At 42.4% G+C, this 112,342-nt stretch overlaps 1 protein-coding gene across 1 annotated transcript; it reads right to left on the bottom strand.

The window, feature by feature from the left end:
• Positions 1 to 19,350: 19,350 nt before the first annotated feature.
• Positions 19,351 to 93,076, bottom strand: TAF4B (TATA-box binding protein associated factor 4b). The gene is made up of 15 exons (XM_065629476.1): positions 92,764 to 93,076; positions 76,949 to 77,097; positions 76,186 to 76,293; positions 71,770 to 71,937; positions 71,538 to 71,660; positions 69,270 to 69,359; positions 65,612 to 66,190; positions 60,132 to 60,267; positions 59,425 to 59,530; positions 53,919 to 54,088; positions 51,067 to 51,197; positions 45,360 to 45,485; positions 44,267 to 44,323; positions 30,812 to 30,931; positions 19,351 to 19,518 (listed from the first exon to the last, which is right to left on the bottom strand). The coding sequence occupies exons 1-15, from the start codon at positions 93,074 to 93,076 to the stop codon at positions 19,351 to 19,353; spliced, it is 2,544 nt and encodes an 847-aa protein (XP_065485548.1).
• Between the last annotated feature and the right edge of the window lie 19,266 nt (positions 93,077 to 112,342).

Below are 112,342 nucleotides of genomic sequence, written 5' to 3'. Positions count from 1 at the left end.
GCTTCACCAGTGATCTCCGTGGGAGCAGCGGGAAAACATTCAAAATATTCCAGTCTAAGAGACTATAACTATCTGCGTTTGTCTATGGCCAGATTTCTCAAGGTAATCGACATTTCCAGCACCCTCAGCTCCAGAGGGACCTGTAGGTAGAAAAAAAATTTCTGAAATGCAGGTCATGTTTCTTTAGGTTACAGATGACGGAGGCAGCATCATACCTGGTTTGATCCAACATGTCAGAGCAGGGACGTTATCTCCTGCAAGTCTCTACTAGGCATCATGTCCAGTCCTTCTGCTACATTTATATTCATCAGTAGTACCTTTGGAAGGAAGGACAAAATCTTTTTTCCCTTCCAACTTCTTTCCAGGGGCAGCTCATAGAATTTCACATCTTTCAAGCAAGCCAGACATATCTGTTCCATCACCCAGTTTACACATGCATTGCATGACTGTGGAGCCGCCCCACAGTGGTTTTCTGAGTGTATGTATCCTCTAGACATGCTGTGGCCATCCCAAATCAACAGCTATGACAGGTGACGCCATCCATCCACATAGCTACTCTAACAAAAACCCATAACCTATGTGCAGTGATATGCTAGAAAATATGCTTTTGCTGGCAGGACTTACTCTGTGACCTTGCTTTCCTCAGCAAGCAAAGGACGGACTGATAGAAGGGATGCCTGCAGGAGGCTCACTCAACCTCTGCATAACTTGTGGTGGCTGCCCTGGCAAAGCTTTTCTAATGCAGTCATGAAAATAGGCAGCCCTTGTTGTTTCCAGCCTTGTAGAAAGACTCCCACATTGTGCTCCCCTCATATTCAGATGGTTTTAATTCTTCAGTTGCAAAACACCTCAGAAAAATAATCCAAAATGATCTCAGCAGTGAAAGAAAAATGGAGCGGCAGCTGTTTTTGAGCAGGGCTCCTTCATCCAATGGTGTCTGTTCAAACTCCTTCTGTTCAGTGGGAGATGTCCCACTAGAAAAAGTCCCCCATTTCCAGTTATCTTTCCTGCAGCTGTCATTGCGCTGCTCATTGTTCGTGAAGTTACCGACACCTGTGTCTCCCTGAGATGCGATCTGGAGGCTCCCACTGTTTATTTCAATGTAAATATTTTTTTTTGTTGAGAAACAAAAGGGCTGGAAAAAGGGAGGTTATGGGAATATTCAGGATGAGATAAGGAATCTGAGGCAGTGAAGAACACATCAATTACCTCAGCTCACACGCTCATCTGCCAGATGAAACCAGTTTTACCGGCTGTTGCCCAAAGGCAAAACACCATAGGGCTTCTGATGTCATGTTGGCCTTTGGTTATGAGCCCGGGTAAATGGGTACCTGGCAGAGAAAGAAAAAGGGCTATGCTGCTTAATGCCAGCTTCATCTATTTATGTTCGTCTAGCATCAATTAAAAATATCTCTGTCTCATTCTGCCTGCCTGCCTGCTAGTGTGGTATTTGTTTTCTTTCCATAACACTGTAGATTGCCTTGCCTTACAGTGCCTTACAGTTTACAACAGCGAGAGCTGGCATTTGCCTCTGGCAGGGCAGAGGACGAGAAACCATTTCACTTCCATGCTACTTTTCCTCCACTCTTTCTTGGCACAGAGCAGCAAAGGTGTTTGATGCGCTGGTTGTTGTGGAGGGGTGATGTACAATGCCAGGGTTGTTAATTTGCAGTGCTACAATAACATTCATTTTTTCCTTAGGATTTAAATTGAATTGGTAGCATTGCTGAGACAATATAATGCTGTAGATCTGAACTGCGTTCTGTGTACTCAACTGTCTTTTTTCTTTATTATATTAACCTTCTTTTTTTTTTTTTTTTTTTAATCCTTTTTATATCAGCAAGACCCAGTGAAGCAGACTTTATGTTGCAATGATTCTGCATGTTTTGGTTATAAATATCCCAAAGCAAAGTTAAGGTTTTTTTCATATAACTATCAAAGCAAGTGTCTGCTTCAGCACAGAGTGAAAGGGCCATTTTACACATAAAAGCTCATCAGTGGGTGGTAAACAGCTTTTGTCCTAATACATATTGCAAATATTCTGCTGCGGTGCAGACTGACGGCTTTGGTGAAATTGGTAGCATCTGACTGAGATGCAACAGTTCCCCATGTTAGTTGCTATCGTGGGAGCCTAACCAGGGTCTGAGTGCTCAAGAAATCCCAGGAAAATCAAGTTTTTTTGCCTGTCACATTACAAAAGACGTCTCCTGTGTTTTAAATTTCCAGTTATCTCCTTGAGCAAAAACAAAGCCACAAAGTAATTTAAAACCAAAGGAGGTAAAAATCAGTAGCTTCAGCAATAACAACGTAGACAGTTTCCTCCATCACAATCTCCCATCTAGATTTTCCAAGCAGAGTTGTGATTTCAGCAGCTGCCTTGGCAGGTGCCCAGCATGATGCACCTGAAAGCAGCCAGATTGTCTGAGAACAGATCCGCAATGATTTTGGAAAATCAGAGGTCTTCAAGAGTTCTCAAGTCGAACATCAAAAACTACTAAATATTTCATATTTTTCTCCTTCCTCAGTGTTGCATGCCCTCAGAATGGCAAACGTTTCATGATCTGAAGTCAACACAACAACACTAGTGTATCACCGGCTTGCAATAAAATCTATTTGAAGGGATGTTTTAAAGCAGTCTGCAGTGCTGGAAGGTGGCTTTTTCTGTACTGCTTCTAGCAAGGATGTGCTGATCTGAGCACTCAGTGGCACGATTTATTTATTAGAACTTCATACCATTTTTTTTCTCCCCATCGACAGAGGATTAAAATTAAAAATCCTTAACTGCGCAAGATGAAATTATAGTTTAGGTCATTCAGGTACGTCTGTATTAGATATGTGTGTAAGTGATTGCTTTCCGGTAGCTTGATTTTGTGTTCTTGTGCAGGCAAAAGCCCCCTGAGACAGCTCGCCCAAGTCAGATGTTCAGAAGAACCGTAACTATTTCCAGAGATGGCAACGACTGGACTAAGCCAGGGCAGACTTTTGCAGCCTTTGATTCTTCGAAGACCCCGTCAATAGCTGTCATTGATACTAAGGAAGGTTGTCATTAAGGCTGAGGTCCTTGTGTATGCATCAAATGCGTGGCCTTGTCATTTTACCTGCTGAGCACAGTGCTGTACCAACAAGCCTTAAAGCTCAGTAACTCACCTCTTCGTGGGCTGATGAGGAGGAGATGTGTTCTCAAGTCATGCACCTGCCTGGCCACTGAGCACTGCTCTCCAGTGGTATGAGAGGCCCTGGGGACACCAGTGCTGGAAGAGTCTGGCCAGGAAAGAGGCACGTCCACAAGTGACTGCGGCACGGTGGGAGATCTCAAGTCGTAGCAGTACTGAAGCAAAACTCGATGCAGGTTTACATTCAAAGACCCCTTAGAGGTGGACTGGGCCAGGGATGGTGCTTCAGCATGTGCAGATTTTGCACGACAGGCTGGGGAAGCAAGGGAGTGCCAGGGAAGGCAGCCGCTGGCAGCACAGCCGGTGGTCATTTGCCAACTCTACTTCACATTAAGAATTTGCTCACAGCAGTTACCAAGGCTCAGGCTAGGGGCTATAATGGTACCTTACCAGGGTCTCATCCTTTGGTCATGTTTCCTACTTGGAGATGGTCCAGGCAAGTGGGAAGTGTCTGGCTGGGTGTCCTGCTGCCGGCACAAAACAACATCTCACAGGGTGACATCGTGGAAAGCCAAAATGCTGAGAGCAGCCCTGGAGATACAAAGGATCCAGGAGAGGGGAGGAAAAGCATCCTACACCAAAGGTCCACTGTCAGGGAGGCACTGCTGGCTGCTTTGGGTGCTGGGGAAGGAACAGGCACGTGCAGAAACACGGCTGGCAGGGAAGGTGTCGGATGCAGAGTGAATCAGGACCCACGTCCAGGCACTGCCATGGGCATCCAGGTGACCCAGCCCTGAAAAACACTGTGGGGCCAGATTGCACTGCTGCAAATGGGTTGTGTTGTGCTACTCCACCTTTAAATTTTCTCTTGTTCCATCAAGCACAATTACTCCAATGTCCAGGCTGACAGGCATTAATTTGAGTCTGTGGTTCAAACAGTATGAATGGGGCAAAGGGGCTCCAGAAGATAACACCAGCTTTTCAGGGAGGTCGTTTGTCTGTGCTGCTGCTTCCCTTGGGGTCTCCACTGCCCTCACAGCTGGGGAGAGAGCAATGGGAAGTGATCATCCAAACTGGCCATGGGTCAAGCTGCCTGCTGGTCTTTTGCTGATGGACATGGTGTGGAGTAGCCAGAGCCAGGCGAGCTTGTGGGGTGGTTTGTGTCATGCTAAGTGCGTGCGTGGTGCAGGCTTGCTTGGTCTGAGTAGAGTTTGAAAGGGCTTTGTTGGGGATGCAAAGGTTCCTTTTTTTGGGAAAAGTGTTGCCTGTGAGAGCATCTAAGCTTCTCAAAGCATGCAGGTGAGCACACTGCTCTGAAAGGAGTGGGAAAGACTGTGGCAGAAGGTGGGCTCTGCCCACTCTGCCAGCGGGTCTGCACAGCATCCAACAGATCAGAGCAGATGTGGGCTTCAGGGGAAAGCAGGCCCTGTAGCACTGTGTAAAAGCTGAATGCTTCCCCCGCAAGAATCACAAAGGAGCGATGAAATATGCTTCTTACTGGAAACATTATTGAATGTACAACTTGCTGCCTTTTACACCAGCTGCTTTGAAACACAACGTCATCCTGCATGCAACCAGCTACAAAAGCAAGGTCTGCTTTAGCCTTCAGACTGCCTCGTTTCCCTCCTTTTGCAATAACTAACAAGTGTGTTACTTTGTCCACTGGTCTCTATGCATATGTTATGTGGTGACATATGATGTGGTGACAGCACTGAAACCAGCTGCCCTGTGCTCAAGATTCCCCAAGGTTTGGAATGAAAGTTATCGTCACAAAGACCTTCACACATGAGTTGGTTGGTGATTACAGAGTATGAAGGAATGAGCTAGTAGAGCTTGGGTAGTTTTATTGCAAACAATGTGGTCAAGATTAAGCTGTAGATGTTGAGGTGGCCTCATTCATGAAGCTTAAATCACACAATAGGAGATGCAGTCATGTTACCAATGCTTGCAGTAGCATAATGTATATGAAAGTACTTCCAGTGCTTCCATCTCCCCAGAAGTAAACAGAAATTAAAATATGCTCTAAGTTTGCACACACAGAGTCATTAACTTTGTATAGTTAGGGACTAGAGGGAGGGAAGGAAGGGGGATTTTTGGTAGGTTTTTTTCCTTTTTTTTTTTTGCCTTGGGCAAAATTTTCAACATTAACTAATTAATGTTTATAAAGCACTTTGCATATATAGTGCCTTTCATCAGGGGATCTCCAAGTATTAGATTATATTATCTTGAAGGCCCCAGGCTTGTGCATACTAGCCCTATAAAGTATTAGCCTTATAAACTTTAGTAATACGCTTTGGGTTTTTTTTTTTTTTTTCTGGGCTTTTTATTGTTGGGTTTTTAATCTTCCCTCTTCTGAAAATGTGCCAAGCATTTTGGCTGTATATGTGTAAAGGCGGTAAAAACAGTGGTGTCAGACGGAGTGACCATATGAAAAATCAGGGCCCCATAATGCACTTCTCAAATCCTCTAATTGCTGGAGTTGGGGAGTAGCAACCGTGCCAAACTTAAATTGGACTATAAATCCCACACGTCAAGTAGGGATCAGGAGGAGGCATCATCACCGTTTGGGGAAGAGGCTCTGATATTTAGTCTGTATTACCTGGTAATGACAGTGGAGACAGGGAGAGAAACAGAGATCTCTGATCTCTAGCAACATCAGGAGGCAAATGCAAGCTCCTGCACAGGGACAAGCTGGTGGCTCTTCTGTATCGCATTAAGTTTCTGTTACTGGTGGCTGGGAGCCAGGAACCCAAGGATGAGCATGAAAATGGCCACATTTAGCCTGTCTGCAGTGTCTCCGTTGCTGTCGCCCTCCCGGGCGGAGGCAGGAGGCAGAGTACCCCAAAGCCACGCCAACAGTAAGTAGTGAATCTCCCATGTGTCAAATCTGAAAAGCCTGCTTGGGTGTGGGCTCAGTGGATGACTCAAACAATTACTTAACAATAGCTGGTTGCGTGAGCTGGCAGGGATGTAGCCAGGTTCACAATGGAAAAAATGTGTAGGCATCTTGGCTTCAGCAAAACACATGGGGAGCAGACTTGCTGCTGCATGCAGGAACTACCAACAGAGAAAGCAAGGCCTTGGGGAGCAGAAACTTGACAGGGACAAGGCAGAGGATGTCTTTGCCCTTACTTGCAGGTCTTACAGGTGGAATTCCCCCAGCTGAATTTAGCTGGGTAAGGGCTGCTGTTCTGAGGGCAAAGACCCAGCAGGAAACCCAGTCTTTCAAAGAGTCAGCGGTATTCAGAAATCAAGAACGGTGCCATCCCCTTCAAGGCTGTCTTGCCCAGACCAAAGTATCCCTGTGACCAGAGAAATTTCACAGTCAAGGGTGGGACATCCCTCTCTTTCAAAGGCGAAGGAGAGTCCAGCAAGTCAAAAGCACACGTGGCTAAAACCAGACAGGTACTGCTTCATAGAAACAGACTGAGAGCACTTCCAGAGCCTGCACACATTGAAGAACTTGATAGTGAGCTTGGGATCAGTAAAATCGCTCACTCCCCACTCATGGGCTGATGTTCTGAGTCCCAAAATAACCACTGCGTGTGCACCAGGGGAGAGGCAATTGAGAGAAGTGTGCAAGGGGGCTGCAGGGAATGGCTCACTAGGCAGGGTGCAGGTAGAATCTGGGCATGGAAAGTCATATCAGGAAACTGAGCAAGTAGGATTCACTCAACAGGCTTGCAATGTGGACAAGAGGCTTATGAGACTAAGCTTTGCCCTCCGCATTGTGCGCTCCTGATCCTGGACGAAGAATGGGAACCACATACAGATCTGGAGGGTGCTCACTGTGTTGACCTAGAGGAGCATTCAGATGTAGATGCAGGTGTAGCACAGCTCTTGGTGGCAGGGAGAAGCCAGAGATGGCTTTGCCATGGAGCTCCATGTTCTCTATCCCTGGAGTTAGCCCTGTGTAGAGCACTCAGGAGGCCACATATTGTCTTGGTAGATCTCCTAGGAAGCATAGCCCACATAGGCTGCCCCTGTTGCAGCAGCAAGAGAGGGTTGTAAGGGTCAACTATGGACTAAGAGTGAAGAGAGAGCTAACTTTTCTCCTCTGGAGACACTACACTGCAGAGACTTGGCCTGGGAGCAGCCAAAGGTCTCATCGCCTTGATCCAACCTACAACTGTAGGCTGATGTACAATGTGTAACCCCAGTGAGCACGAGGAAGAACTTTTCCTGGTCTTCGCCCTCCCTCTCAGCTAGCTGTGGTTGAACAGTGACTGGAAGAAGAGGAATCGAAGCAAGAACTACACTGGGGTATGTCTGGGTCTGTTCCCTGGGTTCTGACGGTGCTTGGGATCTCTGCATATGCTGGGCTCACTTTGCCCTTTCAGCTTCTCCTACACTACACGTGCCATATTTGTCTCCCACTGGCAAGTGTGTATTTATACTGGCAAATGAGGCCATCTACTAGATAAATAGCCTCTAACAAGGCAAGCAGGCATGTTTAGGAGGTGCCGTTGCCACTGGCTGTGTATGTATGTGTTATTCTCACCTCTTCTTTGAAGTAGACACTTCACTTATGGGTCAGGCTAACACGCCTGGTCCTTCAGGCCAGGATACTCTCATACTCGCTTGTTATGCAGCAGGAGGGAGTGTTTGGTACTATTGATATTGCCTCCAGCCTAGGGCAAGAGTGGACTAATTCACGCTCGTCAATAGAGAGCAAGGCACCTTTTCCCTTTCAGGGAACTCAGGAAACAGACATTGCTGCACCAGGCCCCAGGGAGCCTGGAGCTGGGCATGACAGCTCACAGGTAACCATAAACCTGTTGTGAGTCACTCCTTCCCTGGAAGCCAACCAGGTCCTGCTCATGAGCTACCGTTGCAAGAGCTACTGCTCCTGTTAGACATGAGTGGTTTCGCTGCCCGCTGGTTGCGCCCTCTGCCCACTGGGTTGGAAGTCACCTGGATTCTTCTTACATGGGTGTCTGGTACAAGTGCTTTGGAGCAAAATACAATGCTCAGCTTTGAAGATAACAGCCTTTCACCCATTGCCTGGCTGCAGCTCCACCCCTCACTGAAGCAGGTGCACTGCCAACTGCAGACTTCAGTCTCAGCAGGTCTGGGAGAACTGGAGCTCTTTGGTTGCTCTTCCCATTTGCATGCAATTCCCTCTAACTCCTGAATCCTCTCCCTGAAACAGGTAATTTGCCTACCTTACAGGAGCTCAAGAAGAGCCACGCAGCCTGGGATTTCCCCGAATTTCACACCAATGAGTCCTGATGGGTACACTCCTGTAACTGTGAGCTGGGACGTAAGAGCAACAAGGAGGCAACGTGCAAGGATGAGAGTGGCTTCTGCTGAAGCAGAAGAGATGCTGGTCCAGTGAAGGGAGACAACAGTAATGTGCATGGGATTGGGAAGACCATCTCATAATGCTGTGTAGTCCATCAGTCTTGAGAGTCCACTGCCATGGAGGTCACCATGCTGGTCCTCTGGCGTGGACAGCTGTAGCTGAGAAGCTGAAGCATGACCAGAGAGCTTGCAAGGACCAACATCACGGTGCTGGCAGTGGCTGAGGGACTCCAGAGGGAGGGACAAGAAAGGACTTGCTGCAAAGCTGACTCTGCAGGGCTGAGTTGGGCAACAGCAGTTTAGATCAGCTATAGATCTAGAGGCCCTCAAGTGGGGCAGGAGTTGGAGGAAGCTTCCCTCTCCTGCCAGCACATCCATATTTGGAGCTGTGGGTGAAGGCTGCTCACTGCCTAGGGGCTCAGGCGCCAAAAAATGGGGCAACTTAGCCTAGTACTGGGGAAGTTTGCTGCTACGCTCCCCTTTTCAGGTTGGGGGCTTTTTGGATGACTTTGAGGTAGGAGATACTCATTTGTGCCCCCAGATAAAGTATCTTTAGCTCTGTCTTGTAGCATGCCCTCACATAGTGTGAAAAGCAAATAATGTCCCTCCAAAAGAGGCATTGTGGGCAAGTGTCCCTACCTCGGGCAGTGCTGCTTTGGTTTTATGGTCCAGGCTACATACAGCTTTGAACTGTTCAAAGTGGTGACTCTCTCTCACTGAAGTCTGTGGGACAAAGTGCAGATGCTGCTTCCTCACCACCTGTCCAGGGGGAGAAGACCAACACTGGTGCAAGTGGCTGTTGTTCCCCCCGTGGTGAGATGGGCACTGGGGATCGTCTGTCCCTCCAGGCAGCTCAGCAGGGATGTGAGGGAGCAGCAGTGATGTGCCATGGGGAGGGACAGCACTGCAATGAGGCAGCCTTAAGGGACTGGGAGGGTGGGTTGACCATATTGGTTCTGCAGCACAGGGAGCATGGGTTCCTATAAGCACTTGTAAGCCTCAACTCCAGCCTGTCAGCACTCTCTCCCCAGCGAAGGGAATGCAGCTTCCCCTAGAGCATTGAAAACAGGGAGGGAAATACCCTTCAGAAACTGCCCAGATTTTGTATTTGAAATTCAGACCACCAGTCTTGTGATTCCTGGAGATCTGATTCATGCTTTTTGAACGTGTGGGTTTGGCAATACTATGCTTGCACTTAGAGACATTTCCCAACCCTTTATTTTCCCCAGAGGTGTTCTTTTTTTCCCTTTCTTTGCTCTTGTGTATATAAAATAAACTGCTTGGGGGTTAGGGGAGTTGTTACCGATAGCAAAACTCATCTATTAGATTCAGTGCAGTGAGCTGCTCGCTAAACAACAACAACAAAAAAATCCCCCACAACTTCATAGTCTAAAATAACCATGGCGGGTTGGAGCAACTCCTTTCCGCTCCTGCTTTGCCTTGGGGCGGGATAGAGTGGGGAAGGGCTCCTTTCCCCAAAGAGCAGCAGGGAAAAGCTGCCCCTCAACTGCACCATGCTTGGGGCAGTGGACAAGCCCTGGACCTCCGTGGTAGATGTGACCTGTCTGTTCCCACGTGTTTCTGTGGGAAAACCGAGCTCCTGCCCCCATCGGCTGCTCTGGGGATGGAGGTCTTGAGTGCATGCGGGCACACAAGACCCTAGGAGAGCATTTAAGTGCCTCTCCTGTGGTCACAAAAAGAGGATGGGTTTGTTTCAGGAGATTAAGTTTAAGACTTTTGGACCTGTATTCGATCAGATTACAAAAAAAATTTGTTTTTTTCCTCTCAAATATTTTTTTCATCCAGACATGGCAGCAACTGTCTATCACCATACATACCAATCAGGGGCACAAGTGCTACCTGAGCTCAAAGAAACAGTGTTAATTCCCCACAGCCTGTGCTAAGCACCATTTGTATTCCCATAGCTTGCTGCTGGCACAATAGAGGGCAAAATCCCACACCCATGGGAGTGGAGACTGTTTTCCATTCCCTGCAAGGGATCTCTGCCCACTTGAAGACAGGGCAGCAGTCAGGGAGCAAAAGGGATCCCTGCTGTGAGGGAGAGGGTTTGCAGGGTGCCAGCCTCAAATTGGGCAGCAGCAGGTTCTGAGTGCATGGGGGCAGGCACAGGAGGTGCTACGAGATGTGTTCTTGTTGGTAGGTTTAGGACTCACGGCTAATTTCACGAAAGGCCTTTGTCATGGTCAATTTAGGGAGCTATAAACAGCCCCTGCCACTCTGGGAGTCCACTGCTGCAAGAGACATGCCAAGGAGATCCCCAGAAGATAGCACATCAGGAAGGGGAACTACCAAATCTAGATGGAGGGAAAACCCCAACTAAAGGCTTTAGCTGCTGAGAAGGGAGTGCTTCCTTCTTGCAGTGTTCACTGTGGTGCCACAGAAGCCTACCAACAGCAAGTTTTTGTTGGCATCACAGCAAAGGCCAGTTTAAAGGAGACATCCGAAAGAGAACAGCTTAATAGTCTAAAAGCACTGCAGCTGCGTGGGACAGCCCGCCCCCTTTCTGCTGTAAGTGCACACAGGGGTCTAGGAAAGAAAAACTGCTTCCCCCTCAGCTGTCCTCCCCTGAGGAAAAGGTAACCTGCTTCCCCAGCACCTTGGGAGGCTGGAGATGACAGTGGAGATCTTTGCAGCCAGCACTCCTCAAGGTTCTCCAGAAGTCACATCCAAGATTTAGAAGCTCTTGAGAGGGCTAGTGCAATGGAAGCGATATTGGCTAGTAATTAACCGAGGTCATGGGAAGAGAAAGTAACTGAGCCCTATTTTAGCCCTATTGAATTTGATTTAACATCTCAGCATGATGAAGGGTCTCCAGGTGCTCAGAAGACAACTGGTCTGCCATAGAGCTCTGTGAGCCATTAGCCCTGACAAGCAGTAGCTGAGGAGCTGCTTGTGCACATGTCTTCCTATGGAAGACAACCAAAGCAGTGAGCCTGAAGAAACACGGGAAGGGATGGTAGTCATCCAAGGGAAACAGATTATTTTGGAGATGGGGAGGAGAACTGGCACAGCCATGGAAGCTGAAGAGGAAGGCGAGCTTCTGGGAAGAGCAGAAGTGCCCAAAAGGCTGTGCAAGATGAGGGTGGAAGCACTCAGTCTGGACTTCGCTTGGCCATGACCATTTCACTTGGGTTTCACCTGAGCACAGAAGTTAAAGCCAGGCTGGAGGGGGCCCAGACAAAGCAGACAGTTCACTCCATGTTTAGAAATCATCCCCGTAATTAAAACACTGAGAAAGGGCAGCACCCAGGTAGGCCGGCAAGCAAAGGTGGGCAGTGCTACAGCAGGTTTGTGCTCTAAGGCACGAGCATGGGGGCAAAATGCAAGACTAAGGCAGCTGTGGTGGGAGAGGGGAGGTGGGAAGGAGATCCAACAGCACAGAAACCAGATGGAGAGGATGAAAGGCAAGAGTGGGAGAGACGAGCTGGGCCACTGGTCCTCAGCCAGGCACGTCTGGGGATCTTTGTTCAAAGAGCCAGGGAGTGCTTGTGCCATATCTCGATGTCAGGAGCTGGAGCTCCTTACGTATGGCTTACTGCCCATGATGGAGGCTCATGGAGCCTCCCTGTGTCAAGGACACCTCCTCAGCATGAAGCATGTCTGAGGAGGCTGAACATACGGTGCCGTGACAGACCAAGGAGCACCCAGGGGGACTGGTGGGCACAACGAGGGCTCAAAGCCCCCGCAGCCAGGCCTCCCTCCCGCCTACGAGCTCATCCTCTGGCCGAGAGCCACCAGACCCCAGCCTGGCACAGCTGAGGGGCAGGGCAGTCCCGCAGCAGCTCTGCGGCCCCCGGCAGGCTGGGCCGGGCCGGGCATGCCTGGTGGCCCCGGGGCGTCGGGGCGGTGCTGGCTCCTCCGGGCCCTCCGCCAAGCAGGCGTCTTTCCCAAGGGCAGCTCCGCCAGCGCAGCCCCACCGCCCCTCCCGGCACCAGGGTCCCTGGGCAGGAGCTGCGGGCCAGTCGCTGCTGGCTCCCGCCACCCATTGCCCCCATGTCACCCACCCTGCCCGAACCCTGCGCCGCTTCGACTTTTACGTGTCAAAGTGCCACCCAAGGCAGGTGACAGCTATACAAGGTTTAAATCCTTTCCCAAACTTTCTGGGGGAAAAGAAATCACAAAAAGAGGCAGCACCCTACCCCTGCCACCCTGCGAGGGCTGGGCTGTGCCTACCTGCCTTTCTCCCTTGAGGGACGCTTCCCCAGGGTCACCTCGTCTTCCCTGGTCCAGGCTATAGTCAGAAACTGCAAGATTGCAAAAAGTCTAGCCTGTTAAAGAGAAAAAGCTTGGAAAGGCAGCCATCTGGGAGGCGGAGGAGCCTCACCCAGGTATAGGGATCTCTGGAAGACTCAGGTCCCTGCAAAGTTTTCTTAAATTTTGACTTGATCAAGACTATAGAGAATTAAAAAAAAAAAAAAGAAAAGAAAAAAAAGTCTCCTGACTCACTCTCTTCCCAAGACTGCCCTGGCCCTGAGCATTTTCCCTGCCTTGGGAAGTGTTGCAAAATCTGAGCTTGCCCTGGAGGTATCTCTCACTAATTACTGGATATCCTGGTTTTGTGTAAGGACACAGGCAGAACCTTCCCACAGGTTCTTCTTTACTGCATGGGAAAAAAAAAAAAAAACTCGAAACACCGATTTCTGTTTCGGCATCCCGAGCAGACTGCTGTGAAGGGCTGATTACCCACTCGAGGGGATCTCTTTCTGGAGCCGTCCTCCCCAGCTCTGGGGCATCACTCACCAACAGTCTCTAAGAAGCAAAGAATTTCAAAGGCGTAAAAACAACCTTACTTTTAATATTTGCCCTCTGTACCTGAAGTTTGGGTCACTTTCAATTTTTTTCCCCTGTAATAAAGAAGGCTCAAGCTTTCAAATTAGAAGCAAAGACTCTGAGAGCTCTGTGAGATGAGGCCCGTTTGAGTTCGCACCGCCCGCCAGCCGTGGCTGCTGAAGGGCAGGGTGCAGAAAATTACAGCCCTGGCCCTGACAAGAGGTAGCACAACCCTGATTATCATGTCAGCTTGGCGCAAGGCAGATGCTCACATGGGCTGTAAGCCTCCGTCCGTGGTTTATTCTCATCAGCAGAAGAAAACTGCTTTGTCTCTGAGAAGCTGACTAGCCCGTGCTGTATCTACACATCTTCTGCTTGTTCCAGATCGTCAGCATCAGCGAGGCCGCCAGCTCCCATGGACAGCACACGTCCCCCCGCACCCCACAGTCCTTCAGCTCTGTGGCTGGACCACAGCCCTGGGCTGCAGTTGGTGATAATCCTTCTTGCCACTCCTTCGAAGAGAGATGAGATGATTTCAGGGGGATTATCCCAATTTTAGGAAACATGACATTAAGAACAAAATATACATTGAACAGGAAACAATGATTTAAGGATTTCTTCCCAAATAGAAATTACTCAATAATTCTGCTTCATTAAATACACAGTTTGACATATCTACCTACTTTGATGGACCTTTTTTTTTTTTCTAGAAAGGCCCTTTTCTGTCATTTATCTAAATGAAAGCCACTGCCAAAATGCACATAAAGGTATCACCAAAGCTCCTGGAGAGAGGAGCGAGCTCTATCTTCAATCCTCTTGAGTGCTTTCTCCTTTTCCTACCCTTCCTTCTTGAGAAGTCCTGCTGATCAGCTCTTCAAGGGAGTCTTTATTCTCTGCCTAATTTTGCACAAAGGTATCAAAGGATTTTAACATATTAAAACTTGAAACCTCTTCAAGAATTTGTCTCCTTCCTCTCTCCTTGTTGCTAGAGTTTCACACCTGGGAGCTGTTATAACTCAGCCCTTACAAGAAGTAGGGTATTTCTTTAAAAAAGTTACTTAGCCATCCTTATACTCTCAGAGAACATGTATATTCACACATAATTACTTGAAAAAAATACTGCCCCTCCCCCCTTCAAGCTTCTAAGGACAGAAATAAGAAACACCTTCAAATAACTGTAAATAATAAACCCCGTCACGCTAAACACTTCAAAGTGGAAGAGCAAATATCTCAAGAAGCTTGGGGAACTACACATAATTATGAATTAGCTCTCAAAACCAGATGATCTGTCAGATAATTTTTCATTCCAAATAGATTTAAAAGTAATATTCCCTGTGATCTGGTAGACAGAGTAACTACTTACCGGTAACTGCAATTCTTCAAGCAAAGCCTGTGGAGCAAGAGCATGCATGCCAAGTGTCTGAGATGAAGATTTTTTTTTTGCCTTAGCAGTGTCCATGCAGAAGACCTTTGCATCAGGGCACAGCCCCAGGGCCAGCAGTCTTTCAGTGACACTACTGATGGGCAGAGCTCTGGAGAAGCACATACTGGTCATCCCTGTGGTCTCAGTGCAGGTCCTGTATCTAGCCAATGTTTGCCTGAATCGTGCAAGACATGGCTCTATAGCCCTCCCTACTTCTGAGACAGAAACAGACTGAAGAGGAGATATCTGGAAGAGCTGTGGAACTGAGATGGGGGTTGGGGAAGAAAATGGATGGCCGACTCTGATGGGGTCTCTGACAGGAGCTTTAGGTGGCTCTGCCAGGGAAACTTCCCTCGGAAGGTGGGAAGTACCTACTGCTGCAAGGACCTTATAGAAAACTCTTGACTGAAGTAGGACTTAATGGTAGAAATCTCAGCCGCCACAAAACACAAACTTTCTGTGAGGATCTGCTCCCTACTCACAGGAAGTAGCAGCCTCGGGGCTGACGTGAGCTGACCTGCACCACCACCTCCTTCCACTGCAGTATAACCATTTAACATCAAAGTCCAGGATGGAGATTGTCCTTTTCCTCGCTCCTTCACGAAAAAAACCCCTTTCAAAAGCAGGCTGCTGGAGGCAGCCTGTACACAGCGAAGCAGGGGAGACTGGGAAGCAAAGTTAGCAGCTAACATGCCAGAGTAACCACAGGGAGCAGGCAAGAAGTGACCGGCTCATGCCTATAGTAGAAGTGGTACAAAGAGGTGGAGCAAGGACTGATGTATCTGGATAGAAAAGACAAGGTTTCTTGCTTATTCCTTTGAAGTGTCACAAAGCCAAAAGGGGTGCTCATCCGGCTTACAAAGGGCCTGCACTGAGTGAAACGCTGGCATTGTGACCTGCAGATAGGCAGCCTTTCTACCCGTTGAGAGCGTGACAAGCCACCGACATGTGATAACAAGCCCAGTACTGTAAGTGGCAAAACAGAGACGTCTGGTGCGCTACATTCTTCGGTCTCAGTAGTCAACTTTGCGCTCATCAAAGGAGCCTTCACTGCAGATTGCAGTTATCTCCAGACCTGCAGGCTCCAGCCATGGGACTTTGGAGAACAACGGTTGGATCCAGCTCTTGGAGGATGTGCAGACATCATGTGTGCTACGTGCACAGGGAAGTGTGTGCAGTGCTTGGTCTCCAAAACCCAGCAACCTTTGTTTGAAAACTTGCTGAGAGCAAGCCCATTTCATCAAGTCCAATCACTTGGACTGTTTGCCCCTTCAAGACATCCTCGTTTGCTTTTGTCTTTCCTTCTACACCCCAGTGATTACAAACGAAGAGGAAAGCAAAGAACAGAGCAAAGAGATGAAGCTGGAGAAGAGCTGACAGCGCTTTTGCTGAGCACAGTGCACTCACATGGCAGGACACAGGTGCCTACAAGAGAGTGGGCCTGCATGACTTGATGCAAACAGTAGCCTTAAGCTACTCGTGTCAAAGTGTTCAAGAGAGTGCAATGGCTTTGAGGAATCATCTAGCAGTGTCTCGCGGGCCCTGCTACCTTCCTCATTAAACCTTGAACAAAGCTGCGGGGTGTGTTAGCGCACTCTGGCTAGTGTTTCCCATGGGGAGAAGGGAAATCTGGAGTCAAAGACAGTGCAAAGGGCTGGATTTAGCAGTAGGACTTGAAAATGGCGATAAAGGGAAAAAGCAGCAGCTGAAGGAGAAAGAGTACAGGACACTTTTGTCACCACATAACACAGAAAACTTGGCAAATTATGCTGCTAAGACAGTAGCAGTCAAGAGCCAGCAACAACAGCTTCCCCCCCACAACTGTATATAACATTTTCTTTCGAGGCTGAATACTTGAGTGGCAGGGATAGTTGCCCAGGCAGCTCAGTGCATCAGAAAGAGCCACCAGGCTAGCAGGCCACCTGGACAGCAAGAAGTGCCTGGAGCAAGTCTTAGACCCCTTACAGCATCGGTAGCATAGACGGCTCTACTGCAAGGTTCCCAAGCTTGAATACGAGCGTCCTGAGAACTAAGAGGCAAGGGAGCATCATGGCAGGGTTTGTCCTCATCACCTTAGGACTGGGATTTTAGTATGCTCATAAAAGGCAGCAAGGTTGGGGAAAAGCGGGGAATTGAACCTCTGGTCATCTCTCCTTTAACTCCTGGTGTGGCTGAGCAAAGCCCAAGTGTCTCCTAAGTGCCGTTTTAGAGGAAACTTGTTATTCTTAGAAGCAAATTTGAGCTCGAATGAGAGGCGGGCAGAACCCTCGGGAGAGAGATGAGTATTTTTAACCTTTCCACCGAGGCCTCATCTGTCCCTGTCTGAAATCAGGCCTAAAGATCTACTGGAAAATGTTTCTGAAAATGTCTGCTGCTCCTTGCAGCATAAAATTTGGGGGCTTGGCGTGTGTTTGGGGCAGGGGAAGAGGTGGCACAAAGGGAGGAACCACGGGTGAGAGACAACTTGCTATGGCAGCAATGAAGGCAATCAATCTGCATCGTAGGCAGGCCATAAAAGCACTTGAATCTCATCTATCATACTTTATATACATCTGTTTATCAATTAAGTTTTCTTCTCCAACATCTTTCGTTTTAATTATTGCATTGGTTTAAAGATGATGAAAAAGCAGGCCAATAAGCAGATGGACATCTTTTTCTCCAGCCTGCACTTAATTACTTGTGAGTTGCTTTAAAAATAACTTAGGACAACGCTTCCACTGCACATTGCTGAAGTCTGAGACAGCTCCTGTGTTTTTACTTCCCAGAACACATGCAAAGCACTCACCTCTGCCCAGCTGCTAAAAAAACCAAACCAAACCAAGCCAAACACCCAACAACCACCAGACTCTGTGCTGATTGACTTGGGGAAATCAGACAAATGAGAGGCTGCTTTTTCTCCCTGCCCACCCCCCTTCAAGTAATTCTTCACACCATCACCTAGTTCTGTTTAAAAACTTTAAAATATAGATGTTCATCGTTAATACGTGATGTGAGGCAACCATGCCAATTACTGTGATGTGCAGATAGCTGGGGCTCGCTCTCAGAGCCACGCCATTAGTCATGGTGATGACAGCTTCAGACGCTGAAGTTCTCACGTTAGGAAATAAAGGTACTGATTTATTATTTTTAATAAAATAATCACTTTAATGCAGTATTTAAAATAATTTTAAACATCTGATCAATAAGATACAGTACACAAATATGGAAAATGCTGCACTTTACATAAAAAGTAAAGCTAAGCATTTAATTATAGAAAACAATTTTGCCTGATGCCATCAATATCTTGCAAACCATAGCTTCGTCAAAGTACTGCTTTTCTTATATATATATATGCTATATATACATATATAAATAATTTACAGCATTCATTTACTAGATTTTTTTTTACTACTGTTCCAACAAAAAACCATAACTGATTCAAAACGTAGTGAATTTGGTAACTATCTGCAGTGGTTCTGACAGTGGAGGGTGTTTGAATCATCGCTTCAAGTTTTGAAGTAGCATGCCAAACAACCATTGGAAGCTTGTTCCTTTAAAAAAAAAAAAAATTTCATCAGGAAGCCATTCAGTACAGTCAGTGCCTTTCCCACAGGTCCTGGAAAATAGCCATGCTATACAGCACTGTGTCATAGGACGCAAAATGTATGGAGGCTGGGGAGAAGGGTGACCCGGGGGTTTTCCTTCCACCGCAAGGCAGTATTTACCAGCAAGTAGAGAGAAAATCTTTGAATCTATTCTAGCAGTCTTAATAATCTGGAGTCGTCCTCCTCACTGAAGGGAAACCAGGTAACTGACTAAATACTTTCTGTTTGGGAAGTTTCCCTGTTATACCACACTGAGGTATTAAATCAATATTCTAAACAAAGCAGTGAATCCTGTTCTTTGCAAACACTTCTTTTCTCCTTAAGAGAGTGTCCAGCTGCAAAACTTCAATGCATCTCAAGTTTTCCCTTTTTTACAGTCAGCACATGTTGTTTTTGTTCATTTCTTTCTACATCTATGCTCTACATCTTTCTACATCTATGCTCAATTTCAATGCTATTTTTTATAGGTACAGAAGATAAACTGTTCCTTCTGTTTACCCTTCCTTTTTAGGCTCTTTCACTCCTTGTATTCAAGTTTAGTAACTGCAAATTTTCCCCCAAACATCGAAGTATGCCCTAACTGCACTGCCTGATGTATTCCAATCACAAGAATGACCAATTTGTTCGCCTTCCCTCAGTAGTAATTCTAAACCCAGAAAATTTAAGGAGATGCTGAGTCAGATAGGCAATACATTAGCATGTTGACTGACTGCTGCTTCACGATTAAATACAGTTGCCATGCTATGCAGTGCCTTTAAAGTGTTGTTTGCCTAAAGAAGGTTGGATTAGAACAAGGCACTACACGTAGAGCAGATGATGCAGACTCTGGAGTACTAAAGCAAGTGACATACATAAACTAGGGGCACGTATCAAGCCCTCTGAGCCTGCAAGACAGTTAAATGCAAGCAGCTAGTCAGGTGCTTGTGTGTGCAGCTCAGTGTTTTCACTGGTTTAAGTCAAATATTATTAAAAACCCTGCAGGTGATAAGTTAGGTATTTAATAAAAATGTTTATCTGTAAACAAGAGTTATCCTTACAATGGATCATTTTCCACAAGTTGGAATTTCAAGACAGTGCAACAATGCTTCAGTGTTTTCTTTGGCAGTAGACAGCAAGTTGAAATGTAAAATTCAAATCACTTCAGAAGAGCACGGTACAAGGTTAGAGAATGCTTCATCTCCCTCTCTTGTTCCATGCAGAATACCAAGTCCCTGAGACAGATGCGGGTTATTCTTGGACAGAGCAGCTGTTTTGTAAGGCCAAAACCTGATGATCCAGGAGCAATTCCATTGCCATTCAAACCCTAAGTGGGGGAGGGAGAGAGAAAAAACATTAGAATTCCATGTAAATGCAAGTTTTTAACCAAACTATTGGATGATAGTGCCTATTGCATTAAACTAGTCTGCTGATGTTCAGCTGAAAACCAGAAGTCCTTGCACATCGGATACTTTAAAAGACAAAGCAAGCACTTGCCAGTTGATGGTTTATCTCAGTCAAAGCAACCAGAAAATTTTATCTTTCTTTAAAACTATGTTATTATGGTGAGATAAATTACTGCCGCTTCACTGAAGTCATGCTACAGAGACACTTGCTCTAAGAAAGGACAAGCTAACTACAAAGAAGGTACGACCACAGCTCCTGTGCAGAGCCCCAGGTCGTGCATGGTTCTTACTCCCAGACTTGCAAACCGCCCAAGCTCTAGATGTTCACATCTCTTGAAGAAAACCATCACTGAGAATAGGCTCTAGAGCTCTGAAACACAGCCGGGAGAAACTCTTATCCCGACTATCACCTGCGAATTGTCCTTTAAGGCAGTAACAAATACACACAGCCGAAGCATCTGCGTGTTCAGAACTCTGTATCTGCGCCTACCCATCTCAGTTGGCTGCCCTGCTTGGTTATGAAAGCACAATTGGTAGGAGATGATGATGTTTAGTAGTTATACATTCAGGCTACTGGAATGAGCAACCCCCACGCATTCCAAAATGCCCCAAGATTTATTATTAGGGGTGGGGAGGAAGAAGATTACCATGAGCTGCACAATAGACCGGCTACTTATCTTGGAGCCAATCTATGCTACACAGCCAGTCTCTTATCACTACTGGAGGGTTCTTGGTAATGAATGCAATTTGTACAAATACAAGTGCTCAGTCTCTGTAACTTCAGCAAGGCAATGCCTGCCAGCATCAACACCACTTGGAGACCGTGTTGCTTGGATGCCGTGTTAACTATATCAATTCTTACCCTAACGCTCTCCGCAAGACTTCAGCAAAATGACTTTGCCCACTTTGCTTAGAGAAACCTGGTTAAAAAACCCCATATATTAGAAACAAATACCAGTGCTGGACTATCTATAGCAGTGAATGCTACTGTTGTTAGGGGGGAGGCATTGAAATTTATTTTAAAAAATGAAGAGATTGACCAGAGAGCACACACTAGCCACAGAAAACCCAGGGCATATTGCAGAAATGGAAGCTGTATTTCTTACTAGCGGCATGCAGGATATTCGGCACCATTTCATTTGCTTTACAGTCGATACTATTAAACACTATGAAACGCCATAGTTTCAAACTTTCAGTTTGTTAAATGGCTCGGAACAAATGCGTGCGTGGGCAAGACTGCTGGCCACACTGCACAGAGAGGCCACCGCTGTCCTGGTAAGACACAAAAGGGTCACAGTTCAAGTTTGTCATATGACGACCCTGAAGGATCCAGCGAAAAGATAGCTCTGCAATGCAGCTGCCAGCACGGGTTGAAAAGGAGGTCAATCCAACAGGATGCAGCAGAAGGCCTGAGGCAACGTTATAAATGAAACAAACCCCAAGGGTCTTCAGTAACCCAACAGCAATGTCCTTTATAATTCAAAGAACTTTATGGAGGTGAAAGTATTTTCTCTCTAAATAGTCATTAGACTAGAAGTCTTACCTTTAAAAAGACACCAAATAAAGCCACCTCAATTCTATTCACCTCCTTACAAAAAGGAGGCAGACAGCACAAATCCCCCAGCCTGCTTTGGAAGCTGTCGGAGCTGCAAGATGCTACACAACAGGGCAGAGGTGTCAAGCTGCCTGCGTTTGAGACAGTTACGCGCTTGTTTCTTCTTAAATTCTTACCCCATGCCCAGTGCAGAGCCATTAAGCAATGTTATGCTGTAATATCACACCCGAAATCAAGCTTATCCTGGAGTCCTGTTTGCTAAGACAGCCGGTTCATACTTTTAAGTTTCATGTAACACCACACCAGCCTATCAGAGCTACTGAGCACAGCATTTCAGGGACTCTTCGACTGCTTACTGAACATACTTAAACCAACAGCTGCTACCACATCCAAGTTAAAAGAAAAGGTCCTCTCTCGAAGTGCAGATGGTTTCAAATTAAAGAAGCCAACAGACAGCCTGGGTCATTCCAGTCCAGACTGGGACGGCAGACAGGCTTTGTCTGGTTGGCGAACTCACCCAGCACCATATGCCTGGTTGCACACAGCCTCCTGCGTGTGTCTCTCAACAAAATTTATACAGGGATGAGCACTAATTCCTTTTAGCTTCTGTCTTCCACAGCTGCATCAAAACATTGATCTTTTTATGGTTTCGTTTTGGACTCTGGACCAAGAAGTGGAGGGTGAGGTACTGCCTGTCTTTTTATAACAGAACATTTAAAGAACCAAAAGTGAAAACACTTGAAGATGACATTTGGGCATCAAAATGAGTCATCACAGGTGCCTCTGTTAATGTCCAAGACCTTATTTAAGAAGCGCCAGACTGAGCTCTCCAGCTGACACCAGGGACACTTTAGGGGAAGGTCCTCTGCTGCTCAGTTCTCAGAGGCTACTCTTGAGCAAGTCCCTGTCGGGCACCAGGTCAATCTTATCTGGCCCTAGCAGTCAGCGGTACCCTCCTTTAAATCTCACATACCCCTTCCTGCACAGAAGCTTCACCGCACTGCTTTTGAGACCTTAATACCTTGGTTAGAAAAACACCAGCCCATTCCTTGCTCCCAGATATCTCTATTACATTCCTCCTAGCTGGGCAGCGACCACTTTCATCTTGCTATTTTAGGAGATTCTTCACTGCCAAAGTCTTCAGACTACCCTAAGACAGCCTCGTGAACCTCTTCTGAGGGGAAGTGAAAAATGCAGCTTTGCAACCAGGGCACAGACAAGCACAAAAATAAGTCAATATAAAATGCATCCCTGCAGAACCAATTCTAGCAAGTTCCTGTCTTTCACTGAGCCCCCAGCACATCATTTTCCTTCCGAAAGAGAAATGATGCAGAGACACACAGCCCGAGATGGGTAACTACCAGTATAGATACCACCTGGGTATCAGCAGCTGTGCTACAACAGCAACAACAGCTTTAGCCCAGCTGACAGACCCTGTCATGGCCAGCTAAGGTACGTTGGCAATGAGACTATGCACCATTGGAAACCACCCTTCACAGTACAGAGACCACCAGCTGGCTTAAAACCACCCCTGTGAGGCCACAACGGCTGCAGTCCTGCTTTCGGCCTCTCCTCAGAGTTGAATCAAATTAGCAGCTTTGCCAAAGCAACACACTGTCGCCTTTGCTTGATCCTCAGAGCCTTTTATATACACCTGACAGAGATCTGTTATTCTCCATGATCTTGGCAGCAGAAGACATGATGGAGCTCCTGCAGTAGTCCCATGCCTGCTGTGCAGCTAGTCTTGTCGGGAGGTTGCTCCCAAAACCCGTCTTTAAGATCTCTAGAGCTCTCCCCAGTGGCTGGACCAAGAATTAAATACTAACTCTGAAAAGGCAAGAGTGAAGTTGATAGAGATCTACAGCTCACAACAACGCTCTTCCTTTACCTGAGCTACAATCATCACCTTATTCTTACTCTGAAAGGTATCCGGAGCATGTGATCTAGGAGTCTGCATCTTGGGTACTGACAAGGATATCAAAGCTGCTCAGAGCTATGCTATGGGCCCTGACACAAAGATCAGAGGGCTCTGCAGACACCTTCCTTCCCGTCAAGTCTGGGTCAGGCTCAATGAGTGTTTCTGGCAGAATACACGCTCCCTTCTCAAATTCAACAGCTTCATACCAATCACATTTTAAAACTCTTAAGAGGCGGACACTTTAGGAGTGCAAAGCATTCAGTCAAAAGTCAAGCCTAGAGTTCTCGTTTCAATTTTTGGTGTGGCATAAACACATCCCAGACTCGGAGCCAAGATCCCAAGAGAGCAAACTGTCATTGCAGCTCTGCTGTGCATTATAAAAATACCACCGGCAGAAGGAAGCAAAGTCGCAAGACAGTTTTCAGTGACATCTGCAAACAGTGAAAAATTACAACTGCATGCAGAGATGTTGTCACAAGGGGGTAAGAGCACCTACCGAACTGGAAGAAAAGCATCCAGGTTCAACCCCCAGCTCTGTCACCTGTGGCCACACTGAGGTCTGTGATATCTACTGTACCCTGTACACTAGTTTCCCAGCTGTACAACACAGAACACATTCTTCTCTCACAGGAGGAAAAAAGGTTAAAAATCCATTAACAGATTGTAGAGTGCTCAAACACTTTCCTGGGTCTCCCCTAGCAGCAAGGGGGAAGGAAGAGACCCTGTCAGAATTGTGACAGTTTTGCTTGTACAAATAAGTGCCTAATTTAGGCTGGAGAAAACAAAGCGTAAGAAGTTGATACTACTTGGGTGACAAGCCAGCCTATTCTAACAAGCCTCAGTCTGATAGAAATACTCCCATATTCACAATACTAAAATACATTACTCAATATTTATATGATTATTTTTTAAAAAATAAAGTTGGTTGTGTTAGGTGGTTGCAGTTTTGGCTTTTTGTTTGTGGGGTTTTTTGGGTTTTTTATGGTTTTGGTTTTTTTTTTCCTTCTAGAGCAGGGGTGTCAAACTCATTTTTACAGGGGGTCACATTAGCCTTTCGGTTGCCTTCAAAGGGCTGAATGTAATTTTAGGACTGTATAAATGTACCTATCCCTACTCTTCTAGACCATTAGGATAGACCAAGGCAATGTCTGAATGGCTTAGATCTCTATTTCCAGGCTGCTTCTCATGCAGCTGAAAACAAACATGTATATTTATGATGTTATCTGTAGTCTACAAAGAAGTCTCAGGAAGCTGTAGGATCTATATAATAGAGAATGGTATTCAACTATGCATTTTTCCTCAGATTTCATTGCAACATTCCTACAAGTCCTTTCAAATGTAGGCAACAGCATGTTTTACATATTGAAACAAATTACTGCTAATGTAATGTCAGTTTATTCACTATTATGCCCAAGATTCATGTACGCATGTCACTTCGTATGGCTACATCAGATGCTTAATCTGTACCTGGAGGTAATGAATACTATACAAATATGTCATGTTAGTTAATAGACAATTATTAAGCTGAAATTTTCTGGCTCTTTGCCACATCATTTCAAGCAATGTATTGTCAACTAAATTATAAATCTCTTGACCCTTCACATGTCATCAACATTTGCGCACTACCAATATGTTCAGCCTAAAGCTACAATGCAATTAGTCATTTAAATTGCAGATATCTTTCGCACATAAGAAGAATTAAGTTCATCTCTAGCACAGAGAAGGCACGATACGGGCCAATGAACTCTATTTCTGAAGTGTGTGAATGGCAGTCAAGAATATTTTTGCCTGTTTACATGGTAAAAAATTCACATCAAGTGTATGGCCTAGACTGACAGCAGCTAGGAAATTCAGCACTGAAATTGAAACTCTCTAGCTGACAGGGCTGTGCTTAGGTCTTGCAGCAGATAAGTGAGATGCTGAAGCCATATTTTATAATTGCAGCAACACTTTTAGCTCCCCTCTTCCCCAAAGGCATGACCACACTGTAGACTCTTCAATTGTCTAATAGCCTGAATGAGAACCAAAAACTGAAGTCAAGGGTCTGCATATATTAAGCATAAAAAAGAAAACTCCTCCTGTATCACTCTAGACTGATAGGCTGGGGGAAGGGGTGGTAGAGACAGAAAGAGACACAGAGAAAGAGAGGGGAAACCCCTCAGGTGGAGAAATAGATTTTGTGGCCTGGCTCTGAACACCTACTTACCTGCAAGTAGTCTAGGTCCAATTTAAAATTATTGCTTTTAAATTCATTTTCTGCAACTTTTAAGAAAATACTTTAGCAGGCTATCACGTACCAATGCCATGCATCAGCCAGCAGCTTCTCTGCACCCCATGGATACATACAGAGAGCAGCAAACCTATCATCATTCACTGCAGAACCAACTTCTGCATTTAATTCACATTTAGACACAGTCACTTCCTTAACACCAATACTGAAGCTGATGAATTATGCTAGTGTGTCCTCTCATTAGAAGAGCTTATGGCCAAAAAGGCAGCAGTAACTTCTACAGCTACAGCTTGTGAGAGTGTAAAGCCACCTACCCACTTAACTACCACACATCCCTCCTGCAAATGCCAAAAAAATGAAAGTGATTTGACCATAACACAGTGGAAAAAAAGAAAACATCTCTCTTTCTCAGTCATTTAGAAGAGTTGGGATTTTCTTTCATTCTGCAGAAAAGGACTTGTTGCTCAAAGGCATAGCTCTTCCTGGGTCAGCCTAAACAGCATTTCCAAAGCTTAAACAAGCACCATATACAGAATATATTTAATTGACATGCATACCAGCATCCTAAGCCGTAAGGCAAGAAGGGTAATTTTCAGTTCTCCTAACAATGGTCAGATGTGCAGAGACCTACTAGCCCTAGAAGAGGACAAGCAAGTTTTCTCCACCCACAATCAATAACTAAAATGGAACAATTACCAGTGTGGTAAACAAGACATTTCTCCCATTTCCTCTTGCCAAACTTCTTCCCAGAAGGAGAATACAAGCTTATTTGTGAACTGCTGTATTAGATGTGCGTCACTCTGGAAGCATCACATTATTTTATGCATGTTGGTCAGAGCTAGGAGTCTGACAGAAATAAAGTACTTGAATGGCTCTGCACTGACCCCAAGATATCAGCTGCATCATTTACTTCGGTAGCAACTACTTGCAGTAGCCTCAGTTTCCACAGCAGAGGTAGACTATGGGTGGCAAGGCAAGAGCCACACGTACTGACAGAGCAGCCAGTCTTGGTGTGGAGCAGAAGAGCCGAAAGCAGTATCTGGAAGGAGGAAATTCCCTTTGCCATCAGACCAGGCAAAAAGAAAGAAAAACCACAAGATTTAGCCCTGAGTCAGTCAACGTGACCAACCTGGAAGAAGGCAAGTGAAGGACGTGCCACCAACAGCACTTTGGGGCAAGACAGATGGATCACTTCAAAGTAGTTAACGTGTTACCACTCTGCCAGAAAACAGATCAGAAGCAAGCAGTATCCCAAAAAATAAAATGCAGAAGTGCAGGCATTCAAGTAAGTTTGCCTGTATAAAGCAGAAGAATGGCCCAGCCACACTCTTCAGAAGCTGACCATAAGAGTAATAGCCAGTCTCCAAACTCTACTTTCAAAAAAAGTATCTAGGCTTATTTTTTCTTCCCTTCTGCATGATACTGCACAAATATACTGCTCTCAATTCAAGGCCAAAGAGGAGCTGGGACCCGAGACACCTTTGGATAGAAGGAAAGAAAGTTCAAGGACCCAGAACTACAGCCTGTTTCCTCACAGTTTTAAAGTTTTTAAAGTTTTAAATATTTGCAAGGGTTTTCAGACTTCTAAGACTCCAGTTACAGTGAGAATGAGACAAAGCTGTTTCCAAAATAGCTTTGTCATCAGAAAAAGCAGTAAAACTTAATTCAAAATAATCCTTGACTATTTCTCAGCATTGAAAACATCATGGGGCATTTTACCAACCAATAAAAACTATGAAACAAAACACAGAATCGGGAAAATAAGTCTGTGGCTTCAAGTACACTTGTTTGTGATTTGTTTTAGAAGTGTTCTCCCTTCTCAAGATGAGTTATTTTTCAATTCTTCCCACCCTTTCCTTCATTACTGTTCACCACATGCCCCCCAGAAAAGGAAAAGAGGTGGCTAACAAATACACAAACACAAAAACACATATGAATGGAATCCAAAGACTTTTCCCCCTCATTGTATCCAAAAATGTCCAGAGGGACCAGAATGAGAGAGATTAAGATATTACCACCTCTGGAATACAACTAGCACCAATTAACACATTTTCACAATAGAGGGATTTTCTTACCAGGGCTTTCTCAAACTACTCTTTCTGAACAATACCATTCAAGTGTTAAGTTGTAGTGAAGAGAACATGTAAAACTACCTCAACCACTGTTTCCAACCAGAAGGAGAAAAAGAGTTCCCATTATACTGATGCCTTTTTTTTTAATTAGGACTGAAGCATTACCCTTATTTTTTCATCCCATGATCTTCAAGGATTTCCCCCTACTGCTATTTCAGGTTTAGTGATATATAAGCAATAACCATGGCAAGATATAGTTTACCCTTTTTATATTGCTTTTAGGGTCCAAATTAGTTGACAGACACTCCTCTGGGCAAGAACCTCTATTTGCTACTTGTCACACTATAAAGTGGTGCGGCTGCTGGTAAACAGGCTCCTAGCTGTAAAGCACATGCTCATGTTCTAGTTGCCAGATTAAAATAATCCATAATAGGTCTGCTTAAAAGACAAAGAAAAGAAAGCAGAATTTCAGAGAACAAGATAGGATGGACGTGCAGGAATTGGGCATTCAACTATCCCAGGAAAAAGATCTTCCAGAAGAGATGCAAAACCAGATGGCAGAGTACAGAGGAAGCAGATACTTTGAGCTGAAGAACCATCCCAATTAAACATAGACACTCGTTTGTGAAGAAAGGAAACATAGTATACTGACAAAATGCTGTTCTTAGCCCTTCACACCCACTGTTATTGCACCAGAAGGTAGCAGATCTCATACCAACCCAGTCTGCTGAGCTGCAGTCTTCCACTACCCATTATACTTCGGTACTGAATAAAGAAAGGGAAGTATACAACAAATTTGCTTACAGAGTTTCACTTTTTTAATACATACTGTAACTGATTATTTCTTCCCTGTCTCCTCAAATACCTTAGGGCTTCAATTTACATCAATAATGGCTTGAAACAATTCCTTTCCTTTAATTATTGCAGTAGGCAACGATAAAAAGAAGCTGAAGAGAGTCAACTTTGCTCCAGCCCAGACGTAAGAGATACAAACATTGTACAAAGAACATTATCCAAGGAAAGTTGAAGTCTTACTTAAAATCTCAAATGCAGTTAGCAGTGATTTCATTTGATGCTGTCAAAGGATCAATCATATTCAGGAATAACTTCTTCCATCATACCTGCCTACCAAGATACTAGGCTTTAAAAAAAAAAATGGTCACAGGAGTATTATGCACAGATTTACTCCTTGCCATTGCATAGTCAGGAAGTTCTGACATTTAAGACTACTTGAGAGGAAAGCTGTCTGTATTTGCAATTTGAAATGAGAAAGTACATCCTGCCAGTTTAAATTATTCTCGGACAGGTTACCCAAAAAGATGATTTTGAAGATGCCCAAATATGTATCAGCCTAAGGCCATAGTGTGCTTGCTTTCAGTTGCAAAGACCTCCTTTCATCTCTGAAGAATGGAATGTTGTTTACTGCTCAGGATGTTTTGCCATGTTATCATGAATGTATTGCAAATGTTCTGCTTCTTGAACTAGAGAGTGTCTGTCAAAACCACTCTTTATTCTACAAGAGAAGTCTTAAGCCTTTTATAAATCCTGCTCAGATATATTGGGACACTTAAATGTTGAAGTCTAAACATCCCTCTCAAGTTTGCCATCTGCATAATTTCACAAAAGAGAAAAAAGGTCTGTGGAGAACTGCTTTCTGGTAGCATGAAGCCCAAGTGCTATGCACTGGAATGCAAGATTGCATGTGACAAACACAAGTAGATTCACTGGCAGAATTACTTTCACCTACTGCCCTTACAACTCAGTCTAGTAAGGCATCTATATGAAAAGCATTTTAAAATACAGTGGGTAAATTTGTGACAATGAAATGCTGTCAAGGTTTATGGTCAGTTTTAGGCATGTTATGTCCAGGTTCTTTTAAACCAACAATGTAAATAACAGATCACCACCTTTAGCAACACTGTTATCTGTCTTACTTCGGCACAATCTCATGCAGCTTTTAATAAAGCAGACACACTGCAGACGATGAGAAATAACTGAAAAGTACCTAACAGGCAGACTTGTTAAATATTCAGAAACAAATCCGGCAATAATTACAGAAAACCACTCCGAAGAACAGGAATAGCTACTCAATAGAAGCTTGGGGGAAGAGGAGAAAAGGATGGGGAAAACTGTTCTTGTGCTAGACTTATTTTTTTCAAGTTTTTCCAGTGGTATTATAAAAAAAAAAACAAAAACAAAAACCTACACTTTCAGCTTCATGTGAAAGCGCATTAAAAAACTTCAAAGAAATGAAGAATAGCTGCTCAAAAGCTGGGAGCACTGCTTTCTGTGGCTTGTTTAGATACAGATTCCTTCACTTGTGGTAAAACAGGGAGCACTCAAGGAGCTAATTGTGTCTCCATGTCAGAGAAGCAGAGTCTACTTCACCTCCTTAGTGAGATGTCTTGTCACAATCCAGGCTGAGGGAAAAACCTACAGGACAGAAGCCACCCCTATCTCCTTTACATTGCAAATAACTGAGCTTCATACAAGGTCCTTCCAGACTCCAGTATGTAAAAAACTGGAGTATTTTAGCTTCCCATGCCACAAGAATGAAAAAGACTTCAGGTTCATCAGAAAGGACAGAAACTTTGCCACCACTACTTCTACACAAGAGTTACTTTCCAGGCTTCTGTTCACTGTGCTTGGGTCACAACCAACCAGACATTCACTTGAGCGATGTTGAAGCTTCATGAGGAAGAAGGGCAAAACAGGCAACAACACTTGAGTGACAGCTCACAACAGATTTCTCCCTTCTCCAGCCAAGATGATCACTAACAGAGGTAGGCTGTCAGTCTCCTTGGAAAGACCTTGTGCAGCCCCACAAGCTTCCCAGGTCCCAGAAAAAGTTAATCTCCAGCACAACATTAAGAGATTTGTTGAGAGCAAGATTTGTTAAAAGCACCTTCCAGTCACTTTTACAATGCAGCATGAGCCAGAAAAGGTGACCTGGTTCATTGCAGGAACCAAATGGTCTAGCTTTATTTCTTTATTTATTGCTTTTTGGGGGGTCTAGCCAATGCAAACACAGTATAATTGAAGAGAGTCCCTATGCATTGTACATGGAAAAAAGTCCACAGTCAAATGTCAAAACAAGAGCCATTTCAAAAGCCATCCAAACAGCCATCATGACTTCAACTGAGAGGCCACGACAACCAGCTGCTATGGAAGACCACCACAGCTTCGTTACCCTCCACTGCAGATGGAAGTTTCTCTGAGCCACCGTTTCAGTCAGTCCTTTACACACAGTGCTCTTAACCACAGTTCTTCCTATAACACACCATTAAACATCCCCATCCAATTTCCCAGAAACAATCCTTTGAAGTATCTAATATATGGACTAGTTTTCTTAGAGTACGTAACCAGCAATTTCGTCCTACAAGGAAGGATAAGAATAATTCAGTATGAAGATACAACAACATAAAAGTCATCTCCGTACCTCCAGCCCAGATCCAATGTTTGATGAATCCAGTGGTCTTTTCTTCCTTGGTCCAATGGCTGCCAAAGCTGTGAGATTGGCTTCTCTCTGTTGCATTTGTGCTAGCTCCAATTGTTGCATCTAATTTAAAAAGAAAACACCTATATTAATTATGGTATACAGTATCCTGCAGATCTTGGTTCTCCTTATGGCACCTTCAGACAGCTCTGCAGTCCCCCCTGGAAGAATGTATTTCACAGCATTTTTTCCTGCCTTTCTAGACAGCTTTCCAGTATTTTGGGCAGATTCCAATACTCAGTCATGCTTAGAGCTTTGAATACGAACAATCCTATAGATAGTACCAAGTAACACTTTTAATAGAGAGAGCATTGTAGTATCAGTGGAGCCTCAACAGGGGCTTGCTGCAGCTCCTCAGCTCATAAGCTTTGCCGTTTCTGATTAACAGAAAATATTGATCAGAATTGCTTTATGAAGCTGGATTAGTTTTGAAAATTGAAGTTACCATGTTGTTTGAACTGGGTATATTCTTAATTCAAAATCTCAACTCATGACTGCACAAGCAAGACACTCAATTTCTTCACGCTGTATTACCTGAATCCAGGACTCAATATTGCCACTCTGAAACATCATCTTATCCAAATGAACAGGATGCTTACTTTTCACCAATATTCTTTCTTTTCCCAGTACCTATTTGAATCTTCAGGCAGATCTGAAGCAAGTTAGAGATACACTGTATATATTTATTTTCACTCATCTCCAAAAGCTGTTCAACACAAAGAAATCCTTAGAAAAAACCTCTACTTGGGTTAGGCAAACTTGGGATGAGAAAGCAACCCATAATCAAGAGGATTAATTATTTCTGCATTTCAAGGTACAGACAAGTTCATTTTATTGAATAACTATAGATACCAGTCACTCTGGAGCTCAACCCAGTGAAGTCCTCTAATAAACTTACTATTAATATCTTGGACAGGCCTCCTTGCTAATACAATTACACTGCTTTCAGATCCACCAGCTGTCCAACTTGGAGCATGGGTGGAGGGGAGCACACTCGCCCTCTCTGTAGAGAAGGAAGGTTTTCTATTTACACAGGTTGAGTTTGTCCTTAACCACAAACCTCTAGGTTTGATGTTAATCTTTAAATGATCCAACACACAACTAGAACAGCTCCTTAGTCCATGCTCTTCCCACTCCCAGAACTTACAAAAACGGTTTGGGTGGGAATTCTTTACATTCATGCATGTCCATGTCTTTAAAGAAAGTACAGCCGTATCGTTATAGCAAAGCATGCAACTCTCCTCCCTTCTTCCAACCCAGCAGTTCATTAAAAAAAAAAAAAAAAAAAAAAAAAGGAAATCCTCATTCGGTCAGTATAGATATTTTGGTTACTAAGCTTGCAATACACAATGTTTTTGCTTGCTTTTCAGCTCTCAGAGATCTTACTTGGAGAAGAGAAATTCAGATGGTAAAGAAATGAGCTTGTAGCCCCTACACAGCATTAATCCCCCATTTGCTACTATATCAGTAAGAATCCATAATAAAAAAAATACCATGGGGCCAGGGGGCAGAACAGTGGCTTTTTTGTTGTTGTCAAGAGTTTCATTTTTCATTTGGGTTGGTTTCTGGGGCTTGGCTTCACCCCCCTGACCAGTCTGTGATTTTAGTTCAGATTGGTAGACTCATTCTTACTTTAGTGATGCTGGCAGATTCACATCAAGTATTGCAGACAGCAAGGCTATTTAAAGAAAAACAGTATTTCAGTACAAGATTCCTAAAAGGACATCCTGCTTCACAAGACTCAAAATATACATATGCTCAAGATTTTTCAACAGAGATTGGGGAATGCAAGACTTTGATGTACATATGTTGAGTAGTTGTTGTGGGGTATTTTTGTTGTTGTTGTCTGTTTGGGTTTCTTTATGATGAGCAAATGATTCAGTTACAAAAACAACACCATTTGCAAGTCAGCTTTCATCACACTACGTAGGCTTTTCCTTATAGAAATGTAGTAGTATTTCTTCAATGCTAGACACCATCATTCACTTACCACACACTAGTCTTGCTTTAGTGTGCCGTGTAAACATTGATAACTGTATTTATTAGAATTACTTCAGTTCTGAATGGGTTTTTTTGTCTTTTTCAAATATATAGTATTGCTTTCAAGAATATTTTAGAGACTGTAAGGTTTTATGACCCTTAAACTTGGAAACTACAGTCCTGAAATTGTCTGACATTACCTCCAGCTGGCCTACTTGGATAAGATGTTTAAGATAAACTTCCCTTTAATCTCAGTCTTAAATATATTTATTATAATCAGGAGCACATTGCAACCAATCAGGAATGGGCGAAAGTAAGACTAAATCCAAAGAAGTAACTTGAAACTTCATAAACTCTGCGCAACATTGAGGCTTAGAAACTACTCTTATGTGATGTCTTCATCACTCCCTGGATTAATTGGGAGGAATAAAATGCTGAGATTCTTTGGCAGGGGCATGTGCTGACTTCCAGCCCCAGCTGCCCAACACCTGGAGCCACCTCTACCTACAGGCAGCTTGGGAGCATCCCTGTAGAAATGCACCTTCCTGTGAACCATGTAGTTCTGTCATCATAGTGGTTGCATGGGCACCGCAGTCTTCTTGCGTGAGAAGAGGCATTACAGCATGCGAAGGATGTGGCATCCCTCTGGGAGCAGATTAAATCCCAAAAGGCTCCAGTGGCAAAGAAAACCAGAAGGGGAAAGATGATTTGCTTTACTTTTAAGAATCGCTGAACTTAAAATGAAAAGGCCTTCAAAACTATTAAACCTAAACCAAAAAACTAAAAGCCTTTATTAGTCTAATCTTGTGCTTCCATCCCCGGCAGCCATCACAAAACACATCCCCCCTCTCCCACAACCCCTACAAAACACATACAAACCAGCTTTGCTGCAGTTAGGCATGTCAAAAACAGGTGGCTGCCGAACATTCGGTCACTGGCTTGAAGCAGCGCTGAAATTCTGGGCTTATTTAGCCTGGAGAAAAGGAGGCCGAGGGGAGACATTATTGCTGTCTACAACTACCTGAAAGGAGGTTTGTAGCATGGAGGGGGTGGGTCTCTTCTGCCAAGTAGCAAGTGACAGGACAAGAGGAAATGACCTCAAGTTGTGCCAGGGCAGGTTCATATTGGATATCAGGAAAGATTTCTTCACAGAAAGGGTTGTCAGGCATTGGAACAGGCTGCCCAGGGAAGTGGTGGAGTCACCATCCCTGGAGGTGTTTAAAAGACATATAGATGAGGCTCTTAGGGACGTGGTTTAGAGGTGGACTTAACAGTCTTAGGTTAATGGTTGGACTTGATGATCTTAAAGGTCTTTTCCAACCAAAATAATTCTATGAAAGAAGACCTCCTTTCCTTTTTACAGCTGGTGTTGAGGAGCAGCCATGGTAAAGACGGACGACCAGAGGCAGAGCTATGAATTAAATACCGAGGGGGCTCTGGGTTGGCATCAGCACGAGTGGAGAGGATGGGGTGGGTTGGGTGCCTCTTGGGGGAGGCACCAGAATGCTGCTCTGGCTGACGACTGGGGCACTGTCACCATCCACCCCACACAATCGAAGCTGGCAAAGCACACTGTCACCACGGATGCTATCACCACAGACACCTGCAGCAGCGAGCGCTGCTGCTGGAGGGCAGTGCTGGCAGAAAACCCACCGATACAAAGGACAGGATGACACAGTATGAAAAAGACTTGCTTTCTAGAAACATAATTGCTGCATCTTTGACCACGCAGTTCCCAAGATGATGTTGGAAATGCATGTTTACCATCATCTACTCTCCCCAATACGTTTTCCACCTTGTTGTCAGTCAAAGGATTTTTCAAATCAGACAGAGTCTGAGCCAGGTTTTATTGTAAAAGAAAAAAAGAAATCATAGTCTTGTTGCATTCTAGACATCTTGGGGATTTTTCTGAGAACATAATTAAGACAAATGAATTTAAACACTCAATCTCCATAATGGACTCAACAGATCCCCATTAAGCCATTTGGGCAGGCATCCAAATTACCCTGCTGAAGCCAGGAAAATCATCTTTTCATCAAGTTTTGTTCCATTAAAAAGTGTGAGATTAAATGTCCAAACATTGTATGAGCAGTTAAAAGCACAGGATAAGGGGAAGACAGGCAGATAACATCAAGGGATACCTGAGGATACTGGCTGGCTAACTACTGCTGGATTTTCCTAAACAAGATTAAGAAAGGGCAAGAGGCAACTATGTTGAGTCAAATCTTTCTTAAACAGTTAGTTTCGTAGCACACAAGTTAGGGCAGAAAAATCACTGCAGCAAGGGAAAGACAGTTAAACTATAATAGTATATACACTTTCTTAAAATATAACATAGAGAAGATGCATCTAGTATTTTTTCCTTTCTAGGGGCCAGTTTCACTAATACTGGTGTCTCTGAAATAGGATACAAATAAGAACTGTCACACCCACATCTATATCTTGAAAACATGATTTTTTTCCCCCCCCCCTCCTTGAAGACACAAGCATGTCATGGCAATTCAAGAGGAGGGGGAACCTGCCCCAGACATCGGACCCACAAACTAGCAGGTTTCCCCTCAACCTGACCTACTTCATCTTCTGAAAGACACTGCTGTTCCATCACAACACAAGAGTCCAACGCATGTTCTTTTCAAAATTCATTCCTTGAGAAGGGTGTTGAGAAGGGACAGTCTCCAGGCAAGAGGCAAATGAATGTTCATGCTTCTTCTCCCCACTTTCCAATTTTTACATACACTAAGAATTGCAGAACAAAGAGTTCTAAAAACCTGTGTATAAAGATCAAATTGCTATGAAAACATCTCAGAACTTGTAAAATAGTCTTTGTTGCTGCTGGCCTTTTTAATAATAAAAATAGGGTTTAAAGTCTGGTCTTGCAGCGAGCAGGAATCTCTAGGGTGGCACAATAACCATTTTAGTTAATCTCACCTGCAGCACAAATCAAGAAGTAAGGCACGTTTTAAAGTCCTCCCCTATAGTGAAATGGCATTTGCAGCATGGCTGTAATCACACAAAATGAAAGGTTTTTAAATTGACCTCTCCGTTCTTCACTCAATAATCCTTTACTGAGAAAAATATTTCTTTTCTTGCTCACAGGAATTCTATCTCACTTATGTTTCATATTCCACATTTCAGAAAATATACAAAATCTATTTTTAGTACTACACCAATGACATTTTTGTGGCATTTTAATATTAAAAATTAAATTTCAAGTTGCATAAGAAGACAAGAAGTACTTCGACTATGAGATGCCGAGACTTGTTTTTGTAAAGCAATACTGCAAGTTGGTTTTAAATCCTTTCAGTTACCAAGTACATGATATGCAGTTGTTCACATTATCGGAACTCCAATAATTCAAATTATGCAAACACTGGAGGAAGAATTCCTTAAACACAGTTGAAGAAAGGAAAAAGTATACTCTGCTATAAGTAAAGTCAACTAATTCATACCAGCTAATCCATAATGGGTACAGCAGCAGGTGGCTGTATTATCAAAGGGGGGAAATGGAAGAGCTACCTAGCTCAATATATAGAATCATAGAATCATTTTGGTTGAACAGACCCTCAGGATCATCAAGTCCAACCATAATGTAACTCTGGCACTAAACCACGTCCCTAAGAACCTCATACATGTCTTCTAAACACCTCCAGGGATGGTGACTCCACCACTTCCCTGGGCAGCCTGTTCCAATGCCTGACAACCCTTTCTGTGAAGAAATTTTTCCTGACATCCAATCTGAACCTTCCGTGGCACAACTTGAGGCCATTTCCTCTTGTCCTATCACTTGCTACTTGGGACAAGAGACCAACCCCCTCCACGCTACAACCTCCTTTCAGGCAGTTGCAGACAGCGATCAGGTCTCCCCTCAGCCTCCTTTTCTCCAGGCTGAACAGCCCCAGCTCCCTCAGCCGCTCCTCATCAGACCTGTGCTCATGTTCACCTTCAAAAGGAGTAAAGAAAACCCTCATGTCTGGTCACAAAGTACCCAAAGCAGAACAGAGTATTTGGTATAAGCTTTCATAGAAGACGAAGCATGTGAAACCTTTACCCTCTAGATCCTCAAGAATAGTTTTACCTGGGAAGATTTCTCTAGAGACAAAAAATTAGGCACCTGTATTAGCCAGGGCTCATAAAGCAGTAACAGGCCTGAGGTTAAAGAAAAGCCAAATGGGTGGAACTTGTCCAGCACAATGCTGGCAGATGGCATGCATCTCAAGACATTCATACCACTGCCCACTTCTGCAGAAGCTTCAATATCTAAAGCACTAGGAAATAAATTAAGAGAGATTTCTTTTATCCGCTGCTCAGATGTAAAGGCTAGGAATTGATATTTAGAAAATAAAAACCACTCCAAAAACAGTCTTGGCAACATAACAACAAATAAATACAGCCGTATGGATGTAAATGAGCTCAGAAGAAATGCTGGCAAGACAGATGGGGAAGCTAAACACCACAGATCTGGACTTGGTTGTGATTAATAGAAAGGAAAGACTAAAAAGCATATGTACATGATACTGGGTTTAATATCAATAAAAAAGAGGGGATGTTTCCACATATGACATTGTAGGCTGACAGAATATGGGACAGATTAAATAAATATTTAAACTAACAGAAGAACTGGCAGGAAAGGAAACCAGGGAAGGCTGAAGACAAGTTAATGTATGCCTAAGGGTTATGTGTGTTATCCAGCAATAAGTACATCAGGAGTAATAAAAGCACTAAAGTAGATGAACAAGAACTTGTAGAAGACTTGCAAGGGAAAAAAAGCAAGGAATATAAGCATACAAAAGAGGCACAAGCCCCCAATTCTTTCAGCTTCCACAATAAAGAAATTAAACAATAAATTACTGAAAATTAAAATTCAAAGTAAGTAAAAAAACTGTGATCAAATATCAACATTCACTTTTTTCTCGCTTGCATCAGTGAAAAAGGAACCTGAACACCTAAATGGGTCCTTTCTATTGCCTCTTACTGAAAATTTTTAAAGAAATAAATATTGAGGTACTTTTAAAGTGGGCCCGCTTATCCCATTGAACTGACTTCTCTCTCTTCTTTCTATTCATTCTTTTTTCCTGAGCATCTTTTTCAACATTTCACTGGGTTTCATTGAGTCCTCTATTTAGTGCTTTGAAAGTTTTCTACTGCTCCCAGTCTCTTCTCCCTTCATTGCCTTTGGAAAAAAAGAACTCCAATTTTTTCACATTCCGTTAAGCATTTTAAGGAACTTGTGATGAAAATGAAAAATGAACCTTAAAAATCTGTTTTCTATCCCAAGCCTCTCGCACTGGTTGTCATAAAGCTCCATGAGCATTACTGCCTCCAGCCTCTACCTTTCCCATACAAAATTTTCTGCCCTAGAGGTTGAATGTGGCTGAATAGCAGACTTCTCATATGGGGGACATTCTCTGAGGAAAACTGACATTTGAAGGCTGCATATTTAAACATTTATCATCCTCTCCTCTTGCCTATAATGCAATTTCTCTTCTTGCAATTGCTTCCTTTCAAACTGTTTTAATTAGCCATACAATTAGTTTCCACTGACTTTTCCCTCTGTAATTTAGATTTAACAGCAGAAAGGCAGAATGGCATGCACTGGTTTGATATGCAGTCCTAACTTATAATAGGGCTGTATGTAATCCTGTAGTTTTTTTCAGGTAATGTTCCACCTATGTGCGTCAGTGGCAGAAATGGGCCCTAACGTGGCTGTGTCCCCAAGACCAGGTGCATTGTCTGTCTAGAACTAGAGGGTGCAATAAGATGTTTTGGAGAGCAACAGAAATTTTTTTTCAGTAGTAATCTACCCATTCAAAAAAAAAATTAATCCAGTTGATATTTGACATTCTCTGATCTAAAAATAACTAGGTCCCCACAGAATTAATGAAAAAAGTACAGGGTGCAGTGAAGACTTGACTCTTAATTTTGCCCATTCTTGTTAAGAATTTCCCAAGTGTGGAGTGTGTATTTCCTTTCACAATGATTTTTTTGTTTTGTTTTGCTGTGTATTCTAGAACACCTGGAACATGCTTTCCCCTGTGCAGTCGCATCAGCTTGCCTTTTGGAGGCCCACAGAAGTTCCTGGGTGTCTAGCATCCAGGACCAAGCTCTTTTCATGTCTGTTTTCAGACATAGCCCAGGCTACTTTTGTCACAAGGTCAAGAACAGCACACCACACCAAAGCAATATATTCTGCAGTTTTTGTTTCAGATGCTATGACGTGCCAGAAGACTGCTCAATGACCATCAGCAGACCTGCATTATCACAACAGGACAGTGCTCAGCCCTTGCAAGACATTACTATAAAACCAGTCATGGTTCTTCTAAACACATGATTTTTTCAATGATTTTCGGCTGCTGTAAACACTGTGTATTCACTCACTCACTCTTGAGGTTTCAAAGCTAGAGGACATTTAAGACTTATCTTCTACCTGCAGGTTTCTCAATCTCATCGTGTAGTCCACCCAACACTCATTCTTGGTGCAGAACTCTCTGGTTCTCCATTATAATCTTTTTGTCATACTTTCAGTTCTAAAATTTCCTCTATTAGCAAGCTTCTTATCCGAGGCCATACTTTCAGCTGGTTACGTGTCCATTATAGTCTATCAATCAGACAAACCTAGAAAAGGCTATTTGAAAACCCAAGAACAGGCTTAATGTAGTTCTGGGGGACTTTTGTTTTTCACTAGATAAAGATAGTTGCTCCGATCTTCCAGTCAGCTCATTTTAGGGTATCCTATGCAGTGTCTCAGCTGCTTTTTTCTTCCGCTCCTTCAAAACACCAATACAAATGTCCTATAAACAGGGATTTGGTTGACTTTTTCGTTTCCTCAATAATCTAACACTTACAGGATTCCCATCCCTGACTTTCTGCAAGACTCATAACACACAGAATCTCTGATAATAGCCCTTTGCTATTTTGTAGGGCTACACTACAGGTAACAAAATTTATGTCTATTCAATAATCATGTGGTGGTTTTTTTTTCCAAAACATGCAGAAGCTGGTAAGAAACACTACAGAAAAAAAAAAAAAGATAATATAAATCAGATAATTAAACAGAAGCTCTCAGGATGTCACTGAAGGCTCATAAAAAGCCAATTGATCGTGATGAGATCTTATTTTGCTCACAGCATCTTGTTTGCTTTTTTGAGAGGTTATGGTTAACTAGGGAGTTTCCTCTTCCCCTGCCACAAGAGTTGTCTTAAAGAATTTGAACCATTAGGTCCAGAAGACTAAATACAGAAGCAGCAGAAAAGGTGTGGGGGGAAAAAGGAAACAAACGGCTTGAAAATGTGGGTTGGAGATGGTAGGGAGAGCAGCTGACAAAGAATCAGGTTACAGTTACTTGTTATCTGAGAATGTAAGAGGAAATAAGGGAAAGAGTTAGGATGGACACAAGAAACAGAAAAAAAAAAAGATGATTTTTGAAAAAGATACTACAGAACAACTAAATTTCAGTCATTACTATATAATACCCAGGAACACACTGGAATCATGCAGACCTTTTGTTTGAAGTTTTTTATAGGGTTTGTTTTGTCTCTATAAAAACAAACAAACAAGCAAGCAAGCAAACAACAAACCCTGGGGTTTGCTATTTCCCTCCGAGTCAGTTGATAGTAAAGGTATTGAATTTTCTCAGCATCTCATCTGCTGCCATCTTGCGACATCTGTGTCAAAATCAAAGCAGTAAAATGCACGAGTGCATCAAGCAGGCAGGAACAAGGGACTGGGCAGAGCTGTGCAGTCACAAGCAAACAGAGCTGCTGGAAGAGCAAGGTGTGGGGCAGGCACGTCTGCTGCCCATCAGGTGCTTCACATGTGCCTTCTCCTACTTCAAGATGCGGCCGCTCAGCTTTATCCACCAATAGATGCTGTGAGGTGCCACAAGGTAAGAGCAGAGACAAAGGGAGCTGCCGTAGAATCAGCAAAGATGCTGCCAGTACGATGCCTGTTCACCTGCTCGACCCCAAGTCGCAACCTGGCACACATACAATCGGGAAAGTTTGCCTGGCTTCCGCCTTAAGCTTCCTGAAGCCATACTATGAGCACAGCCACTTTTGAAGATGAGAGACAGAAGTACAAAAGATCAGGGTTTATATTTAAAGTTACAGTACGTGCTGTTTAATACTGACAATTTTACAGTTGTTCTGGGATGCACCGTTCATATGGCATGCTTGTGCACCTGATGGTATCCTACACCTACTCAATTTAAGTAAGCTCATTTCAGAAGAGGGATGAAGCCAGGGATAAACTATAAATACAGTTAAAACAACTACACCAACTGAACGGTTTCTTTGTAATGGGAAGCATAGTTGAAAGTAGAATGGGAAATAGCAGAAAGCACCTAAAAAAAGTTATGGTTTAAAATTGCAAACATCAGGGACAATGCGAGGACTGTCTCCTCTCAGCTTGAAGTAGCAGATAAGGCTGAATGAAAAGCAGGGGTAATTTACCCCGACTTTGGGAATGCCTTTCCCCACGAGGTGAGCAAGGACAAAATTCTTGAATGCACAAAGGAGCAGCTTGGGGTGAGCCTTGCAGCTGTGTCAGAAGGAATGCGCACTTTGTGTAGGTATTGAAATCTGCTGGAACAGGTGAAAAGGGGAAGTAAATAAAGACTTAATTCATAGCAAGCTACATAGACTAAGAATATAGGAAAGTAAATGAGTTGACATACGGGAAGTTTGAGGCAATAGGTCATGCAAAAAGGGATGAAAAGGTCACAGCAATTATGTATATAGCCTTTTGGATAAAAGAATCCACTGCTGAGTCTCTGGATATACTTCCAGCAATGTTAAGATGTTGCCTCCAGCTGCCGGATGACAGCACATCCTGGATTCATAAGTATTCATTGTTAGGATGTGCACTCTGCATTTTGGGAAACATTGCTTTAGAACATGCCCCAGTGTCATTATCTCACAGCCTTCTCCCGGGAGGTCACCAACAACACATAAGAGACACCTTTGAGGAAGGAAGGGCCATATTCATTCTTAAAAGAACTTTAAGCAGATCAGATTGGGCTTTCCAGTAGATACGCAACCACAGTGGCTGGGAAATGATCCGATTCCACCTGACAGAGGTATCAAAATTCTGTAGTGTGGTTTGTTAGGAGCAGGCTACACTCACAACATGACAAGACAGACAACAGTGAGCCTTTTCAGGCTTTCATCCCAGCATACACTGTGCTTCTGAGTTACCAGTTTCAGCCTCGGGATATTTGTTGATTCTTATTTTGCTCTTATTCCAGCTCTACTCAGGTTTGCATTTTTTCATGCAACTGTGTGCTGACCATTTATCTCCAAACTGTCAATAAAGTGCCAAAACTGACCAGCTGCATTTGGGCTCATTTCCACTCAAACTTGAGACGGTCTCACAGATAAGCAAGCATCTCTGGCATGGGAGGTGGGTTTCCCATGCGGCATGTGAAGCCTGGCGAAGTTCTGGCTGCCCCACTCTCCCGAGAATAAAGCAGCAGGACAGACGGCAAGGCAATACCAATACAAAGATCTTTGCTGTCCCAAGAGGCACATCTGTCTCCTCTTCTTTGGTGAAGCAGTTGGAGACCATCACTCTTGAAGCAGCACAGCATAGAGAAATATGCAGGATAAATGCAATGAAGGCTGTGTTAATCTGGCACAAGATGCACTGAAGGATGTGAATTAAAGCACTTGATAGAACATTAAGTACTAAACTCAGACACCTTTCCACTCTGTTGGCTCCTTTTTTTGTACACCTATATGCCACTTTTTAAGAGGTCTCATTAACAATACCAACCAATCTAAAAAGTGACTCAAATCACACACATCTAACTTCTTTCTGTTTTAAATATGCGAGTCACAGAATATTTTTCAAGATCCTACACGTTATGGTTCAGAGGAAAAGAGAAAAGTTGCATAAATGAATTGCTTTGCAGTGTTTTATTAAAAGAAAGAACCTCTAGAGATGACCAGATGATGCAGAGGTAAAGTCACCTACAAAACAAGACAAATTAGCATCACCCACTGATTGTTGATCCTGGTGGCACTAGAGGCAAACTGGGAAGGGCTTCAGGGCAACTTTGTACTCACGAATTGTAAGCATGAAGAAAGAGATGTAACCAGAAAAAAAGAATTAAAAGACAAATAATAAAGCACATTCTTTTTCTCTCCTCTTATTTTACAAATTTCTTATACTATGGTGCAAATCCAGAGCATTGATTCTAATACTGTTTTACTGGATTTCCATTTGTTTTGCCTGGGTTTCTACATTAATCCAAACAATAAGGGCCTTTAAAGCATTCATAAATAACCTGCTGCTGCTGCTGGCACCTAGGAGCCAACTGCAGCAATGTTAAGCAACAACAAATTTCATAGTTCAAGAGGCACAGTTAAGGAAAAAGGTTGCTCAGAAAATCACTCTCATTTAGCACAAAGATCCTTAAAAATTGCATGAAATCAGTCAAGTAACTATAGAAACCAATTTCTTCAGCTCTGTATCACACGTCTCACACCTCAATTGTCTTTATTATCGTCTGCTGTCAGATCCTTAATCAGAAATGTGAACAGGCTTGATGATTTATTCAGCAGGGAAAAGAATCTGTAGGTCAAGTGAAAAATTTCACACACACATACACACGCATACACATCTTCAACCTTAGGTACTTTCATTTCATTCTGTTCCCAGTAGCTCTGGGGGCAACTCCAGTGAGATCCAATATTAAGGCTCAATTAAAATAAGCTCCAATTAGTGGAGCTTTTTTCTCTCAGGCTAGAAAAGTCAGGAAATGGATATTGGGAAATGTAAAAAGTCAGCTACTGAGAGGAGGCTGCAGACATAAATGAACTTATTTGTTGATTTCTACAGTTGCTATGCAGAGGCCTCTGGGAGTAAAAGCTTAACCAGTCTAAGCTATAAACTAAAACCCCTGCAGCTAAACATGAACTGTGTGAAACAAGGGCTCCATTCCAGAACAGAAAACTGCTGGGCCCAGAAAATTAAAAGCCAGAGGCGTTTTCCATTTAAAACTAAATCCCAGTACCGCCTCCCAGCCAAAGAATTATAAGCAGTATCAGATTTACAAAACGAACAATTACCCTGGAAAAATGTAGCCTATTGTACAGTCCCAGATGCTAAATCTCAAAGTTTCTTTTTTTTTTTTTTTTTTTCTAATCCCACATTATATTCCTACCAAGTGTAGTGCTGCAGTTTACAAAGGACCGTTTCTAGACAGGACTGAAACTATGAAAATAAAATGTTAAAAAAGAGAGCTCATAATTCATTGACCTCATTTGAAGCACTGCCCTTGCCTGTGGCAGTTCCTGTCCTTCCCCGAGGCCTCTGCAAATGGTATGCAGCAGCAAAATAAACCCTGACCTAATTGCCAGGACAGGGCTGCCAACCTTCTCTCAATACACAAAGGCAAGAATGGTAACTGGAAAGTCCTACCTCTTTCGCTTTCTGCTTTAACCGCAGTTGCTCTGGATCTTCTTTATTGGAACGGCTCTACCAAAGGAAGAGGAGAAAGACTGAGTATAAATTACTGGCATCCAAACACCATTGTATCCATTAAATATTTAATAAATGACAATTTTCTCTGGTGATTGAAAGATTTAGCTCCAGGGCTGAATGCCTCAATCCAGACTGGCTTCCCTCCCCCTCCACACACATACGCACACCCCCCTTCTCATCTGGGCCGGCTGCCTCTGCTCTAGCCTGAAGCAAGATTAAGCTGAAAATGATGCTAACACTGTCAGTCAGGTCCAGTCTAGGCATGATGTTGTTCATGTCAGCAGCAGACACTTAAAAACGACAGGAAGTATAGGAAAGAAAGGGAGTCATACTCGCGCAAGTATAACATGATTCTTTCAAATCTAGATTAGGCTTCCACCCAAGGGGCTCCAGAATTCAGCTTGAAACAAAACAAAAAAAAAAGCAACAAACAGAAGACAATCAAGTCACATCTGAGGGAGCAACATCTACTGATTTTTATTTTTGCTCTGCTTCTTGAGGAAAGGGGAAGGGAGAAGAAGGGTACTTATTCTGTACTAGCAGTGTCTCCATCAGGGGTTCTCAGATGCCAGGGTACCAGCTCCATGGCTAGCCCTCTTGATCTGACTACAGAAAAAAAAAAAAAATACAACTGGCAGGGTGGGGCATCTCACCAGGCTCCAGCTTGAACAAGCATAGTGAACCCATACACAGATATGGAGACAGGCACACCGATTTCAGAGCCAGAAATAGAGCCAGGAAGGACACTTATGGCTATGTGAATACTTCTTTTATTTAATTTTCACCAGTAGGAATAATCTCAAAGTGAGAGCTCACCCCACTACACATTTGAAAGAACTCTAGTTATTTTTTTAAAGAATGTAAAAAGCTAAAATCCCGTTCTGTATAAGCTATCCTAAACATTACAGATTTCTAGTTACAAGGTTAATGGTTACTACATTCAATGCAGAAACAGGAGAAACCTGAAGATGTTCATCAGTCTAAAGGACACCACTACTTCCTTGGAAAAAGCAAGAAGTGAAGTTCTTACCTTGGCTGCTCGAAGCAACATTTCACGTTCCTCTTCATCCTTTCTCTGCTTTTCTAGGTGATCAAGCTTTTCAAGAAATCTCAGCTGTGCTCTGGTGTCACTAGATATGATGTACCTATCATTGCCCTGGAAAGAGAAGTTTGTTATAGACAACCAGGCTTTTACACACAACAGTACAGCTAATAAGCCCACTGGAAACAATCTGAAAAGGACACCTTAAGTTTTCAAAGTTGAAAAGTGTAGGCTGTGTCAGAACGACTTCAGGTGGTAGTTAGTCATTTCCACATATCCTCTCCACTGAAAAAATGTTTCTTGGCATCTATGACTAGCAAGAGGTTAGTTATGGCAAGAGTGACATTAGTAACATCTAGTTCTGTAACTGTAACAACAATGTAACAAAAATGAAGTTTAAGTCTAAAGGCTAAAATTTTGTTTTAAACGTCAATTTCATATCCAGTAAACACGTGTACAAGACTGTCTTTTGGACAGGTTAAGGGGAAAAAAAAAATTTAAAGCAGTAGAACATCATATCTTTCCATTTTAAAGAGAAAGGGTGATGAAAAAATAAAATTTGAAATGTTAAGTTTATAGTGTTTGGTATTTTAATTTCAGCCATTTGATCTAGACTTTGAAATGAGTCGCACCTGGTATTTCCAAAGAGAGAGTTTATGGAACAGAGAGGCGATTTAGAACTAGTTATAATGAATCTTGAGGGTGGGGAAAGTGAGATGATTAATTATATATGGTTTATTATAGCTTTAGGAATATATACTTTTGCTTCAGTGGATGCTCTCAAGTCATAGAATAGTTTATGTTGAAAGGTGACCTGTGGCAGTCATCCAGTCCAGCCTCCTGTGCAAAGCTGGACCAGTGAATGACAAATTCTAATAATAACTGAACACACAAGCATTGAAACAAGACTATGGTGATTTTAGTCTAAAAAAAAAAAGGCAATCAGGAGTGTATTTTTCATACTATTTTTGTTGTCACTGGAAAGTCTGAGTGAGTTTACTTTTGCTTTGTCTAGCTAGGAAAGAAGACAGAAAGGACAGACTTAAAACATGGACAACTGGCAATGAAAAGCTTGGCTTTGCTATTTTGCTCTTCCAAACACATGCTGTTTTAGCCATGCGTTGGCCAAGGGGCATTAGGCAAAACAAGGCAGGGAGCTCATTCTCGAGGTACGTCTGTGCCGCCTGTTCGTACCACACTTTAACGCATGTCCTAGAGTTATTTTCTTTCTGTTACTCTGTGAACTTGTCTTTTCCCGAGAAATTTATCCTTGGGCTTTTACTAGCCAAAACCACTACTTTTTTTTCCATCAACCCTTCTTTCTACCCTACCCCAATCTTACACTTTAATGAAGCAACCTTGACACACAACAGTTCTGGCATAAGCAGAGCATATTTTAGGCAAGGGTATATTTTAAGTATATGGACTATTAGTGATTTCAGTTGCTAAATTTTTAGTTTTCAAACACATGATACTCAGACTCTACTACCCATACCTAGTCATATACTTTTAAAACCTGGGAGGAAAGTAAAAGTCTCTTCGTGAGGCACTGTTGACTTCCAGTCTGAATTCTCACAACCCAGCCAGAGCATGAAGTCAATGCCTCTTCTGGTATTAAGTTGGGTCCCTTTCAATGAGCCACCACATTGTCGTGTATCAACAACTGTGGCTCAGACCACACCATGTGTTGCCACCAAGGAGACTTTCTTTCCCAAGCGGAGACCGTGGCTTTGCAAAAAAAGTCCAACAAACCTTTCCCTCCCCTTCTGCTACTGCTCAGCATTTTTTTTTTTACTGCTCCCCACAAAACATGTGCTGCTTTGAGTCAGTCTCAGTACATTAGTACAATTTGTTTTGAAGAAGCAGTTTATAAGAATATACCACCATGCCAAAATCCTTTTAAAGGGACAAAGAAGAAATCCATATTACAAGAAGATTATTTTTCCCAAAGTTTAGAAGTATTTCGCTTTGGAATGCTCAGAGCTAGATTTTTAAAGCCAAATCCAAGACCCTACACCAATTAGGAATGCAAGCCTCTCAACCAGAAGCACCCCAATGCACTACCATGAGCTGATACAGGACAATAAATGGGTGCATTCCTAACAGTATTTCAGCTCATTGACTGTTTCAAGATATCTTATTTCAGGTTTTTTTTAGAAGAGGAACGCCTGCAGTTATATTTTGTACTACTCAATAAACTTGTTCTCTGTGATTATTTAACACTGAATTGCTTAGACAGAAAACATTATATTGTATAGCTGTTCATAACTTGTAGTCATCACTGTAATGATGAAGTTGTACTCAGTTGTAATGAGCAAGTTGGACTCAGTTTTTGTCCATGTAACAGTTCAACTTCCTCAGGTAAGACCAAACTAACCCCAGCTACAACACCGCAATCCCAACAAAACTAAAGTTGCAAGTGTATTCGAGAACAGAATTTAACTTAGTGATAAATAAAACACGTAACCACAATACAGAGTGTGGTTAGATTTGTATGTGCCAAAGCTGAACTTGTGTATCTGACAGTTAAAAAGTCATATTTACTTTAATTGCGCTAAATTCAACTCGGAGTTCACTTTGCTATCCTGTAAGAAGCTGTTGCTTTCACACAACGATAGCACACTAGTGCATCTTTACAATCCTGTTACGAAATTAATTCCTCCACAAGTTTTTTTTTCTTCAAGAGCAATGTTCACACTCAAGACCTCATGGATGCTCTCTAAAGCACAGCCAACTCCTCTCAAAATCTTTATGTTAGGTTTACAACATATTTGAAACACGCAGCATTGAAGCAAAGCATTCCCAGGTGTGTATTTAGTGAGAAGACAGTTGGCAACAAATTCAAGAGCAGTTATTTGCCTTGTCTGTGATTTGCAACTTCCTTCCTAGATTGTCACATACCAGTACATGAATTTGAAACCTGACTTGTGGTTTAGCACCAGGAATGTATTGCATGTCCAGGGGCACAAAGGAAAAACCCACGTACGGGAAACCTGCACTCCACTTCAGTGCAGCAGGAAAGAAATCTGAAGAATCCCATGAAGACCAGTTCTCCCACAAAATCCGAACAGTTTAAGTCATGTTGAACAGCCTTGCTGAGGACAGATGAGGGACAGGCAGTTGCAGGGGCCCAGCTACTATGTGGGAACCTACTAAACTTTGGCTTTTATGTAGTCAACCCCTAAACCAAGGTAATAATAGAAAATCTTCTGCTAAGTTACCTCTGCACTCTGCAGTTTGATGGTGTGTGGGGTGGGAAGGAAGAGGCTGCTGTTTTCACATCTAAGAGCACTCACTCCACTACATTTAGAGCTCATCCCTTAAAACAATGCAGCTGCCACACCACATTGCCCTACAGATAGTGCAGTTTAGGGTTTAGTGTTTAAGTGCTACTGCACATGGGGGAAAACGTTTTCATGGAGCAATGTTTATAGCACAGCCATGTACAGTGCTTCTCAAAGCCACGTGCTCGTGGGCTCCAAACACAGGAGCATGGCAGTCATCTCATGCTGTGCTGAACCCCCCCACAAAAATGGTTTTTTAATCACTGTACTGTTTAGTTGTCATTATTAATCCTGGTTTGGGGTATCATATTATGTCACATGCATACTCTTATACCTCAGCAGCTCTCCAGATTGTGGGAGGGAAGCAGCTGAGGAATCAAACCCGCTAATTGCCTTTATGTTTTACCAAGGCTCTACAAAGGCACTGCAATGAGTTGCAGCACAGAGAGCAGCTTACAACAATCTGAAAGGCTATTCCTACTTCGGATGAAGAGACTACCATGATAGTTTTAACCCAATTAAGTTAGTAACTTCCAATTATATATATTTTCTTTTTTTCTTAAGAAGAGTTTCCTGAGCACGATCCTATGAATTACTGACTTTTTACACCAACTTCTCCCCTAACAATAGTTACCTTGGTTTCACCATATCTATCCCTATTACTGTCTGTCTGTCTTTATGTAATGAAGGTAGACCAACACAAAGCTTTACAGGGCAACTACCTAATCTTCCTGGAAAGGATCTGGATAATTCCCTGAAATACATGGAGCCCACATGCACACTGGTGCCTAGGAACAGCCTAGAGGGAAAAGAGTGCAGGGGCAAGCACTGGGGGAGATGGAATATTGGGCTCTGTAGATATATATATCTAAATACATAACAGGGCTCCAAACCCCTATAGTGTTCTGTTCTTGAATTTAGATTTCTATAAGCCTGTCGGCATCTCTCACAATACTACTACTCACAAACACAATACTACTACTCACAAACACAATCCTGTAGGATACTCTTCTGTAGTGCAATACCACCTGCCCAACAAAAGAGGGTACCTGTGCCTCTAGGATTATTATGCCCATTACTTTTTGTTCATTTTTTTGTTTTTGAGAAAAGAGGAAAAGAAAGCAAGCTTATTGCAGTCTTACAATCTTATCGTTGTTTCTGGCAATTCAATCAGACAAACAATGTGAAAGAAATCAGCCCCATCAAGCCCACTGTCCAAAAACATTCCCTTGTGTCCTTGCTGTCTGCAAAGACACTCAGTCCCACTCAGGACTTCAACTTCCACCTCACTTCTTCTCACAAGCTTTGTTGGATCTCCCACTTTGGAGAGACAACACAGAACATGTGCAGATTAGTAAAGACTTCTCATAAAATAAAACTCTGTAGTTTTTCTGTATTGGTTTTATTTCTACTGCATCTTCTTCTGGCAAGGAACAGCATACTCCAACTGCTCCAGACATCACTATAAATACTTTGAAGTTTCCAAATAGTTCCTGCTCTTTATTATTGCTTCTCCAGTGCTTAAAAGCCTATAAAAAGCACTCAGTACAGAAATAACTCCTATCCCATCAGTTAGCCGCTCTTGTTAAGTTTCATTAAGTGCTAAGCTCCTGTAAAAAAAAAAAAAAAAGGAAAATCCCAAACCACCACAACAAAAAAGAACTTAAGAGTTGACAGATACATCTAACTTCCAAATCTAACTTCCAATTTTTTTCTAAAACAGCTTGATACTTAAAAAAATAAGGACTAATATCTTATTATTGAATGACCAAAAAAAAAAAAAAAAAGCCTCAAAGAGATATTTTGGCTACTAGTAAGCTGTTGCTTCCCATTTGTAACATACAAGCATCTTAAGGGATACTGGCTCACTGAAATCCAATATACTTTATATTGAATGGAGCTTACACAAGAGGGAGGAAATCTTAAGCAGCACTGGCAGAAAAAAAGTCCTGGAAACTTTAAGATCAAAAGGGTCTCTGCCTTCACAATGAGCACTTTCTAAAAATAAAATACTCAATTCAGCTTCCCAAGGCTTTTTACTGAGCCAATACTGCAGTTCCACCAACAGTAAATGCATAAAGCAGCCACAAGTCCCTAAATCAACCTGACTACCAAGAGCATTCAAAAATAGCTTTACATTTACCATGCAAGACAGACTTTGTATAACAACCATCACTTCTATGGAAGAGGAGAAACTCTTATGCTGGGTTTTAAGAGCACCTATAGAACAAGCTGAATGGAAAACGTAAGGAGTAGTTAGAGGCTATAAACAGTTAAAACGAAACCAGCCGTTGGTAGATACTGAAAATGCACATATTGCATATGATGTGCCTGTGCTTGGAAGAGGTTTACCTTCAAGGCTGCAAAGCAGGAAAACTTTGGTGCAAAACTTGCTAAATGATTTCCTTTACCTTGTGGGTTGATACTCTGTGCTGAGCAATTACAGTTAGTTTTTCTAGGAGCCCTCGTAATCTCTCCTGTGTAGCATGGGAGATCAAGTTCACAACATCAGAGTTAAGTTCCATAATGTCATGCCTTTTACCTGTGGAAGCAGAGAAAATCCATTACGCGTTTTAGTAGTAGCTGATAATTGAAATAATTAGCACAGCAGGTATTCTGTTCCCCCTAGAAGTCATACCCATTATGAATAAAGGTTTGGAGATTATGATTTTCCTGGAAAAGTCACAACTTCAAAGATCTTAGACATTACATTAATAAAACTTAGCCTGGAGCTTCAGAAAATATAGACATTGTTTCACTTAGCCTCCAGAACCACTCTCCTTGCAAGGTCATTTATAGGACAAAGTTAATAAGAACACAAATCAAGCTTCATGTTCGGGGAGGGGGAGAAGCAGTAGCTGTAGAAATTAGTGCCATATTCTGTTAATTCCAGTAATTAAAAAAAAATGGAGAATTACATTTTGCCCTGCTTGACACCGTGCTTGTTAACAACTCATGACATTTATTCGATCAGTGAGGATGGTTTTTGCAGCGTATTTCAGGCACGTGGGACCCTCTCACCTGCCTCAACTGAATAACACGGGGCAGACCAACCCAACCATCCTGCTGCAGCAGCTGGGACAGCATAGATCACGTCCAGCCGGGGTCACCATGCCATCACCTTCAAACTTTTCTCCCGGGCTGCCGCTGCCTCTCTGCGTTTCAGCAGCTGCGACAGAGGCTGGTGACAGCTCCGGGCAAAGCTGTCCCAGCCCCATGCCCAGAGCTGGGCATCACCTCCGCAACCTTCCTGCGGCTGCAGGCTGCTGACAGAGAAGCCTTCCCATGGTTGACGCCATCGATCACTCAACACGACTCTGTCAAGACACCTGGACAGCAGCAACTTTTCCCTGGTAGGCACGGCAGGCAGCAGTTTCACATGCTTTCATAGGCTGTACCTGTCAAAAGCATTTTTCCTCGCCCCTCACTGCATTTACAGCCGCTGTAATATTTTATGATGCAATATACAGCACGCTTTCAAAAGCCATTTCGGTATTTACTGCCAAGTGGAGTGTTAAGAATGGATAAACAGTACGCTATAAAAAAAAAATAATCACCTGTTTCATTTGCCTTTGCTACTCTAACTGAAAATGAATAACAATCTCACAAGACAGGGAGAATCTACAGTGTTTTCCCAAATATGATCAAAGTGTTCCCGCTGTTTGATCTTGGCCAGTGAGCACTGGCCTGTACATTAGCTGAGTGCAAAGCTCATTTTGCTCAAGCACCTTTCAACACTTCCTCAGCAGTTTCCCACTATACCATCAGCATACTGAGATGTCAACTTAAAGACATCCCCCCAAACCTCAAGACCTCCCTCCACGTGCACACACACACTTCCTAAACCAAAGACGGCTCAGTTGAAGAGCAGAAGCGTTCATTTTCTGAACTGCTGTACTCCCTGACAGTATTCCTCCCTTTCAATCAAAAAACTTTTAATTTATGACATGAACGATTCTTCTTATTATTAGGCATAGTAGTAGTATTAATGTGGAACAGCTACCATGCCAGCCATTAACAGCCAGGCTTGTACCTTCCATCTTTCAATGAACTGTCTTCACGCCCCAAAAAAGACAGTTACTATAGAAGTACTTTATGTTTTTTGTAGAGGTCTTTATTTTTCCTTATATCTACTTCCCCCTTTACTGAATTTTGAGAAAAGCTTCTAGGCACCAGTTTCAATGCATATTTTCCCTTTTTCGCTAGTAACACAGCACTCACTTCACTCAGCTATGCCCCACGCGGCTCAGACGGCACACCTGGAGAACTAGTGCAGGACGTATTGAGGAAGCAGAGAGCATTTGCAGGTTCCATGCTCATCACAGGTGAGCTGCTTAGTTTGGTTGCATGTAGCAGGACTTTGCAACTATGTCGTTAAAGCACTGTGACAGAATTATGACTGCACATACGAACTGCAAGCTTTCCTGAGTGCTCAGCTGTAGACTCACTGTTCCAGCGTGGCAGCAGGAGCAAGGAGTTGAGCAACATTCACCCAGTTTGCTATAGAGAGCAGTGGTACCAGCCAGTGTGGTGCTATGCAAATTCATGCTCCTTGCTCTGACAATACAACATTGCTAAGCAACAGTTATTGTTTTGCTCAGAAACTAACAGCTGAAATGATACATACACCAAAAACTTTCTATTACAGCTTAGTCTCAGCCATTCAACATATATTCCACAGTATTTTTCACGGATACAGACAACTTTAACATTTCTTTCGCAGAAAATTAATGACAGACTTTCCATAGAGGGAGTCATAAACGAAGGTCTGCCCTGTGCATATTGGCAGTTTGAAACTTCTTCCTAATCACATGGCCAGGATCTAAAATGTTGGTCAACAGAGTACATATATCTGAACAGGCCGAGGAATGCAAAAGCTGTTAGAAAAGCCAGTGTAATGCATCAAGTTAGGAGCTGCAGAAATAGAAAAGCACGCTTAAGTGTCTGATTTGACTCTAGCATCTATATGGTTATGTGTTCCATTAACTTTAAGAGTAATAAAGTTGCTCAGTTGTCACATGCAAAAGTGGCATCAATTTCTTTTTTCTGGTTGTGCTTCAGACTATTTCCATGTAAAAAAGTTCAAGAATAGTTGTTTCCTAGAAGAGCAAGTAAAAAAACTCAGTATAGTTTGGTAGAAATACATGAATTGAGATGGCAGATCTTAGTTCCAGCTCTTTCTTCAGAGACTGGAGGTTGGCTGCTGAAACAGGCAAGGGCATACTACATCCATACATGTCTGTTATGTATGCTTTGTTCTCACCTATGTTCAGGATCTTCTTCTGAAGAGCTTCCGAGGAGAGAAAAGGTTCATCTGCACACGAATGGATCACTGTACCAATGAGCTCAGAGTTTGTTGCCAAAATGCACGCATTCTCCTCATTAAGATTGACCCCAGCCATAGAAGTCACATCATTTATGTCATCTTCATCTCTACTAAAGAGAAAACCAGTATTTTATGCTCTGTTCAAAATGGATAAATAGTAAAAGCCTCTCAACTATCAATAAACAGCCACATTCAGGTACCTTGGAAGCTACCCCTATACAACACGTTAGTGTGGGCATGGACATGGACAGACGGCTCCTATTAACTTTCACACTCCAGTGCATTAGCTCAAATGTTAGCTTGACTAATGCCTCAGTTGCTAGGCATAAAAACACTTTACATGAAGCTGAAATTTTGAGCAAGCTTGGAAACCAAGGACTCAGGTAAACCTGGATTAAAAGTCCCCACAAGTCCCTCACCCTGCGCCACCGTTCTTACAGCCTGGAATTTGTTCTGAAACTCTAATTCGCCAGGTAGAACCAAGAGTTGACTTAAGTTAAATACTGACTCATTGAACTTAAAAACAAGCCCATTTTCTGAGATGCCTATCCTACAAACTAAAGCTTACAGCACAACTGTATTAGCACAAACCTGATCTTCGCTCTTCTTTTAGTGAGTTCCCTTAAAAATAAGATAAAAATGCTCCTTGTCAGTAGTATACAGAACACACCAGGTCTTGCCCTTTGAATCAGTCCTACCATACAGTACTTATGTATGTAGCAGGAAGGATGCTACACTTCTGAAGAACAGCAGCAGAGCTCTAGTTCTTAACATCCATCCCTCAATTAGCTGGATTCTGTTGTAGCAGCTTTGGTCTACATGTTCAAAATAAAAACTCAAGTCTGGCGTACTTAGCGCTAACATAACTAAGATTAACTATAATCACAGCAAAGCTAATGTTATGCAAGTAGTCGGTGTGCCTCAGCTTTCTTTTTTAAAGTATAATTTTAATTAAAATACTGAATGAATTTTATATGGGTAAAGTTTTCGCAAGACTTCAGCAATGAAAATACCTAAGTTATTTTCAGTTAAGTTTAGATCATCAAAAGAAAGCCTTTTTACTTCACAAAGTGACAAAGGCCATAACGGTGGCTTCAAGGATTTAGAATCAAAACACGAGTCAGCATTATTAATACAGACAGGTGGAAGCACTCTATCTGAAGGTATTTTATTTGGAAAACAAAAGAAAACAAAAACCAGACCACCACTCTCCACCTTCAGAAAATACTGTGTGGTCTACGTAACTCTTGAATGAGGAAACTTGCTATTCTTAGGTGAAATGGGATCTCTTGGAGGCTGTCCTCTTGAGTGGCAACAGGAAGAAGCTGAAGTTATTAGAACATGGGTTTGGTTTGGACAATATTCATAAGACACAAGAAAGTGCTGGGATTTTTTTCTTAAACTATAGATGCATTTTCTCCTTTGGGCTTCAATAGGTTTCTATGGTGCAAGTCTTCTCCCACAAACTTCTAGAGAGAAGCCTGGCTAGGAAAGGAGTCCAGCCCTCCCCTACTCATCCCACCATTCATTTCTGTGTCTTCATGTCTAGGATTTCCTACGTGATTTGTTCAGGAAAAAGTAGACACAAGAGATTCTCAAACCAGCTTCATTCATTAAGCCAAATAGATATATTTTCATGACTAGGCTTGTGCCCCAAATCCATCGTGCTAAGAAAAGCATTAAACCCTTGGATTGTCAGAATGGTGACATGACCACAGTTACGATCCACAGCTGAAGTCACCTCTGCCCTAACAGCTTCCTTCCTCCTCCTACCCTTTCACAACCAGCAACCGACCAGTTCCAAGCACAAACTCATGCTCTATCAGCCTAACAGAGACCTTGATCTTTCAAGAAGTGTGTAAATGAAGCTTCACTGCATGTTAATTGAGTGTTAACTGATCTTCACAAGTACTCTCTAGTTTCTTCTTCTTAATGACCCCTACAGAGAAGCCTTTACTGGTGGCAAAGACAAGAATCCCACCGAAGTGCAGTGACTGCCACAGATCTGCTGATAAAGGAGTTTACAAAATCAGCACAACTAGCACCAAGAACGCACATCACAAGCTATCAGAGCTGCAACATTACCCTGATGGAGCTGTTTACATGGAATCCAACTAGGGATGCTTGCACCTCAGGTACAACTGTATACCACACAGCTTCAGTAAATCATTTTAGCTTTTAATCTGGCCACATACTCCAAATACTCAAGCAAGAAGGAGGTAAACTTCTATAAATCTCTCTACATATACAAGTTTCAGTTCTCTAAAACCAGCCTTTATCAGGTTACTATTTTATTTAATATTTCCATGCACAGTCTCTCTTGGGGGTACAAAAGCTTATATGCAAGTAGACATCTCTACTTGTGCTGTTTTTAATGACCAATTGTAACTTCTTCACTGTGGAATATAAGTTTGCATTAAGTCACCGAGTCACTAGCCTTGATGAAAGATTGATTTGCACCTACGAAAATACTGCTGCCCTTATTCTACTTAACTTAAAGAAACTATCATTACATTTCCTTAGAAGTTGTGCTCACTAAAGATTAATGTAAGTTTCAGTAGCCATGTAGAGTTTGTACCATTTGCTATTCTTTTTTCCTTGCTGTTCAAACAAACCTCAGTCTTTTAAAGTAGGGTATCATGTACTTCGAGTAAGCTATAAAAATCATTCTACTGAAGTGATAAATTTAAAATACTTCAGAGTATACATGCAGACATTTCTGATGGATATGGACCTGCTTTCACTTTCAGCAATGCCCCTAGAAAGCTCCTCTTCTACAACACTTCCTTTAATGTGTTTTGCATTTGATCAGGTCACACCCAGAAATCAAGAAGAGAAACTCTCCCAGTCTCCAGTGACTTAAGCTTATCAGGACACGGGGGAAAACAGAACATAGAGTTCTGAGCATCACCATGCATTAAGTCAGATTTGACATTTTGCTTAATATTCCACTGGAAAAGAAGCCTCAGCGATGCAGATACACCTCAGATCTAGTGGCCTGTCTTGGCTGAAAAGTGAGTCTGTGGCACCCTCTGGTGTTGGACCAAGGCATATGTCTTCTTGTGAATCCATCTTTATTTACTCCATTTTATACAACAGAGAAGTAGAAAGGCACACTTAGCCCAAACCTCCCTGCACTATTAGGGACAACTGCATGGGACAACAATTCCAGCAGCGCAAGAACCACCAGTGCTCCCCACCACCACTGGGCAGGGGGAGCAGCTGTCCAGATGTTTTCACTCTGCTGTCTCGCTCCTGTTTGTCTGCTAGTTGAGATTGCTGGTACCCTCCAGACAAAATGCACAAATCGGAGTTCCATGTGCTTTGGAGAACAATTCTATTAAATAAATAGATGCAAAAAGATATTTGAAGATGCAAATATATGTCTTATTTTTTACAGGGTGCTGTAACATACACTTTACAGAAGAAGTATGTGCAGCACTTTATAAAAATCTTGATGCTTTTAAAACGGACTGCCCTTTGTAATACATGCCATGGGGCAATCAAGTGCCAGTGATGCTCATGCTTAGTGGAAATAATTTCCAGAAGCTTTTTTTTAACTGCGGTGGTGGAAATCACCATTTTTTCTACTGCTCATCTCAAGCAACCAAAACAGCCTGTCAAAGAGCAGACAAGGTCAAATTGCAGCTTATTAAGTACAGCTTAGTGAGTATTACTTTCTCGAATCCTAACCTAACCTGGTCACACAATGGCAGAGAGCGTCAGGCTTGATGACACACTGCAATGTGAGTACACAGCTTGAAGTGTCACATGTACAATCACATCCATTACAAGACATGCTCTCTGCCTATAACGAGTCTCATCACAAAACCTAAAAGGGGGCCCGTGGTGCTTCTCCCCACCTCACACATGATAAGCATTTGATGGATCGCAAGTCACAAAGAAAAGCTGTGCTGGGAATACTGAAAGTCAGGACAGAAGAGAGCAAACTCCTACATGGCTTACTGGGGAACATCTGTTGCCCAGGTCAGATTAACAGTATGTAGTGCTAGACCTGCTCGGTGAGCACAGATACTTCACCTCAAGAAGCCAAAAGCTCAGGTACACACTGCCCATACCAGCGAAAGAGAGATGCACCAGGGATGCATCCAAAGAGATAAATTCTTCAGAGGCAAGAGACTCACTAGAAAAATTCAAGGCGAGTTAGAGATTTCCAATCTGAATTCTCATGGACTTAAGCTACTTTGAAAATCATAATCCAAAAGCAAGAACAGAAATTCATCTTGGATCACGACGTAAAAGGAGCGTTTTTCCTACACTAACAATTCAAGGAAGGAACTTCAAAAATTCAAACTTTTGATATATTGATATATCAGTTGATATATTCCAATTGGAAGATCACAGGAAAAAAATGTTTCTATTTTTTTGAGGGAGTTTGTTTGTTGCTTTTTGTGCTTTTAAGAAAATATTTATGAAGTGATGTTTTTTTTTTTCCAAACATCACTATCCAAAATTACATCCCAAGTTATACTCTGAAGTATGTTTCAGAAGAGCTTCAGGCAGCGGAAAAGAGCAACTGCTTTAACATCAGCTTTTCTCTTCAACTTCTGGCTACCCCTATTTTAAGTGTTCAGTGTATACTGTATGTTACTGTAACAACAGCTCTGTCGATATGAGTGCACACAAAGCTGTAGCTTTCAAGAGATATGTGAACTGGTCAACAAGACAAAGGTGTCGTGTCTGCTTTTATCCCTGGAAGAGCAACTTCAAGCTTGCCTTAAGTCATAATGCTTATGGCAGCCTGTACCTCTGTTCCAGCACCACATTTCAGAGCTCCAAAAAGTTATTTCTGCTTTTGAAAAGTTAATCAGTTACCAGAACTAAAAGCTTTAAGCATTCTTGTAATCTAAGGCCTAGAGAATATGCCAGAAGCCGTAATTAGAGGTATAGTCAGACTTTCACCCCTACATACATTAATAAGCTTGTAAGAGGAGCTAATAGAAGATTTTGAAATACAGCATAGAACTTTAGACAGGTTACCGCCCAGTCCAAATAACAGTACAATGCTATCTGTCCATCTGTAAACAGAGATTGTATCTGCTTTAATCCTATGGAGAGCTTTCAATACAAGGTAACTTTGCTTTACTTAATAGTACTTATAGGATGGATATCAATATGCCTCTTCTAGAAGTTAAAACTGATATATATTGATGCACACTGTTTATATAATTATACTCTTGTGACAGTACAATGAAAATCTAACCTCATCAAGGCAGTTTTCTTATATTAAGAATAATTAAATCTGCTATGAGGTCAAAATTTTTAGGTACTTGTCAATTAGTATTATAACATGAAAAACACCTATAATAAACAGGTTTCTAAATAAAGTTGGTTTTATTTGGACTTTGTTCCCACCTCTGTACTTGCTGTCTGTTCCTTTTGTTTCTTCCTATAGTAAAATTCTGATGTTGTATTTTTTTACCTGAAGGATGTTGTTCCATTCTCTTTTATTTTAGCATTCTGAACAGAAGATGCTTGAAGCGACAGAATTTTATTTCCTGGCAGGGTAATTTGTTTCAGAGTGGAACCTAAAACAAAACAAAGAACACATCATAGTAGAAGGCACAATATACGGTAACTACTTAATCAGTTCATACTTCCAGCAAAGGCTACTGGAGACTCAATAACAACTAATTAGGTTCATTTGAAAACCAGACACTCTAGAGTGTTACACTCTAGAAGTTCTGTATGACCAAAAACCCTACATGTTCTGAGCAAACACTGCCCTCTGTGCTGACCAGTGAAAGGTTTTAGTGAAAACTATCTGGCTGAGACAAACTCACATTATGCATCAACCTGGACCTGTCGAACAAAAAGCAGAGTCTCATGAAATTACTCTCGAAAGCATCACAGTTTAAAGGAAGTTCACTGCAAGGAGTTTACTTGTAGTATTTTAACAAGCACAAATGTTTAATTCACACATTTTTAACAGGTGCCAGAAGTAGACACGGCACTGAGTTTCTCATCAGAAATCCAAGCAGCCAATAAATATGTTCAACTTATCACACAGAGTTGGTTGCTCCTGACAGACAACCACCTTCTTACATTCCTACAATCTACAAACAGCCTGCACTTATTTCTGTACTTGAGCAGTCCTCTCCCTTCTCCACTAAAGAGGTCCCACTTTACCTGCAGAAAACTGGTTAGTTTGAATGAGTGTATTCAGTGGCATCCTTTTCTCAGCAGATGTCTGTAGGGTCAGCGTTGAGGGTTGTGGGAGCGTGGATACTTGCTTTACAATGGTTCCTGACGGTTGCTGGACTACCTGGAAGTGGAATATCCAATATCAAGAGTGAGAAGAGCTAAACATACAGAGAGGTAAATAGTATCAACATGTTCATTCAGCCATAAGTGCCGCTGGGCATGCATGCGTGTCTAGCTTTCAGCTTAAAGCAAACAGCATGCTCAGAAAAAACCTTTTTTTGTTTTTTCATTTCATCACAAGAAATTTTGACAACTGGTGGTAAGCTTTAAGCTCCAGCTCATTCAGTGAGCCCTAACAGACACTTCACCCCTGCTCTCTATTGATAACCATTTTAGATGAGTTTCACCGAGTATGACACAATCCATTACACTAAGAGGCTTTCCTCTCTGCAAATCTTGCTTAACAGTCTAACAATTGAATATTGAGTCTGCCTGCCAATAGGTTCAAAGGGGTAGGTATCACATACACCTAGTTGAAAAGAAAGAATATCAAAACAAACAGTTAGAAGTCTTGCATGAAATCCTTTTCCTATCAAGAATTAAGAGGACACGCTATAAAGTTACTAATGCATTTTTGGAGCTGCAACATCAATTGTAAATTGAGTTGCTAAGTTTCAAAGTGTTAAGCAAAAGTACACTGAACACATCAGGTAGCGGGAACATGAAGTACCAACTAGCAACACCTACAGTGAGTAGAGCCTCTACACAAAAACATCAGTACATTGCTGAAGGGTAAAAAGGAAGGGGGTTGATAGTGTTGTTTAAAGAGGCTCTTGAAAGAAACAAAACCAGACAGCAGGATGTCATCACAACACACACCTACAGGCACAGCCCCAAAATACTAATTCTTCCTCTTCGGGGGCAGCTATTAAAATGTAAGACAGTTCTAAATTGCAGCAGCCCTGAAAAGCTTCATTTCTAAGCCTCCTAGCTAGCAGAATGTGAGCTGCAGCTTTTGGTACATCATTTAGAAAAGTTCTTGATTACAAGTAGTAGACAGATGTGCTTTTACCAAAGGAGAGAATTATCAGCATCTTCAGACTGAACCTTATTTTTTTCAGGGGCAAAATGCTAACACTAATGAATTTTTAGGGTCAAGAAACTGCTTGTTCTCCAACTTCAGAGAGACTAAAGAATGCTTCTTCAGCAACGCTGCACAAGTTTAATTAAATAGAGAACTGACGTTTACTATATTTCAGAAATTAGACTGTCTCCTTCTGTCATCTAACTGCAGATTTATCAGTAAACCTCAGCAGCAAAAGCATCATACATTCACAAAAAGAAGTACTTTGTGTATCAAATAGTCAGGATACACTCCACCCATCCCCATATTAATAGCATCATCATTTGGTATAGCAGTGGTAACACAGAACAGCTGAGCTGAAGGTGATATCTAAAGACAAGACAACAGACAGTTCTTGAGAAGAAACATAAGATCCATAAGAGGAAAGAACCACGGGAGTACAGGGAAAGACTGTGGACAGGGTCAAGGCTCACACATGCAACACCTCCTCATGAAGCAGCACAGACACCAACATTTGCTTCTGTGGGGTTTTACCAAAGCACAGTTATGCCAAATCAACAGCCTAGGTGGAGATTGGGAAATAAGTAACCGAGGAGACTAGATCAAGGAGAAACAGAAAGGACGTGTTGACAGTAAAGCTGATTTTCTGTTTGCCATTCTAGCTGCTAGACTAACAAAAGCTGGAAGTCCTTGGGACTTGGAATAGGAGAGGGCAACAATCCTAGAAATTTTGACAAGGATCTAAGGACAGAAGCATTACAAAAACAGGTAACATCTGTGAGAAAGAGTTATTGTCTCTTTTCTTCAGGTTAGCAGCAAGAACTAATAAAGAAAAGGGACTACTCCTTTGTGCCCCAACAAGTAGGTTGACAGACACCAGAATAAAAAGCACCAACACGCTTAAGTAAAAGAAATGCACCACAGCAATTGGGTTGAGGCCAATTGTATGAGGTTTAACAAGCCTAAGTGCCAGGTCCTGCACTTGGGTCACAACAACCCCAAGCAGCACTACAGGCTCAGGGAAGAGTGGCTGGAAAGCTGCTTGGCAGAGAGGGATCCGGGGGTATTGATTGACAGCCGGCTAACCATGAGCCAGCAGTGTGCCCAGAAAGGCCAACAGCATCCTGGCTTGTATCAGGAATAGTGTGGCCAGCAGGACTCAGGAAATGATCGTCTCCTTGTACTTGGCACTGGTGAGACCCCACCTGGAATCCTGTGTTCAGTTCTGGGCCCCTCACTACAGGAAAGACACTGAGGTGCTGGAGAGAGTTCAGACAAGGGCAATGAGTCTGGTGAAGGGTCTGGAGCACAAGTCTGATGAGGAATGAGAAACAGCTGAGGGAACTAGGGCTGTTCAGCCTGGAGAAAAGGAGGCTGAAGGGCGACCTTATCGCTGTCTGCAACTACCTGAAAGGAGGTTGTAGCATGGAGGGTGTTGGTCTCTTCTCCCAAGTGGCAAGTGGTAGGACAAAAGAAAATGGCCTATTTTACATTCATAAAGCAAAGCCCAGAGACAGCAGAGAGATGTTGAGGTATCATCACACACTACAAACAGTAGTGCTTCATGAAGGAAGCCTCACCAGCTGAATGCAAAAGCACAAATTCAGGACAAAAAATTCTTGAAAAATCATGGGGGAGACTCTTTGTTCAAGAAAGCTCAGTTCTGAGGGCACTCAACACTACCAGCTGTCTAAGAACAAGTAGTCGAAACAGCACAAGCACTTGACTCCTTGCTTCAACCATTAGTAATGTCCAGGGAGAGCATCTCACTGGTAATTGCAGGGACTACACTGCAACACTCTTGCTCTTTATGCTTAACATGAAGTTGTAGTCTCACATCAGCTTTCTCAGCACCAGAACCCAGCAGCTGGTAATGTATGTTTTCATTTCTTGTGCTTTAACAAGAGACAAAGCAATAGTATGGCATGATATGCTTTATTTCCAATATGATACTTATTTGTAAGACAATGCCCTTAAATGAGGCTGTATTAAGAAAGTTACCAGGAAGGAACCCTACTAAACATGCAACTCTTGCAGCACAGGTGTGTGATCAATCCCAACAGCATCTCTGAAGAACAAGTCCCTTGGTGTCCACCATGCAAACCCAGAGTTCCGATAATGAAGCCACAGAAAAGAAACTTAAACGTCACATCACTCCAGTCACAATTTTGATTTTACAATACTGCGGTGCTGCATTCTTAAGCATCATCAACATTACAACAGAGCTGGCACATGAAAGTTTGCTTTATGTTCCTCCAGCACAAGAGACCTAAATTAGAAATGGGCATGCAAAGGGAGTGTATGGCAGACAGCCCTGCGGGCTGGAAAGGCAAAGAAATTGCTGGCAGTATTGTATGGACAGATTTGCACAGCTGACATGTGCTTTCTTTCAGCTGGCAGCAGGACCCTTCTGTTGAGGGAAGGTGCATCCAGATTTGTTTTCTTGTGGGAGGAAAGAGACCCTCTGTCCTTTCAAGGGAATGCACCAGGGAAACCCTAGAGGATGATGACGCTTTACTAACTTGCTCTTCGTGCTAGCAGGTTGCCTGAACAAACACCAAGCTCCTGATATGGCTTTGCTGCAAAGTGGTCAACTCAGCCCTTCAAGCATATCCAAAATCAAAATTAAACAGGTACTTTGAAGAGCAAGTATTTTAATCACCATGCCTGGGATCTACCCAAATGAGGATAAAAACATGTTTTGTATGCAATTCAATATTTGTATGGCACAGTGAAGAAAAGCAATTGCAATAGGTTGCCACGCTGCAGTAGTGGAGGAGGTAGAAGTAATTTATTGAGTTCAACAATATCATATTCAAGAAGTGTTTTGACTCCCTAGTGTAGAGTTAAGCTGCTTTGTCTATTTGTACAGATGGTCAACCTTTCCTCTGGATTACATGCCTTGCTGTGTAGCCAAACTGCTCTCCAGCCCTTCTACAACCTAAGAAACCCTCATTTTCTTCTGGCTGGAATTTCAACTTTAGTCCTCAAAGACAGTAAGGGTACCAACTCCTTCTCCAATTTTGCTTTAGCTACTACTATTGAAGACTGTTGGTAACTCTTCAGTTTGGTTGTTCGGTTGGTTTGTATTGTTTTTAAAAAACACTTGTAAAAAAGACCCCCTACCCCCTTCATATAGGTGAGTGCTTTGTTCATTTATTTAGAATTTTTTATTTAGAATGCAGGATGCTTGTATTATATCCACCTTATGCACTTTGAAAGGAAGAAAATTTTAAAAGCAAAACATTTTAGGGGTCTGAATACTGTAAATCAAGTATACACAATAAATAAACTATACAGGAAATTCACATACTAGATGACTTGCTATACCTGTGGAAAGTAAATCTAGCTTTACATGAAGACTAATGCTTTATCCTCTTTTTGAGGAACAAGTCTTTACAAGGAAGTGCTATTCAAGAATCGAGTTCTTCATCTGCCAAAGAGGGACGAGTCTCTCAAAACACTTGAGAACATTACTTGCAGGTAGACTAGTCAGACAGCATACTAAGTATCTCAAACACCCATAAAAACCTAATGTATTTCACAACGTTGCTCTTTTGGGTATACCTGTGGTCCACAGTTTGTTGATATTTAACATTAACACTAGCAAGAAGTTAACCTGTGCCAAGAAAAAAAAAAATGTTAACACATTGCTTTCGCAGGTATTGTTTTAATAAGACATTTATCCCTCCTGGAATTTGCTAGCTAACAAGACCTGATAGAAAAAGCTCACTTTAGGATGACTTCATAATTAAAATGTCTTAGTAAATCTGGAGGTCAGAGCTCTGCTCTGAAAAGCTCCTTCAGCTAGTTTGTACATTTCAGTTAACATATCACTAAACATCACCAAGCCACCTGTGCCTGCAAAGTATCCAGGATAGGAACTATCAAGCTAGAGACTGGAATCCTTGGCAGCCAGCTGAGGCACAGCCCTAACAGGCCATCTAATAGTAATTAACATAAGCATTCCATCAGCAATTTCTGTTTCTGACACTTGCATTTCCTGCCTTTTCTTTCAGATGCCAACCTAGCCCAGCTGCACACACAGCAAGGGTCAGAACTCACATTCCCTTGTGTCTCAAGCTGGACGTTCAGCCTGCTAGAACGGGTGGCCAGCGTGTCTTGCAAGAGACTGAGCTTACAGCTTGGCTTTAGATTCACCTTTTCAGCAAGGGCTCAATATCCCTAACTATGGAAAACAGAACTGATTAACTCATGACAGACTAGCTTCTGGTTAAGTCCTAACAGACTAGCTTCACATGTTAAACAAAAACCAAAACAAACAAACGAAGCTAAGATCCAGATTGGTGTCCTCTTCCCAAAATGGTAAGAGTCAAAGTAAAGAAGCCCGGTTACAGAGAAGCAGAGAAATTCATCTTACCAACTGTTTCACTTTAACCACCTGCTGAGCACCCACTGACTGCGCAACAATGGAGTTTGGCTGTGAGATTTTAATACTGATTGGGGTTCCGGCAACTGGTTTCAGAGGCTGGAGAGGGGTTGTCGCTGAAGATGTCGCTGTAGAGACCAGCACTGGCTTTGCAGACTGGAGAGAGGACTTTGCTACCACCGAAGTGAAGACGGGCTTGACATTTTGGACAGCTGTCAGCCCTGGTGTTGCTGTGGTTGTGGTGAGGACTGAAGCTGCAGGCCGAAGAGATGCTGTCACCACCACAGAGGCAGGAACGGGCTTCACAGTCTGCACAGAAGCTGTCGTCGACACAGTGACAAGGACTGGTTTGATAACCGGAGAGGCTGTGACTGTTACAGAGGCAGACACTGGTTTTATAACTGGAAGAGAACCTGTTGCCACAGCTGAGGTTGCCACTGCTGTTGAAGGAGCTGGTGCTGCAGAGGTACAAGTCAAAACAGTTTCTTGTGTTGGAGCCGACTGCTGCATACACTGCTGGATAAAGCTCTGAGCATTGGGCATTAGCTGCCGTAAGGCAAGCATGCTTTTCTAGAAGAAAAACGAAAAAACACTGGATGTAACATCAGCAGAGTCTTCCACAATACTGATACATTAGCAACTGAATATCCTTCCTCATCTTCCAATTTAATTTTTCATGAGACAATAAACTGCTTATTCTAAACAAGTTTTGCTAGAATTCAGGCACCCTTAAACTGATGACAATACTGCTCAGTGAAGACCACAAGAATCACCAACAGAACCTGAGCAAAGGTCAACAGTCACCACAGCTTCACTGCATGTAGCAAATTCCATCTATAGAGAAACTCACCCATAACTTTGTTCTTTTGTTTAGATTTTTTGAATTTGAAATTTGTGTTCTAGAAAAAGAACACTTTAAGTGTTTCACTAACTCAAAAAAAAAAAAATCTGTTTCGCCAGAAATCCCTCCTATATTGTAACAGCTGTGTTTATTCCATGGAGCCTGTCTGACAGAGAACTACAAATTATCCAATGAAGTCAGAAACAAGCTCGAAAGATATGAGCACTTCCATATCAATACAGCTGGATCTACACTAGGGGGGGATACCACTTTAATAATGCCTGTATAGCTGCAGCAGCACAACTTAAGCCAGATAGTTCCCTGCAACAAGAGAACATTAGCAAAGGTATCCTGGAAGATCTGTTTTATTACAGCTATGTTTGAGAAGGTTAATGGACAGAATAATCTTCAAGCCCTCTACAGATTTTTCTCCTTGACTATTTGCAATCTATTACGGTTTAGAACCAGGGGAAATCAGTCCTGCAGCTCCCTGTATATTCTCACAAACCTTTTATCTCCCCTCCTAACAGTTTTTGAAGTTTGTAAGAGTCTCCGGCACAGTACTGTTGCTATGGGCTTTGTGAAAAAGGAACATGTTTCACATGCTAATATACTGAGTGAACAAACTGTTTGGACATCTAGACCTTCTGTGGCACATATATCTTTAATGTTCACTTCCTTTTCTTTTAAAAGGCTGCTCAGCTTTCCTCATGCTCCTGATGCAATTTATTTACCAAAAGGATCCAGTAGAGATATGAAAACCAAGCAGGCTTTACAGCCAGAGCCACTGTACTTTTTCACCTATTGGAACAGACAAACAAAACACTTACAACAACTTCATCAAAAACCTGCAGCTCAAAGATAAGAGGCGAGTCCAGAGAGTCCTCTCTAGAATTCCACTTCACTGGCTAGAAGTGAATTGGCAACAAGCTGTATCACATTTCTTTCCAGACTGAGCTGGAAGCGTTTCCCCCACAAACAAGGCCAGCACCGATCCTCGTAGCACCTTAGAGAAGTGCTCCTGAAGTCACCTTCCATTTGGCACTCGGTCCTGTCACAGCTGCTCAGAGTTACAGACCAGAGCTAACTGATGTGTGTTAACTACACATTTTTAAGGCATTTTGGGAAAAAAAAAAAAACAACCAAAAACCAAACAACAACAACAACAAGGCATTTTGAAAAAACAAACAAACAATCAGGGTGCAAGAAATTTTAAAGGATGGGTAACACTACAAAATCTCCTAACTTTGACCATGATGGTGTCTAAACAATGTTTCTGAAGTCACAGTATTTCTTTATCAATATAGCATGCAACAGGGAGAGAGCACCCTGTCAAGGAAAAACGTGCAACAGCTCTGCTGTGATGGGTCAGGGTCTGACCCACGCTGATGAACCCAACTTAACTCCTGTGGAACTGCCTCGAGGTCCGTGCACCACACATAGCAGCTCTCCACATTGTGGGATGGCTTATGAACCCCAGCTGAGCACCTCCACGAGTGCATGAGGACACCAGTGTGCCCACATCCAGTGGGGTTCATCAGCCAGGGCCCTGCAGAAGGCAGCTACGCTATGTCTGAAGCCAAACTTGGCCTAGCAGTTAGTGGAGCTCTGCTGAGACTCCATGCAGCTCACAGAAAACCTGTGCCAGTCACGCTGACCCTGCATCCACAACCCGCTCCTTCTGTAGCCAGAAGGATGCAGAAAGGCCCATACTCTGAGCTTTTGCCTTTTTTTTTTTTAAGCTTTTGCATAAGCCTTTAAGAAGCCTCCAGGGAATTAAACAGAGAAGTAAGTTAACTAATATGAAAATTTTATATCAAGCCCTGCAGAAAAGACTGTAGTCTTCCAGACTCATGGCAAACTTTCCAGCAAAGCATTTAAAGGCTGCCACTGTAACAAATATATTCATCCCACGCTTTAGCAGATTAACATCAGCCACCTAAAGTAATATCAACACTATCACATGAATTGTTACATGTGCTGTCAAATACTAAGGAACAAGACAAACTCCAGAAAACCTCTGTCCCAGCTTTAGCACTGAACTATTATTCCTTGATTCTCAACTGTGCCTATAGTGAATGGCAAGCAAAAGTACAGATCTATAAATCCTAACAATAATATGTGCTTTGCAACTAAATATAACCAAGTTTTCTATGTTTCCACTGGAATTTAATGCTTCCTATACAACAAAGATGTTCATTTTAATTTTGATTGTTAATAAATTCCATTTTAAAAGGACAGCAATTTTTAATTTACATTATTATTGGCTTGAATAGAGGTAGAGTTATCCTGAGTTACTCTTCCTAAGTTGCATTAGTCCTGTCAGACCTTCTGGAGAAAGGAATGGGTTATTTTCTGCCTCCACTTAAGCATGAACCAGCAGACAGATGAATACTAGTTCACATAGATTCTTTAAGCTTAAATACTGCATAAACTGTGCACAGCCTCCATTTTCAGTCATCTGTATTAGAATTTAGTACAGTTACAGTTTTGATGAGAAAGTAAAAGGTTATCTTAAGCAGAGCTGCTCTACTGTAAATGCACCAGCTTCCAAAACGTTAATCTCCACTAATGACTAGAGGGTAATTACTCTCCAATTTAAGAACATAGCATAAATTACTCGTCCAAAATCCTCCCTCCCTCAAAATCTTGTCTTTCCAAGAGCAAGAGTCACACAGGTCGAGGTGAAACACCATTTCCTCAGCTAACCTGAGCAAACACCTGTTTGAACGCTCTGACTCTCCTTGCCTTTTCTGGTCCTCCTCCCCCGCCTCATTAAATACTACATATCCACAATCAGACACTTACCTTGAGAAAAGGAACTAAATACGGTTGTGGAGATGACTTGAGCTCTATGTATAGTTTTTTGGTAAATTCTTCTGGCTCAATTTTCGCTTCCTAAGAGGAAAGTATAATTACATTGGTAATTTATGATTTTTTTTTTCCCAGGTGTTTTAAAGATTCATGGAAATTTACATTATCGTGGAATTGTTCAATGTCAATATTCAAATGTTTTCTTCCTCATATCTTTAAACACAAGGTTTTAGGATAGGATGATCTTGTAATTTAGATACAGTATTACCAAATGAAATTAATTTCTTAAACTCCAGGCAAGTAGCACACTTAAGGATACTTGTTCAAACACCTCACTCAAGTGAACTGATATAAACACGTTTATAAGTAGCAATGAGAACCTCATTGTTATGCAGAAATATTTAAAATCCACTCTTTTCTGTAAAGGTAGTTTATCTGCATAAGGATCAATTTAAAGAGACAGCAGACAAAAGACAACTCAGTAGTTTTTGCAAGACAATTCTAATCTAATGCACACATAGCATAATAAAGCAGAACACTTAACATTGTCTTTCGAAAGGAAGAGAAACTGAACATCAGAACATAACTTCTGCATACCATGGTAACAGTCCTCTGGCTTGCAGAGTACAGTCCCCTTTCTTAATGCTTTCTGTTCTGCCCCAACACAAACACCTGACCCAAAGTCTTGGCAGGGTTAGGAGGCTGCAGGAGACTTCTTAGGATCCTCGCGCTCACCACTTCAGTGCCACCACGACAGGGCCCAGGTGGTGGGCAGCCCCAAAAACGTTGCCCTTCCTCACCCTCCCAGGTGAGACCCTGCCAGAGAGTCACCAAGAATGTTACCTCCTCCAAGAAGGTGCAGACACACAGGAAGAGGGACCTCAGCACCAATCTCTGTCTCTGCAGAGGAATTACTCCTCTCACCCATATTCTCCTTCGGAACAACTGTTCCAAGGAGTCCCATGACCAGAGCGCAGGTTTTAACGACTGTGTATTCACAGACAAACAGAACTTACAGCAGCTCTCCTATTTAGTCGTTTGATCTGCTGCCTGTTCAGTCTCACTGAGCTTTGGATACAGCTCATTGAGGTCTCACCGACAGAGACGCAGTGATTTGGTACACTACATCTCTCTGTATAAGGCGCTTGATACCCACTTCATGAGACACTGCCTTAAGGGTCATTTTATTTCACAGTTGCCATTTACCCACTTCCCTCACACATATGAAACATTATTTTGCATTTAAATCATATACACATACTGAGTGGCAGAACAGCAGCATTTTTAAAATATAACATAAAGCAAATAAATGCACACTTAAACGATATAATAATATCTGGTAACAACTGTTCTTAAAAAAAAAAAATTAAAGTGCTGTAAGCACAAGAAGGAACAATTCTAGTATTTTCCTACATACTCAAGGTGTATAGTCCACATACTCAAAGTGTATAGTCCAGCAGGGACACAAAGGCAGAGGAAGAAGAGGAATCAAATAGTTGTGCAAAGCTGCATCTTAGAACAATCTGCTCTCTGAAATTACACTTTGTCTACACCACACTCCTCTAGACTGAAAAGTCCTTTGGTACCACTAGCAAAGCCATCCCCCTCCACCAGCCCACAGCCTTCTGCTACAGTGGAACAACAAAACAGCAGTAGTGGTCAAATGCCAAGACAAGATGTGGCAGGAGAAATCGTTACTGAGAAAACCCAGCTGTGCTGAGGTACAGCACAAAGCAGCATACGGAAGCCACCTGCAAGGTGAGAGAGAGGTTGGCAGCCACCATTATTTTCTCCATCTCATTGTCTAAAGACATAGATAAGGTCATGCTTGTTCCACTGGAGCTTCAGTATCAACCTGTAAGTCAGTTCTGTCTTGGAGTAAAGCAATAGTATGGACATAGCACTGCATTACAACCTCCATAGTAATACTCTTGCCACTGGGGACTCAAAATTACACTAACATGAAAAAAAAAAAGGCAGCTCAGACCCAGAAGCTGTGTTAACACTATGAGCTCCTGCTGCTGTCTGTTATCTGTGTGCATAAAATTAAACAGGAATGTGAAAGGGAAAAAATACAGTATGGAATCCAGTTAGAAATAAGAGTTACAAAGTAAGACTTAAAGAAGCTCAGATGTACTTGGCCACAAATCCAACTCTTCAGCTGTTAAAAAAAAAAAAAAGACAAGGAACAAAACTATAATTAAATCAATGTCAAAAATTAAATATAAATGAAGCAGAACTTTGTTTAAAAAAAAGTCTCACCAATAGATTTTGCACCAGATTCTTCACATTCTGCCCCATCTGAGAGGCTTGAGGTCCACTGGATGCCAGTTTTATTAGTGTAGCAAGAAAATTCTTGCACTTCTTCACATTCTCTAGCATCTCCTAGCAAGGAAATAAAGAGAAGATTGTTAGATGTGGCATTGGCTCTCCAACCTCTGATGAATATAGAGAATGTTAATTTTTAATTAAAAACTTTTTTTTTTTCCCTTACTGTAGAAGTGCTGGTCTGTGCTACTGTTGTGCCCTCTGCTTTCACAGAGACTGCCTTTTGGGAGACAGCTTGCGCAGGTGGTCCTGTAACTGGAAGTTTTACAGGTGTTCCAGTACTCGAAGGCTTTACAGCAGTAACTGTAGTAACACTAGCTGTTGCAGCTGCTGGCTGAAAAGAAAAATTAACACTTCTTAACCGAAGACTAACGTGACAAACATACTGTATTCTGCTAGCGTACAAGGTAGCACCCTCCCTTCACACTATTATTTAAAACATAAATAAACAATTTTTATCTTTGTTTTTAAAGTTTGGATTAATTTGCTTTGCGAGGCTCTATTTAATACAGTAAGTGACAGAACCCTCACAGCCATAATTCTGTTTTTAAATCAAGGGTGGGGGAAAGAAACGACAAAGGCTCACCCAGACTGAAGCTCTGCCTGCAACTTCAACTGAAGAGAGAAAGGTGAAGTTGTCTTGAAGAAGCCAATACATTAACTTTGCCAGGCTTGTTCAGTCTAAGACTAATGAATTTTGAACAATGCTAAGCCAGGTGATACTACTCTGAAGATAAATACAACCTCAAGTGATTATTTATCTCCCTTTCCTCCCCTGCAACTCCCCTGCCAATTGCAATATCCCTTACTCTTCCCATCACACGTGCAGTGGGCAAAGGACGTCATGTCCACTTTGGAAGGATGCATGTGCCAGCAGAAGCAGCCAGTTAAGCAAACGCACCTAACAAACCTAACGAGTTCTTCCTGCCTTTTCCTTGTGGCAGCAATTTGGCTCTCTCTGCCCAGACACAGACTCTCACAAAGTTCAGTTATCTTGAGATCTCTGTTTAAAATCAGACAGATTCAGAAGTTCCAGCAACAGGAGAGTAATGAAGATTTATGAAAAAAATAAGAACACGATTGCCTCTCTCCTTTGAAAACCAGGCTGCGTGGAAGTTTCCAGAAGAAAACTTACTAAACTGAAGTCTTTATAGTTCAGATATTAAAAACAAAAAAACAACAACAAAAACAAAAACAAAAAAAATGTCAAAACAGCACACCCAAAAAGCCTAACAGAGTTCCCATACAATGGAATGCCATATGAATAAAAGTCTGCCTCTACAAAAACCACTACTTTTGATTTCTCAGCTTGAAAACTAAAAAGCCAAATTGAACCTGCAGGTTACAGAAAAGGAGTTTCAGGTTAACATTTGAAACCTGAAGTTGGGTGCTGTTTTTCCTCCAAACCTCTCAACAGAAAGTCTGGTTTTGTAAGCCAAATTCTAGATTCAGATGTGCACATCTGCTTTCACTGACTCAACACATTTAAACATCCCAGTTTAGCCCAACAGCCACAAATTAATGCTTGCTAATTGCATTAGTGATAAGACAATACCACAAGAGCCTAACTTATCCTACCATGGATAAAACAAAAACCGATCAGAGTTGGACAGACATCATGTAGAATATCAAAGGGCTTTTAAGTCTTTCAGGACAGGGAAAAATGGTGAGAAACATTTAAAGCCTAAGCAAAACACTAGCACTTTTGTTGTTTGTTTATTTTTTTTTTCCTGGGTGTGTATCCCCCTCTCCCCAAGCTGCTGCCAGTTTGACATGAAAGAAGCAGGCAGCTACCAGTGAGCTTTCCAGCTTAGGCTCCCACTGCTGGTAACACTTCAGCAGCTCTCTGCAGGATCTTTGCCACCACTCCTGCCTCTTCCAAGGATGAGGCTCAACAGCTCTAAGACCACAGGGAGGCAAACTGGGCATAAGAATCCCACAAACAGATGGATGGGAGGAAGACAGAAGGGGACAGAGTACAGATCTGTCAAGCTGCAATGCCCTGGGCTTTTAAAAGCTGAAAACATGAGGTTCTCGGGAGCTGATCTCTTGCAAATTCCAGCATGTTTATACATCAAGACCAGAACAGCATTTTATCAGCTGAGGGAGGGAACAACAGGAAGCCTGCTGGACCCTTTTCCCAGGAAGATGAATATATGGGAATTAAATTCTGTCATTTGCTCTCAACCTTTTTCACTACCAACAATTCTCATTCTCACTTCGAGCAACAGAGAAACAGCCACCACCACAAAAAAAAAAGGCATTAATCCTGCATATTTTGAAGTCGTTTCAAGAGAAGAGGTGCTCTGCATCTAAATGAAAGTGCCCCAGCATGATGCTAATTAGATACTTTGCAGCTTCCTTATCCCATCTGGGAAGAAGGTAAAAAATAAAAACATGCAGGTATTTTGTCTAACTTCTGAGCTTAAACACTCAGGAATGTGAACAAATGGAAATATTTTTGTAGATGAGGAGAGTAACGCCAGAGTAAGTAACCAGAGACAGTTCTGCAGATAGCAGTGTTCCAAGCTGTACTTTGCACAGGATAGGAGATACACAACCAAGCCAAGGATAATTCCCTCTCCACAGTCTCCCGTGTTCTGTGTTGACATTGTACATCCACATCAACACTCCTCTTCTGTGACCTCAAAAAACTGCCAAGACTAACACCAGCAAGTTATTCTAGGACTGATGAATGAAACAGCTGCCAAAGTCAGATCCGAAGGTTCTTCCTTTCTTTCCCCAGACAATCATATGCACAGGCTCCCTTGTCAGCAGTCTTCTCTTGCCCACCCCAGGGTAAGAACTGAAGCGGCCCTGTGATGGCAGGACGTATCCATATTGCACCTATTTACTCTTTATTGTACAGATAGCTTTGCAATCCTCTGCAAAACAGGCTCCAAAGAAGCCACTCCAAACAAAACAGCACTATTCATTTTCCCTAGAGCCACCCTTCCTGATGTTTGAATCCAGCATTAGACATGTTCAAGAATCTACAACTAAAAAAATATGGCTTACAAAAAAAATACTCCATGTCTACCTCTTTAAATATCTCAGAAGTACACAAGTTAAACTGATTACCTCAAAACTGAACTAAGAAAGTACAAAAGAACCAAGTCAAAGGCAGATACAAGTTAAAAAAAAAAGAAAAATGAATAGCATGATGAACCTCAATGTTTATCCACATGAGAGTATAAGGATGCAGGTGGGTTCATCCATCAGATGGAAAAAAATCTTAACCTTCATCTTTTCTCCCCCGTGCCAGGATAGTATAGTAGATGACTACTGCTTTTATATTCTGAAGATCTCTATGCAGATAACACAAGCATGTGGTTTGCAAGCTAGTATTCCAAATTAAAAGTGGGTAAGGAATACCCATCACTGTTCTTAGGCACGAAGTGTATGTTGTTTCCATTCTAAGCAAAACAGAAAGTGTATTAAGAGAGGCCTCTGGGTTTTCCCCTTTAGCCCCAACATTATCCATCTGTAGTGAGAAGGAAGAGAGATCACAGACAGAGCTGTGAGTAGTTTTCAGTTGCTGATACAGAAGAACAGCAAGAATAAAAAAGTATAAGTCAGGCTGTTAGTTACCACCATCAGTGAACATATCCCCCAATCCTTCAAACACCCTCAAGGCCAGGAATGTATACCCAGCCTGCGGTTTTTTGAATGACTGATCCTGCTCATTTACTGAGTGCTTGGTCAACCACTATAGCCTAGTCTCCTTCAAGCTCTTGTTCACAAAAGAAATGTACAAGCCAGACTTCTTCCTAATTTCCCCTCCAGGTTATGAGGAGAACAGAATATTTTAGCTGCAGAAAGCAGCAGTTTTCCTCACACGCGATTATCCAGAAGTCTGGTTTCCACAAACAGAGGAAGATCTGTATCTAGGAGAAGTCTCACATTCTACGGGTAGTAAGAGCCCCTTCAGAAGAATCCTACAGCATTTTTCTCTGGAAAAAAAGAAATAAGACCTAGGAAATAAGACAAAAAAATTACCTAAAAATAAAGAAGTATGTCCAACCATCGTCTATTTACAGTCATATCTGTGGAACCTGTCTGCTAAATTGAATTAGAGAACAGAGGTCTTCAGCTGTGACCTTCCTTTAAGAAGGAAAAAAAGTGTAGACATGAAAACCAGCTTGACTGGTGCAGACAGTACATCTTCCCTCCAACGACATCCCAGGTATACTTTTTTTTCCCCTCTAAGGAATCAAATCAGGGAACTCAAACAGGAGAGAGCATTAGGAAGTCTCCGTCTCCCAGAAAAGCTTCAGCTAGATCTTGAAGCAGCTGTGTCATAGGGTACAAAAGCACTGGAAATGGCCCTCTTAACTATTCATTTTATCCATTGTTCATGCTCCTTCTACTGTAGTGAGAGAAGATTAACTGATGCACACTGGCAGAAGCATAATTAAATTATGCATTTAAAAAAAGACATTCACGAAAGAATTTATCATGAGGACAAAAGTTACCAGCTCGGTGAAAAACAGATTAGAGTTAGAAATAACAAGAACTCATCCATATTTTCTTCAGTTCTCTCTGTCACTTATTCCACTGGACTATAAAGCTTGCCACCTACCTGTATTACAGCAGGTGCCTGAACAGTAGAAGCCACAGCATTTGTTGTTTGAGATAATGATTTCACAGGAGTAGATGTTACTTTCTTTAGTAACTGGGTGCCAGAGTTCTTAAAAAAAAATAATTAAACGCGCAGAGAACAGTTGTCAGACAAGTCAATGACAAAACAGACACCAAAGTTAGTACCTGCTCTTGTCTAGTATAAACCGAGACACCCACTCTTACAATAGCAAAACAGGCATCATTCACATATGTAGCCCATACAGTTTAAACACCATTCAAATCTATATTTCTACCAGTTTAATACTCAAGAGCAGATTCAGAGACATTTAGACACAGTGTCTAATTAGAACAAAACAGTTAAAAGATTAGCATGTTGGCAAGACCTATGCAGATGGTTACTTTTTTTGTAGCCACTCTTACTCTTGCACGCTGACCACATTACAAGAGATGGAACCATTTAGGTAGTCAGGTTTTGTTGTTGTTGTTTTGTTTGTTTGTTTTGTGTTCTTGTGGGGTTTTTTTAAAACCCTTTACATCATCAGAGAGGAATTCCTTAATTTGAACTACACCGTGTGTAACGGCTAGCAGGTTTTCAAATGAGAAAGCAAAGTGCGTAGTGATGTTTATGTGCAAAACCAAACATGATCATGCTGTTCAGAAAGTGTTCAAATGCCTATTTAACCCTCCATAACTTATTTGCAAACCCTGTTATAACTACAAAACATACAGCTACATCAAATTAAAGCTATGAGAGATGTTACCTGTACAGCACATATTCTGATTGTAGGTGTGGTGGTTGGTACAGATGGTCTCACACTTGTGTTATTTTGTGGCTGACTCTGTGTTCCTGCTATTGCTTGTTGAGATACTAGCATTAGTTGGCCATTACTGCTTCTAATGAGAACAGTTCCTGTTAAAGAAAAACATCCAGAGTGTTAGAAATGAAGTGATATTATGGCTTTCCTGTGCTTCTGTGGAAGAAATAACTAGACCACACTGATAATGTAATATTTAGTTTCTTACTCCAAGGAACAGCTGCTAAGAAATGTAAGAGCTAAGCATACATCAGCTTTACTCTGCATTTTATGACAGAGAACAATTCCTAAAGTCAAGAGAAAAACTTAACTAGACAGCCACATCAAAACACTATGTGCACACAAGATGCAAATTGCAAAGCAGTTCATCATTTCAGTCGAAACGATATTTTGGACACTAAAATGACAGAGATACCCCACAAATACACTTTGAGATTACTTCAACAGTAACTTCTTTAAGCAGTTCCTCAAAATTCATCACCACTATCAGACTGGGCTGCCTCTGTACATTTTCACTTTCTGAACATTTGGGCACATACTTACAGACGAAGACACTGTTTAAAGAAAACCTGTAATGGGAACTGAAGCCTGATTAATACCAGTTCACGGTGGTCAGAGAAGGCAGTGGGCTCCGATGAAAGCCAAGGCCACTGCGGCATTTGAAGCTGTCCCTCTCTCAGGGGTCAGCCCAAAAGCATTAAAATGCATGGTTTTCATGAAAGCAGCTTACAGGCAAACAAGGAGATGCCAATGGAGAAAAACAAAACAAAACCACATCCCAACACCACTCTTCTGCCTTGTTTCCTTGCTTTTTGGTTTGTCTTTCAAACCTACAGCTACGTCTGCCCAGTACGATTCAACTCCTACCACCTTTCTCCTACACAGCTGTAATGACAAACAATTAAACAGTTAACAAACAATGAGTATTTTTACTAAAGCTTTCAAATGAAAATCACCCTACTGAGGATCAGGCAGATGCCATGGCACAGTCACATCTTCCCTGCACTTGGAAACCATTCAGCTACCAATGCCTCCTCCTCCTCCCCAGCCCCCTGAGGGCCTGGCTCTGGATAAACCCAGACGTTCCATCAGGGTCACAAACACAAAACACCATCTGGATCCCTGGCCTCAATGGCTTCAGTTCCTTCAAGGGAGCTACAGTGCACCTTACCTTTGCTGGTGCCTCACCTCCCTCACCTTCAACAGCAGCTGCTGCAGAGTCCACCACCACCAAAACCTCCCTCATTCTCAAACACGTCACTCAACAAGCCTGTCCCGTAAGAGAAAGGGGGAAGGCATAGGAGAATGCCAGATACATAAATAAGAGCACCTCAACGTTTTCTGAGGACTGCACTAAACTTTCTTGCAAGCTATTCAATATCTGAAGAATCCCAGATCTTCTATCCACAGTTATGATCTCTCCTAACATAAAAAAGGCTGCATCCATATAATAGCCTTTTTACTACCTGGTTAGTCTGGAAGCTGTCAAAAATATTGCTGTACAATACAGCCTAAAACACTGCTTCTGTCTGAGTTGAAATGAATACAACTGGAAAAGCCACAAGCTCCTTGAGTTGGATTTAAAAAAAAAAAAAAAAAAAAAAAATCAAGCCATAACCACATGCCCAGAAACAGTTTTTCATCCTCCACATCTAAAAGCATAAAAGGATCCTGCAAGACAACACAAGACTCGGTATGAAATTCTGTAATGTCAACATATTGCCATTTACATAGCACACACAAACTGAGACTGCAAGAGCAGCATCTGGAGCGTTTCCCTCCTTTCTCAAGCAGCCTTTACCAGATGGGGCAGATGCACAGGACACTTGCATATCCAGAAAAATACTGTTACTCCATCTGACAACTCAGCTTTCTCCTACTGCACTGACATCTTGACTATAATTATACTTAGGGACAGATGGATCTTTTAATTTAATCAATGAATACCCAGAATCACAGAAAACATAACAGATTTCTAATTTTCTTTTCATGCCATCTTATTTAGACAGTGATTCATGGCATACAATTTATCATCAGTCAAAAAAGCTAATTTTCTTTTCTTGTTCCCATCGCATGCTTATGCAGATTCTAGGGGAAGAGAGAAAGCTGCTGTTACCACACTGATTTTGATAGCAATAGCACTTTTCTCTGCCCTAGGTCTACACTCAGGATGGCATAAGTGTTACTCCTGGAGGTTTTAGAGTTTGTTTTCTAAGTTTGCTTAAAAATGCCACTGCTAGCTCTACTCTTTGAAAAGGGACATATAAACTTATCATCTAATTCCTTTAGAGATTTGGAATGCATTAAGTGTTTTGGTTTTGTGTATTTGGATATTTTTGTCACTACTTATTAATTTGTTTTTTAAGTCAAATTGTCAGAAGCAGTTTCTACTTCTCCGAATCATATCACATACCAGAAACAGCAACATTACCAGTCAACTCGATTATAGGTTTGGTGGTTTTTTTGCACTTCTGTTCTGAAGTTGCAGTTAGCATTTGCCGGAGATGGAGACCCTGCCTGAAGAGTCTCCCATCCTTCAGTCACTTGAATGGGGGCAGTTTCCAACAGGCTCCACTTGAGGGCAAATGAACTCAAGAGCAACACAGCTAGCAAGCTTATGCAAATACAATACAGTTCATATGCAAATTCATGAACATCTGAAAAACAAAAAGTAAACAAAACCAACTACCGAAAACTTTAACAAGTCCCAGTAGCCCCTTAACATTTGACCATGAGTACAATGACCCTCAACAGCACTGTACCCTGAAACTGAAATCATCTTTCCTCTTTGTAACAGGATTAGTCTATACAAGAAAATCCATACTTCACCAAAATACTGTAAAATAACTTTAGGCTTATTCTTGGTGAGAGCATCCACAGAAGTTACCTAAGGCCGCTCCGGTGGTCATAGCCTTCGAACAGACAAGTAAGATGATGTCTGTTTACTTCCATACAGGTTATGATAAGAACCTGTTCCATTAATTTCCCTATATTTGTTCCATTTTGAAGAATTTTTTAATACGGTGGTAGCTTGTTCATGGCCGTAGTTTTTCACAACAGCTAGCAAAATTAGAACTCCAAAATTAATATTATGGTAGTCTAGTCACTGCTGGTTTTGCAGGCTTAATACCATAAATATCTGATGCTAGCACAAATAAAGCTGAAGGCAAATTTGAAATGACTGTCATAGCTACAGATCCATACAGTGAAAAGCCACAAGACATCACTTCAATCATGAAACAGAGTTTTGGGCAGTTACAACCTAATGTCGCAAAGTGACAGTAAACTGACAAGTGGATTGTTTGAAAGCTGCTGAGAACGGCATTTATTTTTCACTTCTGATTGCCACAGTTTACTTATACTTTTTCACAACTTAAAAATACCCCCGGTCTTTTGATACTCCCTTTTTGCCTTGAAACAAAAGCAACAACCCAACACTGAAGTCAATAGTCCAGGCTCCAAAAGGAGACACAGGAGGTGTCTTCTGCCAGAAGAGAAGGTTCCACAGCACTCAAAACCAATGCCTTAAGTTTCATACACCACATACAGTTCGTAAGTGTGAAACAAGGGAACAGCAGGTGATGGTAACCTTGAGGTTCTCAACAGAAAGGTCACATAAACAGACTCATGCAGCTACCAAGATGCTACTATCAGAAATGCTGAGAAGATAAGCGCAAGAATCCATATTCTTCACATGGGAAAATAAAAAAAACCCAACATAATATTTATTATCAAGAGCTGTTTTCACATTCACTAGAAAGCAATTTTTGCCAAACTAAATGTGAAAACAGATCAAAACATGCAGTCATTGCAACTCCACAGGAAAATGGACACCGGGGTGGGGAAGGAAACCTCTGAATATTTGAAACATAGAAGTTTCAGCTAACTCTGCTCAGCACAGCACTTAAAACCAGAAAAGATACCTGAGATCTCCAGCCACAATACCAGCACCAGATGCAGTTACTGAACAGCAATCAGGCATCTTTGTAACACTAAAGGTGCCCTCTTTGGCGCAGTACTTCCAAGAAAGCACTGTTTACAGGATACAGAGTTTGATAATTTCACTGAAGTTGTTTCAGAGAACAGGAAAGACTTTCTCACCACTCGTGCATTTGATTGTAAGGGGAAGGTATGATCCCTTTAAGGCTACAAGGCTGTTCCTATTTTCAGATCACAAAAGAAAACCTAAGTGATCAGTTACCAGCAGAGATTAGTTCTTACATGCTTCACTAGAGGACTCCGGTGTCTCTCACAGATTAACAAACAGCCTTTTACAATGAATTGAGACTTCTGGCTCCAGATATTCTGCCTGTCCTGCCAAAAACATCCTTCGGAAAGCTATTTATTTTTCTTGACTGCTAGAGAAGGCAGTTAAAATAAAATCAGCTATTTCAGCCCTTTGTTCCCTGCACACCTTCCATCAGCTGCAATCCTGCAGAAAGGTTGGAGGGGAAGGAACCAACAACCGTAACCCAGCTCAGCTTCCTCCAAAGCCACCCAGAAGGAGCCACGCTATAGCTTCTCACCTGGCAGAGGTCTCATTGAGATCTATACCCTTTCCCTGCAGTGATCTGCCTTCTCCTGGAACAGGGGCTCCAGGAACATGCCTCCAAAAGGAGCACCTGGCATCAATCCTGCAGAGCTCAGGCAGCCACCACCCAGAACAGGCTCTACCTGGGCACGTCAGCAGCGTGTGCCATGGAAAACCAGACGCCTTCTATTGGAATTCCATTTGCTGATCAAATCTGAGGTGCCTTCACTGTAAATTTTTGCTGTCCCAGTACCACCAGCCAAGGAAATCCATCTTTTTCCAGATTTGGTTATAATGCAGTTCCAATTTTCTAAGCTGTATCTGTGTTTAGCATCCAAGCCAGGAATCAAGAAACACAAGTTAGCAGGAAGAGCAGCTGCCAGATACCTCTTCATTGTAACTACAGAGAACCAAAAACTCACCAGAGACATGAAAAGGATGCTGTGGGATCACAGCAGAGATCTGTTTATGCCACTGTACGTAAGGCCACCTGCATAGGCTTCGCTGTATTTCAGGGAATAGTGTTAAGGAAACCACACTGTTGTTAATGTAAAGCTGTGATGCCAACTGAAGCTCAGGGTTTCATGCAGCACATTTCTGAAGGGGAACATCCAGAAGGAATTTCCTGAGATGAACTAGCCAGCAGGTATGCTCCAGTGGAGATACACCATATGCTGTTACACATCAAGCTGAAGTTGTCAGGCTAAGCCACCTCTTTGATTATGTGGTTTCCAACACAACTGCTCAACACAACAGCTCTCTGGAACTGCTGGCTGGGGAGCAACATGAGGAAATCAAGTCTCCTGTTCCTAAAACAAAATACAAGCAACAACCAATTGCATTAGACCCAACTCAGTTAAGAGAACGCAAGTTACAAAAGCTGCTTTCAAAGAAGGCTAAGTTTAGCTTATATCGAAACCAGGGGTGCCTGCATCAGGCATGTTGCCAACTTTAGTAAAGTTCACTTTAACACCAATTACAGTTACAGGGCTAAATGAGAATTTCAGGTCCCAAATCAGTAAGTGAACAGTTCAACAACAGAAATGTTTCTGATAATGAACTGACTTAACTTTTACATGACTTACATAACCCTTCTAATACATTAAGGCTGTACGTTTTCAGATGAAGTATGGAATGTACTGCATGCAGGAGAACTATTTATTCCCCATGACCTTCACTTGGTCCTTGAGTCTTCTTAGATGTCTACTGCAGATTTCTGTACTGAAGAAGAAACAAAGACAATAGCCCAATATGGAGGCAACATCCAGCTATGCTTCTCACTGTCTTAGGAACAAAGCTACAACGAAGATCTGGCGGCCAGTCAAAGTTTCCTTGCCACAGGCTCCCAATAATGAGCTCTAACTTCTATTCTTAAATCAAATAGAATTGACTTTGGACAACTGATCTTCAGGAAGCCACAAAGATTGCCTGTTTGGGGCTTTTCCTGGGAAAGCATCTCTGATTGCTCTTAGATTTCCCAGACAAGAAGGGTAGAGGGCTCATCTACACCATGTGGGTCAAGTTGAGTTGTTCAGCTTGTACACTACACCCACAAAGCATTTAATATAAATCATTCCAACTTTTGGAAGTCAATTTTAGTTGATGCAAGAGGAATTCAGCAATGATCAATGCATAATTATGTTACGGCAGCAAAAAGAATCACATACCCAGGCCCTCAACCAATTCATTCTGCTCCCATGTCATTTCACTAACCAAATAATTATATATCTCACAAATCATCTCTGCGCCCTTTCCCTCTGTTCCAGGGAAGGTTCTATACTAATGGGTCTTTGTAGCAATGGCTCAGGACCAGTGACTACCATGTAGATATTGTAGTGTTACAATGACATGCCCGATTTTGAGTTCAAATGAAAGAGACACCTTGTTTTGCCCACAGATGTGGAATTCTCTTATTTTCAGGTCAGGAAAAAAGTTCAAGGTGCATAACCCCAATATGCTTTCATGCTCCAACAGAACACAGAGAGCCTAAATAAAATACAATACAATGTTATACCCGCCAGTTCCCTAAAGAGGTTGATTGCATCTTTGCCAAGTGCACAAGCACTGCACTGCAGATTCTTGTAAAGTCTGGCCTACAACTTTTAAGGTTGCATGAGCCTCAGATGTCTCACATCTCACCTTTTCAAAGCCAGGGACTAGCCTTCCTCACAGACATCACTGTCCAGCTGACAGTGCTGTTTCACTAGCATTAGTGTTTCCCAGATTGCCTGCGTTGCCATGAGCAGCTTTTTAAACCACTGCCCACCCACAACTCTGTCACACGAACAGCTCAAGGGACGTACAGCCCCAGTGAAGGCTGCTGCCTCCAGGAACTCCAACCTTTCTCTGGCAAAGTTCCATGCTAACAGTGGGCACCAGCTCCTGAGACACCAAGTACAGGCACAGCCTTTTCAAGCATAGGGAGGCAGGAAAGGGAAAAACATCTCTCTTCTGGGCAGGATGGAAAAGAACCTGATAACCTATTGTTTCAAATAGTCTGGAATAATGGACACCATGCATCTTTCTGAATGGTCTAAATAACATCCCTTCTCCCTCCCTTCCTCCAGAAACTAGATACAAAGTGCTAAAAATGCAAAAATCTGAAGCCAGGTTTCACACACTGCTTAATCATTAAGTCTTATGCAAGCTGTTGGAGGCTAGCTGCTCAACAATGTGTTTTGGTGCTCAGATGGATGTCTCTATTTAACAGGCTAGCAACTGGGCCCCCATAGTGCTAATGCGTGTTCACAGAGTGCAGGCCCATGTTTCAGAGCTAAGAGTTCTCAACTGCATGCACAGTTGAGCTTCATCACTTGAGAATACATTTCTATCCACCCAATTCTACAGTTATAGTAGAACTCTTGTGCAAAAAAAAAAAAAAAAAAGAGTGTCCCAGTTGCAAGGTAGTATAACTTTTATTTCTAGCAAACAACAGATGTCCATACCAACCATCTAAAGAAAATCTGGACATTGCATTGATTCTTGGAGGAGCTGTAAATAACCAACAGGTCATAGATGTTCTCTGGGCATAGTTCCAAGATGGCACTACTGTATCTGTCTGAATTCAACAGAATTTATTGTATTTATTACACTTGAATCCCAAGAGTTTTTCTGGGTAGGTGTATGGGATTCCCAGCCAACGCTGCATTCCACAAGGCACTCTTATTTGGTGTTGTGAGAACATCTAGCTCTTACCCTTGGGCTACGTCTTTCAGCAACTGGGATCATTTTCCATCAGCATTTCCTCATCTCATCTTCGTGGTTTGCACCTTCACTACTTAAGGCTTGGTTGCTTTCCTATCTGAGTAATCAGACAGTTCCAGGACTGTATAGAGATAAGATGATCTGACTTAAGAGTTCTCCAGGATACAAGTTACTAAATGAAGGAGCTTTAAGTATTTGCAGAGGATTCAGTTGGTGGCAAAGGAGCCAAAGTGACAGTTCCTTACTTCCAAGACAATTCCTACTGCACTGAAAAAGGCACTAAATCTATGCACCTCACCCTCTTCTAGTTTGCTGTGTACTCCTAGTATTCACTGGAGTCAAATTCTCTAAAAAGCAACTTAGATGCTTGGCACACTGCAGCCATATATACACAGCACACAGCTTTATAAGGAGAGCACTTTTCTTATGAAGAGAGGCTGAGAGAGCTGGGTCAAGCCTAGAGAAGGTTGAGAGGGGATCTCATCAATGTTTATAAATATCTCAAGGGTAGGTGTCAAGAGGATGGGACCAGACTCTTTTCAGTGGTGCCCAACGATAGGAAGAGGGGCAGCAGGCACAGACTGAAGCACAGGAGGTGCCATCTAAACATGAGGAGAAAATTCTTTACTTTGAGGGTGTCAGAGCACTGGAACAGGCTGCCCAGAGAGGTTGTGAAGTCTCCTTCTCTGGAGACATTCAAAACCCACCTGGACACATTCCAGTGCGATCTGCTCTGGGTGAACCTGCTTTAGCAGGTGGGTTGGACTAGATGATCTCCAGAGGTGCCTTCCAAGCCCAAACATTCTGTGACCATAAGGTATGCCAATATGCTGTATTTTCCATTTCTACAACACTGTGAGCTATTAAGCTCTTACAGAGAAACCTGAAACTTAGAGAGTATTGAGCTATAAATCTTTGTTTTAAACTAAGAGTTGCTAAGAACATAACTGGTGTCATGGTAGAGTTCTAATAAAGGACAACATCAGCCCCCTTTACATCTCTAACTCCTTTAAATAAGAGGAGAACCAACTCAATTAATCCAGCTTAATTTTGCCATGGGACATTTGTTTTCTTGGTGTTCACATGGGGACCAGCAGAAGGTTGAATTCCACTTATTTTCCTCTAAAAGTACATATTCACCCCTCTGTTGGATGGATGTTCATTTATTTCCGAAGGGCAAGCAAAGGCTCAACACTGAATTTTAACACTGATTACCACCTTGCACTAAGTGGGACGGAGCAAACAAAAACTCTCGCAGAAGAGAGAAGAACCTTCATGGAAGTATTAACTTCCGTCCACATGAATGCTGTGGAAACTGCCACCAAAACCATGTGATATTTGTCAAATGGGTACTATGCAAGCCATATATAAAGGTGTTCTGGATACACTCACCCCCTTCAACAAACACCATCAGCTGCCTTGAGCAGACTGCCTAGTAATACACCACCAAGGAGTCAGCTGGACCTGGCTTTGATGGCTCCACTTGAACTAGATGGCAAATGCCACGTGACAAACTGCAAGTGAAAAGTCTTCAGGTGTTGTGCCAACCAGAGCATGCTGCTTCACCCCCACCTGTTAATCTAGCCTGGACACCCACACAAGGAACTCTGATTGCCCAGGCAACTCCTAAGAGCAGCCAGTACTAACAAAGCCATTTCCTCTGCCTCCACTCAACTAGAAGCACACACTAGAAGAGGTCTGCAAACACAAGCCATGAAAAACAAGTACCACCTTAACATCTGACTGGTCTTAGTTCACCAAATCACCCCAGTAAGATCACTGAGCTTCACAAGTTCTCCAGCCTTACCAGACCCTAGATTTGCTCATTAACAACAAGGGTCTTCCATCTGCTGCCATTTTTACTCTGCTTCAGCTGTGATCAGAGACTATTTCTTCAAGACACTAGAGGAAAAGATCCAGTAGTGGACTTTGTTCTAAAGGTGACCCAGATGGCAGAACAGACCTTAATCCTGACAGTTTTGAGTAGCAAGACACTTAGAAACATCTATTGTCATCTTTTCCACTTTGCAAATTGTACACATTTTTCTTCTGAAATTATCATAGTTTTCAGAGAAGTAGCTTCACAACAAAAAAGCATTTGGCTTTGGGTTTTTGTCTAAGTCATTAAAGCAGTACTAGTCATTCATCTTTGATAGTTATCAAAAGCTTTGGAACTTACAGCAAAACTCCCATATACACCTAACATACAATCCTAATCACAGAACAGATTTCTATTACATGGCATGACAAATACTTGGTTCTCTAAGACAACTTAAGAAAAAAAAAAATCTGGTATTGCATACTACTCATCAAAACAACAACTCATGAGCTTACCTACTTTATCAGCATCTTTGGGAAAAGAATACTGAAATATAATTAGTATTTCTTCCAGCTGTCATTTGTGTGTGGATGATGCTGTTTTTACTGCTACAAGCTAAAGGGTCATTTACTGCAAAAGCAACAGAAGTCAGGCTTACATTCTCTCTCTTCTAAGGATTAAAAAAAGTTTACTATTCACCAGTTGGTAGCTGTAATTCTTTGCAATGCACTCGAATTGATTGTAAAATCTGAACAGCATTTAACATTAATTTTACTGAGCATCATATTTCAGTGCTTCAGTATTCAGGATGCATTTGGTTGTGGTGTGTTTTTTTTTTTTTTTGTGAAAGCCATAAATTCAGACGTTAGCTTTATATCTTTTGCCAAGATTTAAATCATAATTCCCAGAGGGCTTTGCATTTAATGATATGAAGGCATTGTTTTGCTAGACACATTTGGCCCTGAAAGGAAAAATCAAGTCCTACAGAGCAACTGAAATTTCTACTGGTTGCAGCAGAAGACGCTGTTTTTTAAGCTTGATTTAGCTCCTCAAGTCTGCAAAAGTTTTGCTGACTCCTCCTCAGAAAAAAAGTTGACTGGTGTCACCTATTGTGAAGGGAGAAGTTTGCAAACAATCCATCCTGATAAATCTGCTAAACACAGGACATGCAATATGTAATATTTAGCCTCTACTAGTCATCCTATGCACAAGTATTATGCTCAAACTTCATGAGATTATTAACATCCAGAAACTGCAAAGTTCGAAGGAGTTTCTAGATTTTTTGTCTTGTTGAAACAAGAAATCTTTGAATAGCCCTCCTCCTACCCAAACAAAATATGAACTAAGAAGTATTTTAAAATCAATGCTTCCTCCTATTCCAAAGTGAAAGACTAGATGCAAATATGAAAATACTGAATTCTTCGTGTGGCTTTACAATCAAGAAATAACAACTAGAACATGACGAGGGAGATGCAGAGTACTGTGCTTGAGAGGTATCAGGCCAACTTCAAAAGGAGAAGGCAGCAGCATCCAGATGTTTACCAGCCCTTACCTCTTCATGTTATCTTAGTTTCTATGTACAATTAAGAGAAACCTGATGAGACTAGGTTCTGTACCACCCCACGGCAGTTTTGGGATACCCACATCAGGTCACTCTCTCTCCCTCCCACCCACGGGTGTCCGCATGCTGACTGCCTGCCTCTTGCCACACAGCCCTGGCCTCCTGCCATGAACAGTGCTTGTGCTTTCTGCACAGTTACCCACTATTAGCATAGATAAATAAACTCCAGGCAGCAGAAAACCTGCCAGGGACAAGCCAAAAACATCGAGGCAAAGACAACTGAGGTGCAAACAGGAACCAAGAACTTGTACCTGCTGCCATTCCCCTCCAAGTCCAGGGCAAAGGAAACTTTACACGGTGGCCATGCCTTGCATCAGCTTACTAGTGCAAATTGAAGCAGACTGGGGGCAACTTCTCTTTGCTGACACCATACTTGTTCAGGCCCATTGGTGTTAGCAATAACAGAAAGTGTAAAACAGAAATACTCACAGCAGAGGCAGCTGACACTACAGCGAAAAACATCAGCAGCTGCTGTCGTAGCCCTGTAACCAGCAGCAGTGCCATCAGGTGAGCTTTTTGAAAGGCTTCTTGCTACAAGCAGATCTTAAGGTAACAACTGAGAATCCGTAGCATCCAGGAGAGTTCTGTATTTTTTTCATCCCTCCACAAGAGCAGCAGATACATCTGCTAATTGCCCTTTCAATGTCTGCCTGTAATGAGCATTCCAGGGCCAGGGATAGAATCAAAGACATAAAAACAGACAGAGAAATGACAAAAAAATAAGTTCAAGAAAAGTAAAAGAGAAAGGAAACCAAGGAACAACATTCTCCCTATTATTTTTATGCTCTTTTTCTACCCTCCGGTTCTCCAAAGCGGTGCAGGACCCAAATACACTAAGGTGATCTATAGACATTCATCATGGCCCATGGAAACCTTGTCACTCCTTCCCCTTCCCAACCCTTTAACCATTTTGTTAATAGAACAGCCCAGCCCAACATTAAGCTCAGATTAACCAAGGACACAATTTTTTGTTAAGCAGATTGCCCGTGACATGAGACATTTGTACTTTTAGGAGCATCAGCACAGACCACACGATCACCAGAGCTCAGAACCAAGGGATCTGCTGGCAGTATGGCACTTGCCATGCTCATCTGCTCTGTGCCAACTCCCACAGATTCATTTGCTACATGCAAACCCTTCCAAAATGCTGCTAATGTGTTCTTGACAATAAGAGCAATTGAGGAAAGGTCCCTTTGGTAGATCATACAATTCCCTCCAATAAGCAAGACATAGCCCAACCATTCAGCCTAACAGCTGATGATATGTAAGGTCAAAATGCCACAACCAAACCTTCAAGGCAGAGTCTGTTCAGCTGAAGATGTACACAGGACACAGTAGCCAGCTGGAGTCTTACTGTGTGTTAGAACCTCCAGTGCTGGCGGCCTGTAAGCCAGGGGTGGGCTCACACCTCCTGACTGCTAGTACAGGAGATGCTCTAAGGGTGAAGGAAGCACAGAATCATTTCAGTTGGAAGAAACCCTCAGCACCATCGAGTCCAACCATAACCTAACTCTAGCACTAAACCATGTCCCTAAGAACCTTGTCTAAATGCCTTTTAACACCTCCAGGGATGGTGACTCCACCACTTCCATGGGCAGCCTGTTCCAATGCCTGACAACCCTTTCTGTAAAGAATTTTTTCCTAACATCCAATTTAAACCTCTCCTGGCACAACTCGAGGCCATTTTCTCTTGTCGTATCACTTGCTATTTGGAAGAAGAGACCAACCCCCTCCATGCTACAACCTCCTTTCAGGTAGCTGTAGACAGCAGAGAAAGCTGTAGACAGCAGAGAAAGCTGTAGACAGCAGAGAAAGCTGTAGACAGCAGAGAAAGCTGTAGACAGCAGAGAAAGGCCTTGAGTACCAGCACTGGTCTGATAGCTGGCTACTCAGTTGAAAATCAGCATTTTGTAGAGGAAAACACAGGAAGGTGTTGAAAAACCCTTGTTACTCATGAGCAAGTCTGGGTCCTGCAACACTTGGAGAACTCGCGAAGCTCAGTGATCTTCCCTGGGCAACCAGGTAAAGCAGCACTTGGCAGAAGGACAATCCATGCTCAGAGAAGTGAAGTCATACCTGGTCATCAGCCAGTGCCTTTCCCACTGCCAGGCTTTATTCTGGGTAGAGATGGAAGAGAAAGAACAGCCTAAATCCATGACTTCCAGGAACCTCCGCTGCCCCAACAAGCCACAAGGTCAAATGCAGCTCCCCTGGTGCCCTTCCTTCCCAGACTGCAGCCCTGTAGAAGCACAGGAGCAATGCCTGCTCCAGGCCACATGCAGTTCAAGAGTATTTCAGGATGACCAGTACGGGCAGTGTTGTCCAACCCTCCCCAGAACAACCAGTTCAAATACCTCCCTTTGAAACTCAGGGGGAAGATGCTTTCTGTATGCATTTTTCTTAACAAGTGCCACAGGTTGAATGCCATGATTTTAAAGCCAAGTGCATTCTCTCTTCTGTATTTTGTCCCGACTGGCTAGATTTTGCAATTTATTTGAAATACAGATTTTTCAAGCCTAAGAATTCGGTGGTTTATTCCACTGTCTTTTCTAAGCATGCTAACACTTTTAGCTTTAACGGTATTCATCTTGCATTTAAGTTTCTGAATGATTTTATTAATCATTAACAATCAAATCTACATAGAGGACCGAGGCAGAATACTAATACTTACTCAAGCTAGAATGCATTTTAAAATCGTCCTTAGGATAATTATATGGAGACGTTTCTCTGAAACAGTGATCTATTTGAAATCCGACAACTTCTGTCCTCCTTTTGAAGCATTACACTCCATACAGTTACTTTCAATTTACAATGCTGTACACAGTACTGGCACCTCTGAACTTCCAATAGAAAGCCTGCTCGCTTTGTTTCTTGTCCCAGCAGCAAGGAAAATAAGCTGATGCAACTGAAGGGTAACTGCCATGACACAAGTTAGATGACATTCAGCAGGATACCTTGATGTAATCAAGCCAAGCTACTAGGAAAAACAAGTTCTACTAACTTGTAGTTCCCAAACTACAGGCAATTCGCGTGAGCATTGACCTTCACGAAAAGATGTTTAATTTAATGTCAATACATTCCAGAAAGCAAAAATATTAGAGAGAAAACCTGAAGATCTGGGGGACTCTACTACGAAAAAAAAAATTTACATCGCGGTTCATTTCAGAGAAAGGTTGGCAAGGATTTAGACTCATCCTTGAGTGCTGATTACCCAGACATAGCACCATGTGAGTGCTGGGAAACTACAGTGAAACTTACTAATTAAAGGCAATATATTTTTAAAATTAGGATCATATATTTGCTTGAGAGGTGCATGTCTTTGATAAAGACATGGAAGGTTGGGGGGAGAAAAGAAAGAAAAAAGGAAAAAAATGCAAATATGTACCAGCAGCACAGGAACTAATGTAAAACGAGTCATCCTTTAGGCGACATCCTACCTGAAAGTAATTGCAACAGATGCCCCAACAAAGAAACTGTCCTGGCAGGAAATCATCATAGCAAAAATAGCAATAACATGATTACAAATCTTGAGATCTCAATATAGCAAGACCAAGACCAGTGGAATCAAAGTCACTTTTTTTTTTTTTTTTGAAAAGCATTTAAATACAGCCAAACAGGGAAGAGAGGGAAGTTTAGAACCAACAGCATCTTCTTCCTCTTGTAAGAAAGTGCAGGTAGGAGCCCTGGCTAACTCTCTGATGCTATTCAAAGCATTAAGCCATCTTTATCAGCACTAAGCAATTCCTACATTAACATTTTCTTTGCTGCTATAGGAAGTACATCCTTAAGTGTGGTACCTCTCTCGTTTCCCACATATGGTTTACAGAAAAAAAACATTTCAAAGGGCAACACGTCATGAAATTTCAACATTACACTCCTTATGCAGGGTAATATTTTCTTTCAATAACGATTCACATTGGCCTGGTTGTAACAGTGAAAACAACTCCTCCAGAACAGCTTGCTTGGAGGGGGAGTAAGAGCACTGTGACTTGCACTGTACGTGGGAGTTACTTTGCAGTCGCCAACCCACGCTCACACTTTGCGGCGTTACCCGTTCATCCAAGTTCCACGAAAGCCTCAATCAGTCTTTTTCAAGTCACAAATCAAGGTAACTTGGCCACTGAGTTTTTGGTTAGTCCTCCGGCTCCTCGTGCTATCCAGCAAACTAAGTGTAAAGTTGCCTTAATCCGGAGACTTCCAGATCCATCCTCCAGATACGCTGTACGCACCTCAGATGCTATAAGCATCCCCACTGCTAACTGACTTAACCCATGTACGTTCCCAACGCCCTGCACGTCGGACAAACACCCCAATTCCCAGAAGTTTGGGGCAGAAAAGCAAGTCGCCCCAAACTTCGGGCACAGCCGTGAACCGCCCCCTCCCGCAGCGGCAGCTGCCGTTCCCCCCGCCGCCCTGCCCGTCCTTCGCTACGGCTCGTCCCCCGCAGCAAGGGCAAGGCGACGGGCTGCCGGGGCCGAACGGCTGCCAGCCCGTCCTCCCGACCCGCTCCCGGGCAGCGGGCAGCGCGACACGCCAGGTGAGTCGCGACACGGGACTCAGCCCGCAGCCGGGGCGGCCCCACTCACCTGGGGGCAGCTGGAAGTTGGCCGGTAACTGCAGGGTGGCCGCGGGCGGCCGCTTGGGCGCCACGGGCCGCGGGCCCCCGGGGGCGGCCACCCTCGCCACCACGGGAGCGGCCGCCAAGCGCGGCGGCGGCGGTTGCGGGGCGGCGGAGGGCGCCGGGCCGCCGGGCACCTTGGCGGTGGGGCTGCCCGGGTCGGGCACCGGGCCCGCGGCGGGGGCGCAGAGGAGCTTCACGGGCGGCGCGGCGGCCGCCGCCGCCTGCTCCGGGTGCCCGCTGGGCATCAGCCTGACGGGGGCCGCCGCCGAGGTGCTCATGGAGGAGGAGGCGGCGAGGGGACAGGGGGTGGCAGCGTGGCGTAGAGCCCCGCGCCGCCCCGCAGCATCGCGGGCGGGAGACGCTCAGGCGCTGCGCCGGCCGCCGGCTCGCTCGCGGAAACACATGGTGGCCCCGCTCTGCCGGCTCCCCGCGCACGTGGGCCCGGCCGGCCCGGCCTCCCCAGCCGGCGGCGGGCGGGAGCGAGGGCGGAGGGCGGGCCCACGCCGCCGGCGCGCCCTACTGCGGCGGCGCCCGGCCCGCCCGGGCCCGGCCCCACCGCCCCTCAGAGCCCGCCGGGCCGCGGCGCGTCCGTGCGCGCTGTGTTTATAGAGCCATGCGGACCCCGCGCAGGCGCCGGGCTGGGTTCCCCTGTTCCTCACCGGGTGGGCGCTGAGGAGAAAGTTGGCGGCACCCCGGGAGCCGCACGCCTGGGAGGAGGGGGACGCACCCAGGCCGGCCCGGGACGAGGCTGCGGGGCCCCGCTGGGAAGGCGACGCCGCCCCCGCCTCGCTGCGGGACGCGGGCAGCAGCGGCCGCCCGCCTGCTCCCCCAGCCCCGGGGGCATCGGCTGGAGCGGGCACAGCGCGAGTGGCCACAGCAGAGCCGAGGGCCGGCGGGCCGGGCGCTGCTCATCCCGCCCGCCTGCGCCGGCCCCCTGGCCCTGTCTGAGGGCTGCAGGTGGCCTTGGGGTTTCCCTTAGACACAAAGGGGCTCCAGCAAGAAGTTCTCCGTGTCACGGTCAGCTCAGGGCCGCAGCTGAACTTGCTGACAGGCTGAAGAGCCGAGCACAGCACGTACCTGTAAGGATGAAGCGGGCGAAGTTCTCCCGTTTGACCTTCATGCTCAGGGCTCCATTTGAGGAAGGGCTGAGGAGGGACAGCGCGGTTCACTCTCCTTGCAAAGCAAGTGTAATGATTACAGGATACACACAACAATTTTGGGGGTATATAACTGAAGGTATTTGCTCGTTTGATAGGGATGTCAGCATGACCTTCAGTAATTCTGTTTGGAGGTTTTTATGTATCGTAGCTAAGTTTGGGCTAAATTTCAATAGGTTTTGAAGCATGCTTATGCACGTGCTTCTCTTTACCCAAAAAACTTAAGGGGCGTTGCTCACCTGCTCAACTTGAGCACAGCATGATTACCAAGGCCTGGTGTACAGTTCATTGTAGTGGTACAAAAAGCACAAAATCCAACCAAATGTTAAGAGAGCAAAAAATAATGACTCTTGTATTTAACATACTTTGCGAAAATGTTATTTTTTCAGGTAGAAATGAAGAAATTACAATACTTGAGGATACACTAAAAATCATGTAAAACGTGAACAGAATGCAAAAAGTTACACAACTTATCTTTCCATGCCCTGTTAGATAGTTCCATGCACTGCTGCTTACAGGTTTGTCAGACTGCAGGAGCAAAGGAAACACTCCTCCCTCCGACAATTCCCATTCACAATCTTGCTTGATTTCAGAGTATTACTGCTATAAAATGCTGTCAACACCAACCAAAACAGCTACAGAACAGAAATCCCTTGAGGTGAGAGGGCGTATGGCCACAGCTTAATTTCCAGCACGGTCACAACACAGGTAACTGCCCTCCCAAACCACTAGTACAGGTAACAACAGGCATGAAGAAAAGTCGCATGGACAAGCTGGATAAGTGCCTTAATCTCTTACCTGCGTGCCAGGTTCGTTCTACCGTGCTTTTACCACTGTTGTTACACTGGTAGCTTTAACAGATTGCAGAAAGCACAGCTATCGCACCTGCCTTTGCAACGTACCAGGTAAGAAACACAGTGCCACCGAGGTCTATATTCAGGAACACGAAAAGAGAACTATTTAGGATCCAAACACAGTATTTGTTCTCTCACACAGCATCCCCTCTCCCTCATCATGGCAGCTCTTGCCATGCTGACCATTCCAGAACAAACAGCCCAAAATCCCAAAAAGAGGCAGCAGGAGCAAGGATTACAGTTTCCAAATGTGAGAGCAGGCTAGGAAAATGGTGGAAGAGGAAGCGATGGGATAATGCAGGAGGGAGGCAGTCTCCGTTCACCTAAGAGCTCTGCCAAGTCTGAGCAAATTGCATCACTTCTTGTGCATATGAAGCTGTGTTACACACGAAGTAACAACAAGGACGCAGTGAGTTACCTCCCACATACCAAAGGATGCTCAGAGACCAAGAGACAGGGAAACTTCAGTTCCAGCGGCAACCAGCAGCGATTGACAGCAGAAGGAGGAGGATGCAAGGGAAGGCACGCTGTCCGCTGTTCTTGGACTTCAGGAAGAATGGAGTTGGCTCATTCCGTAAGGCCAAGTTTTTCTCTTCTTGGGGCCATCCAACTTCTGAAGGAATCTCCCAACCCCCCATACAAGTGCTCTGGAATGAAAGCATGTCTGGAAGAGACAAAAAGAAACAGCTGAAGCCAACAGACGTGTGTGCACTAAAGCTGTGAAGCAAAACAGAGTGTGAAAAGAGGAAGTAGAAAATACAGCATAGCAAGAGAAAAACATACGGAGGCTGAAAAAGGAGCAAAGGACGTGATATGAAAGACAATCCAGAAAAAGGTATAGCACAATGATAATAAAGAGGCAAAAACAAACAAAAATTCCCCACCACCACCCCACTGAACAAAGCCCAGAAGATTTAGAAATATGCGTATCTTAAAAAAAAATACTGGGCTAAGTTAAAGTGCCATAAGTGTTGTCTCCAAACAAAGCAGATGCACCCATCATTCTATGAAACTGCACAGGAAATAGAGAGTCTTTTTTCCAGACCGGAAAAATGTGTTATAATAAAAGACTGAATATTACCAGTATGTAGTCTTCATTACCCAAGTTAAGAGATATGCAAAAAGTCAGTCAAAATAACAAGGAATAAAGGATCTGCAATTTTAAAGCTATTTTCATAACAGAACAGGGTACAGCACATGTGAGGAAAGTTACTTTTGTCAGTACCTGGAGTTCTGTTGTTTTGGTTTGGTTTAAATCTTTGTTTTCTTGGATGACTTCTATCACCAAAAAAACCCATCTGAATTAAGTCAGCTTTCTTGTTAACAACTCTTTCCCGCCCGTGGCCCCCGCCCCCCAAGACCTTGTCCAGGAGATACTGATAAACAGGATAACTGCTTCTCAAAGTCAACTCAAGATACATGTAGCTGTTCATACCATGAATGCCCAGCCTTGGCAAACTGACCTGCTTTGCTGCTTCACATAAAGCATGAATGGACTCATCTGATATTCGTGTAGAAGTGTCTTCCTTACCTTCTAGGCACAGGAAGGCACAACAGCAAACTGCAAACAACAGTTCAGATCTCTTTCCCAGGAGCTGTTAGGTTACGTACTGCCCATAGTTTGGTCTGTGTAACCCCTTTCCAGCAGCTGACACTTATACAGAGCACACTGAATCGGTCTCTGCTGTTCTAAGCTTTCCTGAGGCGTTTAAATAGCATAGTTAAAATATAAACCAACTACCCACCATCCAAAATTCCTGTCCAGGCAGCAGGCCTTAACTCTTTGAAAGACAGACCTTTATAAAGTCCTTAGATGTTAAAGTCAGTTTCACATCCAACACGTTGGTTTTAGTTCCTACAACCATATAAAATCTGTGTAATATGCTTCAGAGTTTTTAATCTGCAATGATCATTTCTATGAATACAAAAGTTTTATTTTCTCTCCGATTGATAAATCATCAATTAAATACAACCAGCAAATTAGCTGGAATGAGAAACTTCAAATACAGAGTGTTTCAAAAAGATGGACCCACTTTCATGATGGCAACACGTTACAACTACACAAAAATTTGCAAACAGTTTAATGAGTTACCAAGTTTGAGCAACCTTTTTATAAATGCTCTATCTTCCCTCCACCTGCTGTATGGACAACAGCAAGATGACAGCTGAATTAATCCCAAACGCCTCTCAATTGGGTCCATCTTTTTGAAACAACCTGTATTTACCTTAAGCTTTTTTTAAATGACAGACACTTAGCAGCACTACAGAATTAACTTTAACATGTAACAGCAACATGAAGGGAAGAAATACATGTGAAGATTTAATCTCGTTAGTTAAACTAGTAAAGTTTATCGGGAAAAATTAAAAACTTACCATGAGACAAGTTAAATAGTAATAAAGAACACTAGCTCTTTAGGAAAAAATGCTGAAAGAAATTATATACTGTAGATAAAAGCAGTTAAAAAAACCCAACAGGGAATAGAAATTAGAAAATTTCATTTTTAAAAAAGTGAGAATGAGTTAGTTGGAAATACAAGAATAGAAGATATGACAAAAAGAGGAAGTAATGGGAATACAGTTGCAAATGTGAATTTATTTACTAATGAAAATAGCCAAGTGAAATCACAATTGGCTATTAATTATCCTCAGTAACCACACCTCTACACTAAGTTTGCAATTTGAGTAGATTTTTTTTAAACTTATAGTCAGCATTACAGTCTGCCCTGTTTATTCTGTCTTGACTGATGATCTTTTACGGAGGTGCTTCTTTCTTTTGGACATTCAGGTCACAAATGCCAAACTAAACATTACACTTATTTATATGTCAAACTCTTTGTTCCATGAGGTACAATACACTGCAGCTTTAAAACCTTATAAAACATATGAGAGAGATATTTTAAACTGTGAGCAAATGTTAAAACTAAAATATTAGTCTAATTAACGTCAAAAGCATTAATGCAAATCAAATGAATTGCTTAACTTTACATATTTGGGAAAGTTTGTTTACATGTTGCTCCCTCCCCTATTTTCTCTGTGCTGTTTTTCTAAACATCCAAGTCACCATCACTTACTATACTATTGTATTGGGAGAGATCAAATGTACACTGAATTTCAAAGTACACATTCATTGTTAAAATTTGTTAATCAAGCTGAAGGCCTAGAGACAGCCACCTTCTCTCCATCCACACCTGAGAGTTACTGGAGGAAAAAACAAACAAACAAACCAACCAACCAACCCCACAACCAAACAACACACACAAAAAGAAAAAAAAAAAACAACCATGATGAGCTGGAAAAATGAACGCAGTTTTGAAGACGATGTCTTTATTTTTCTACCATCTCAGAATCACCAAATGGCTGAGATTGGAAGGGATCTCTGGAGGTCCTCTGGTCCAACCCCTTCCTGCCCAAGCAGGGCCACCTACAACCAGTTGCCCAGGACCACGTCCAGACGGCTTTTGAATACCTCTAAAGAGGGAAACTCCACAACCCCTCTGTGAAACCTGTGCCAGTCCTCAGTCATCATCTCAGTGAAAAGAAAGATGTATTTCCTGATGTTCAGGGGGAACCTCCTGCATTTCAGTTTGTACCCATTGCCTCTGGTCCTGTCACTGCGCACACCTGACAAGAGCCTGGCTCTGACCTCTTTCTACCCTCCTTTCAGGTATTCACGTACGTTGACAAGGTCCCCTCGAGCCTTTTCTTCTCCAGGCTGAGCAGTCCCAGCTCTCTCAGCCTTTCCTCATAGGAGAGATGCTTATCTTTGGGACCCTTTGTTGGACTCTCTCCAGTGTGTCCATGCCTCTCTCCTACTGGGCAGCCCAGAACTGGACACGGTACTCCAGGTGTGTTCTCACCAGTGCTGAGCAGAGAGGAAGGATCACCTCCTTTGAGCTGCTAGCAATACTTGGTAGTATGTAGTAAGTATTAAAGTAACTGTTCCAAAAAATGAAAATACTGTGTTCCAGTAATATTTTTAATGTAAATTTTTTGTATACACTCTAAAGCCTGTATTCTCCAGTTCTGGAAGAAACAGAAGCTATTAAGCTACAAAAGGGACCGCAGCATGTCAGAAATACTGTGATAAGAATCACTACGGAATAAAATATTGCTATCATTTTCATCATTTTCAAAGACAATGATAATGTCTTACACAGCCCACACAAGTCGTGTGTTGCCATACACCTTCCTACGCTGCTTCCTGCATGAAATGTTCCCAGCAGTGTCTTACGCTATTATAAATTAGCAGTAATCACTATAGCTCCCAGCACTATCAATCTACAGTGACACTACAAAAGTCACCTAACATTGCACCACCAGATGTTAGGGGAGATTTCATGCATCAAGTTGAACGCACATGTGTCACCCAGAAGGGTGTGAGAAGATTTTGTATACCAGCTATATACTTGTTTCCTATAAAGTCATTAAGACATAGCTGTGGTGGCTGGTTTCTCCTTATTATAGCAAGTTCAGTGTTTTTTTCTGCCAGATTTCACAGCGTAGCATCCAATGAAATCACTAAAACAAGTAGATTTACCAAGCATTTCACATTTTCATGAAGGAAAGAAGCCCAAGCTTTTCTTGAAGCATTTATCACATGCTTTATACTGGATTATTTCTTAGCAAAGCTGATTGCTGATTCAGTGGTGTCCCTTTGAGCTCCCATAGCTGCTTCTGGGTAATTCTTTTCCAAAATCTCTTACCCAGTTTTAGCATTGCCACCAATTGTGCTGGCCTGTGGAGGTCAGAAAAGAAGTTATAAGTCTCACCACCACATACATTAACTTACCTGCTGTAATCAGTCTTATAAAGGCTTGTATATATTTCATACTGGAAGTCCTTCGCCATCTCTATGCAACATGCAGGGCACAACTTGCCAGTCTGCCAGGTCAATGATTTCCTCCTTCAGCTTCTACTTAAACTCTGCTCTCATTTCAATACTTGAAATTAAGGTAACTGGGAACATAAATATATGAGGATAGCAGTTCTCAACTTTTTCATGCCATACATGTCTTTTTCTTTATGAAAACTATTCTAGCAACTCTATTTGTTAAAACCACTTCTCGTGTAGAGCTAGAGGAAGGACAAATTTCAAAACCATTTAACACAGTCCTGCAAGCAATAGTTGAAGAAACTCAAACTAAATTCTGTCCATGGGAGAAACATCCTGAGTAAGCCAGGATGTAGAATACATCTTTAACCAATGTAGATCTATATTCAGGGCTTTACAAACGCTATGTTGTTTGTGGTGGTTTTTTGAGGTAAAAACCAAGAAGTTCTGTTTGGAAGAAGTGCCAAAGTTTGGTAGCTCTTACATCAGGAAAAAAAGGGATACACATGGTTTCTCTCAAATGGAACTCAAAACTTTTTTACAGTTTCACTGGCATTTAAATTGCTATCAGAAATTCCTAGTGAATTGAGGAATGTCCACGTGGTCTGGTATGCAAGACTGGCTTCTAGCGCTGCAGCTATTGTATTTTCTTGCAATATCTACTGAATAAATATTTCTAGTGATTCAAGGATTATCTTCCCCTCTCTGAAACGTAATAATAATTAAAATATTCTAATGTAATAATAACAACAAAATCACTAACATTTATTCATTTAAAAGGGAAGTGGAAGGTGGGCAGAAATTTCATCTGGGCTTACTGAGGAGCTGATTGTGACCACCTCCACCCATGCCATGACTTTGTCAACCATATCCCTAGTGACCCAACTGCCAACACACCTCTGCCAATCCTGCAGGCAAGGTTCCATGAGCATTTTCTCAAACTAAAATGAGAATGGCAAGAATGGTGTCTTGCACTGTCTACAGTATTTCATGTTTACAATACTGTCATTAATAAATAGTTGTCAGATTCTATAAATCCTCAGCTTTTCACAGGCTCCTTGCTTGATCTATCCAATGACTATCTGCATGTCCCAGGACTGTTTCCCAGCTAGCTCAAAAATGCCTTTGAAGTATTGTGATAGCTCATGAGCACAGCAGTCTGTGTTTTGGTCCGAGTTCATTAGAATGAAAGAAATCCACAGGACAGGGGAAAAGCAGATGGTGGCTAGGACTTCCCTGGTTTCTGGCTCTTGAGAATCAAGCAGAGAACATGAACTGCAATCCAATTAACTACACCCTTGAGGCAAAAACTAGGGAATAAGAAGCAACTACTGGCAGGTCCCAGCAGGACAGGGAACTGAGAAGGTGGCGTGATGGGCACATCATGGTATAGAACAACAGAAGACTACAAAGCAAAACCACTATCACCTGCATTAGTATGTAACACTGCTATTCTATGCTCACCTTGGGAAAAATAACAAACAAACAAAAAACCATGCAATAATTAAGGAAGGAGGAAAGAAGGAATTAGGACGTCTCCTAACCTTTTGTCCATAACCTCAAAGTTAAGAACCCAAATCTCAGAGCAAAAGGGAGCTGGGAGATAATGCTAACAGCAAGAGTGGCTATTATCTGACATAGTAAATTATCTACAAGGCAACTTTCCCCACAAAGTTTCTTCAATGGAGACAACGCAAAGTGTTTACTTACTTGCCAGTTCTAGCAGCTATGTTAAAGCCATCAATAGCATTAAGAGGTGTAAGAAAAAAGGCAAAAATATCAAATTGATAAAACTACTATTTACAGTACTAACACAGTAATGAAAAATACTAATATAATAAAACTGCCCACTTGAAAACAAAGACAGTCAATACAGAAATGGTACTCACTATTCAACTTTCTGTTTGGATTTATTTCATCGGTGGTCAAAGACAGGGAGAAACTCATAAAATATGCAGAACATACATAAAACTAGCGTAAGACTTAAAAGGAACCTCATGCCCTTCAGTGCTTTGCCTCAAAGCAAATGTTATCTTTGATTTTGCCTTCACCAGGGCACATACAGTTGCACATCTGGGAGAGTTTTAATTCATTCTACAGAAAAATTGCTCCTATTTACACATAACCAAAGCACAGAAGCTACTACAGCATGCTGGCGTACTATCTTCCATCTTCCTACTAAGTTTAGGAGATACTTATTTTCAAAGGGAATTAATCCAAAGCCTTCTGAGCAGTGAGGGTGGACACTGCTCCTGTCTGCACTGGGGAGACCGACCCACTGCAGCAGCTTCCAGCTGCCACAGCCACCCCTGCACCAGAACAGAAAAGTTGTCAGCAAATGGGTCCAGGCACCGGAGCATGATTATCACTACAATAATCTCCAGCACACATTGGCAATAGGCAGCCAGGACGCTGCTAGTCCATCCCAGAGGCAAGGAGAGTCTGGTATGAATGTGGTTTTGCAGACAAAAAGTGGTCTTTGGCAGTTTTGTTCACTAATGAAGAGTGAGCTCTCTCATGTGAGCTCATGCACTGTAAGGGCTGTTTCAGCAAGCACTGGACACAAACTCAGCAATGAAATTACACCAGTAATTTTAAGTGGTAAATATCTGATTGACTACAAAGTACAGACAACACCAGCTGCAGTCAGGTGTGACCATTCCTTCAGCCAGAGGACATCCTCAACCCTGCCCCTACCTGTCTTCATATAATAATAATAATAGTAATAATAGTAATAGTAGTAGTAGTAGTAGTAGTAGTAATAATAATAATAATAATAATAATAATACAGTAATAATACTCTCGGCCGTCACTTCCATGACCAGCCAACATATTCAACAGTTTCCCTGCAATTGGAAAGGAAGCCTAAATATAATCATCCAGATTACTCTCTTGCCACTGCTTCCAGCGGCACAGCTGCAACACCGACAGGGAGAGCTCATACATGCACAGAAGGGTTCACCGTATTTGTTCCAGTCCTGCTCAATTCAATCACAAAATCCCGTGATTGAGAGCAAGTTATGACTCAAAATTCTCTGGCACAAAAACTCCAATAATGGCCCAGTAGCTGTTTGTGTTCTTTCAAATACAGCTGATACGCAAGTTCTCAGTACCTATACAGAAAAGTTTCTATAAAAAGTCACCAGTGAACAAAAGAATCACAGAGAAACACAAGATACATTTTAGATCTTTTTTTTCTGTATGAACAGGCTACCATTTCTCAGAAGAAGTATCAAGCCTTTGTAAAGCTTTTACATCTATTATGTATTTTTGCTATAGTTTATTGTAACTTTATTTCCAATACCAAGTATGCTTCAGTGACTTAGCTTGAACCTTCCTTCTGATCCTGTTCATGTTTGGTTCAGAATTCAACACCCACTGTCAGAGACATTCAGTGACTATGCAAAAACTTTCAATGCATAGATTCTTCATACAGTCCATATATGCAGTACTTACATATAAGTACTTAGATACTTAGAGATAATACACATGTATTAAGTTGACACTTACCTTCCAAGACTGGTAGGTACCAGATGGATCTGTCTGGTGCAGGTCAGGACTCCCGCTGCTATCGAAGCCCACAGTTGAGGCAGACGTACCGAAAGGTCCACAGCCACCGTCTTGTGTGCAGCACTGTGGGAAAGCTGACTAGTTTTAGCATCCCAGAAAATTCAGAAATTTACTGGCGCAATACACAAGCAAAGCACAAGACTGAAAATGCTGGGTACAGGTATTCACCATAAAACTCTTAATTTCCAATACTTCAACAGCTTATTTCTGATCATCAGAAGTCAGTTTGTGGTCAGTGTTCTAGTTGCTCAACTCACACGCAAGTAACTGAAGCAAAAACGTCATCACTATAAAGAAACTACTCCCTGTTAAAACCACACAGACTGCAGGAATTAAGGCTCAATCAGATTATCCTTGAACATGGTCTAAGCACAGTTGTGGACAGATTTGAAGGAACACCTCAGATGGACGCAATCAATCCGCCTGCTCACAGGTGTTCTGCTAGTCTTGAGTATTTGACAATAAGAATCTGTATCCAAGTTTTACATTCAATTTGGCATTTCACATTGCTCTCTTCTGTAAGAGATTTTGTTGTTTTCTTTTTAAGTTTATATTTTTATCTCAAGTCTTTTATACAGCGATATTTTTTGGTCTCTCTGCATTATTATTTCCAAATTATACAATAAAGTTCTTCATAGATTTATACATATGAGGAACAGTTATGTTTGCTTGTCCTTCTTAAAAGAAAAGAGCTCATAATGGTGATTATTTTCTTGTGAAAAGCAGTTATTTTTCTCAAGTGATATTCACTTTTTTAATAGAAGTTGTGCAAAGGAAACTTAACCTCACTTCCTTTTTTACAGATAATAATAGAAATATTTGGTTTGTTTTCAATACCCAGGATCATCTGATGCTTTTAAGCAAAAACTTAAAAGTGTCGAGGTGCTTACCTGCTGAAGTTGCAAGGCAGCATGTGGTATATTCTACTGCAACTAGACCATCAAGAGTCAGTTTATGGCACTGTTAATCACTATTCTGGCACCAGCAGCCAGGTCTGAATAACCATAATGATAAAATCATCACGAAGACTCTTTCATTAACTAGCAACAAATTATTATTCAAGAAGGCACAAACCATTGCAACTTTTTTTTTTAAGTCAGAAACTGCTGAAAAAATGATGTAGGTGGAGACACATTCAAACCAGCACACAGAAGTAACTTTATTCTAGCTGAGAAAGAGCAATTTCGAGTAAATTTCAGGCCATAACAGTTTTTAAGTTTACAGAAAGTTAACTGACAGAATTCAATATGGAATTAGCCTCTCTGAAAACACATGTAAAAAGTACCCTGCTCCCTACTGTACCGCATGTTTTGGTATTGTACAACTCCCTCCACACCTCAGTACCAGGAAATTGGGGTTACAGTACCATACCAGAGTGTAAGAAGAGGGGATTGCTGACGTACATCCTTATTCTTCTTCATTACAAGCTACTGTAGACAACACAAGGCACATTGCACATGGTAACTTTCCTGGCAGTAAAGCCAGTTGAGTAGATTCCTGATTTCCCAATTTTCTAGTCAATGACTCACTCAGCAGTGTAGTTCTTCATCCTCCTGCTCTCCCACAAATTCACCTGCTTGTGAGGCCAGGCTCAGCTCCCAAAAGTAAAAGATAAAATTCTTTTTTTAAGTTGGATCATTTTGGTGAGCCATTTACTACAAAAAGATGAACATTTCTTCTATCACTTGGAATTCCCTTCTTGGGGTGCAGCTCCATGTTCAGCATCAGCCGATCTAAGAGCACACTGCTATCAAAATGGGAGATTCTCCCATCTCTTGTCCCTCACTGCATCTTCTCATTCTCTCCCTATCTTAGGATGAGCTGTTCTGCAGCTGTTAAGTCAGATCAGTGTGTTGACCTAATCAGAAATAAATTTTTTGGACAAGCTGAGTTTTATTTTCAACCCTTCTGAAAGCATGCAAAGAGGACAGTTTCATATCCTGATAGTATGATCTAAATGGAGATTGCCACAAAAGCAGCAATTCCGTCCTTCCCAGCCACTTCCACACAGACATTCCAGCAGCTTCCTGTGAATTGGATTTCACAATCACACACCTTTGTGGCCATTAACCAAAAAAAGAATTCACTTTGCATCAGACCAGTGAGTTTAGGACATTTTCTTCAGCAGCAGCTTGCATGCACAGTTGGTTAGGTGTAACATCAAATCACACCCTCAGTGGGTGGTAATAATTGTTTGACCACCAGAAAAGGACAGTGTCATCTCCTCCCCCAACTTCTTCCTTCACTCCCCTCTTCCCACACAAAATTATGGGGTTCATACAGTTGCACATTGAATCAATTCAACAAGCAGATTAAGAGGGTTTTTCGGGTGAGGTTAGTGAGTTGAGTCAACTCACAAGGGGTCAAAGAAGCATCAGAAAGGGCACGAGGGAGGAGGTGACAGTGCCCAGGGTAGAGCAGAGACAGGAGGAAAAAGTGGCACCATCCAGGAGTGCGCACTCGTATGAGAGTTTAGACTGGCCTAAGTCAGTGCTACTGTGGCTCTTCTCTGTGAATTGCTCCCCTTGCCCCTGAGCCTCTGCTGGCTCTCTGCTGGCCTTGGTCAGACACCGCACAAAACCTTTTCTTCCTGGTTTATCTCTCTGCCAGCAGGCAGGCTTCCAGCCTGGCTCACCCTGCCTCAGCTGGGCAGCAAAGCCAGCACAAAAGTGACAATGGAAAAGCACAGCCCACAATAAGACCTTTGTCTTGCAGTGGCAACTAGCCACGGCCAGTCAGAAGAGGTCACATGGAACTGTACGTTGAGATGAGACATATGCTCTAGGCAGTTTTGCTAACCACTTTGCTGAGTTTCCATGCAGTCTTGCCTTCATTGAATCCTCACCTGAAGGAAAATATTCCTCGCAGAGGCAAATATTCACGAGTGCTGGTTGATATATGGAACACGGTTCTCATAAATGAGACAGGCATGTCAAGAGGTGGTTGTCTTACAACTCTCCAGGAGTATTTCCAATATCATCCTCATTTGTTTTGCTGAATTTGATCTCTAAGTTTGCCTTTCTGGTCCCTTTCAGTCTGCCTGTTGCCATTGCAACCAGTACAGAGCAGCTTCTGCTAACTAAGTGGCTTGTCCCTGAGGATGAGATGCAGAGAGACTCATGTAACGTGATTTAAAAAAAAGAGGGACCAATAAGTTTTAACAATTTAAATAATTCCTACTGGCCCCATAAGAATCCTTCAGCTATATTCAAATCAGTTATATAGGAACCCAAGCCTTCATATCCCAAACCACCACATCCACCTTCACTATGTTTTCATAAATCCAGTCTTCAAAGGACTTTTACATACTCCATACCTGCAAAGGAGTGAACTGTGGAGCAATAACTCTAGGAACAATACCTGCAAAAGCCAAACAGACATGATCATCAAATACATACATTTTCCTCACAGTTCTTTCCTCTTGAAGCTTGGCAATGGATTTTTTTTTTTTCTGTGTGTACAACAGAGCTGTATCTAGCCCTCAAATTCCAACCTTTTAGATGAGAATATAGAAATTGTTCTTATTTCCAATATTAACTTTATTTATGTTACGCAGAAGAGACATTATAATACCAAGTCTTTCCACAAGGACATCGGCAAACAGCTGTGTGGAGGCTGTGTCATCCTCCCTGAACGATAAATAATAATGTTTGACATCTGTTAGGAAGGAAAAATAATAAGGTGTGGTAAACATCACAGCAAAAAGTTTCAAAGTTGCAAAAGTTGTGGTTTACAAATGCAGTACAGAGAGGCAGCCCCTGAAAAAAACCTTACAACCAAAATAGAAAACAAAGGAAATATGGTGGTTACAGACACAAGAGCCCAGGGAGAAAGCAAGACAACATAGATCAATGTGATAAGCAGTATTCTCAGTACCCTCACTGCTCATAGGTACAATCATGGCCAAGCTGATCTGAAAGCTAACTGCTGACAAAGAAGGGTAACGCTGCGCCGCTCTTGTGCCCCAGTAATTGTCTTCCCTTGCTTTGACATCAAAACTCATCTCCTCCCAATCTGTGCAACTTAGCAGGCAGAAATCTGCTTTTATAGAAAAGCAATTGTTTTTCTGCTAATTTAGCTTCTTTAAACATCTCATTACAGGATCAGATGAGTAAAAGTGGTGGCACAGGAGACTGCCAGGGAACACGTGGCCATGACTGTTGAAGGGACTGAAGGAAAAACGTGGCTTTTGATAACAGCTAGCTGTCAGGTTTACTTAGCTATAAGATAATTCCAGACTACAACTTAAATGCTTGTCACTGGTTTCATAGGTATTTTGGTGGGGAAGAGTTTCGAAGGTAGACAGTGACATACTGCAGACATTTCTGAGAAGCTCCTTTCATATCCACAGGCAGAAAGGAAGAAAGATGAAGACTGCTGCTTTGAAAACTTCTAAGAAAGACTAATGGAAAGGATGTTAAGGTCAATATCTCAAGAGCAGATAAGATCTTTGTTTCTTTCTTGGTTAATATGAAACAGCATTTCCCCCCATAAAACCTTTTTCTTAGAAAATGCAAATCAATCATTTTTAAACATTATAAAATATGAACATGTGATATCTGTCATTCCAAGCTAAGAATAAAATGTATGCATCGTTGTATAAGAAATGTTATAGAGCCTCACTCTGGAACTAGATCTCCAGTCATCATAATTTAATCCTTGGAAATACTTGAAAAGTAGAAAAAAGCGTTGAAGAAGCACGATTCCCACAGACGTTAAAAGTGGAAAACAATAAATGTACATTCAATACAATAAGATTTTAGTTGGAGTATATTTTCCCAAATTGGTTTCAAGCACACTAATACAAAGCGTATTTACAAAAATGTGAGTGTATAGTTTCTTTTGCTGTGCTTTGTTGTTGCTGAGGTGCTGTGTATGAGAAATGGCACCTCTGGTTATTAACAATGACAAGACTCTATAATCTAGTTTTCATCAAATACAACTGTATTCCCTATTTTGTATTTCATTGTATAATTTAGTAATTTTATTCATCAAAAGAATGAATCTTTTTCTGATAAAGAACTTCTGATAAAATATACAGTAACTTTTAGATACGCTATGTATAGAAAGTTAAAGAACACAAAGTTAAATGGCTATTTATTGTTCTTCTATGATTTAAAAAGCAATATACAGAGTATCTCAACGAAGAAAGTGGACAGAAGAGAACAAAACAAAATGTCATTTATGTGACAGCAGCTGGAATGGAGCATGGAGCTCTGCCTCGGGATAGATGAGGATTTAACTGGAAGACAGTTGGAAGAAACTTGATGTTTGTAGGCCCTGATCCTCATGAGAGACCTAAACCATCCTGACAACTGCTAGAGGGGCAGCAGAGCAGGACACATGCAATGCAAAAGGTTTGGAGCGTGCATTGATTGACAAATCCCTAACAAAGGTGACTGAGGAGCCAACAAGGAGCCAACAAGGCTCTGCTGGACCTCACACTTAGAAACAAGAAAGGACTGGTTGGGAATGTGAAGGTCTAGGACAGCCTTGGCTGCAGTGGCTGTGAGACAGTGGAGTTCAGGATCCCAAGAGGAAAGAACAAAACAAAAAGCAGAATTACAGCCCTAGATTTTAGGAGATCAGAATTTGGCCCATTCAGGGACCTGCTTGAAAGAGTCCCATGGGATGTGGCCCTGGAGAGAAGAGGGATCCAAGAGAGATGGTCAGTTTTCAAAGATCAGCCCTTCCAAACTCAACAACGGTCCACCCCAACCCGAGGGAAATAGACCAAAGAGGCCTGCAGGGATGAACAAGGAGCTCCTGACAAAACCCAGACATAAAAAGGAAGCATAGCAGAGGTGGAAGCAGGGACAGGTGACCTGGAGCAATATAGAGACACTGCCTGAGCATGCAGGGAGGGGAAAGCAGTGGATTTTTTTTGTGTCAACCTTAGTAAGGTTTTAGGCAGTTACCTCCAATAACATTCTCATAGGCAAACTGAAGTAACAGATTAAATAAGTGTACAGTGAACTGTACTGAAAACTAACTGGACTGCCAGGCTGATAGGGTGGTCAGTGGCATGAAGTCCAGCTGGAGGCCAGTCAGTAGTGATATATCTCAGGGGTCAATACTGGGGCAAATACTGTTTAACATCTTCATTAATGACCTGGATGACAGGAGATAGTACACCCTCAGCAAGTTTGCAAGGTGTTGCAAGACTGGAAGGAGTCATTGATACACCAGATGGTTGTACTCCCGTTCAGAGGGACAACAACAGGTTGAAGAAATGGGCAGACGTGAACAAGGGGAAGCGCCAAGTCCTGCACCTGGGCAGGAACAAGCCCAGGCACCAGTACATGCTGGGGGCCAACCATCTAGAAAGCAGCTTGGCAGAAGAGGCCCTGGGGTCCTGGTGGACAAGGTGAACATGACCCAGCAACGTGCCCTTGCAGCAAAACCCAACAGCATCCTGGACAGCACTGGGAGCAGCACTGCTAGCAGAATGGGGGAGGTCTTCTTCAGGTCATGGGATTAGGCTCAGTGAAAGAAAATTGCACTTGATATAATTATCTTTCTATACTCCTTCAGCAAGTTGTTGATTAGGATTGTGACAATAAGGTAGAAGTACTGCCCCGTAGCCATTCAGTCATCTCCTCTGTCCTTCATGGTCATGAGTCTTCAGAAAGCAGAAGCTGAAGATGATGCAGATGGTGCAGAAGAGTCACCAGAAGCAGCCCCAGAAGAATAGTATACCTCTCCATTGCATATGTGTTGCCTTAAACAGTTCTGTTCAGATCACCAACATCCTTGCTACCTTTTCTTCAGCACTGCTTGGCAGTGCCTCCTCATGTTTATCTTCTCGGCTTTGCTTCTGACATCCGAGAAATGAGGAAGTTAGTGAACTGCGGTGCTTTGCTTCTGTGTCCTAAAATAAAATATTAACCTCTACAAATTCTTGAAGAATTTTCAGCTCTAAGGAGGCTTAGATTAGATGTTCTGCTATTCTTTATTTATAGCATACACTCCTAGTAGCTGGAGATTCCCTTTTGAAGAATAAAATCAGGACACAGAAAGATTTTTTTCACCGCAGCTGTTGCATTTACTCCCACTAGCGCAAACTGCTGAACCTGCTGTGAATCTCTTTATTCTAAATATTTATATTTGCAGACTAAAATGACAGATACTAGAATAAAAATTTAGCATCCCAATGATTTTTTTCTGGGTTTGTTATTGCACCTCTGGAACATGGCAGAGCCACTAATATCATTGTAGCATGCAGTGCTGTTTGGGTATTTCACTTTATATCAGCACATATAGGCTTGAATTTCAGATGCTACTTCTTATTAATATTCTCTACAATAGCACAGAATATAAATGGCAAAATTGAAAAATACAGATAAGAAGCTAACAGAATAAATCTAAGCCAAATTTATCCTGTTAGTGTGATCCCTTTTAGTAGGCAAAAAGCAGCATTTACTCTACCAACAGTCTGATACTGTTGTGTATTTTGATCACAAATTACTGCTTGTTAAATGAACAGAACCTGAGACATTTTCAAGGCTCTACCATTGACACAGACAGACCTTCAGGAGCAAGCTCTGTTTCGCAAGACGATGAATTAACATGGAGACGTGGCATGTAGGAAATCCCACCAAAGTTATGAGATCACACCAAGTTCAGTTGGTGAAGACATACTAAACGAAAAATAGCATTTCTTCCTTTTGCTATCTTTCTTGGCATCTGCTCTGTTACCTGATTTTATTGCGGATGTTACAAAACACATACATAAACACATTTTTTTTAAATTGCAAGATGAAATAGCAGTCTACTCTGAAAGAGACGCTCAAATTCACCCTGTCATCCTCTTAGCAGTAGATCCTGAGCTATCGTACTTAGTATAGTAAAGAAAGTGGGGTTATTTTGGTCAATTTGAAGTCAATGCACAAAATGAGGTTCTGTCACCAACATGTTAAAGGCTTTGTCTGAGTAACTCTCAGGAATCATTCTCAACTTTCATACAGAGACCTTTAGTCAAGCAGGTTTAAGCAGATGGTGCTACCACAAAATTCTTTGCTGTGCTCTTTCCTGTGTATATAGCTTTGTAAATGCTAAGTTTAAAATTTTGATTTTAATGTAAATTTGAAAATGTTGATGAATCAGGATTCTGTATTTTCCTACTTGCAGATGGGAATGTCTGCGGGTTCTTTCTCTTACTTATCTCTCCTATTCCAGAGAATTTATGGAAACTCTGATAATACATGTGGCAGAAAATACAGACAGAAACTGAAGATTGCTTACCATTTTTTCTCAGAATTTTTGGAAGACTGGATCACTGTCAATATTATAGCTTTCTCCAAAACTAAATTAATTCATCTGCATTGAGGAATTTTGACACATCCTGAGAAGACTAAAATCGCTCTACTATTAACACGTCATTTCAAACAGACAGCTTTCTCTAAGAACTAAATGTTAATGCTTTCCAGACCCTTGTCTCAGGAACTGTATCTTTACCTATTGCTTGTTACTGAGAAATACGAGTTGGAAACATAGGGAAAAAGTCTTTCTGAAAAGGACCCATCCTGCTCTTTCTGCGTTCTTTTCTCTCCAAATGCACATCAACAAAAAAGAGACGCTACACTGACAAAAGTTGGAACAGAGGTGGAAGAAGATCTGATTGAAACACATTTGCATTTGAAACTCTCAGTGATGATCTAGATTTATGCATCTAAATTACAATTAAATAATGTTAAGGTTGCAAGTAACTCACAAGAGCAAAGAAATGTGCAATTAAAGAGAAAATATACCATATGTCCTTTGATATCTAGGCATATTGCAGTGCATTAAGAAAGTCATAAAAGAGACACCCTGTTGTGGTTATGTGTTCTGAGACATGTGGCACATTTCCATTGCAGCGATCTATTTCCCTGCTTGTATGCATCTGTGCCATTATTTAAATGTTGATTTTGAGTGTGAATTTCCCTTTTCATTGCAACAAAAATGGAGCTGTGGACTCTTTTTTCAATGTTTCTTTAGATCTGTTGCTATTTATGAATGTGGAAGTCCAAAATGTTAAATGTGCATGAAAAATCATCACAAAGGGGAATTAATTGATTTAATTTCGTCGTCAGACAAAATTAGGCAAAGGAGATGGTTTTAGTTACTATGAACAAATGTTCTTATGTGTGT

This window comes from Caloenas nicobarica, chromosome 2, assembly GCF_036013445.1.
Source record: "Caloenas nicobarica isolate bCalNic1 chromosome 2, bCalNic1.hap1, whole genome shotgun sequence".
NCBI lineage: Eukaryota > Metazoa > Chordata > Aves > Columbiformes > Columbidae > Caloenas > Caloenas nicobarica.
Note: the sequence above shows the minus strand (reverse complement) of the source record. Positions and strands in the feature narration are given on the sequence as shown.

Excerpts from the sequence above, each read along its gene's own strand:
- TAF4B (XM_065629476.1), bottom strand. The coding sequence starts at position 93,076 with ATGAGCACCTCGGCGGCGGCCCCCGTCAGGCTGATGCCCAGCGGGCAC. Across the intron at positions 76,294-76,948 it reads TCAGAATATGTGCTGTACAG|AACTCTGGCACCCAGTTACT; the intron begins GTAACATCTCTC and ends TTTTTTTTTAAG. Across the intron at positions 54,089-59,424 it reads AATGGAACAACATCCTTCAG|AGATGAAGATGACATAAATG; the intron begins GTAAAAAAATAC and ends TCTCTTTAGTAG.